Raw genomic sequence first — 130,155 nt, 5'->3', positions numbered from 1 at the left:
TGGAAGCAAAATAGCCCCATAACATCAAAGATCCACCACCATATTTTACCGTAAGTATGCAGTTCTTTTCTGCTTTTTCATATTACCTTTTAAAGAAAATATTTTTCTCTGAGCAATTGTATTAGCAAAAAACCATGGAATTTTAAAATTTTTGGGGCATACAATATAGCTCAGTATTTGAATTATTTATACAGTCATAATTTCGGATCCCACTGTATATCTATCAGTATTGTCACGACTTCCACCGAAGTCGGTTCCTCTCCTCCCGACCGCAAACCTGAACTTCTAGGGGAGTGTCCGGGTGGGTATCTATCCTCGGTGGCGGCTTTGGTTCTGGACACCGCCTCACCTCTTTACACTGATCCTCCGCGTTTGTAAATCCAGACCGCGGATCTTCGCCGGAGGCTCTGCACTGCGAATCATCGCCGGAGGCCCCGGACCGGAGACCCTCGCTAGAGACCCCGGGCTGGGGACCGTCGCTGGAGACCCCTGATAAGGAAATGTGTTTTAATAAATGATTAGAATGTTACAGTCCTGAAACAATAGGTCTGATACCATGTGATTGTATGAAATTAATTTGAATCATTAGATTATTATAATACATGTGTGTAAGTGTTAGACTCATTTGATGATTATATTATAATACTGTGTGTGGTTTTAGTCAGAATCAATTGTTTGGGAACAATGTGTCTAGTGTTTTGAGAACAGACTATCTGTCTGAGCCAGATCCGGGGAGACCTTGGCTGGGACACTTCCCAGTCCCAGGTCTCTCCCTATCTTTGGGGAGGGTAGGAAGACACTATTCTCACGTACTCCCCTAGGCTCTATGGGCGGGCGGATTTGATGGTTGGTGTGGAAGTATGTGTGTCGCTATAAATTGAAGGTCCTGTACTGTACACGTCAGAACGTTCCTGTGAATAAACATTTAACCTTGTTAGACTGGGCCTCTGTCTGTTTTCGTTTCTATCAGTATCTTACAAATCCTGATATAACAGACTGAGGGTAACATAATTGAATTGGTAAATGAACAGGAGTATAGAATTCTCCTGACAACCCCGGGGACCATCGCTGGAGACCCCGGACTGGGGTCCGTTGCTGGAGACCCCGGACTGGGGACCGTTGCTGGAGACCCCGGACTGGGGACCGTCGCTAGACCTGTACGCCAAGGCTGAGAAAGGCCTGTTCTTCCAACAGTCCGTCTCCTTCCTAGGGTACCGCATTTCCACCTCCAGGTTGGAGATGGAGAGTGACCGCATCTCAGCCGTGCATAATTGGCCGACTCCCACCACGGTAAAGGAGATGCAGCGGTTTCTAGGGCTACCTAAATATGGTCCCCAATCAGAGACAATGATAAACAGCTGCCTCTGATTGGGAACCAATTCAGGCCACCATAAACCTACATATGCCTAGACTTACAAACACCCCTAGACATACAAAACCCTAGACAATACAAAACAAGCATACCCACCCTTGCCAATTACTACTGGAGGTTTATCTGGGGTTTTGGGCAGGTAGCAGCTCCCATTACCTCACTGCTGAAGGGGGGACCGGTACGTTTGCAGTGGTTGGCTGAGGCGGACAGGGATTTTGGTCACCTGAGGGCTCTGTTTACCTCGGCTCCCGTGCTGGCCCATCTGGATCCCTCTTTGGCATTCATAGTGGAGGTGGACGCCTTCGAGGCTTTGTGCCATGGATCATCACTGGAGGCTTCTTGCCATGGATCATCACTGGAGGCTTCGTGTCATGGATCATCACTGGAGGCTTCTTTCTTGGCGGAGGCACCGGATACACTGGGCCGTGGAGGCGCACTGGAGGTCTCGAGTGTAGAGCCTGCACAACCCGTGCGGGGCGCTGGCACAGGACGCACTGGGCTGTGCAGACGCACTGAAGACCAGGTGCGCTGATCCGGCACCATCCTTCCTGGCTGGATGCTCACCCTAGCCCAGCAGATGCGGGGAGCTGGGATGTAGCGCACCGGGCTGTGAACACGCACTGGATACACCGTGCGCTCCACAGCATAACACAGTGCCTGACCAATACCACGTTGGCTCAGGTCTACAACCTGACTCCGCCAATCTCCACGTGTGCCCCCCACAAAACATTTTTGGGGACTGCCTCTTTGGCTTGTTTGCTAGCCGTGTTCCCCCGTAACAATGGGCCCCTTTACCAGCTGCCGCTGCCTTCCTGGCTGCTTCCACTTGTTCCCATGGAAGGCGATCCCTTCCGGCCAGTATCTCCTCCCATGTCCAGTATCCTTTGCCATCCAGGATGTCATCCCATGTCCAGTCCTCCTTTTTACCACGCTGCTTGGTCCTTTTGTGGTGGGTAGTTCTGTCACGGGCGTCGTAAGAACTGGACCAAAGTGCAGCGTGGTGAGCGTTCATTTTCCTTTTTATTTGGATGTCGCCAACAAAACAAGAAATAACAAAAACGACCGTGAAGCTTACAAAGGCTCTAGTGCCCCTAACAAAGACAACTACCCACAAATACAACAGGGAAAGAAGGCTGCCTAAGTATGATTCCCAATCAGAGACAACGATAGACAGCTGTCCCTGATTGAGAACCATACCCAGCCAAAACGTAGAAATACAAAACATAGAAATAAAGAAACTAGAATGCCCACCCTAGTCGCACCCTGGCCTAGCCAAAATAGAGAAATTAAAGCCTCTCTATGGCCAGGGTGTGACATTATTAAAAACAAACATAAGTTGTGTTTGCACTTTATTTGCAGGAGTTGTTCATTTGTTAGACTATTGGTTAAAGGTGCAACACAATATTGATTATTGAATTATCATAGATCTAGTTCAGTCTAATCAATCACGTAGACATATTTAAAAACAATCTCTTACCTACAGTGCCTTGCAAACATATTCATCCCCCTTGGCGTTTTTCCTATTTTGTTGCATTACTACCTGTAATTTAAATTGATTTATATTTGGATTTCATGTAATGAACATACACAAAATAGTGCAAATTGGTGAAGTGAAATTTAAAAAATAACTTGTTTAAAAAATATATATAAAATAACAAATGGAAAATTGGTGTGTGCATAATGTATTCACCCCCTTTGCTATGAAGCCCCTAAATAAGATCTGGTGCAACCAATTACCTTCAGAAGTCACATAATTAGTTAAATAAAGTCCACCTGTGTGTAATATAAGTGTCACATGATCTCAGTATATATACACCTGTTCTGAAAGGCCCCAGAGTCTGCAATACCACTAAGCAAGGGGCACAACCAAGCAAGTGTCACCATGGAGACCAAGGAGCTCACCTAACAGGTCAGGGACAAAGTTGTGGAGAAGTACAGATCAGGGTTGGGTTATAAAAAAAAATCGGAAACTTTTAACATCCCACGGAGCACGATTAAATCCATTATTAAAAAATGGAAAGAATATGGCACCACAAACCTGCCAAGAGAGGGCCGCTCACCAAAACTCATGGACCAGGCAAGGAGGGCATTAATCAGAGAGGCAACAAAGAAATGAAAGATATCCCTGAAGGAGCTGCAAAGCTCCACAGCGGAGATTGGAGTATCTGTCCATAGGACCACTTTAAGCTGTACACTCCACAGAGCTGGGCTTTACGGGAGAGTGTCCAGAAAAAAACATTGCTTAAAGAAAGAAATAAGCAAACACATGCACGTGGGAGACTCCCCAAACATTTGGAAGAACGTATTCTGGTCAGATGAGACTAAAATTTAACTTTGCGGCCATCAAGGAAAACGTTATGCCTGGCGCAAACTCAACACCATCATCCCGAGAACACGATCCCCACAGTGAAGCATGGTGGTAGCAGCATCATGCTGTGGGGATGTTTTTCATCAACAGGTACTGGGAAACTGGTCAGAATTGAAGGAATGATGGATGGCGCTAAATACAGGGAAATTCTTGAGGGAAACCTGTTTCAGTCTTCCAGAGATTTGAGACCGGGACGGAGGTTCACCTTCCAGCAGGACAATGACCCTAAGAATACTGCTAAAGCAACACTCGAGTGGTTTAAAGGGAAACATTTAAATGTCTTGGAATGGCCTAGTCAAAGTCCAGAAGTCAATCCAATTGAGAATCTGTGGTATGGCTTAAAGATTGCTGTACACCAGCCAAACTTGAAGGAACTGGAGCAGTTTTGCCTTGAAGAATGGGCAAAAATCCCAGTGGCTAGATGTGCCAAGCTTATAGAGACATACCCCAAGAGACTTGCAGCTGTAATTGCTGCAAAAGGTGGCTCTACAAAGTTTTGACTTTGGGGGGGTGAATACTTATGCGCGCTCACGTTTTCTGTTTTCTTTTGTCTTATTTCACCAACAAACAAAAAAATGTGCATCTTCAAAATGGTAAGCATGTTGTGTAAATCAAATGATACAAATCAATTTTAATTCCAGGTTGTAAGGCAGCAAAATAGGTAAAATAACAAGGGGGGTGAATACTTTCGCAAGCCACTGTAGCTTGATGAGTGTGGGTATTTTTGCTTACTTTTTATTGTTCTAAATAGAGACAGCTAGAAGGGCCATGTGTCACATTAGATTGTGTAGAAATGCAGGAAATTAGCTTTAGATGCTCCCAAAACTGGGATGAACCCTAGACCCTCTGCCAAGTTATGTCCCCCCCACTTCTAAAACCAAAGTTGCGCCCCTGCGCTGCATGTGTGTGTGTACACGTGTGTGTGTTTGAGTGTGTGCGCTTGCATGTGTACAGCATGTGTGTGCAAGGGAATGCAGTGTAGCGAGGCATGGGCAGGCAGTGTGACAGTGATGAATTATCTAGCTGGTAATAACCCCTCTGATCTGAGCTCCTCTTCCTGCTTCTTGGGGCACTTTTAATTGTACCATGTCTCCACGTCCCCTCGGGCTACTCGTTCCTTGAACACACATACACATGCACATGCACACACTCACACACCCTTCCTCCCCTTCAAATTAGTATTTTGTGCCTGTACGCCAACGGCTTATTAATCAAAATGGGAAAAACAGGGACAGAGTGAGTGGAAGGGAGGGACTTAGAGAGAGTGAATGAGAGTGAGGGCCTGAGAGGGAGGTGAGAGAAAGGCAACCTGTATGTTATACCAAAACCCTTATCCAAACTGTGGATAGATGGCAGCCATACTGAAAGTGCAAACCACCCCAATTAACTACAAAGGTGACTGGGAACATGGATGAGTACAAACAGACCAGCTATGACCTCTGTAAGCCAAAGAGGCTAAAATACATTGCAGGGATAAAGTGGAGTCTCAATTCAATGGCTCAGATGCGAGACGAATGTGGAAGGGACAATCACGGATTATAAAGGAAAAACCAGCCACGTTGTGAACACCAACATCTCACTCCCAGACAAACTTAAAGGAGTCGTTTTATTTTTTACAACCAAATCTCTATTTTTGATGTAAATGGCATGTTATAGAAGGGTCCAGACACCTTTTGTGATTTCACTTGTTTTTGATAAACTTACCCCAAACAGTGACTCACTACCTCATCACTTCCTCAATGTGTGTGTTTTATTCACAATGCTCGTTAGGAAGAGGGTGAGCTTGAAGCAAAGTTTGTGTTTCTCTGTCTTTGGCTAAACATTCCTTAATTTCCACTGTGTGCAGAGAGAACACACCGGTGTGCTTGAAGAGGGCCATTTGATTGAAGACTTTCTGAGGGTTTCTGTCAAACCCCACAGAGGAGAGAGCCTTGTTTGCAGGTGAATCTTGTTGTAGCCCCTTTTCTTCTACTCTGTTGATCTGCAGTTAGACTTGGGTGCTTGCAAGTCTGCTCCTCTCCATCTTCTATGCAGCGGTGGACTCCACAGATATGGTTGAGCAGCGTTGACCACAGGCGTTTTAAGTCCTGAAAATAAAAGTTAGCCTTGTCTCGTATATCATTCCATGTCAGTGTATAGACAGGGATGGCTTGATCCTATCAACAATCCTAATCTGAGACCCTTCAAAGACATAGCCCCTGATTAACAGTGACTGGCTGTATAGTGTCTAGCTCGATAAATGGCTTTGCAGTCTGAATTAGGCAAAACACATTGATTGCCCGGGAAAATAAACAGTTGCTTATGCCCCAAAACTTCTGTTTTGATGTACAAGTTTTAATTTCTCACCTCTGGGTCTTTTATTGCATGCTGAGCACAACCACCACAAATGGTTCCCAATGGACCTTAGCCAGGGAACAACTTCATGGTTCTCTTTCTTCTTGGAAAGGGCCAGCAACTTCTTCTACACGCCTGTGTCGAAGACGAGATGAATAAGAAATTGTGATATGTTATGACTGGTGAGGTTTTTACTGAACTGCCTATGTAATCATTCAGTACAATATGCATCTATTATTATTGCAGGTAACTATGCTGTGTTATGCCTCGGCAGTCATGATGTAGAATGCCAGATAAGTAGACCATGCTAATCTACCCACATGTTAGGGTGTGAGATAAGGTAAGGTATACAAATTAGACGCAATCTAATACACGTGGAAAAATAAATGCTTGTAAGAGGACAATGTTGTACATTTTGGGGAATTTTCAGAGGTGGAAACTTTCCGTGGGAATGAATGGAAACATATGCAAATTAATATTAATGCCATTTAAATGTAGATGTTTTTGCATTGGATTTATTTACCATATCATATGGAGACAGAAACATAAACCTTATACACCTTAGCATAAGTAGACATAATTACAAATGATTAAATCCTTCACATAGAAATAAAAAAATCAATTTAGTTACAAATTTAACTTTAATTAAATTAGTTGACTCTTCACATGGGATGATTTCACTGAACAAAAAAAGAAAGGGAATGTTGAATGATTACCAATGATCAATCGCATCTCCCAAAACATTTTCAACATACATACAGTGGGGAGAACAAGTATTTGATACACTGCCAATTTTGCAGGTTTTCCTACTTACAAAGCATGTCTGTCATTTTTATCATAGGTACACTTCAACTGTGAGAGGCGGAATCTAAAACAAAAATGCAGAAAATCACATTGTATGATTTTTAAGTAATTTATTTGCATTTTATTGCATGACATAAGTATTTGATCACCTACCAACCAGTAAGAATTCTGGCTCTCACAGACCTGTTAGTTTTTCTTTAAGAAGCCCCCCTATTCTCCACTCATTACATGTATTAACTGCACCTGTTTGAACTCGTTACCTGTATAAAAGACACCTGTCCACACACTCAATCAAACAGACTCCAACCTCTCCACAATGGCCAAGACCAGAGAGCTGTGTAAGGACATCAGGGCTAAAATTGTAGACCTGCACAAGGCTGGGATGGGCTACGGGACAATAGGCAAGCAGCTTGGTGAGAAGGCAACAACTGTTGGCGCAATTATTAGAAAATGGAAGAAGTTCAAGATGACGGTCAATCACCCTCGGTCTGGGGCTCCATGCAAGATCTCACCTCGTGGGGCATCAATGATCATGAGGAAGGTGAGGGATCAGCCCAGAACTACACGGCAGGACCTGGTCAATGACCTGAAGAGAGCTGGGACCACAGTCTCAAAGAAAACCATTAGTAACACACTACGCCGTCATGGATTAAAATCCTGCAGCGCGCGCAAGGTCCCCCTGCTCAAGCCAGCACATGTCCAGGCCCGTCTGAAGTTTGCCAATGACCATCTGGATGATCCAGAGGAGAAATGGTAGAAGGTCATGTGGTCTGATGAGACAAAAATTGAGCTTTTTGGTCTAAACTCCACTCGCCGTGTTTGGAGGAAGAAGAAGGATGAGTACAACCCCAATAACACCATCCCAACTGTGAAGCATGGAGGTGGAAACATCATTCTTTGGGGATGCTTTCCTGCAAAGGGGACAAGACGACTGCACCGTATTGAGGGGAGGATGGATGGGGCCATGTATCGCGAGATCTTGGCCAACAACCTCCTTCCCTCAGTAAGAGCATTAAAGATGGTTCGTGGCTGGGTCTTCCAGCATGACAACGACCCGAAACACACAGCCAGGGAAACTAAGGAGTGGCTCCGTAAGAAGCATCTCAAGGTCCTGGAGTGGCCTAGCCAGTCTCCAGACCTGAACCCAATAGAAAATCTTTGGAGGGAGCTGAAAGTCAGTATTGCCCAGCGACAGCCCCGAAACCTGAAGGATCTGGAGAAGGTCTGTATGGAGGAGTCGGCCAAAATCGCTGCTGCAGTGTGTTCAAACCAGGTCAAGAACTACAGGAAACGTATGATCTCTGTAATTGCAAACAAAGGTTTCTGTACCAAATATTAAGTTCTGCTTTTCTGATGTATCAAATACTTATGTCATGCAATAAAATGCAAATTAATTACTTAAACATCATACAATGTGATTTTCTGGATTTTTGTTTTAGATTCCTATGATAAAAATTACAGACCTCTACATACTTTGTAAGTAGGAAAACCTGCAAAATCGGCAGTGTGTCAAATACTTGCTCTCCCCACTGTACATACATAAAATGATAGTCTTGAAACTAAAGCTTTGGTTGTCTTCCTCTCAGGCTTCCATGTCTTCTCCCTGGACCTCTTGAACATCAGGCCTCATCTTCACTGTCACTTTCCAACCTTGCTGAGGATGGCTCGTTGTCAGGCTCAAAAAGCCTCAAATTTGCACAGATGGCGCCCAATTTTTCAACCCTTGTATTGGTCAGCCTGTTGCGTGCTTTGGTGTGTGTGTTCCCAAACAAGGACCAGTTGCACTCAGAGGCGGCTGATGTTGGTGGGATTTGGAGGATGATGGAGGCAACAGAGGAAAAATGTCTCTTCCACCATGTGGCTGATGAGATATGTTGGCACGACTTCCATATTGCATCTCCATCCCAAAGTCCTTGCTTGGAAGTGTACTTCGCCAGACTGCTAAGAACCTTGCCCTCATCCAGGCCAAGGTGGCGAGACACGGTATTGATGACGCCATAGGCCTTATTGATCTCTGCACCCGACAGGATGCTTTTGCCAGCATACTTGGGGTGTATGCTGGGCGAAAAACATTCAGAAATCTCTTCCAATACACATTGCCTGTGAGCATCAGAGGTGAACCTGTTGCATACACAGCTCGAGCAAGACATTCATCAGCATTTCTCTGACTACGTTCCTCCATTGAGTCAAAAAAACTTCTGATTCCAGGAGGACCATGAGATGTTGCTATCGATAAAGTGTCTGATTCATAATTTTCACCTCGAATAGAAGTAGAGGGAATTTTGTCAAAGGTTGCTTGTTGTGAGCTCTGAGGGAACTTTATGCACTTGGCCAGATGATTCTGCATCTTTGTTGCATTCTTCACATATGATTTGGCACAGTATTTGCAAACGTACACAGCTTTTCCTTCTACATTAGCTGCAGGGAAATGTCTCCACACATCAGATAGAGTCTGTGGCATTTTCCTGTAAAGATTAGAAAATAATTAGTAAAAAAACAATCAAATACAATTCCATGTAGAGATAAATAGGTAAGCAGTTAGATTAATCAACTCCTTTGTAAGACAAATGTTTTAAAATTAAACATATATGGAAACAGGTGAATTAACTTCTTGCGTCGAGCAATCCCGTATCCGGGAGCGTAATCATAGCCTCAAGCTCATTACCATAACGCAACGTTAACTATTCATGAAATCGCAAATGAAATGAAATAAATATATTGGCTCACAAGCTTAGCCTTTTGTTAACAACACTGTCATCTCAGATTTTCAAAATATGCTTTTCAACCATAGCTACACAAGCATTTGTGTAAGAGTATTGATAGCTAGCATAGCATTAAGCCTAGCATTCAGCAGGCAACATTTTCACAAAAACAAGAAAAGCATTCAAATAAAATAATTTACCTTTGAAGAACTTCGGATGTTTTCAATGAGGAGACTCTCAGTTAGATAGCGAAATGTTCAGTTTTTCCAAAAATATTATTTGTGTAGGAGAAATCGTTCCGTTTTGTTCATCACGTTTGGCTAAGAAAACCCCCGAAAATTCAGTCATTACAACGCCAAACTTTTTTCCAAATTAACTCCATAATATCGACAGAAACATGGCAAACGTTGTTTAGAATCAATCCTCAAGGTGTTTTTCACATATCTATTCGATGATAAGTCATTCGTGGCAGTTGGGTTTTTCCTCTGAAGAAAATGGAAAAATACACGCAGGTGGAGATTACGCAATAATTGCAACGGAGGACACCAAGCGAGCACCTGGTAAATGTAGTCTTTTATGGTCAATCTTCCAATGATATTCCTACAAATACGTCACAATGCTGCAGACACCTTGGGGAAACGACAGAAAGTGTAGCATCAGTTCTGTGGCACTCACAGATGATATCTTTGCAGATTTGGAAACGTCAGTGTTTTCTTTCCAAAGCTGTCAATTATATGCATAGTCGAGCATCTTTTCGTGACAAAATATCTTGTTTAAAACGGGAACGTTTTTTTATCCAAAAATTAAAAGAGCGCCCCCTATATCGAAGAAGTTAACACTCCTCAGTTAGCAGGCTCAAGCAAGCTAAAAACCCACATGGTAGCAAAAACTAACAAGCAGAAATTGTTAACAAGTTAGAAATGATTTAAACACACTTTGCTGTAGGCTATTATTGACTAGTTAACAAAACATCATGTATGTCATATATAATATATTCACCCCACCCAGTATTGTAATCAAAACTTACCAGAAATATGTAGTCCTTGGCTCAGACAGTGTATTAGTGTGGGCTCAATAGCATCTCATTAGTGTGCAAGATCTTGAGAAACAGCTGTACAAGAATTCACTGTGCATGCAGAGGGTTGCAATTCCTTTGAATTGGGGATAGTTTAACCAAAATATGCCACAAGACCTAGAATTGTTAATGTGTATCCCACATAAAAGGTTCACTGTTATAAGCTAACTTTTTTTGATGAATTTAAGAAAAATTTCCAAAATTCCCAGGCTTAAATTCTCATGGAAAGTTTTCTGAAAAATTCCCATTTCCGACCCTTTGCAACACTATATGTGATGCAACTTTATGGATTGGTTCTGGCTGACTTGGAGTAGTGGTTAATTAACTTGAGGTGTCCTGTGACAGAAAAATATAAGCAACAAGACAACAATGCCAAGTTAGTCTTATATGAAAGAGAAAACAGAGATAACAGTTTTGATTAGCTGTGTTCATATGATTATTTCTGATAACCAGTAAGAAAGGACTGAATTACCATTGCCCAGGTGGTAAAGTGTAAAGCAAGGTAGATCCCTGAGGTTGAACATGTTGTGCGTGGGTTTGCCTGCTGTGGACTGGAGAGCAGCAATATCCACCAATTTCTGTGATGCCACCAACATCAGCCTGCACAACATAGATAAAAAACCTACATGAAAAACAACTGGATCCACCCTAGCCAGGGTCCCACACTATCATGCACTCCACACAGTAGCCTACCCAATAATAGAACCATCGAGTCAATATACAATACAGTGGCTATCCTTATTCCACTGTCAGCCTACCTCTGGCTCATGTTGTTCAATTTAGGGGCATTTTCACATTTGAAATAAAGTTCCATGGAGCTTGCGTGACAATTACACAAAATATTTTTCGCTTTCACAAGACCTGAACATAACCATTTCAGGATGCGATTTGCGAGATGCACATTCTACATGACGTAAGCAAACTTTTAGCTAACGTCAGCTAGCTGACGACAGACTCCATGTTTTCTCTTTCATCTATGATGTTATCTTATTAACTAGCTAGCCAGCTAACATGATAGCCGATCTCTTACCTCGATTTCACTTCCTGCAGGTCATAGACCGGTCCGGCGACATCCTACTATGGTTGGTAATGCTGTTTTCTTCAAATGTGTTCTTGTACCAATTACTTTTCCTCTTCGTGGTGGTTTACAGAAGTCGTCATGAGAAAAATGCTCTCTGCAAAAATGCTCATAGATTCGACGTCTATGCAGAACAACTAGCCAAAGCCTAAGTAGATCTGGGTCATCCAAAGGAAGTCTGTGAAATGTTATCGGACTATGTTTTCTCATTGCATTGCCTCTTGTTGGGATTTTCATTCATATTCAGCGAATTACCTAACAACTATAAACTACTTCGGTCTACTGTTTCAGTGTATCCTTGTTGTTTCAATATGCTTTGTGTTGTAGTCACGACAGACAGAGATATATAGTTAAGCAAACTTTACTAGGCATGTTGTCAACCAGCACATTAATAAAGTAAGTAGCAACTGGTTTCTGTTTCCTGTGTAACATCAATATGAGTAACATCAATATTTCTACACTTGTTGTAGCCTGAGTGTTTCCTGATCTTGTGAGTGACTGACAACGTAACGTTGGCTAGCTATACCTGTGCCGGTAGCACTCTCCCTTAGGAATTGGGAATGAGGAAGTACAAGTATGCCGGCGCATTAAATTATCGGTGCGGATAAATTTGGGGATGACACAATTTAATGTGTACAACATCTAAAGACCTGTATCACTATACTGAGAGCTTTGCTGTTTCTAAAATGACATATATGTTATTGGAGCCTTTGTTCATGTTTTTCGAGGGCCCCCGTACTGCACAACGACAATGAGGAAGTGATTTGCTGTTTGGGGTTAGTTTATCAAAAGTGAAATCACAGAAAATGTGTTTGGTTCCTTCTATAACATGTAATTTATGTCAACAATAGAGATTTGGTTGTAAAAGATTAAAAAAACTTTCAAGCGTGTTAACCGTTGCAAGGCTGCCAGCCCAGACGGCATCCCAAACCATGTCCTCAGTGCATGCGCAGACCAGTTGGCTGGAGTGTTCATGGACATATTCAACCTCAGACACCCTAGACAGATCCATGGACGACGCAATCGCTGTTGCACAGCACACCGCCCTATCCCGCCTGGACAAGAGGAAAACCTAAATGAGAATGCTGTTCATTAACTACAGCTCTGCTTTCAACACCATAGTGCCATCCAAGCTTGTCACTAAGCTCAGGGCACTGGGTCTGAATTCCTCCCTGTGCAACTGGGTTCTAGGATTCCTGACGCAACGATTAAAGTTTGCTGACGACATGACAGTGGTAGGTTTGATTACCAACAACGACGAGACAGCCTACAGGGAGGAGGTGAGAGCCCTGGCGGAGTGGTGGCAGGAAAATAGCCTCTCCCTCAAGAAATTTGGTATGGCCCCTAACTTAGGGTGACCAGATGTCCCCGTTTTCCCGGGGACAGTCCCCGTTTTTGGTGGCCTGTCCCATCATAATGGAGCTGTTCCCGGAAATGTCCCCGTTTTTAACTGTGCGTTAAAAACAGACTGCAAAGTGAAATAATATTTTACGTGGCAAGAAAGACCGGGCAGCAAAGCCTACCGGTTGACGTCTCAATCAAGTTGTGCTTGTTTTTTCCAGCAGAGGGGGCTGCTCGCTATAGCAGCTTCATTATCTCTTCTATTGACTACTTGCTCACGCTAGTTTTAGAGAAAACTGCTGTGGAAAACTCAGCCGAAAACTCATCCACATCACAACTAACGTCTTTTCAAGCAAGGTAAGTTACAATTGTTTGAGATACTAGCTAATGATGTTATGTCACAATTTATTATATAGATATATTATGTGCTTTATAAGGTTTTAAATAGGTTATGCTAGCTAACATTAGCTATGTTGACTAAGTTAACCTGTTGCGACGACCAAACCCAGATCCGGGATTCTATTTATAGACCTAAGCTCATTACCATAACGCAACGTTAACTATTCATGAAAATCGCAAATGAAATGAAATAAATATGCTATCTCTCAAGCTTAGCCTTTTGTTAACAACACTGTCATCTCAGATTTTCAAAATATGCTTTTCAACCATAGGAAAACAATCATTTGTGTAACAGTAGCTAGCTAGCGTAGCATTTAGCGTTAGCATTAGCGTTAGCATTTAGCAGGCAACTATCACAAAAACAAGTAAAGCCTTCAAATAAAATAACTTACCTTTGAAGAACTTCTGATGTTTTCAATGAGGAGACTCTCAGTTAGATAGCAGATGCTCAGTTTTTCCAAAAAGATTCTTTGTGTATTAGAAATAGCTCCGTTTTGTACATCACATTTGGCTACCAAAAAAAAAAAAAAAAAAAAAAAAAAAAAAACGAAAATTCAGCCCTCAAAACGCGAACTTTTTTCCAAATTAACTCCATAATATCGACTGAAACATGGCAAACGTGGTTTAGAATCAATCCTCAAGGTGTTTTTCCACATATCTCTTCGATGATATATCCTTCGTGGAAGCCTGGTTTCTCCTTGCTCTCAAATGGAAAAATAATTGCACCTGGCTTTACGCTCCAAGTTCGACGCAGGGACACCAGGCGGACACTTGGAAAATGTAGTCTCTTATGGTCAATCTTCCAATGATATGCCTACAAATACGTCGCAATGCTGCAAACGCCTTGGGGAAACGACAGAAAGTGTAGGCTCATTCCTTGCGCAATCACAGCCATATAAGGAGACAATGGAAAACAGAGCTTCAGAGATTCTGCTCATTTCCTGGTTGACGTATCATCTTGGTTTCGCCTGTAGAATGAGTTCTGGGGCACTTACAGACAATATCTTTGCAGATTCTGAAACTTCAGAGTGTTTTCTTTCCAAACGGTCAATAATATGCATAGTCGGGCATCTTTTCGTGACAAAATATTGCGCTTAAAACGGGAACGTTTTTTATCCAAAAATGAAATAGCGCCCCTAGAGATCCAAGAGGTTAACGTTATCTAGCTAGGTTAACTAGCTACTTTCATGGTAGCTAGGTTATTTGTAGATTACAATTTTAGTGGTTTGGCATTATAAGTAGTGTGAAAATATATTTCAACATTTTCATGGATAACATTAGCATACTGTTTTCTGTTAGAGTGGAGAGGAGGAAGACTGGATAGGAAGAAGAGTGAAAGAGAGAGGAAAGATAAGATATGATTGCAGAGCCTGCCAATTTATTATTCCAAATAATGTTTTTGAGATTAAATTATTTTTATAATGAGGCATGCAATGGGAATCTGTTAACCAAAGTATTTTATCTAATAGTGTACTATTTATCATTAAAGATTGGAGAGGAAGGAGAAGGAACAATTAAAGGAGTAAAGAGTGAAGCAAGGAGAGTGTGGAAGAGTGAGGTGGAAAGGTAAAGAGAAGGAAAGGAAGAAAGAGCAGGAAGACGAGTGATGAAAAGAGGAGGAGAAAGATTGGAGGGGAAGAAAAAGTTGAGAGTAAGAAGAGTGACACAAAGAGAGTGAAGAAGAGCAGACAGAGGAGGTACAATGGCTCTTTCCAAGAAATGGAAATGCCATTTTAATGACAACATGAGAGAATTTCCATTTATACGCTCAGGTCAAGACGATAGAATGGTTAACTGCACCCTTTGTAATTCCTCTTTTTCAATTGGCAGCGGGGGAAGAACGGCAGTGGTAGAACATCAACAGACGAGAAAGCATAAAGCCTCTCTGATTGCCCGTGTTGGTATGCCCTCTGTCACCACATTCTTCAAGAAGGTAGAGCCTTCCCAAGAAGAATATGATTTAGCTGTGCAGGAGGGTGTCTTTGCATACCACACTATGCGACACAATCATAGTTACAGATCTATGGACTGCACGGCACAACTCACACGGAAGCTTTATGAGCCAAAGTTTACATGTGCTAGGACACAATGTGAGTAACGTGTTAGCACCATGGGCAACTACTTAGGTAACACAGGACCTAGACCAGGTTGAATTTGTGTCCCTGTCCATTGATGCGTCCAATCATGGACATGTAAAGCTGCTGCCAATACTAGTCAGATATTGTAAGATATATGATGGCAGCACATCTGTGGAAACAAAACTGCTTGATTTTGATGAATTGAAAGGAGAAACAGCAGAGGAAATTGCAGCTGAGGTCCTGGTGGTCATCAAAAAATTTTACCTGGAAAACAAAGTCGTGGCATCCTCTCCCTCTGAGAACAACCAACACAGTATATAACCCACAGCCATCAGCCTCCTCTCTCAGCAATCATCTCTCTACTGAACAACAGAACACTGGCTTTTATATAGCTTCAGAAGGAGTCTAATGGGATACAGCTGTAACTTGACGAGGGGGCGGGGTCAGCTCCAATTAGCCATGGAGTCGACCAAGTACTGTATGTAGTACTGTATGTTTCCTAGCCTCTGTTCTGGACTTGAGGACTGTGAAGAGCCCTCTGGAGGCACGTCTTGTGGGGTATGTATGAATTTCTGAGCTGTGCGTTAACTGATTGAACTGACAGTTTGTACTTTCACAAAGACCAGTAGTGATGCAGTCAATCTTTCCTCTATATTGAACCAGGAGAGATTGATATGCATGGTGTTGATATTAGCCCTCCATGTACATTTAAGGGCAGACGTTCTGCCCTGTTCTGGGCCAACTGAAATTAGCCTATGTCCCTCTTGCAGCACTTACACTAGTGTTACACCAAGCAGTTTAGTCTTCTCCTCAACCACATTATTAATTACTAGATTACTAGATTTAGAGGAGGTTTAGGGTTTAACTTCTTAAGGTATAGGGGGTAGCATTTTCACTTTTGGATAATTAGCGTGCCCAATTCCAACTTCCTGCTACTCATTCCAAGAATATAATATATGCATATTATTAGTAGATTTGGATAGAAAACACTCTGAAGTTTCTAAAACTGTTTGAATCATGTCTGTGAGTATAAGATAACTTATGCAGCAGGCAAAACCCTGAGGACTAACCGTTCAGATTATTTTTTTTGAGGTCTCTGTCTGTTCAGTGAGTTCTCATCGGGAAACGATATGTCTTAGGCACTTGTTTTTAGTTCCTACCACTTCCACTGGATGTCACCAGTCTTTGGAATTTGGTTGAGGTTATTCCTTTGTGCAATGAAGAAGTACGTCCATCTAGGAACTGGGTAACACTGTTGAGATTGCAGTTATTATCAAATCAAATTTTATTTGTCACATACACATGGTTAGCAGATGTTAATGCGAGTGTAGCGAAATGCTTGTGCTTCTAGTTCCGACAATGCAGTAATAACAAGTAATCGAACTAACAATTCCAAAACTACTGTCTTGTACACAGTGTAAGGGGATAAAGAATATGTACATAAGGATATATGAATGAGTGATGGTACAGAGCAGCATAGGCAAGATACAGTAGATGGTATCGAGTACAGTATATACATGAGGTGAGTATGTAAACAAAGTGGCATAGTTTAAAGTGGCTAGTGATACATGTATTACATAAGGATACAGTCGATGATATAGAGTACAGTATATACGTATGCATATGAGATGAATAATGTAGGGTAAGTAACATTATATAAGGTAGCATTGTTTAAAGTGGCTAGTGATATATTTACATCATTTCCCATCAATTCCCATTATTAAAGTGGCTGGAGTTGAGTCAGTGTCAGTGTGTTGGCAGCAGCCAATCAGTGTTAGTGGTGGCTGTTTAACAGTCTGATGGCCTTGAGATAGAAGCTGTTTTTCAGTCTCTCGGTCCCAGCTTTGATGCACCTGTACTGACCTCGCCTTCTGGATGATAGCGGGGTGAACAGGCAGTGGCTCGGGTGGTTGATGTCCTTGATGATCTTTATGGCCTTCCTGTGACATCGGGTGGTGTAGGTGTCCTGGAGGGCAGGTAGTTTGCCCCCGGTGATGCGTTGTGCAGACCTCACTACCCTCTGGAGAGCCTTACGGTTGAGGGCGGTGCAGTTGCCATACCAGGCGGTGATACAGCCCGCCAGGATGCTCTCGATTGTGCATCTGTAGAAGTTTGTGAGTGCTTTTGGTGACAAGCCGAATTTCTTCAGCCTCCTGAGGTTGAAGAGGCGCTGCTGCGCCTTCTTCACGATGCTGTCTGTGTGAGTGGACCAATTCAGTTTGTCTGTGATGTGTATGCCGAGGAACTTAAAACTTGCTACCCTCTCCACTACTGTTCCATCGATGTGGATAGGGGGGTGTTCCCTCTGCTGTTTCCTGAAGTCCACAATCATCTCCTTAGTTTTGTTGACGTTGAGTGTGAGGTTATTTTCCTGACACCACACTCCGAGGGCCCTCACCTCCTCCCTGTAGGCCGTCTCGTCGTTGTTGGTAATCAAGCCTACCACTGTTGTGTCGTCCGCAAACTTGATGATTGAGTTGGAGGCGTGCGTGGCCTCGCAGTCGTGGTTGAACAGGGAGTACAGGAGAGGGCTCAGAACGCACCCTTGTGGGGCCCCAGTGTTGAGGATCAGCGGGGAGGAGATGTTGTTGCCTACCCTCACCACCTGGGGGCGGCCCGTCAGGAAGTCCAGTACCCAGTTGCACAGGGCGGGGTCGAGACCCAGGGTCTCGAGCTTGATGACGAGCTTGGAGGGTACTATGGTGTTGAATGCCGAGCTGTAGTCGATGAACAGCATTCTCACATAGGTATTCCTCTTGTCCAGATGGGTTAGGGCAGTGTGCAGTGTGGTTGAGATTGCATCGTCTGTGGACCTATTTGGGCGGTAAGCAAATTGGAGTGGGTCTAGGGTGTCAGGTAGGGTGGAGGTGATATGGTCCTTGACTAGTCTCTCAAAGCACTTCATGATGACGGATGTGAGTGCTACGGGGCGGTAGTCGTTTAGCTCAGTTACCTTAGCTTTCTTGGGAACAGGAACAATGGTGGCCCTCTTGAAGCATGTGGGAACAGCAGACTGGTATAGGGATTGATTGAATATGTCCGTAAACACACCGGCCAGCTGGTCTGCGCATGCTCTGAGGGCGCGGCTGGGGATGCCGTCTGGGCCTGCAGCCTTGCGAGGGTTAACACGTTTAAATGTCTTACTCACCTCGGCTGCAGTGAAGGAGAGACCGCATGTTTTCGTTGCAGGCCGTGTCAGTGGCACTGTATTGTCCTCAAAGCGGGCAAAAAAGTTATTTAGTCTGCCTGGGAGCAAGACATCCTGGTCCGTGACTGGGCTGGATTTCTTCCTGTAGTCCGTGATTGACTGTAGACCCTGCCACATGCCTCTTGTGTCTGAGCCGTTGAATTGAGATTCTACTTTGTCTCTGTACTGACGCTTAGCTTGTTTGATAGCCTTGCGGAGGGAATAGCTGCACTGTTTGTATTCGGTCATGTTACCAGACACCTTGCCCTGATTAAAAGCAGTGGTTCGCGCTTTCAGTTTCACACGAATGCTGCCATCAATCCACGGTTTCTGGTTAGGGAATGTTTTAATCGTTGCTATGGGAACGACATCTTCAACGCACGTTCTAATGAACTCGCACACCGAATCAGCGTATTCGTCAATGTTGTTATCTGACGCAATACGAAACATCTCCCAGTCCACGTGATGGAAGCAGTCTTGGAGTGTGGAGTCAGCTTGGTCGGACCAGCGTTGGACAGACCTCAGCGTGGGAGCCTCTTGTTTTAGTTTCTGTCTGTAGGCAGGGATCAACAAAATGGAGTCGTGGTCAGCTTTTCCGAAAGGAGAGCGGGGCAGGGCCTTATATGTATTGCGGAAGTTAGAGTAACAATGATCCAAGGTCTTTCCACCCCTGGTTGCGCAATCGATATGCTGATAAAATTTAGGGAGTCTTGTTTTCAGATTAGCCTTGTTAAAATCCCCAGCTACAATGAATGCAGCCTCCGGATAAATCGTTTCCAGTTTGCAGAGAGTTAAATAAAGTTCGTTCAGAGCCATCGATGTGTCTGCTTGGGGGGGGATATATACGGCTGTGATTATAATCGAAGAGAATTCTCTTGGTAGATAATGCGGTCTACATTTGATTGTGAGGAATTCTAAATCAGGTGAACAGAAGGATTTGAGTTCCTGTATGTTTTTTTCATCACACCATGTCATGTTGGCCATGAGGCATACGCCCCCGCCCCTCTTCTTACCAGAAAGATGTTTGTTTCTGTCAGCGCGATGCGTGGAGAAACCCGTTGGCTGCACCGTTTCGGATAGAGTCTCTCCAGTGAGCCATCTTTCAGTGAAGCAAAGGACGTTACAGTCTCTGATGTCCCTCTGGAATGCTACCCTTGCTCGGATTTCATCAACCTTGTTGTCAAGAGACTGGACATTGGCAAGAAGAATGCTAGGGAGTGGTGCACGGTGTGCCCGTTTCCGGAGTCTGACCAGAAGACCGCCTCGTTTCCCTCTCTTTCGGAGTCGTTTTTTTTTTTTTTTTTTTTTTTTTTTTTTTTTGGGGTCGCTGCATAGGATCCACTCCGTTGTCCTGTTTGTAAGGCAGAACACAGGATCCGCGTCGCGAAAAACATATTCTTGGTCGTACTGATGGTGAGTTGACGCTGATCTTATATTCAGTAGTTCTTCTCGACTGTATGTAATGAAACCTAAGATGACCTGGGGTACTAATGTAAGAAATAACACGTAAAAAAACAAAAACTGCATAGTTTCCTAGGAACGCGAAGCGAGGCGGCCATCTCTGTCGGCGCCGGAAGTCAACATCAGCAGTGGTATTATCCTAGCGAGGTTAACTAATAATTTGTCCCAAATACAATGCTACGTTTTTAAATATATTTAGGACTAGCTTATTACTAGCCACCCATTCTAAAACTGACTGCAGTGCTTTGTTAAGGGTTGCAGTTATTTAACTTGCTATGGTAGCTTACATGTATCATCATGAGTCATCGGAGCCCATAGACACACAGGCTTTGTTCAATGCTAGTGGTAGGTCATTCGTAAAAATAGAGAACTGTAGAGGACCAAAACAGCTGCCTTGAGGAACACCACACTCTATCTGGTTTCCATTAAAGAAAACCCTCTGACTTCAGAAGGTATTCAATTTCCTTGACTAATTCCACATTTTGTTGTTACAACCTGAATTCAAAATGGATTAAATATTGTTTTCACCCATCGACACACAATACACCATAATGACAAAGTGAAAACATGTTTTTAGAAATGAAAAATATAAAAATATAATTTTCTTAAGTATTCACAACCCTGAGTTTAAAAAAAAATCCCTAGTCCTTGCTGATGACAAGCAGGAATCCACTCTCTCTACAATAATAGCCCTGGCATGAACCTATCCCTTTGTATTTTATAGATGTGCTCTCTCTGCATGAAATAGATATGGTATAAAACACAGTGGGGGAAAATTGTCCTGACTGAACGACCAGAAGCATCAATATATATGTAAATGTGCCCACTTACAAGCACAAAAGAGAAAATGGAAAAAATGGCCCATTTAATTTTCTGAGGTTCAGGCTATGGCTGTTTATTTCCCAGGTGCTTTGGTGGGTTCAGATAGAAATGTATTTCATTATTGATGCATAGGTGACTGCCTGAGATCTTCCCTCCAAGCCAATAAAAGTAGCCTATATATTGTGGGTTTGTTCGGTGGCGTGAATTGTGTGTGTGTGTTGCGGTCCTTGACAGTAGGTGTTTAGTGGCCCTATGTGCTGCAGTGTGTGTATGTGCACTACAGGTATTTGTGTGTGTGTGTCTTGTCTCCAGGCCGAGGGAATCCTGAAAGCATGGGCCACCCCTGCCTTGAAGAATCAGTATGGCAATATGTCACCGAGATCTGGAACAGTGCCATGACAGAGGTATGTTTACCTAAATCTAACTGCCCTGATCAGAGTGAACTCACAGCTACCCACAGTATATCCAAAAGCAAGACAGACAGGTACCATCGTTCTTAGAGAATGGTGAGCCTGAACCATCCAAGTCCTTGAGGAGTCCTCATGACTGATATTTTGAACCATACCTGCTGAGTTTGCCATATACTAGTCAACGCATTCTAACCTGTAATAATGACATGGCTTTGACTCATTTTATTATAGGGCTCCTGTATTGTGCCTTACCATCAATAGTGTTCTCACTTGCACACAATTCAAGTCCATCAAATTGTATTTGTCACATGCTTCATAAACAACAGGTGTCATCACTTTCCCTCCTGGGTGAGGATCAAAGAGAGCCCCCTTACCTCCCACCAAAGAGGAGGGGGAGGGGGGGGGGGGGGTTGGCCAGTTTTATGATGGTCGTAAATACCTTGCAGGAACTCTCTCTCCCACTCTGCAGAAATGGAAGTAAAAAATACCCTTGTTACAACAGAGAGAGAGACTTTGCAGTACTGTAACATCAAAAGATTGGACATTGAGACAATATCCCCAACACAAAGACCCTCTCCAGTTGCTTATGCACTGTTAGCCTAGGAAACTCGACTGAAGACGAGAGACATAGAACAATTTCCTTTCACCACTATCGGTATTTCTAGGGTATCTATTCTAAACAAACAGAGTGAAGAATAAGGCCCATTGAACACTGTGTGATACACCTCTGGAAGAACCGTTCTACCAGACTCTCCGAGACCAAGAAGCTACGACGACCAGAGACTTATACAACCAGAGACTTTCTGTCGACTGACTCCACAGACTGATTGGGCGTTTTCAACAGAGCGAGAACACAAAGACTTACAAGCGTAAATATGTACCTTGCATTTCTAAATCCGAATGAGTGGTTGTTGGCATACTAAATATCAATATTTACAATGAGTGTATTATTCAACTGTATGTACGATAGTTGAATTCCTTTGTCTCTCCTCCTCCCGCTCTTCCCTCCTCCCTTTCATTGTGTAACAAGCCATCATATCGGGTTAGTCCACTAGGGACTTTTCATTGCATCATATTAGTAACCAATGTATATCTATCCTGTGTGTGTGTTTATGTAATTCTGTGTGATTCTTTAGTTAGTTAGTTAGTAAATAAATAATTAAGCCAATTTGTGTATTGCTGATTCATCATGGAGACTAGGGTTTGTGCAGATATGAAGTCAACAAGGTTCAGAATGAGTTTGATGAGGTAATGGATGACTTGTATAACAACATATTTATCTCTTTAGAGTTAATTCAGGAAATGGTAACTCATTAAACAAAATTGTTCTGTGTATTAATTTAATCATCGTAATAATTAAACATAGTTAATTGATTTGATAAAATAATTGTCATCGCATTAATGGTACCAACGTCACGACACAGGTCTAGACTAACAGTGAAATGCTTACTTACGGGTCCTTTTCCAACAATGCAGAGTTAAAGACACACAAATACAAAAGTAGAAAGTGACACAAGCAATAAATACAGAGTGAATAACAAATAACATGGCTATATACAGGGAGTACCAGTACCGAGTCGATGTGCAGGGGTATGAGGTAATTGAGGTAGTTATATACATATAGTTAGGGTAAAGTGACATAGCAACAGGATAGATTAGTAGACAGTAGCAGCAGTGTATGTGGCGAGTGTGAAAGTGTGTGTGTGTATGTGGCATCAGTTTGCATGTTGTGTGTGTGTGTGTGTGGGGGGGGGGGGGGGGGGTAGAGTCCAGTGTGTGTGCCTACAGTCAGTGCAGAAAAAGGGTAAATGCAGGTAGTAAGTGTGTATTATACACGTGTGAAATGGAAATGTGTTTGTTTTGCATATCGGAGAGTGGGATCACGGCCAGGGATCAGACATTATTGACAGCAACCCTGGAGCAATTGGGGTTTCCTTGCTCAAGGGAACATCAACACCTTTTTCACCTAGTTGGCTCTGGGATTCGGATGAAAATTACAGTCCTCTCTCATCTTTTTAAGTGGGAGAACATGCACAATTGGTGGCTGACTAAATACTTTTTTGCCCCACTGTATCACATCTACATAAGTATTCAGTCCCTTTACTCAGTACTTTGTTGAAGCACCTTTATCAGCGATTACAGGCTCGAGTCCACATGGGTATGACACTACAAGCTTGGTACACCTGTATTACACCTGTAGTTTCTCACATTCTTCTCGCAGATCCTCTCAAGCTCTGTCAGAGTTCAATTTCAAGTCTCATAGCAAAGGGTCTGAATACTTATGTAAATAAGGTATCTGTTTTTTTTATTTGCAATAAATTTGCTAAGACTTCTAAACAACTGTTTTTTTCTTTGCTATTGGGTTTTGTGTGTAGATTGATGTGAAACATAGCAAAATGTGGAAAAAGCACTGTTCATTCAAATACACACAAAAAAACAGATGACCATGCTTTACATTTGACATTTTAGTCATTTAGCAGACTTACATGTTAAGATAGCTAGGTGGGACATTTCATTTCATTTGAGCCAAACGTATCAGACGAGACCAAATGTTCAGCTGCCCCTTTAAGGGCACGAGGTGACAGTGGTAAGTAATGGGGCAACTTGAGTCATGTCACCTGTGTCTGTGTGAGATTTGGGATCTGACTAGGGCATCTCTTTACTATTATTGGAAGCAGCAGATTCAAACTACTGTTGAAAAACAACTGAGCTTGTGAACAAAATTTAAATAGCCAAGAACGAGGAATTAGACCAACTTTTATGCCTGTGTGCAGCTCTTCCAAAAATGTATCTTTCAGCACTTCATTCAGAGTGCACAGCTCTCCTGCCAGGCAGATTTGTGTTTGTATTTGTAATTCTTTGCGCGATTTAGCAGCTATGAAACAAAACAGCAGAAATACTTTGGAAACAGCTACTGCAGAATTGTTCTACTATAAATCGTACATGTGCTTCTATTTGACTTTTGACTATTTTTATTCACGAATGTAATGCTCGCAATGTAGAACCCTGCAAATCGACCACCCGCCAACGTGGCTGGTGAAATAGACATTCTTATCTGCCAATACCTACATTTACCTGCATTGGGCAGGTGGTGAGTGTTCATTTTATGCCTGTGGGAGGAGCACCAGCTGTTCCGGAAGTCCAGGATCCAGTTGCAGAGAGAGTTGTTTAGTCTGAGGATCCTGAGCTTGGTGATGAGCTTGGAGGGGACTATGGTATTGAATGCGGAGCTGTAGTCAATGAAAAACATTCTCACATAGGTGTTCCTTTTGTACAGGTGGGAAAGGGCCGTGTGGAGTGCAATTGAGATTGCATCATCTGTGGATCTGTTGGGGCGGTATGGAGTGGGTCTAGGGTTTCCGGGATGATGGTGTTGATGTGAGCCATGACCAGCCTTTCAAAGCACTTCACGACTACCGACGTGAGTGCTACAGGGCGTTTGTTACCTTCGCTTTCTTGGCACAGGGACTATGGTGGTCTGCTTGAAACATGTAGGTATTATAGACTCGGTCAGGGAGAGGTTGAAAATGTCAGTGAAGACACTTGCCAGTTGGTCCTCGCATGCTCTGAGTACACGTCTTGGTAATCCGTTAGGAACAGCTGGTGCTCTCATGCATTCTTCAGTGTTGCTTGCCTCGAAGCGAGCATGAAAGGCATTTAGCTCATCTGGTAGGCTCTTGTTACTGGGCAGTTCGCGGCTGGATTTCCCTTTGTAGTCCGTAATAATTTGCAAGCTCTGCCACATCCGATGAGTGTCAGTGCCAGTGTAGTAGGATTCAATCTTAGTCCTGTACTGACACTTTGCCTGTTTGATGGTTAATCCGAGGGCATAGCGGGATTTATTATAAATATATAAGCTTCCGGATTAGTGTCCCACTCCTTGAAAGTGGCAGCTCTAGCTTTTAGCTTGGTCCGAATGTTGCCTGTAATCCATAGCTTCTGGTTGGGATATGTACGTACGGTCACTGTGGGGGGGGGGATGTCGGTCAATGCACTTATTGATGAAGCCGGTGACAGAAGTGGTATACTCCTCAATGCCATCGGATGAATCCCTCACAACTGCAGACCACATGTAACCACGCCAGACCAGGACCTCCACATCCAGCTTCTTCACTTGTGGAATAATCTGAGACCAGCCACCCAGACAGCAGATGAAACAGGAATATTTCTGTCTGTAATAAAGCCCTTTTGTGGAGAAAAACCAATTCTGATTGGCTGGGCCTGGTTCCCCAGTGGTTGGGCCTTGCTGCCAAGTGGGTGGGCCTATGGCGTCCCAATCATGTGAAATCCATAGATTAGGGCCTAATGAATGTATTTCAATTGACTGATTTCCTTATATGAGCTGTAACTCAGTAAAATCGTTTTAAATTGTTACATATTGCATTTATATTTTTGTTCAGAATAGTATGTAATTTTCAACTACCATGACAAGCATCTACAGTGCCTTGCGAAAGTATTCGGCCCCCTTGAACTTTGCGACCTTTTGCCACATTTCAGGCTTCAAACATAAATATATAAAACTGTATTTTTTTGTGAAGAATCAACAACAAGTGGGACACAATCATGAAGTGGAACGACATTTATTGGATATTTCAAACTTTTTTAACAAATCAAAAACTGAAAAATTGGGCGTGCAAAATTATTCAGCCCCCTTAAGTTAATACTTTGTAGCGCCACCTTTTGCTGCGATTACAGCTGTAAGTCGCTTGGGGTATGTCTCTATCAGTTTTGCACATCGAGAGACTGACATTTTTTCCCATTCCTCCTTGCAAAACAGCTCGAGCTCAGTGAGGTTGGATGGAGAGCATTTGTGAACAGCAGTTTTCAGTTCTTTCCACAGATTCTCGATTGGATTCAGGTCTGGACTTTGACTTGGCCATTCTAACACCTGGATATGTTTATTTTTGAACCATTCCATTGTAGATTTTGCTTTATGTTTTCCATCAGACTGCCAGATGGTGAAGTGTGAGTCATCACTCCAGAGAGCACGTTTCCACTGCTCCAGAGTCCAATGGCAGCGAGCTTTACACCACTCTAGCCAACGCTTGGCATTGCTCATGGTAATCTTAGGCTTGTGCGTGGCTGTCCGGCCATGGAAACCCATTTCATGAAGCTCCAGACGAACAGTTATTGTGCTGACGTTGCTTCCAGAGGCAGTTTGGAGCTCGGTAGTAAGTGTTGCAACCGAGGAAAGACGATTTTTACACGCTACATGATTCAGCACTCGCCGGTCCTGTTCTGTGAGCTTGTGTGCCTTACTACTTTGTGGCTGAGCAGTTGTTGCTCCTAGACTTTTCCACTTCAAAACAACAGCACTTACAGTTGACCGGTGCAGCTCCAGCAGGGCAGAAATTGGATGAACTGACTTGTTGGAAAGGTGGCATCCTATGAAAGTCACTGAGCTCTTCTGTAAGGCCATTCTTCTGCCAATGTTTGTCTATGGAGATTGCTTGGCTGTGTGCTCGATTTTATATATATAGTGTATATTAGTGTTTTATTTTTCATATATAAACAAAATATATAATTTTTCTTCCACTTTGACATGACAGAGATTTGTGTGTGTATCGTTGACAAAAAATGTACAATTAAATACATTTGAATCCCACTTTGTAACATAACCTAATGTGTAAAAAGTAAAGCGATGTGAATACTTTGAGGGCACTGTAAGTACATTATTTCTACACAGTTTCAGTCATTTTAAAGTACACACCACCCGCGGGACAGATAAGTTTGATACCTCTGCCCTACACAGAGTGCCAAAGAAAAGCTGTTTGTTACATAACCGTCAATGTCATGTTGCATTTTATTGAGCGCTAAATCAATAACTACTCATGTAAGAATGCCGTCATTGTGGTGAACACTAGCTAGTATACCCATCCATCTAAAACACTTTTCAATTCCCCAGTCATTGTTGTTAGCATGTCACTCAAGGGATTGCTGAGAAAATGCTACAACATTACAGAGTATCTCTGATTTTCTCTCTTTCTCTCCCTGTCCTTGAAGATGAACTGCTGTGGCTTCACCAACTACACAGACGTTACTGACTCATACTACTCCGAATAGAGTGAGCTACCCACCCAACTGCTGCCGACTAGACGGCACGGCTCAGTGCTGTTCAGGTGAGATTATGGCTGCCAATAGTTCAATATCCCCTATATAGTGCACTACTTTTGACAAGGGCTCATAAAGTTCTGGTCAAAAGTAGTGTACTATATAGGGAATAGGGTGCCATTTGGGATGTATCCCATAAACGTAATAGGGTGAGACACCCACAGAGGGATACCGAACAATAGTCTAGATGTACCTGTTTTTTGTGCCATTGTTTTCCCCATGAATTAAAGGGATAGAAAAGACAAAGCAAAAACCTATATTTGTTACACCTTCTTCACTCACGTCCTCAAAAACCTTACATTTATCTAAAGGAAAATGCTAATACAGTTGAAGTCGGAAGTTTACATACACTTAGGTTGGAGTCAATAAAACTTGGTTTTCAATCACTCCACAAATTGCTTGTTAACAAACTATAGTTTTGGCAACTCGGTTGGACATCTACTTTGTGCATGACACAGGTAATTTTTCCAACAATTGTTTACAGACAGATTATTTCACTTATAATTCACTGTATCACAATTCCAGTGGGTCATACATTTACATACACTAAGTTGACTTTTAAACAGCTTGGAAAATTCCAGAAAATTATGTCATGGCTTTAGAAGCTTCTGATAGACTAATTGGCATCATTTGAGTCAATTGGAGGTGTACCTGTGGACGTATTTCAAGGCCCTACCTTCAAACTCAGTGCCTCTTTGCTTGACATCATGGGAAAATCAAAAGAAATCAGCCAAGACCTCAGAAACAAAATTGTAGACCTCTATAAGTCTGGTTCATCCTTGGGAGCAATTTCCAAACGTCTGAAGGTACCACGTTAATTTGTACAAACAATAGTACGCAAGTATAAACACCATGGGACTGTAATAAAGCTTTGTATCCTAGAGATGAACGTACTTTGGTGTGAAAAGTGCAAATCAATCCCAGAACAACAGCAAAGGACCTTGTGAAGATGATGGAGGAAACAGGTACAAAAGTATCTATGTCCACAGTAAAACGAGTCCTATATCGACATAACCTGAAAGGCCGCTCAGCAAAGAAGAAGCCACTGCTCCAAAACCACCATAAAAAAGCCAGACTATGGTTTGCAACAGCACATGGGGACAAAGATCGTACTTTTAGGAGAAATGTCCTCTGGTCTGATGAAACAAAAATAGAACTGTTTGGCCGTAATGACCATTGTTTTGTTTGGAGGAAAAAGGGGGATGCTTGCAAGCCGAAGAACACCATCCCAATCGTGAAGCACGGGGCTGGCAGCATCATTTTGTGGGGTGCTTTGCTGCAAGAGGGACTGGTGCACTTCACAAAATAGATTGCATCATGAGGGAGGAAAATTATGTGGATATATTAAAGCAACATCTCAAGACATCAGTCAGGAAGTTAAAGCTTGGTCGCAAATGGGTCTTCCAAATGGACAATGACCCCAAGCATACTTCCAAAATTGTGGCAAATTGGCTTAAGGACAACAAAGTCAAGGTATTGGAGTGGCCATCACAAAGCCCTGACCTCAATCCTATAGATAATTTGTGGGCAGAATTGAAAAAGCGCGTTCGAGCAAGGAGGCCTACAAACCTGACTCAGTCACTCCAGCTCTGTCATGAGGAATGGGCCAAAATTCACCCAACTTATTGTGGGAAGCTTGTGGAAGGCTACCTGAAATGTTTGACCCAAGTTAAACAATTTAAATGCAATGCTACCAAATACTAATTGAGTGTATGTAAACTTCTGACCCACTGGGAATGTAATGAAAGAAATAAAAGCTGAAATAAGTCATTCTCTCTACTATTATTCTGACATTTCACATTCTTAAAATAAAGTGGTGATCCTAACTGACCTAAGACAGGTAGTCACCTGGAATGCATTTCAATTAACAGTTGTGCGTTGTTAAAAGTTAATTTGTGGAATTTCTTCCCTTCTTAATGTGTTTGAGTTAATCAGTTGTACTGTGACAAGGTAGGGGTGGTATACAGAATATAGCCCTATTTGGTAAAAGACCAAGTCCATATTATGTCAAGAACAGCTCAAATAAGCAAAGAGAAATGACAGTCCATCAGTACTTTAAGACATGAAGGACAGTCAATCCGGAAAATTTCAAGAACTTTGAACATTTCTTCAAGTGCAGTCGCAAAAAAACATCAATCAAGCCATGTCTTTGTGAGATGCAGAGTAAGTGAACGGATTATCTCTGCATGTATGGTTCTCACCGTGAAGCACAGAGGAGGTGGTGTGGGGATGCTTCGCTGGTGACAGTCTGTGATTTAAAAAAAAATTCAAGGCACACTTTACCAGCATGGCTACCACAGCATTCTGAAGCGATACGCCATCCCATCTGATTTAGGCTTAGTGGGACTATCATTTTGTTTTTCAACAGGATAATGACCCAACACACCTTCAGGCTGTGTAAGGGCTATTTGACCAAGAAGGAGAGCGATGGAGTGCTGTATCAGATGACCTGGCTTCCACAATCACCCGACCTCAACCCGATTGAGATGGTTTGGGATGAGTTTGACCGCAGAGTGGAAAAGCAGGAAAAGCAGCCAACAAGTGCGCAGCATATGTGGGAACTCCTTCAAGACTGTTGGAAAAGCATTCCAGGTGACTACCTCATTAAGCTGGTTGAGAGAATGCCAAAAATGTGCAAAGCTGTCATCAAGACATAGGGTGGCTACTTTGAAGAATCTCAAATATATTCTGATTTGTTTAAAACATTTTTGGGTTACTACATGATTCCATATGTGTCATTTCATAGTTTTGATGTCTTCACTATTATTCTACAATGTAGAAAAGAGTCAAAATAAAGAAAAACCCATAAATGAGTAGGTGTGTCCAAACTTTTGACTGGTACTGCACATATTATTCCCAGATTGTGTGTGGATTTTTTAAGTAAGGTTAGTTTGAACATGACTCTCATTTACCCTCTCATTCTGTTGAGTGTGATATCAATGAGTGATTAACAAATAAGTGTTGCATTTCTCTTTCTGTTTTGGTGACCTCCTAAGTGAAAATGCATCACTCCAAAATGTAGTTGGTTTTCTTCAGCAGGTTTTCCTCTAACGAGTGATGCAAACAATATTTCCAGTTTACATGTGGTTTTTGAGTTGTGTTAGTTTCAACAGCGCATACAACCTGATTTCCGCCCATAATCAATATGATTGATTAATTGCCACTCAAAACAATGTTTTTGGTGCACGTGCAGTAGATAAGGTGCTTGTTTAATAAAAATACAAGTAATATGATTACTAGTGCGGCACATTTGTTTAGGTTTTCAATATATCACAAACTGTTTGATTTGGCCACTTCAAAACAGTGTTTTGACATTCAGCTTTTTATCAAAAGTTATTGTCAACGGGAAGCAGCGACAGCATCGTTTTAAACACATTTTTTAGGAATGTAAATGGAACTTTCAACAATTATTTTCAATGTTATTCTACTTAATGAGGTGAAAACTGCTGATTGAGTTCAAACATGTGATTGATTATTTTGATTAGCTTTTCATGATTTCTGGTAATAGGTGGCGAGCTGTTGATAGTTAATTAACACGGGAGCGGCTGGTAGCAGCCTAGTGGTTAGAGCGTTGGGCCAGTTACCGAAAGATTGCAGAATCAAATCCCCAGCTGACAAGGTAAAAATCAGTCGTTCTGCCCCTGAACAAGGCAATTAACCAACTGTTCCCCAGTAGGCTGTCATTGTGAATAAGAATTTGTTCTTAACTGTTAAATAAATACGCTAGCAGTGACATCGTCAGTCTTAAAGGTGAATAATTCATATTAAACTGTTGTTTTCCGATCAACGAAAATTATGTAATTAATGTTGTTGTATTGTGCTGGAACCTATGACAAACTAGAATGTATTGGGTTCAATTAAGAAAAAAAATGACTAATAGGATTCTGAATGGGGTGACAAAACACTACAAGATGTATGCCTTTTGATTTACAATAGGGAAAAAAGTCGTCCAATAGGATTCTGATAGAGGTGACATAATATCCTATTGGAAAATCACTAATCCTATAGGATATTTTGACTAGGGGAGGACTAAGGACTTTGTCCTGTTATGGTTCAGTTATACATGGGTCTGGTCATGTCAGGAAAACATTGTGGCCATGACAGCTGGTGTTGGAAACCGAGGCTGTTACATGTAATTAAAGCCATGTCATTAATGCTGTAATCTAAATCTTCCGAACACTTTTCCCCTCTCCTTGGTGACAGCCATGGTGGGGTCCATGTACACATGTTGTTACCTGGCCAGGTTGCCTTGATGTTGATTATTTTTTTTTAAACAGTATGTTCCTACATATGAAAGATAATACACACTCGAGTATTAAATCAGTGCAAAACAACACATACTGATTTATAGATGGAGAAAGTTGACTACAAAAAGTGTGTGCTCAGTTTTTTAGTCTTGATGTATTACTTTCCACACCGTAATGGAGACAGAATCAGAGAAAACCTCACCAAGAACGAGAAAAGTACAAATATTCCAAAGTATGCTTATGTTAATCACACACACCTAAGCATTCTTTCACCGCAACTCCCCCAAATCAATAATACAAACACTACAAGAAAAACTGACACCAGAATTAAAAAAAAAAACATATTTATTCATTTCATTGAGAGACTAATACCTCACATGTAAGTCAAACTGCAAAAAAAATGTTTTTGGACCATTATCAAACAGACAAACCTCCATTATAATAGATTTCTCTTTGAAATTAGAGGACTGTAGAGCTAGACAACGACACCCCCCCCCCACACACACACACTGATGAAATGCACTGCAGCACACACACACACACAAAAAAAACCTCTGCAAAAAAACTGATACAATATACCTACTTTTACAAACAATTTCATCACCATTCAACCCTACAGTAGATATTGATAACATATCCAACATTTCAAAAAAGTGATAGTATTTCAGAAAGCCTCCACCAGTAGTACCTTGAAATGTCTCTCAACCACACTGTGCAGAGACCCTCATATGTGCAGAAACAGACAGACAACAGACTTTAGTGTTCACGGGTTGATGTTAACCATTGTTCTTTACGTGGCAAATGGCACCCTAAAGAGTGTACGACTTTTGTCCGGGGCCCACAGGGCTCTGGTCAAAAGTAGTGCAGTATATGGGGAAATAGGGTGCCATTTCTCTTATGTGCCTAATCTGCAACGACTAGCACTTTAAACACAGGTTAATGAAAAAAATAAAAAATAAGCAGAGCCTTTTTATTCAGATAGATAGATCTATATATGTACAGTTGAAGTCAGAAGTTTACATACACTTAGATTGGAGTCATTAAAACTCATTTTTTAACCACTTCGAAAATGTATTGTTAACTATAGTTTTGGCATCTACTTTGTGCATGAAACAAGTCATTTTTCCAACAATTGTTTACACCGTTCAGATTGTATCACAATTCCAGTGGATCAGAAGTTTACAAACACTAAGTTGACTGTGCCTTTAAACAGCTTGGAAAATTCCAGAAAATGATGTCATGGCTTTAGAAGCTTCTGATAGGCTAATTGACATAATTTGAGTCAATTGGAGGTGTACCTGTGGCTGTATTTCAAGGCATACCTTCAAACTCAGTGCCTCTTTGCTTGACAACATGGGAAAATCAAAAGATATCAGCAAAGACCTCAGAAAAAAAATGTAGACCTCCACAAGTCCGGTTCCTCCTTGGGAGCAATTTCCAAATGCCTGAAGGTACCACGTTCATCTGTACAAACAATAGTACGCAAGTATAAACACCATGGGGCCACAACGCCGTCATACCGCTTAGGAAGGAGACGCGTTTTGTCTCCTAGAGATGAACGTACTTTGGAGCGAAAAGTGCAAATCAATCCCAGAACAACAGCAAAGGGCCTTGTGAAGATGCTGGGGGAAACAGGTACAAAGGTATCTATATCCACAGAAAAACAAGTCCTATATCGACATAACTTGAATGGCTGCTCAGAAAGGAAGAAGCCACTGCTCCAAAACCGCTATAAAAAAGCCAGACTGCGGTTTGCAACGGCACATGGGGACAAAGATCGTACTTTTTGGAGAAATGTCCTCTGGTCTGATGAAAAAAATAGAACTGCTTGGCCATAATGACCATTGTTATGTTTGGAGGACAAAGAGGGAGGCTTGCAAGCCGAAGAACACCATCCCAACCGTGAAGCACAGGGGTGGCAGCATCATGTTGTGTGGGAGCTTTGCTGCAGGAGGGACTGGTGCACTTCACAAAATAGATGGCGTCATGAGGTAGGAAAATTGTGGATATATTGAAGCAACATCTCAACACATCAGTCAGGAAGTTAAAGCTTGGTCGCAAATGGGTCTTCCAAATGGACAATGACCCCAAGCATACTTCCAAAGTTATGGCGAAATGGCTTAAGAACATCAAAGTCAAGGTATTGGAATGGCCATCATAAAGCCCTGACCTCTATCTCATAGAAGATTTGTGGGCAGAACTGAAAAAGCATGTGTGAGCAAGGAGGCCAACAAACCTGACTCAGTTACACCAGCTCTGTCAGGAGGAATGGGCCAAAATTCACCCAACTTATTGTGGTAAGCTTGTGGAAGGCTACCTGAAACGACAGGGAATTTTTACTCTGTTTAAATGTCAGGAATTGTGAAAAACTGAGTTTAAATGTATTTGGCTAAGGTGTATGTAAACTTCTGACTTCAACTGTACATTAGTATATCAGATCTGTAAACGTTAGGCCTAAAAATTTAAATTTAAAAAGTAAAAAATGTGATATTAAAAATCAGATTAAAAATAAAACATTTCAACCACTTGTTGGTTGATATACTGGCAAGTGAAATAAATAAACATAAGTTAAAATGTATACAGGATTGACAAAGCACTTAGAAATAAAATGAAAATACAATATTTTCTGGTTGGGCAAGTTTCATCGGAAGCCACTTATTTATGCGGGTGTGTCCCCACAAAGCTGGGGGTGAGATTTGAGTGTCAATTATCCTCCCTCTCTTTTTCATCCAGTTTGTTTCTTCCATACATCATCCAACCGTCGTAAAAGAGACGCATCAAAGATGCAGTAAATGTTAACGGATCCCTTTTGTACTCCATTCCTGGTCCAGCCTCTGTCCCCTCTCCTCTTCTCCGAGAATTCACAGGTAGAGTGTCAGTAAGTGGCATAGCTATATATACGTAACCATTTGGACGGAATCCTGTGGCACAGCCTAATACGGTCAATCTCCCACTTCGTCAAAAACCTTCTTCTAGTGAACCTCCACACAGTGAAAGACCAATGATGATCAGTGGTGCAGTCCAGTCAGTGTCTGACCACCACCATAAAAACACCACTTCCAAGAAGCCTTGCTGTCTGTGGTAAGGCCAGGAGGGTGGTGTTGGTAGTAGGGTAAGGGTGCAGGCGTTAAGGCCAGGCTAGAGAGAGCGTGTGTGTGGTGGTGTTGGGCTACTCCACCTTTTACACTATTTTGAAACCGGTTTCAAAAGAGACTATTTTTAGTGTAAAGAAACGGATCTGGCGCCAAATCTGACCTCAGGAATCAAGATTCTCAAGCTACCTCAGTAGGCAGTGTGGATCACTTCTACACCACATACCCCCCTCTGAGTGTTGTAGTGTAAAGAAAATGGCTCTCTGACGCCCCAAGCCTCTGCAAGAATGACCATAATACCAGTCGAGCGCATTGTGAAAGGGTGTGTGGTGGTGTTGGGTTAACGCTGCTCCATGGGAGCTCCCTCTTCTTTGGGCGGAGGCTCTAGGTGGATGGGTGTAACGTTCACTGGCTTCTTCACACTGACCAAAGTAAAGACAGAGGAAAAAAATAGATATTAGCGGTGGAAATGAGTTGGATTGGGATTCTGTTCTGGTTCAAAAAAAAAGTTTAGTTGAGTATACATTGTCATTCTATTGTGAAGTACTGCAATTTGTTCTTAACTGACTTGTCGAGTTAAATAAAATGTTGAATAAAATGTGCCGAGGGGTCTTAATCATAACCACAGTGACACACTATAATAACTTACGAGTATGGCGAGATAGGAACGGCCACAACCAGGACATGGTTCCTCTTCCTGAAGAGCCTCCACATGCCGTTGTGGTACCCTCTCACATCCAGATCCCACACATGGAGACACTGAGGAGGACAGCACACACGTTAGTCCGCAAAAAAAAAAAGTTCTCATGTGACAACAAATCAGCAACAGTTTGATACAGATTCAGTTTAAGGTGAAAAACCTTGACTTTTTTTTGTTACGTTACAGCCTCATTCTGAAATGGATTACATTTTTATTTTCGTCATCAATATATACACACAATACCACTTAATGACAAAGCAAAAACAGGTTTGTAGACATAAACTGATCACATTTACATACATTTTCAGACCCTTTACTCAGTACTTTGTTGAAGTACCTTTGGCAGAGATTAGAGCCTCAAGTGTTCCTGGGTAGTACGCTACAAGCTTGGCACAACTGTATTTGAGGAGTTTCTCACATTCTTCTCTGCAGATCCTCAAGCTGTCAGCTATTTTCAGGTCTCTCCAGAGATGTTCGATCAGGTTGAAATCCGGGCTCTCAAAGACACTCCTGCATTGTTTTGGCTGTGTGCTTAAGGTCGTTGTCCTGTTGCAATCTGGAGCAGGTTTTCATCAAGGATCTCTCTATTTTGCGCCGTTCATCTTCCCTCGATCCTGACTAGTCTCCCAGTCCCTGCCGAATGATGAAACATCAACAGAATGATGCTGCCACCACCATGCTTCACTGTAGAAATGTTGCTAGGTTTTCTCCAGGCGTGAGGCTTGGCATTCAGGCCAAATAGTTCAATCTTGGTTTCATCAGACCAGAGAAACTTGGTTCTCAGTGGCTTCAGTCTGGCCACTCTACCATAAAGGCCTGATTGGTGAAGTGCTACAGAGATGGTTTTCCTTCTGGAAGGTTCACCCATCTCCACAGAGGAACTCAGAGTGTCCATCTGGTTCTTGGTCACCTCCCTGACCAAGGCCCTTCTCCCCTGATTGCTCAGTTTGGCGGGCTCAAGGAAGAGGCTTGGATTGCAAACGGTATGACCTTGTGTGTGCCTTTCCAAATAATGTCTAATCAATTGAATTGACCACAGGTGGACTCCAATCAAGTAGAAACATCTCATCTGAATACTTTCCAAAGGCACTGTATATTGAAATGTGAAGAGCTTGTCTCTATATCTCCCATCCCCCTCTACCTTGGCAAGCTCAGTCCAGGTGGATGTGTCAGTCTCCAGTTCCATCTTGATGTACATGACATAGGTCTTCCCCTCTGTATCAGGGATGAACAAGTCCTCACATGGGTTCTTACTGTGGTCCAGTACATCAGCCTCCCTGAGCACAACACAGAATAACACATATGTTAGTCACTGTCAGCAGTGGTGACAAGGGTACTTTGCTGTGTACTTTGCTACTAGCGTCAGCGCAGACATGCTAGCTGTTCCCATAGACTTAGTTATTGAGGCAACGACTATCCATTTGAAAGCAAATCTCGGTGGAAATATATATATTTTTTAAACTCACACAGCTTAATTTGTGGACTATATCTGATACATGCTCACTCACTTAAGTAAGTTCTGAATCTCCAGCTCGTAGGCATCTTTCTTCAAGCCGTCAACATTCTTCAGCTGGACATTAGGAACCGTGTTGAGCCTGTGCTTCTTGAAATACACTTCCTAGAGAGGATAAATTAAGAAGAAACACTCAAATGCAAGACAGGTCAAACCCATAACCAGCTTATGAAAATCCACTGAGAAAATGTCAGTATCCTGATTCATCATCAAGTTCACTTTAAAATGGATACCAGCCTGAGCAGATGGCATGAAAGGCTATACCATAGTATTCTAGTAGTGAAGAAGAGGGCCTTACGTGGAAGTAGCCGTTCATGTTGAGTCCGATGATGCCAAAGTGGTAGGAGCGGGACACGTCAGGGATGATACACTCTCTGCCTTTCCTCTGTTCTGGCATACGCATCCACATGTCCCAGTCCCACAGCTACACGCACGCGTTGTCATGATCACACAGAGAAAATATTAACTATCAGTTTCGGAAACACTGCACGCACGCATATACACACAGACACACACACGCGTTAATATTTTCTGTGTGATAATGACAACGCGTGTGTGTGTCTGTGTGTATATGCGTGCGTGCAGTGTTTCCGAAACTGATAGTTAATATTTTCTCTGTGTGATAATGACAACTATCAGTGTCGGAAACTGAACACACACACACACACACACACACGTGCTAGTACCTTCTCAGGCGTGGGCCACTTGGGCTCCAGTTCGTCTTTGTAGAGACTCTTCTTCAGCACCCAGCCCAGGCCTGGCATACTCTCCACTCTGTAGAGGAGAGCTGGGTCCTCTGCGGTGTGCTCATAACCCTGCATAGCAGATATTAAAAACTACATAAAACACAATTTCCACACATTACAGTCATATATGCCAATTCCCAGATGCTTTTATCCAAAGCAACTTAGTGTCATGCGTGCAGGGCCAGCATAAGGCATAAGCGAAATAAGCGGTGTCTGCATGCTTCCCAGCCAAAACAGTTTGGAAGAGTTTGTGCATATATTAGGACATTTCGTGACGTTTTTGTTCATTTTGGACTTTGGTGTGGGTTTTAAGGCTGTTCGGGCACAATACATTTTTTCTAGAGGAAAGCCGAAGTGCGGAGCCGAAGTCTACGCCCCTTCGTCAGTGATTGGCCAAGAGTAGTGATTCTTCAATAAAGTCTTTGTTGTCATACATTGAGAGACTCATTTTCATGCAAAGTTTTTAATTGAGAAATACTGCACCAAACAGCTTAGTTAGATGTAAAAATATGCAACTAGGATCCTCTGCAAAAACATAAAAATTAATGACATTTCTTGAGTTATTTTAGATTGAGTCTGACTAATCTGAGGAAATGTTTATTTTCTCTCTTTTTTCAAGCTGTCTATTAAGGGAGTATGTCAGCACACTCGTTGGTTCGGCTCGCCGCCAGCCGAATGGGGCCCTGTCCTCCATGGGCCCCCCATTGATTTTTGTTAGTCATTCTCACTCAGATATCATATTAACGTGGCACAAGTCACGGCAAAATGTGTAGAATTGTAACTTTAAAAAGGCCCCCACCAGAGGGCAATTCCACCCCTATTTCTACATGATTACTGTCCAAAAGAGGAAATTCTCGTTTAGGTTCCACCTCCCGAAGAATGACGTAGCCTGCTAATACATATTCACGAATTGGGGGTGGGAATGTTCTGTTGATTTCCAGGTGGTATGGAGAAATCACAAGTAGGGCCCTGACAGCTGTCAGTGTATTTAGCTAGCATGCTAACCTTATTATTAAGAACACCTTCCTAATATTGAGTTGTGCACCTGGTCAGTCTATGACACGGAAAGAAATTGATTTTTAAATGTTTTTTTTTTTTTTAAGATTCTATACAGTGTATATATAAACTCAGCAAAAATAGAAACGTTCTCTCACTGTCAACTGCGCTTATTTTCAGCAAACTTAACATGTGTAAATATTTGTATGAACATAACAAGATTCAACAACAGACTAACTGAACAAGATCCACAGACATGTGGCAGAAATTGAATAATGTGTCCCTGAACAAAGGGGCGGGGGGGTAAAAATGAAAAGTACCAGTCAGTATCTGGTGTAGCCGCCAGCTGCATTAAGTACTGCAGTGCATCTCCTCCTCATGGACTGCACCACATTTGCCTGTTCTTGCTGTGAGATGTTACCTCACTCTTCCACCTAGGCACCTGCAAGTTCCCGGACATTTCTGGGAACTTCACCCTCCGTTCCAACAGGTCCCAGACGTGCTCAATGGGACTGAGATCCGGGATATTCGCTGGCCATGCTAGAACACTGACATTCCTGTCTTGCAGGAAATCACGCACAGAACGAGCAGTATGGCTAGTGGCATTGTCATGCTGGAGGGTCATGTCAGGATGAGCCTGCAGGAAGGGTACCACATAAGGGAGGAGGATGTCTTCCCTGCAATGCACAGCATTGAGATTGCCTTCAATGACAACAAGCTCTGTCCAATGATGCTGTGACCCACCGCCCCAGAGGACAGGCCTCGGTGTAACGCTTATTCCTTCGACAATAAACGCGAATCCGACCACCACCCCTGGTGAGACAAAACCGCGACTCACCAGTGAAGATCACTTTTTGCCAGTCCTGTTTGGTCCAGAGACGGTGTGTTTGTTCCCATAGGCGACGTTGTTGCCGGTGATGTCTAGTGAGGACCTGCCTTACAACAGACCTACAAGCCCTCAGTCCAGCCTTTCTCAGACTATTGCGGACAGTCTGAGCACTGATGGAGGGATTGTGCGTTCCCTGGTGTAACTCAGGCAGTTGTTGTTGCCATCCTGTACCTGTCCCGCAGGTGTGATGTTCAGATGTACCGATCCTGTGCAGGTGATGTTACACGTGGTCTGCCACTGCGAGGACGATCAGCTATCCATCCTGTCTCCCTGTAGCGCGGTCTTAGGCGTCTCACAGTACGGACATTGCAATGTATTGGCCTGGCCACATCTGGAGTCCTCATGCCTCTTTGTAGCATGCCTAAGGCACGTTCACGCAGATGAGCAGGGACACTTGGCATCTTTCTTTTGGTGTTTTTCAGAGTCCGTAGAAAGGCCTTTTTAGTGTCCTAAGTTTTCATAACTGTGACCGTATTTGCCTACCGTCTAAGCTGCTAGTGTCTTAACGACCGTTCCACAGGTGCATGTTCATTAATTGCTTATGGTTCATTGAACAAGCATGGTAAACAGAGTTTAAACCCTTTACAATTAAGATCTGTGAAGTTATTTGGATTTTTATGAATTATCTTTAAAAAGACAGGGTCCTATTAACCTTGCTGAGTTAATATTTTTATACGGACTGGCTCAAATTTAAGTGAAACTTGACAAATGAACCAATGGATTATGATAATTTCCTAGTAAAAAAAATGGAGGTGCAAAAACATAAGTTTAATTTGCTCCCTATCTCAGGCAGCCAAGTGCAGGCTATGGGAAAAAAAACGTAAATGTCTCTGTCCGTCATCAAGACGAGCCACAAATGTTGAGGTGGGGGGCCCCCTAACCCACTAGCCATGCTCTACCAACTGAGCTACAGCAACGAAAGGAAAACGTTTAAAGTGTGGAAAGTATCGAGAGGAGGACACTGACCTGGTCGTTCCAGGCCGAGATGCAGTATAAGCTGTCGTCCTCGTTGAGCAGATGGACGGTCTGGCTCAGGAAACTGGACAGGAACAACAACCATAACATGTCACCAACCATTGTCTTATTTCAGATGTCGCGTCGATTCCGCAAGTCTATGATTCCCTACCACAAATACATTCCATTCCAGTATGGGACAGTTGAACCATCTCTACCAGCTGCTCCGAAGAGCATGTTTGCGAGGTTAAACAAGCATTGAATTCAGTTGGCCCCATACTCCAAATGTTTGTCAGCCATTTCTCATTAGTTAACGGAGGACAGAGCTGGAGAAGTAGCACATGTTCAACAGTTAATACATTTAAGGATTGGGGCACACAAAGGAGAGAGAGATTTAGTAAAGCAGGAAGCATGTGGATCTACTGCCCCCTTTTGGTCAATAATGGTCATATTCATTCTAAAGCACATACTCAGCTACATTAAACTCACTGACAAACTTCCAATGATCTTTGCGCTGAGATTGAAGTCTCGCTCTCTCTCGCTCCCTCTCACCTGAGTGTACTACACATTAAGAAAACCTTCCTAATATTGAGTTGCACCTCACCCCTCAGAACAGCCTCAATTCGTTGTGGGCAAAGACTCTAAAAGGTGTTGAAAGCGGGTCTGAATACTTATGTAAATGAACTTTCACTTACTTGTATTCTTTATATATTTGCAAACATTTCTGAACCTGTTCTTGCTTTGTCATTATGGGTTATTGTGCGTAGCTTGATGAGCAATTTGTATTTAAAATATATATATATATATTTTAAGGCTGTAACATTTAAAAAAAAAGGGAAAATTCTTAGGGCCTGAATAAAAGTATTCAGACTCCAGTTTTTCCACATTTTATTGCATTACAGCCTTATTAAAAAAATGGATGTAGTTTCCCCCCTCATTCTATACAATACCCCATTACGACAAAGCAAAAACAGGTTTGTTGAAATGTTAAAATATTTATAAAATGTTGAACTGATATCACATTTACATAAGTATTCAGAACCTTTACTCAGTACTTGTTGAAACACCTTTGGCAGCGATTACAGCCTTGAGGCTTCTTGAGTATGACGCTAAAAGCTTGGCACACGTGTATTTGGGGAGTTTCTCGCATTCTTCTCTGCAAATCCTCTCAATCTCTGTCAGGTTGCACAACTATTTTTCAGGTCTCTCCAGAGATGTTCGTTCGGGTTCAAGTCCGGGCTCTGGCTGGACCACTCAAGGACATTCAGAGACTTGTCCCGAAGCCACTCCTGTGTTGTTTTGACTGTGTGCTTAGGGTCGTTGTCCTGTTGGAAGGTGAACCTTCACCCCAGTCGGAGGTACTGAGCCCTCTGGAGCAGGTTTTAGTCAAGGATCGCTCTGTACTTTGCCCTGTTCATCTTTCCCTTGGTCCTGTCTCGTCTCCCAGTTCCTGCCACTGAAAAACATCCCCACAGTATGATGCTGCCACCACCATGGTGGTGACAGGTTTCCTGCAGACGTGAGACTTGACACTCAGGCCAAAGAGTTCAATCTTGGTTTCATCCGACCAGAGAATCTTGTTTCTCATGGTCAGAGTCCTTTAGGAGCCTTTTGGCAAAATCTAAGCGGGCGGTCATGTGCCTTTTACAGAGGAGTGGCTTCCGTCTAGCCACTCTACCATAAAGGCCTGATAGGTGGAGTGCTGCAGAGATGGTTGTCCTACTAGAAGGTTCTCCCATCTCCACAGAGGACCTCTTGAGCTCTATCACGAGTGACCATTGGGTTCTTGCTCACCTCCCTGACCATGGCCCTTCTCCCCTGATTGCTCAGTTTGGCTGGGTTAGGGTTCTAGGAAGAGTCTTGGTGGTTCCAAACTTATTCTATTTAAGAATGATGGAGGCCACTGTGTTCTTGGGGACCTTCAAAGCTGCAGAAATGTTTTGGTACCCTTCCCCAGATCTGTGCCTCAACACAATCCTGTCATCTCAGAGCTCTACGGACAATTCCTTCAACCTCATGGCTTGGTTTTTGCTCTGACATGCACTATCAACTGTAGGACCTTATATAGAGAGATGTTTGCCTTTCCAAATCATGTCCAATCAATTGAATTTAGCACAAGTTGTAGAAACATCAAGGACAATCAATGGAAACAGGATCTACTGGAGCTCAATAGCAAAGTCTGAATAATTAAGTATTGTTTTTTTTTATACATTTGCCAAAATAAAATAAAACCTGTTTTCACTTTGTCATTATCGGGTATTGTGTGTAGATTGATGAGGAAATGATCAATTTTAGACTAATGCTGTAACATAACAAAATGTGGAGTAGGGAAGGGGTCTGAATACTTTCCCGAATGCACTGTATGTAAAGTGTTGGTCCCATGTTTCATGAGCTGCTATAAAAGATCTCAGAAATGTCCCATACACACAAAAAGCTGCCCTCTCAAATGCTGTGCAAAAATGTGCTTACATCCATCCCTGTTAGTGAGCATTTCTCCTTTGCCAAGATAATCCATCCACATGACAGGTGTGGCATATCGAGAAACTCATTTAACAGCACGATTACACAGGTGCACCTGTGCAGTTGTCACAAAACAATGCCACAGATGTCAAGTTTAGGGAGCGTGCATTGGCATGCTGACTGCATCATGAATGCTAATTTCTATACCATAAGCTGCCTCCAATGTCATTTTAGAGAATTTGGCAGTACGTCCAACTGGCCCCACAACCGCAGACCATGTGTAACCAAGCCAGCCCAGGAACTCCACATCTGGCTTCTTCAGCTGCGGGATTGTCTGAGACCAGCCACCCGGACAGCTGATGAAACTGTGGGTTTTCACAACCGAAGAACCTCTGCACAAACTCAGAAACCGTCTCAGGAAAGCTCATCTGCGTGCTCATCGTCCTACCCAGGGTCTTGACCGTGGCGTTGTAACTGACTTCAGTGGATAAATACTCACCTCCGATGGCCACTGGCACACTGGAGAAGTGTGTTCTTCACGGATGAATTCCGGTTTCAACTGTACAGGGCAGATGGCATCGTGTAGGCGAGGGGTTTGCTGATGTCAACGCTTTGACATGTTGCTATGGGTTTATGGTATGGGCAGGCATAAACTACAAACAACGAACACAATTGCATTTTATAGATGGAAATTTGAATGCACAGAGATACCGTGATGAAATCCTGAGGCCCATTGTCGTGCCACTCATTCACCGCCACCGCCTCATGTTTCAGCATGATAATGTACACAATTCTGTACACAATTCCTGCAACCTGAAAATGTCCCATTTCTTCCACAACCTGCATACTCACCAGACATGTCACCCATTGAGTATGTTTGGGACGCTCTGAAGCGACATGAACAACACTGTGATCCAGTTCCCACCAATATCCAGCAACTTCGCACAGCAGTCGAAGAGGAGTGGGACAACATTCCACAATCAACAGCCCGATCAAACTATGGTTTTCTGATCCTCGTCCCTACTTTTTTTTTTTTTAAAGGTATCTGTGACCAACAGATGCATATCTGCATTCCCAGTCATGTGAAATCCAAATCCATTCAATCTAAAACTACAGAGATCTTACCTGAAGAAATCTATGGAGATATCTAGGTCTTCCTCCAGGACTATGGCAAAGTCGGCATCCTGCAAATCAATCACAAATCAACCACAATGGCAGAAATCAACCACAACCATAATAACCTGGATTTGGTGGACAGAAAGGTTAAAATACTCACTGGGTGTAGGTTGAAGGTTGCAGTGAGACTGGCTTTGTAGTGCTGAAAGGAGAGAGCAGACAGATGTATAGAGGTGGTAAGGAGTGGGTGATGGTTGCCAAAACACTGGTGTGCATTACAACACAACATTGCCTTTGATTGTCTCATTTGTTGGTGTTTGACAAAATAAGTGACTTCTAGTTGACTAATGACTGTGTGACTGACTCCGTTTCAGCTGGTCTGTGATGGAGGCTGCTCGGAGTGTGATGAGTGAGTTGGCTGACAGACATCTCACCTGTGATACTCTGGCATTCTTGATGCTGATGGGAGTGTGTTGAACCCCCTTCAGTCCAAACAGCTCCACCACATCCATGGGCTCCTGTACGAACACACACATGCACGCAAGCACACACACACAGCTTTAAGCGCAATAAATGAAATACCATACAGTTGAGTAGATGGTTGAGGAGGGTGAAGATAAAGAGAAGGAACTACGTACCTCATAGTATCCATCGATGAAGACTGTGACCATCTGTGGGTTGACCCCCTGGGCTGAGAGCAGAGACCTCAGCATCCTAACATGGAGAAGAAAGAGCTGGTCATAACCCTACTTCCAGACTTGTCCCTTTCCATCAGAATCACAGTCATACCTGTACAGATAGTTAGGTCTGTTCCCAGCGATGACCGCCACAGGAACATTGAACACATTGTTGTTGGGGAGCTAGAGAAAGGAGGGGGAGGGGGGACAAGCTTGAGTTCAATCATCCAGACGGGCCCTTATAAAAAATATTTAAAAAGTAGTGCACTAAAATCGGGAATAGGGTGCCATTTGGGACGTGGCCTTACTGGGTCTGGGTTGAACTCAATGGGGGCCGGGTCCTTGCAGCTACAGATGCTGCCGTAGCCCTCCACCTTACTGCAGAAGAGTTTCCTCCTCCTGTTCAGCTCTGTGTCAGCCCAATGGCACTCTGCATCTGCAGGGGGAGAGAGAGGAGAATGATACCCAATTAATTACAATTCACTGACACATTTCATTTTTATTTTTTCCCCCCACAAGGGAACTTCGAGTGTGGCATTCAGTATAAAAACACACACGACAAGTAGAAGGAGTTGAGATGGTGGTTGACATGGTGCAGGAGCATAAAACCACCTGACAATGCATAGTGAAAGTATACACAACCCTTGCAGTCTTCCCATTTTTCTGCCTCAAATTATTTATTTTTTTAACCGATCTACACAACCTAGTCCACACTTTCAAAGTAAAAGACAAAATATTGAAAATGAATCTTCATAAAAAATGAAGATGTATTGATTGCATTTGCCTTCAACACCCAAGTTAATACTTTGTGGAAGCGCCTTTGGCAGCCATCACAGCTGTAAATCACTTTGAATAAGACTACAAACCTCGCACAACTCTTAGAGAAACACAAATCAATTGTTTTTCTCAAAATTGCTCAAGCTCAGTAAACTTGGTTGGGAATCATTGACGGACAGCAATATCATTTTAATTTTTTTTTATGATTTTCAAGCAGATTAAACCAGGACTGAGAATGCACCTTTCTGGAACACTCACCACCTCTTGGAAAGCCATTCTGGTGTGCCTTTGGTATTAACATTTGTCATTGTCCAGCTGAAAACCTAACCCCGGGATAGTGTCAATTTTCCAGAAGACTACAGCAGGTTTTCCTCTAACTTTTCTAACTGGGCTTTGCTCCTCATATTTATTTTGATCCTGACAAACTTCCCAGTCCCTTGCTGGTGACAAGAATACCCATAATATGATGCTGCCACCACAATACTTAAAGATAAAGAGGATCAACAACACTGCATTCACGCCACATTACTGGCATGTATGATAAAGTGAAAAGAAGTTAGGTTCTAAATCGGGGGGGGGGGGGGGGGGCAAAGTATGACCCCAATGTTTTTTTGCCCTTTTTTCGTCCAATTTCGTGGTATCCAATTGGTAGTTACAGTCTTGTCCCATCGCTGCAACTCCTGTACGGACTCGGGAGAGGCGAAGGTTGAGAGCCATGCGTCCTAAGAAATACGACCCAGCCAAGCCGCACTGCTTCTTGACAATGCCTGCTTAACCCGGAAGCCAGCCGCACCAATGTTCGGAGGAAACACCGTACACCTGGCGACCGTGCCAGCATGCATGCGCCCGGCATGCGCGATGGGACAAGGAAATCTCGGCCTACCAAACCCTCTCCTAACCCAGACGACGCTGGGCCAATTGTGTGCCGCCTCATGCGTCTCCCGGTCACGGCCAGCTGTGACACAGCCTGGGATCGAACCCGGGTCTGTAGTGATGCGGTGCCATAGACCGCTGCGTAACTCAGGAGTCCCCCGCAAATTGTTTTTAACAAACAATTAATCCCCCCAAAAATGCGCCCCTCCATTGAATTTCTTAATCCCAATGTGGCCCTCGAGCCAAAAGGTTTGCCCACCCCTGTTCTAAATATACACCATTTCCAGGCTTTCATAATCAAATAAAGTAGACCGCCCACAATTCTTAATCATTACACAACTGTTCTAATTTCAATCATCCTCTTCACCCTCAACATTCAGATCAGTCTGTTAACTCGAAATGACAACGACAAGGTTCCAGTTTAACTAAGTTTACTATACTGTATGAACACACTACAATGTAGCCATTCCACTCAAGGCTAGGTCCATCAACAACCAAACTTCCCGCGCAGGCGCACTCTTGACAGTGATAGCCCCGTAATAACAGAAATATAGGGATACTTAAAACATGAACTTAACAGAATCAAATTCAATCACCCTCATCATTCAGTTCATTGAAGTCACATGCACCATTATCAGTTCTGGTTTCTATCACCCATTCATCCATTGAAGACAAAATAGCATATTTTATTAAGTTACTAGTTTTTGCTTCGTAGTCAGAGCAATGCTGCCGCGCGAGTGGTCATGTGCTGAACACATTGTCAGCACGGATATTCTTGGAAAAAGTTACATTTGGAAATGGAGCTGCACCTCTAGAATTTTGCGATATTTGACAAAGGTAAGTGTCAGAGCAAATTCGGCAGTTTCTTTCTGATACTATATAGAAATCAAAATGTTTTACCTGCATGTGATTTGAAAAAGTTATGCTCCTTTCCCTGCATCTGTCAATTACAAGACGCACCTCTCTCTTCATGTACAATTTGACAACTGATAATATTGTCACTCATCAGATTGTCAATTTAATCTCATCTATAGGCCAACCATTTGTGTGTGAAATTTGTTTCGGTATAGTTTAGGTCAGTGGAGGCTGCTGATGGGAGGATGGCTCATAATAAATGGCTGGAATGGAGCAAAAAAATTTAATGACATCAATACATGGAAACCATGTGTTTGCTGTATTTAATATCATTCCCCCTATTCCGCAACAGCCATTACCACGTCCTCCCCAATTAAGGTGCCACCAACCTCATGTGGTTTAGGTGTAGTTTCGATGGGCCGGCTGCGCAGGCTGACTGGCATTGTTTGTTTCCTGCTCATCAACTTGGATAGAGTCATGGATATGTTTTGCAATATTCTAAAAGGCCTACTGCAACACGTAGTGTGTTTGTGTGTCCGTTACAATAAATGTGATTAGCAAGAGAGTTATAGTAAATAAAACAGTCCATTAACAGCTTATTTTCATAACGTAAAGCAGAATGATATCAAATCAGCAAGACACGTGGTCAAATTATTTGCTGCTGATAAATAACACAATCATGACACTAAATCTAAATCAAATCAAAGAAAAAGCCATATCTCAGACTGGCTAATAAAAAGAAAAGATTAAGATGGGCAAAAGAACACAGACACCGGAACTCATCCCGGAGTCACCTCTTCACTGTTGACGTTGAGACTGGTGTTTTGCGGGTACTATTTGAAAGAAGCTGCCAGTTGAAGACTTGTCAAATTTGAGAAACAGACACCTCACAACAATGTACTTGTCCTCTTGCTCAGTTGTGCACCGGTGCCTCCCACTCCTCTGTATTCTGGTTAGAGCCAGTTTGCGCTGTTCTGTGAAGGGAGTAGTACACAGCGTTGTACGAGATCTTCAATTTCTTGGCAATTTATCACATGGAATAGCCTTCATTTCTCAGAACAAGAATAGACTGACAAGTATCAGAAGAAAGTATTTGTTTCTGGCCATTTTGAGTCTGTAATCGAACCCACAAATACTAATGCTCCAGATACTCAACTAGTCTAAAGAAGGACAGTTTTATTGCTTCTTTAAATCAGAACAACAGTCTTCAGCTGTGCTAACATAATTGCAAAAGGGTTTTCTAATGATCAATTAGCCTTTTAAAACGATAAACTTGGATTAGCTAACAACGTGCTATTGGAACACAGGAGTGATGGTTTGATTTGGATCTCTTTTAGTCCCCATTTGGACAAATCAAATTTCCATATGACACACTATTACAAACATACATAATGACCCAATAAATACTCAATCTAAAAAATATTGATTCTTCATCTACTATAGTCCCACAACATTTCTATGCATTATATTTAAATTGTTTTAAAATAATGTTTAAATGTATATATTGAAAGGTTTCTGGTTTGCTCAGTGAATTTATTCAATTTCTTTATTGCTCTCGATCGAAATGTTATTTTGCCTATTTCTCTTTTCTGTCTGGATAACGCATAGATGGTGGACAATATATTCCTAGTATTTACAGAATGTCTGCCTCTTACCAACTGAATACAGTTGTGAATAGAACTTGTCCGTAAATTATGTATATTATGAAATAAAATAAGCATGTTTTTTTCAATTATCTTATCGATTGATGACCAACCAAGAACATTGCGCATGACTGCAACAGAAGAACCATATCGCCACCTTAAAACAATCCTTGGCTGCTTTGTTCTGTGCATTCTGCAGCCTCCTAACTTCACTTGATGATGCATTTCACCAGACCACAACAATAGTTCACCTGACTCTCAATTAATGCTTGTGTTATTTGCTGAATAATTTTTACTGGTAAATATTTAGCTATCCTTCTGATTATGCATGCTGTTTTAATATATATATTTTTTTACATAGATTAGTTATTTGAGACGACCATGATAAGCAGTTGTCTAGCTGCACTCCCAATAGTTTGGTTTCTGCCACTTCTTCAATTTGTACTTAATTGTATCCCAAGCTGTTTTGGCCTTTTCCTAGTTGAACAGACCAACATAACTTTGGCTTTCTTGGTGTTTAAAGCAAGTTTGTTTTGGCAAACCCACTCCCTAATATTCTCCAAATCTCCTTGTAAAGCTTGCTGTACCTGTTGAACCGATTGTCTTGCTGCATAAATTGTAGTATCATCTGCAAATATAGTAGCTTGAGTTTCAGCTAAGGCATAGGGAAGGTCGTTGGTATATATTAAATAGTGGCCCAAGGCAGCTGCCCTGCGGTATTCCACAGTTTAACACGAGGGGAAGAAAATGAACCATTGATATAGGTGGACTGTTTCCTGTCAGTTAGATATGACTGCTACCTCCTTAAAAACATAATGCATTAATTTTGTCAAAATTATTTCATGATCCACTAAATCAAATGCTGCACTGAAATCTAAAAATAGTACACCCACAAACTTTCCATTATCCATAGTATTGAGCCACTGGTCAGTCATGTCAACCAATGCAGTGGTAGTGGAATGTTTTTTGCGATACGCATGCTGATTGGCTGTAATCAGATCATTCTTTTCCATGTACTCCCATATTTGTCTACTCACAATACCCTCCAATATTTTACTGAGTGTAGGGAGTAGACTACTTGGTCGACTATTGGCAGGAGTAATGGGTTCTTTGCAGTCTTTCGGAATAGGGGACAGTTTCACATGCTTCCATACATTTGCAAACATCCCCTTTTCCAGTGATCAATTAAATATGCATCTCAGTGGAACAGCAATCTGGGGAGCAGCACAGTGAAGCAAAACAATGTCCATAAGACCTGTAGATTTATAATCAGGTAATTACTTCAAAAGGTGTGTGCACCGTGTGCAGACTAAAAGAGCAGGTCTTGTTGCTCATAATATGATCATCAATCCATTGGACAATAGCTTGTTTGGATGAATGTATGTTTACATTGTTGCTCAGTAAATCAAATTTTCTTTGTAAAAAAAATCTGCAAAATGATTGGCAATATCAACTGGTTTTGTTATTATTATCCCGTCAACCTCCACACTAGATGGGCATGATGAGATAGTTAAGGGCTTACTTGGTACATCTGTGTTCCATACCTTTTTAGAATCATTTTTACAACCAATAAAACAACTTTTTTTTATTTTGATTCAATTTAACTGCATAATTAAGTAATGTTCTATAATTCTGTTCATCAATTTCTAATTTTGACTTGGCTGCTAAGACTTTTGCCATATTTCTTTGAGAAAAAGCCTCACCCAGTTCATCATCAATCCATGGAGATGGACGAGCACCAACTGTACTCTTTCATATCGGGGCATGATGGTCCATTACCTCAGTGAGCAAATCAATAAAACATTGTGTAGCGTGATTTAAATCATCCTCTAGATAAATCAGCAGCCAAATCATTTAGAAATAGCTCATGATTAAATATTTTAAAATTTCTCTTGACCACAATCCTTGGGGGTTTCTTTGGAACCTTGGTGTTCAAGGTTATGGTCACAATATTATGGTCTATCCAGCCCACTGGCATTGATCTGGCTTTTAAGCATTGCAATGGTATATTACAGAAAATCAGATCAATGCATGTGTCTGAACGATGACCCAACTTAATTGATGATCTAGTAGTATCATTAACCATTTGTTTCAAACCACAGTTCTTGGTATATCTCATCAATTTTGTTCTAAATGTATATTAAAATCACCCAAGATAAATACATCTCTGTTGCTATCTGTGGCCTGGTGAAACCCAGTACATAAGTTATCCAGATAGACCACCTAGCTCTAAGGTGTCATATACACACATCCTACCAATATGGGTGCCTGGTGAGACAGATGTACTTGAGCCCATAGTGCCTCTACTTGACAAACACGAAGGTCATCCCTTCTCTTAAAAAGGTATATGATTTTGAATGTACAGTTCTACACCCCCACCATTCCTATCTCTTCTCAGTAGACCATATGCATGAATGTTAATTTGCCCATCATTTACAGATGCATCTAAATGTGTTTTGTTCAAAGCCAAAATATGACCAAGTTAAAAACCTCATGTACAGTGCCTTGCGAAAGTATTCGGCCCCCTTGAACTTTGCGACCTTTTGCCACATTTCAGGCTTCAAACATAAAGATATAAAACTGTATTTTTTTGTGAAGAATCAACAACAAGTGGGACACAATCATGAAGTGGAACGACATTTATTAGATATTTAAAACTTTTTTAACAAATCAAAAACTGAAAAATTGGGCGTGCAAAATTATTCAGCCCCTTTACTTTCAGTGCAGCAAACTCTCTCCAGAAGTTCAGTGAGGATCTCTGAATGATCCAATGTTGACCTAAATGACTAATGATGATAAATACAATCCACCTGTGTGTAATCAAGTCTCCGTATAAATGCACCTGCACTGTGATAGTCTCAGAGGTCCGTCAAAAGCGCAGAGAGCATCATGAAGAACAAGGAACACACCAGGCAGCTCCGAGATACTGTTGTGAAGAAGTTTAAAGCCGGATTTGGATACAAAAAGATTTCCCAAGCTTTAAACATCCCAAGGAGCACTGTGCAAGCGATAATATTGAAATGGAAGGAGTATCAGACCACTGCAAATCTACCAAGACCTGGCCGTCCCTCTAAACTTTCAGCTCATACAAGGAGAAGACTGATCAGAGATGCAGCCAAGAGGCCCATGATCACTCTGGATGAACTGCAGAGATCTATAGATGAGGTGGGAGACTCTGTCCATAGGACAACAATCAGTCGCATATTGCACAAATCTGGCCTTTATGGAAGAGTGGCAAGAAAGCCATTTCTTAAAGATATCCATAAAAAGTGTTGTTTAAAGTTTGCCACAAGCCACCTGGGAGACACACCAAACATGTGGAAGAAGGTGCTCTGGTCAGATGAAACCAAAATTGAACTTTTTGGCAGCAATGCAAAACGTTATGTTTCGCGTAAAAGCAACACAGCTGAAGACACCATCCCCACTGTCAAACATGGTGGTGGCAGCATCATGGTTTGGGCCTGCTTTTCTTCAGCAGGGACAGGGAAGATGGTTAAAATTGATGGGAAGATGGATGGAGCCAAATACAGGACCATTCTGGAAGAAAACCTGATGGAGTCTGCAAAAGACCTGAGACTGGGACGGAGATTTGTCTTCCAACAAGACAATGATCCAAAACATAAAGCAAAATCTACAATGGAATGGTTCAAAAATAAACATATCCAGGTGTTAGAATGGTCAAAGTCCAGACCTGAATCCAATCGAGAATCTGTGGAAAGAACTGAAAACTGCTGTTCACAAATGCTCTCCATCCAATCTCACTGAGCTCGAGCTGTTTTGCAAGGAGGAATGGGAAAAAAATGTCAGTCTCTCGATGTGCAAAACTGATAGAGACATACCCCAAGCGACTTACAGCTGTAATCGCAGCAAAAGGTGGCGCTACAAAGTATTCACTTAAGGGGGCTGAATAATTTTGCACGCCCAATTTTTCAGTTTTTGATTTGTTAAAAAAGTTTGAAATATCCAATAAATGTCGTTCCGCTTCATGATTGTGTCCCACTTGTTGTTGATTCTTCACAAAAAAATACAGTTTTATATCTTTATGTTTGAAGCCTGAAATGTGGCAAAAGGTCGCAAAGTTCAAGGGGGCCGAAAACTTTCGCAAGGCACTGTATTTTGTTAGGAAGGCTACATACATTAACCTGAGCTATATGCAACCCTTTCCTTGTCAAGTGGAGATCAATAGAGGATGTATCTGTTATAGTTGAAGTTGTCATGATACACAACTCACAAACTCAAATTTGAACATTAAATTAAAATAGCCAGGGAGCTACTCCAGAGTCCCGATACAATTGCCCGTTGATATAAAGTTTATCCATCACCATGGAGACTCGTTGATTCAGGCAACGCTTTTCCTTCATGGGATATCGTTTTTTTTCTCCTTTGATCTCGATGGGGAAGTGATCATTCATTCCAAAATCAGTGAGAGCCTCCTCTCTGGGCTTTGTCTCACAAGGAGCAGGGGGCACAATGAAGTGAGAATTGATTACGGTTGCTGATGATGGCCTCTGTATGCCTACGTAGATATTCCATTAAAAAAACGTTTTATTTTATTTTAAATCTGCCATTTCCAGCTACAATAGTCATTAACAATGTCTACACTGTATTTCTGATCAATTGAAAGTTTTTTTTAAGTGCTTTTCTTTCAAAAACAAGTACATTTCTAAGTGACCCCAAACTTTTGGAAAGAAGGGAAAAAAAAATGGGGGGGGGGTATAGATGCCTACAATTTTAAATCAAATAGATAAATTATCCTTGGTATGAGCATCTTAAAACAATTCCCCCCCCCCCCAGCTTAGACTAGAGGGTTGAAACAGTTGCATAGTTTAATTGCTGTGGTAGGAAAAAAACTGAGGATGGATCAGCAACATTGTAGTTACTCCACAATACTAACCTAATTGACAGAGAGAAAAAGAAGCCTGTACAGCACATATGTCAGAGTCAAGGCCCGCGGGCCACATCCGGCCCGCAAGAAGGTTTTTTACGGCCCCTGGGATGATCTTGATTTATTATTAGAACCGGCCCGCAGCAAGCCGGCAGCCCGCAGATCTTTTACACGCACCAATACTACATTTCCCACAATGCAAAGGTGACGCACCGAGCAGTAGGCTGCTTCATTTCAATATTTATTGGCACAGCAGTCGTCAGCATCACAGTAAAATTAACTTTCAGATACCCATCAAAAATGGCAAAACGGAAGGTGGATACTGAGAACCGGGGGTTTCAAACAAGGTGGGAGTCGGAGTATATGTTCACGAAGGTAGCTGGAAAACCTGTGTGTCTTCTGTGTGGAGAAAGTGTGGCGGTACTGAAAGAGTATAATCTGAGACGACATTATGAAACGAAACACGCGGACAAAAACAAGAATATGGACATGGAACAAAGGCTACAAAAGGCAGAGGAATTAAAACGAGGCCTCAAATCTCGACAGGCTCTGTTCAAAAAAGCCAAATCACAAGGCCAGGCTGCTGTCAAGGCCAGTTTTATTTTGGCAGAAGAGATCGCTAAATCAGCCCGGCCATTTACGGAGGGGGATTTCATCAAAAACTGCATGATTAAAGTTTGTGACGAAGTTTGCCCAGAAAAAAGGCAACTCTTTTTAAATGTGAGTCTGAGCAGAAACACCATTGCCGAGAGAGTAGACCAGTTGTCCATCAATCTAAAAGAGCAGCTTGTGAAAAAGGGAAAAGATTTTATTGCATATTCCTTGGCTGTGGATGAGAGCACCGACATTTCTGACATTGCCCAGTTGTCAATTTTCATCCGCGGAGTGGACTCCAACCTAAGCGTGACAGAGGAGTTTTTGGCTTTACGTCCTATGCATGGCACAACTACGGGGCATGATTTGTATGAAGAGGTGTCAAGATGTGTAAATGAGATGGAGCTGCCTTGGGAAAAACTCGTGGGTTTGACAACCGACGGAGCACCTGCGATGTGTGGACACAGGAGCGGACTGGTGGCGAAGATACGGGAAAAGATGCAAGAGGAAAACGCGACAGGTGAGCTGACAGCTTATCATTGTATCATACACCAGGAAGCGTTGTGCGGTAAAGCCTTGAAATTGGAGCATGTAATGAGCATCATCACGCGCACAGTTAACTTTATCAGAGCCAAAGGTTTGAATCACCGCCAGTTCAAGGCATTTCTGACGGAGTTAGAAACGGAGCATGGTGATTTGCCTTATCACACAGAGGTGCGATGGCTAAGCCAGGGAAAGGTGCTTCAAAGATGTTTCGAGCTTCGTGAGGAGATTTGTCTGTTCTTGGACAGCAAAGGGAAAGACACAACACAACTCCGAGACGAAATGTTTCTGTGTGAAATGGCTTTTCTGTGTGACATTACGAGTCATCTGAATGCAATAAACTTGCAGCTGCAGGGTCGGGATCGTGTCATCTCTGATATGTACAGTACAGTGAAGGCATTTAAAACCAAACTGACTCTGTGGGAGACGCAGATGCGGAAAGAAAATTTGAGCCACTTTCCCAGCTGCCAGACCATGAAAGAGAAGCTCTCTACCAGTGCGTTCCCGAGCACACAGTTGGCTGATAAAATAGGTATGCTTGCCGCTGACTTTCGACGCCGATTTGCTGACTTTGAAGCACAAAAAAGCAGGTTGGAACTGCTCGGTAACCCATTTGCTGTTGACGTGGAAAGCTCACCACCAAACCGCCAAATGGAGTTGATTGACCTCCAATGCAATGATGCACTGAGGGCAAAATATGCGGCAGTGGGTGCTGCGGAGTTCGCCCGTTTCCTCCCCGGCACAATGCCCCAGCTGCGCATCCAGGCTGCTCAAACGTTGTCTATGTTTGGCAGCACATACCTGTGTGAACAACTGTTTTCTTTGATGAACCTGAACAAAACATCACACAGAAGTCGACTTACTGCTGAACACCTCCACTCAATTCTGAGGATTTCTTCAGCTCAGAGCCTTACCCCGAACATTGATGAACTTGTGGAAAAGATGGGACACCACCAAGTATCACCCTCAACCTCAAACAAGTGAACATTACTGTGCAATCACATATTTAGAGTTTTTACTCAGTTCAAGTTTAAAAGTTAAAATTTAATATTTGTTTTCACTGCATGTTACTTCTCCTTAAACAAAGTGTTGTTTTTGATTAATAGATTTTTGCACTTTATTTTTTTGTATTTCAATCCAATTATATTTTAAAAATATTTCAGTTGAGTGGATGATAGAAAATTGCTATTATTGTTTTTTCTTTGAAGTAAATTTAGCCCACTTTTGCTAAAATAGAAAATATAGTCTACTGATGGTGCCTTGAATACCGGTTTCTTTCATTTAATGTTCATGTTATGGGGATATTTATATAAAGGAAATTTGTCTTTTGTGTCTGTTGAAAATTAAAGATTACTGACAGAGCCATAAGAAAATATTGCTTTATTTATCTGATCATATTGTAATATATTTGTTAGGTTTTCAGTAGGTTCAATTAGGTTCACTAGACTATATGCGTCATTTAAAAAATTTTCAATGAACATTCGAACAGTCCGGCCCTCGTCTTGTAGCTGATTTTTTTATTTGGCCCTCCGTCCATTTGACTTTGACACCCCTGCTGTACAGAATAAAAATATTCCAAAACATGCATCCTGTTTTCAACGCGGCACTAAAGTAATACCGCAAAATTTGTGGCAAAGCAATTCACTTTTTGTCCTGAATACAAAGTGTTATATTTGGGGAAAATCCAAAACATTACAGAGTAGCACTCTCCATATTTGCAAGCATGGTGATGGCTGCATCATACTATGGGTATGCTTGTAATCGTTAAGGACTGGGGAGTTTTTCAGGATAAAATAAACCTAATGGAGCTAAGCACAGGCAAAATCCTAGAGGAAAACCTGGTTCAGTCTGCTTTGCTGTATTTTAATCCCACTTTGTAACAATAAAATGAGGAAAAGGGTGTGAATACTACTCTACCTCAATTACCTCGTACCCCTGTACATCGACTCGGTACTGGTACCCCATGTATATAGCCAAGTTATCGTTACTCATTGTATATTTGTCGGGTTATTCTTTTTCTCAGCATTGTTGGGAAGGGCACACAACTAAGTATTTCACCGTTAGTCTACACCTGTTTACAAAGCGTGACAAATACAATTTGTTTTGAAAACCTACCTCAAGAATAGTTGTATTTTTCAGAGAGACAATTACACACATTTTAATGCCAAAGACAGACCACAATGGCTTTCCAAGAGCTGGTGAGACGTTCCTGAATGGTCCAGTCTCAGCACTGACTTAAATCTGCTTGAAGATTAGAGACAAGGTTTGAATATTGCTGTCCATCAAAGATTCCCAACCATATTTACTGAGTTTGAGCCATTTTTGACAAAAACAATTGATATACATTGCCTTAAGAGTTGTGCAAGGTTGGTAGACTCTTATTCAAAATTATTCCGTTTTTAAAAGAAGCTTCCACCAATTATGAACTATGGGGAGAGAAGACATATGCAATCAACACATCTTGATTATTCATATGGAAAATTTTATATTATTTTGCTTTCACTTTGAAAGTGTGGAGTAGGGTGTGAAGATCAGTAGAACCAAATTCGAATGTAATCCCTTTTAAGATAGATTTTTAAGGCAGCAAAATGTGAAGACTGCACAAGGGTTGTGTAGACTTTCACTAGCGACTGTATATTTAAGATAATTTCTCTTAATAGTTGCAGATAAAGGATGATTGGTCATTGCTGAGCGTGGAGCAAGGTGAGGAGGGAGATGAGATGATGGGAGGCTAGGCAGGTACCTTCAGAAGCAGTGAGCTGCACCTCAGTCTTCAGCAGAACAGGATCTCCCCAGGTGGACAGGGCTGGGGACTTGGAGTGTTTCTCACCATACAACTGACCTGAAAACAAACATCCCAAGCAGCTCATCGTCAACACACCCACACCACATGACACGCAAATGGACAAAAATGTCATAACGTTTCACAATGCAGCTGCGCTGCTGCCAGCAGCGGTTTGGGTCTCACAGTACATCCCTTTCAGATGGATCAGCATTGCACCTGTACAACCATTACTGTTGTAATGGTAGTACAGGTAGCCTAGAGGTTAGAACGTTGGGCCAGTAACCGAAAGGTTGCTGGATCAAAACCCCAAGCTGACAAGGTAAACATTGGTCGTTCTGCCCCTGAACAAGGCAGTTAACACACTGTTCCCTGGTAGGACGTCACTGTAAATAAGAATTTGTTCTTAACTGACTTGCCTAGTTAAAAGGTTCAATTATTATTATAATTTTTTTTTTTTTTTTTTAAATACCATTACTGTACCTCAATTCCACCTCACAAAGTTTGCATTTACTTCTCAAAGTATTGCCATACAGGAAATCACTGCGGTCGCTTGCCTTTCTCTGGCATTTTTCCAACTTAAAGACAATGACGTAGCGGTGGAGTCCATACTCCCGGTGTCGACTCCCATTTCTGAATATCAAGATTCGATTCCGCTAGGAATTAGTACGGCAACTAATCAAACGCTTGCATATTTTATAGCGAAGTAGCGAGGGACGGAGAGAGAGGGGAGGGGCACAGTACAGGCAGGTCGGCCACCAGGCAGAGTCAGGACCGTGCACTAGGCCCATCTTCAATACATTAAAAAAAAGCTGTATTTCGCAATGCAATATGCTGCAATTTCACGCAACTTCAGTAAAGCAGGGCTTATCATCAATGAATAGCTTAGGATATTCCACATGCAACAGACCAAAGACTGAACACACTCACATTATTATTTGAAGAGAAAGAGCAGGCCAGCCAGCACGTGGGAGAGGGAGGAGGGGGCAGGCAGAAATAATTACTCTATTCCTTGCAATGTCAAGGTATGCCTTGCAAATTCACCAAAAGTAGCCTTATGTTCGCTTCTTCCTCTCTGGTTTTATTTAAATTACAACTTTCCCCAGGCCTTTATAGCCGGTAATCAAGTTAGGCTATAACACGGAAAATAATATGTTTTGTGATAACTGCACTGATTTACATTTTGTGGGGGAAAAACAAGTCTTTGGTTAGGGATTTTTCTTAACGTAAAGATCCCAATTTCATTTAAACGTTTTAACATTTAAAACGTTCACACCCCTAGCAGTAACTGTAATTTGTGTGAAAATGGATCTCTCTGTGTGTGTGTGTGTGTGTTTCAAGAGTGAGTGAACATCTGTTCCTATACCTCCTTTCTTCACCACCAAGGTCCACATGTCTCTCCAGCTGAGGTTGAGGCCCGCCTGGCTCCCAAGCCCCTTCAGCAGGTTTTTAGCAGACTCTTTCAGGTGGAACGTCCCCTCATCCTAAAGGTAAACAATACAACACAAACAGACAGGCACAAAACACTGCATCGTCAGGCTAAATTATTAGCCTTAGTCTACATTAGCCCATTGAGCGCTTCAAGTGTATTGCATGCAAATACAATAGCTTTGATGCAAGTCACTACTGGTGCATCAAGAACTAGCTTATTACTATAGTATATACACACGCAAAACCGGAAGGGAGTTAGTGAGTGACTCACCTTGATGGTGAAAATGAGGACCCTGCCACGCGTCACCATGTTGAGGAAGAGGATCATGGCCTCGTCCTCATGGGGAGAGTAGGTGTCAAATATCCTCTTGGCCATCACATGGCCCTGCACACACACAACAAAGTGACATTTATGCTGCAGACCAACAAATAGACGTTGTCTAGAGAGGAGAGGTTGGTTTAGCAATAGGGCGATTCCACAGTAACAAACTGAGACACGATTTTTCACTTTAAAATGTTAAACTATAAAACAATGACTGCAAAGTTAAGCCATACAACTCTATGCACAAGCCCTACTTTTAACCATTTCCACTGAACATCTGACAAAAACACATTTACTTGGAGATCAGTGCAAATGAAAAGTTTGGTAACTGAATGACGGCACAAACAGCCAAAACCATTCCCGTAACAAACTTTGTTTCTTAACTGTTCCTCAAGTAAACGTGTTTCAGCAAAACGTGGGAATTGTTCAAAGTAGACCTTGTGCATACAGTTGTGTGGTTTGTTTCACTTTGCAGTGATTGGTTTTTGTTTGACATTTTAAAGTGAAAAACCTGAGTCTCAGTATCACTCTTACCATGGAATTGCCTACTATCAAGACTAGTAGTTTCATCTCACTATGTCGTCGACATGTTCATGAATGCTTGAAAAACAAAAGGCTAAGTTGAAACACTGCTCACAAGTCCAGAGGGAAAAAAACATCAGTTTCGGTGTGTCTCTAGGTGAAGAGTCAAAAACGCTTACTCACTGTAGCCTGGTTGAGGACTATCACGTGAATGCCTCGGCCCTGCTCCCGCATTTCATCCTCCAACACCTGGAGAGGGACACACAGACAACACAAGCACCTTTCAATATCAATAGTTACATCATAAATCACACTATGAAACCCAGTTTATAGGACACACATCAACAAAAAGCCAGATTCACACTAGAGCCAGATTGCACTGGCTCAGACCTTTCTTCATTCAAATTCATTGTCTTTTCCAGAAACTACGGAGGATACGTACCTTGGCCAGTGGAGTTCAGCTGGGTTTGGCTCAGTAGTGTGAAAAGGGTAGGCTTATAGTGAAATGCCTACAAGTACTCACAGTGGTGCCGTCCACTGCCACATAGACTTTGGAGCGGCTGGAGTACACCTCAATGTCCAGGACCTTCCTACCGCTTGCCGTCTTCCGCGGGGTCTCCATGTTGGGCAGGGCGTCGTCTTTAAACGAGCATGGGAAAGTTCAGCCATTTTGAATTGTGGAAAGTTGCTTCATAAGTTGACGTAACATTGCTCAGCAGTACGAATTCCATTGATCAACAACTTTGTTAGGCTATAGTAAGTGAGAAACAGCTTTTGACATCGAAAATGGAAAAGTGTGAAACAAATGGAAGAATTGACAAGAACTCACCATACTCCTGCACTGCCTCTTCCTCATTGGCTACTCTTCTTGTGTCTAAGATTAATTTGATATTTACAATGACTGTGACCAGCAGAAATAGAACCGCTCCAGCCTGCACAGAGGAAAAAGTCAAGTTGATTTCTCAAAAATACCTCAAAATGTAGGGTAACCAAAAGTGACAGTGAATGGTAGCTGAACTGGCAAAACAACATGTATCTGGGTTCACCTGGCAGCCTCGGCGGAGAGCTCGCTTGTTAGTTAATTTGTACTTCCAGGTGAGATAGAGGCTCCGTTGCTGGCGAGGGATGAACGGTTTTGCTCGAGGATTCGGTGTCCAGGTGTCCATACCTGACTGTGGCACTAGACTGCAAACCCTCGCCACCTCCTACTGCTGAGCACGTTACAACAATAACGCATATGCCTACACAGCATCCAGTCCAAGCTGATGACCAGTTTCAGTGACCAATTAGCTGCAATCACCTCGTCATCTTGAAAGCAGAGAGAGCAGAAGTTGAAGAATGCGGTAGCTAGCTAGTTTATGTGCACAGTTAGCGAACGGTAGCATAACAACAAATGTTTGATTGTGCAAAATAAATATCCCATTAATGTTAATAAACATAACATAGCTACTAATTTGTTATACTACTAGCCAACACACCAAGATAATTCAAATGAACTAATGAAGGATATAAAAAAAAAAGGAAATATTTATTATAATAGTTTTTTTGTTTTTTTAAACACCACCACAGGTTCATCACACCCATAAATACTGTATTTGGCTAGCTAGGAGGTCTTAACAATTTCTTTGCTAGCAAAACTAAAGAAGATGTCACTTTCCTATGGTAATGAGGAAACCTTTCAAATAAAAGCCTGTATTTCAAAATATTGCAAGATGGCCAACTCATTGAAAATATATTACATTTTAATCAGTGTTGAAGAATGCAAGAAGGAATTTATGATTCAAATAACCAACATCATCGAGCATTGATTATTTGAATCAGCTGTATAGTGCTAGGGCAAAAACCAAAACATGCACCAGGGGATGGAGAGACAGATCTCAAATAATGAGGTGAGAAGTGGTTTCATTTGCATAAAATAATTAGTGTCACAAAAACTTAGCATTCATCTCTAAATATAATGTGCGTCCTTTTCTTTCAGTTTGTGCTGGTGGTTCCCACCTTGGTGCCTTAGTGGATGGCATTGTGCCGATGCCAAATCGCAAGGGTCGCACAGGTCATGCTGGCCTGGCTTTTGGCTTCCACTCCTGGAGCTAGAGCTTCAATGCTGTACCCCACAAAGCCTTATCCCGGACATTGTCTATTAGCTCCTGGCAACAACCTTATAACGCAGGAAAGGCATTTAGAGAACTTCTCTGTGCTGCTCTGTTGAAGTGGACTCGGGTAAATCCTTAATTACCATTACTAGTTGCGTCAAAACATGACAAACAATTTCCAAGACAATGGCTTCCACTAGATGTCAACATTCTTTAGAAATTGTTCAATGTTATTATTTTTGAAAAATGAAAAAGTTGTCGTATTCTTTCTAAGTTCTTTCTCAGGTGGACTCTAGTCTTTTGGTGAGCGTGAATGAGAGCGCGCGCCGTGTTGTTTTTCTCCGGCATTGGAAACAGTTTATTCCGTCTTAAATTGTATCGATTATTTACATTTTAGGGTACCTGCGGTTGGATTAGAAACGTTGTTTGAAATGTTTGGACCAAGTTTACAGGTATATTATTAGATCCTTTGTAGGCATGTTGGGCGAGTTGGAACCGGTGTATTTCAGAATCAAACGCGCCAAATAAACAGACATTTTTGGAATATAAAGAAGAACTTTATCAAACAAAACGACCATTCATTGTGTAACAGACCTTTGGGATTGCAAAAAGATGAAGATCTTCAAAGGTAAGCGATTTATTTTATCGCCATTTCTGACTGTTTGGTTGGAAAATGTTTTTCATGCTTTTGTATGCGGGGTGCTGTCCTCAGCATGGTATGCTTTCACCGTAAAGCCTTTTTTAAATCTGACAAAGTGGCTGGATTAACAAGAAATTAATCTTTAAGCCAATGTATAACACTTGCATTTTTTTATGAATGTTTATTATGACTATTTCTGTATTTTGAATTTGGCGCTCTGCAATTTCACAGGATGTTGTCGAGTTGGGTCGCTAGCGGAACGCCTGCGCCAGAAAGGTTAATAATGGTGGTGGGGACAAGGTCGGACAGATCTCCAGGGACCCCAGCCTAAAACCTCACCTGATGGCCAACCAGCGACAACTAAAACACATCCATCTCCACTTTTACATTGGCACAAATAATTTGTAACAAAAAAATATATATCTTTAACCCAATATGTAATGCATATACAGTGACTTGCATTGTGGCCAATGTAATGGGTGGCATACAAGGTCAGCAACACTACGTATTATTCAGTGCCCCATGAAATAACACTATATATAGTTTCTACAGATCCTAGAGTACTCCCAACCCCACTTTTAGACAGGACTTATTTTTATGTAAGCCAATATGTAATTTATAGGCCTACAGTTATTTCATTGGACCACTGGAATGGGTGAATTTGAAAGAGCTGCTGGGTATGTAAATCTCAGTCCCCCAAGAAATAACACCATATCTACAGACCCTACCGAGTAATCCCAACCCTACTTTTACATCGGCAGAGTCGTTTTGTTCTCTATAAGCCGATATGTAGTTCATATGCAGCGTATTGCATTGCAGTGAATGGAGTGAGGGGGAACAAGGAGTCACCAGCACACTCTATTAAACCCTTTGCCCAACACAATAGACCAATTAAAGTTTTGTAGACTGGAGTAGTTCCAATTACATATATATTTGTATTTTATTAAAAGTGTATTTATTTACATGACTTTTATTTAACTAGGCAACATGTAGCCTTACAAAATAACTTTCAACATACTAGTACTGGTGTACACTTTCTACAGAAATCTGGTATAAATAATACAATATAAAAAATAAAAGTTGCCCATATGTTCCAATAATTTAGCTTTAAAACGATCCTTTTGATAACATGGATGGTCCGTCCTTGCATCCATAGCTCGGTCAATTAAGTTGAGAGTGGAACACTTCTCCATACCCATCCCTTCCCTGTTTCAGTAAAAAACTGTAGGGACTAGGCTTTGTTATTGTTTCAACTTCTGATTGCCTCTTTTGTTGCAACGCTGTGAAAACAGTTGTATTGCACTAGAGTGGAAAAAAACGATATTGCCAAAGTTTAGCATGTCTTTGTATGGGGACTCTTATTTTGAATAAATATCCGCGATCATCCTGCCAGAACAATATCCTGCTGCCAGGAGAACGGTAATGAGGTTTTAACAAACCAATGCAGCTAACGTTAGCTGGCTAGCTAACGGTAACAAGAGCAGTCGTTGCAGACTGTTTGTCTGATATGTGTCTATTTGCATAACAACTCAAGTTAAATTGTAGTAGCTATCTAGCTAGCAAGTAATAACTCAACACTTACGCCGGCCGTAGCTTGCAGGACAATCGCTGGAGTTGCTTTTCTGTAAATGGAAGCTGGCTATCGGCTGCCAACTGCTAGACTGACGACTCTCACACTAAATTCTTCCGCTGCTCTATCGGCCGCTAGTCTCGCAAAGCACCCTGATCCTGCGAGCTTTAGTGACGTGAGGTTCATTAAATATTCTTTCTTCTTCGTCCTCAAATGTGTATTGGCGTATCGCAATCGTGGGATGCTTACACCGCTTCCTACTGTACTGGAGTGTGAGTGTAACAGTACTCTTCTTGCGTTGTGGACAATCAATCATCCACACCCATCCAGTGAACAAGCACTAAACCAGGAGTGCAGAGTTAGATGGTGAGCCGTGCAATTTTGTGCTGTTTCTATCAGGTACATTGTTAAAATAGTAGATTGTATATTGTAATTGCTGTATTATTTTTGGTAACATTGTTGCCCAATGAACAAGCACCAAACCAGCGTGCGTGAGGGCAGAGTTTTTTTTTTAACAACAAATCAATACTGGAAGTACATGTGGGAACACAAGTGTATATAAATAATATACAAAGGACAATTAGGCTAGGGTACAATATCACATTACACAAGGACCTTAGCAATGTCTACACTGTATTTCTGATACATTTTATGTTATTTTAATGGACAAAAACATTTTATTTTCTTTCAAAAACAAGGACATTTCTAAGTGACCCCAATCTTTTGAACGGTAGTGTATCTCTCACTCCTCTTGTTCCATCTCGGCTAGGATGCAGGGATTGAGCGCGGGGCGATTCCGGTGTGACTTATCTGGCCCAAATGTATTACTTGGGTCTCGGGCCGATTGGGGCTACTCTCTGGCAGATGATTACACGGGCTGCTTTATATAACATTTCATTATTTATTTCTTTTTACACATTTTCTCATTGTTTCTGTGATCAAAAAAATTTAATTAACATTTCAATTAAATTCTTTAAGAGTCCTGTTTAAGTAGTACTTTAGTATTTTGATACTTTGTGCAAGGCAATTGATAAGCATTAAAAACTTTGTGGATGGAGCCTCTTGAGTGGCGCAGAGGTCTAAGACACTGCACCACACCGCAGTACTACAGATGCTAGTTCGATACCCGTGCCGGTAATGACCGGGAGACCCATAAGGCGACGCACAATTGGCCCAGCGTCGTCCGTTAGGGGAGGGTTTGGCCCGGCAGGGAAGTCTTTGTCCCATCGCGCTGTAGTGACTCCTGTGGCGGGCCGGGCGCATGCACGCTGACATGGTCATCAGGTGTATGGGTATAATTTGTATGCATAAAATGTATAATAGTAATATTTAATGTGTTTTTTCAAGTTATTTGTAACTTATTTTGTACATAATATTTCTGTCATTTCTGACTCTTATGACTGTAAAGAGCTTCTGGATATCAAACAGCGATTACTCATCTTGAACTGCACCCCCCAAAAAAAAAATGTATTTAACGAGTCGGACGCGGATGATTTACTCCAGATACCCGACCAGGCCCAAATTCCTGTGAAGAGAAGACGCAGATACAGGGGATGCAGGTCTAGATGCCTTGTGAGAATTAACCTGCAAGTTGTTAACCCGCCTCTACCATCCGTCCAATTGACCAACGTGCAATCATTGGAGAATAAACTGGATCCAGTCAAGACTATCCTACCAAAGGAGTTAGTGTGCACTGTGCCCGGCCCGCCACAGGAGTCGCTAGTGAGACAAGGATATCCCTACCGGCCAAACCCTCCCTAACCCAGACGACGCTAAGCCAATTGTGCGTCGCCCCATGGACCTCCCGGTCGCGGCCAGCTGCGACAAAGCAGCTCAAACCCAGAGTCTCTGGTGGCACTAGACCACTGCACCACCCGGGAGGCCCTGTGTTTGATTTTTGTAAATAATCGGTTCAAGGACTTACATCTGGTGTAATAGAAGTAATTATTGGTACCATGAAGTCGGTCGGCCTTGAACTTTGTGGCTTCAATGAGAGGGGGTAGTTGTTCTCCCCTGCATTAAAACGCTGCACTGCATTTTATGTAAGCTCGCAGGATCAGGTGGCTTTGTGAGGCTAGTCATTCACGTGGCGTAGCGTTTGGCCGGAGCAAGGAGTCTGGCTAGCCAGGCAAGCTAAGTGCTTTGGTAGCATCAGTGAATGTATATATGAAAGGTAGCATACATCTTTCCTGCCTCTACTCAGGATTCCACAAACAGCTCTTCAAACTGGTCAGAATGTGGTACTACACAGAAAAAATGCAAGCTATGTTAAACAATGTTATGGTCAGCAGGGAGCGCCAAAGAATAAGAAATAGATTAGTTACACAATAAGGTCTTATAAAATAGAAGTTGCTTTGCACTCCTGTTTTATGTTCACTGGGTTGTAATTGAATTGAAGAATAATTTACCTCTACTATTGATAGAGAGCATCATTTACTTCAGGAAGCTGAGGATCTAAAACAGATCTCATCTACTTTATATGGTAGTATGACTTCTTTCACGTCATTGAAGATGAAAGGAGTAGGCCAAGAGAAGATCTATTGACATCTAATTCCTTTTTCATGTGGAGTCAGTTTTGGTCTGGTCACGAGATGTGTTCTATTTTCAAGTTTCCCTTTCATAGAAGTCATAAAGATAAAGTATTGCATCCTGAAACAAGCCATGTCGTGTTGTGGTGTCTCTTGTCGTGATGTGTAGGAGGCCTTTTGGTAGGCCGTCATTGTAAATAAGAATTTGTTCTTAACTGACTTGCCTAGTTAAATAAAGGTTTAAAAAAAAACAAAAAAACAACAGACCGGATCATGAAACAATCAACCTTTCATCAACATGTTGCAAAATATCCACCTGTACAGTATCTGACAACACCCTAATTGACGCCCAAACAGTACACGTAAGAATGATTACATTTTATATTTTGTCCAGCCACATACTTGATTTCAGAGTTCAAAGGTGAATGTTAAAAGAGGGCAATTACTGTATGTCATATGGGCCAGTGAGTTTACTCTTTTTAAAAAAGACAGCAGTTTATATTTCAGAAAAGGCTACATTGATCATTCAAAAGTGACACGGGGATGTCATTGCTCCAAACAGGATTTTTATTTGAATGAATAACTGAAGAGTCACAGCTACAGCTCCAAGAGGGTAGGCGGGAAAAGCACTGTCAAGTAAGTTTTCGATTTTAGAATGAGCACATATGTCTACACTTCGCTAGCTAAAGCTATTATCTTCTAAAATAAGTACGTTTTCGATTTTAAAATGAACACCTATGCCTTGTGTGGGTCAATGCTTGGTAAGAATTTTCTTTTGGACAAAATGTGACAGAAGAATGCTGAACAAGATGCAAATCTGCAGAACCATGCAGCCACTTTTAATTATTAATTGCTGAACAATGAATACACCTCCCTAATTACTAATTAACCTGTCCACAGCAACACTGATAGAGCAAACTGATGGTGCCTGATGTCCTAAAGATAGCAGTATAATTTATTCAGGTACGATTGAACTTTAAACATTCTCCCAATCTTCTTCTGGATCATCCAAATGCTCTCTAGCAAACTTCAGAAGGGCCTCTGGACATGTACTGGCTTAAGCAGGGGGACACGTCTGGCACTGCAGGATTTGTGTCCCTGGTGGCGTAGTGTGTTACTGATGGTAGGCTTTGTTACTTTGGGCCCAGCTCTCTGCAGGTCATTCACTAGGTCCCCCCGTGTGGTTCTGGGATTTTTGCTCATCGTTCTTGTGATCATCTTGACCCCACGGGGTGAGATCTTGCGTGGAGCCCCAGATCGAGGGAGATTATCAGTGGTCTTGTATGTCTTCCATTTCCTAATAATTGCTCCCACAGTTGATTTCTTCAAACCAAGCTGCTTACCTATTGCAGATTCAGTCTTCCCAGCCTGATGCAGGTCTACAATTTTGTTTCTGGTGTCCTTTCACAGCTCTTTGGTCTTGGCCATAGTGGAGTTTGGAGTGTGACTGTTTGAGGTTGTGGACAGGTGTATTTTATACTGATAACAAGTTCAAACAGGTGCCATTAATACAGGTAACGAGTGGAGGATAGAGGAGCCTCTTAAAGAAGAAGTTACAGGTCTGTGAGAGCCAGAAATCTTGCTTGTTTGTAGGTGACCAAATACTTATTTTTCCACCATAATTTGCAAATAAATTCATTAAAAATCCTACAATGTGATTTTCTGGATTTTTTTCCCTAATTTTGTCTGTCATAGTGTACCTATGATGGAAATTACAGGCCTCTCTCATCTTTTTAAGTGGGTGAACTTGCACAATTGGTGGCTGACTAAATACTTTTTTGCCCCACTATATCTGCATGTCCAGCCCTTATTTTTCACCCCACAACGAAGTGTTTTACAATTTTCTTTTCAGGATAACAAGGGCTACACGTAGAATACAAAACATTAACATAAACAGTTGCATTTATGAGTTTTATTGACAAATGTCAATAAATAAAAAGTATTCCAATGTAAAACCCTGATGAAAATGTATTTATATTAACTCTAAGTACAGAAAGGATTTGCTCAGTGGGAAATGAATATCCAACTATTCAGTGACAACTGTGTGGAGTTTGGAGTTTGTGACAGCAACTATGTGAGCTTATTACATACAGTATTATAGACACCAGACACCATACACCTTGACTTATTCCACATTGTGTTGTGTTACAGCCTGAATTCAAAATGGATTAAACACATTTTTATCTCACCCATCTACACACAATACCCCATAATGACAAAGTGAAAACATGTTTTTAGAAAATGTTGCAAATGTATTGGAAATGAAATACAGAAATATCTCATTGACATAAGTATTAACACCCTTGACTCGACCCAAAAGCCCTTTTGGCCTCCACTGGACACTATGGTCTTGCAGTTCTAGAAACTAAGAGCCTGTCTGTGGGAGAGAGGAGGTAGAGAGAAGATGGGGAGGAGGGAGAGAGAGAGAGAGAGATGGGGGAGGCATGGAATGGAGGGAGAGAGAATGGAGAGGGGAGGGAAAGACTGAGAGAGTTGGACAGAGGGGAGGGTGAAGGAGGGATGAGGGAGAGAGCGGAGAGAGATGAGAGGAGGGGGAGGGAGAGAGGGAGGGAAGGAAGAAGTCAACAGACAAACAGAGGTGGGAGAGAGGAAGGAGAGGGAGCGAGAGATGAGAAGTGGAGTGGGCAGGGAAAGAAGTATGGAGGGGTAGGGGGGGAGTGAGGGAAGGGAAGAGGGTGAAGGAGGGACGATGGAGAGAGAGGAGGAAGAGGGGGATGAGAGTAGGTGGAGGGGGGAAGAAGGATAGATTAGAGAGAATGGAGGGGAAAGAAGGAGAGAGAGAGAATGGGGAGAGTGGAAAGAGGGGGAGGAGGTGAAAGAAAGGGGAAGAAGGGGGAGAGAGAGAAGAGAACGAGAGAGTAAAAAGAGGAGGTAGAGTGGGAGACAGACATGAGAGAAACAAAAAAAAAAACATTGACCCTGTGACACTCATCTTTTCCCATTGACTGCAATGTATTGAGAAAAACGTCATCCCTGTGACCAATGTTCCCTCTAATTATTTCCGACACTGAGCAAATTTCAGGTATGCTGAACGCGTAAATTTGAAAGTTGTGAAAATGATTTGCAACTTTTGGTGAGCGTTTACAGTGAACACTGAGGCTGTACTCGCTTTAGGTTACCCTTATATCAGTGTCCAAGTAGGCTACTGTGGCTATTTGATCATAATGTAGGCCTATAAGAGTGGCCTACCATCAAAAACAATGGATAAAATGCACCCCATAACCTTTTAACATGGAAATAGCTGTTCTATCATTCAGGCTACAGTAGCAGGCAATGTGTGGTGTTCCATGTAGGCCTACATTCCATGAGACTTTTGGAAAATAACATGCAGGTCTTATCCACTTGTCCTTCAGACAAGGAGGTGACTGAAAATGTGTTGTTTGATGCAAGAAACCACTTTACAAAATAAAGTGCATTATTATTCCCATAACATTATTGCAGCGATTCAGACAAATTATGCTACCTGCTGCTTATTGGCTACTTAATTTATTCAAACCTGTCTCAAAATACAACACCACCCCTTTAACACGGGAAAAAAACTCTTTACCTGATTTGCTTTTCAAGGGAAAAGTTGATAGTGTTAACTAAAGGGGAAAACTAGAAAGTTGAGTGAAGTTCAATCTCATGCTTCTCAGTGCTGGCTGATATTTCCTCTGGCTGCAGTCCCGGGTGAGCTGCGCGCCCGCGCACGTGCGCAGTTTGGAAGGAACATTGCCTGTGACACTCATATTTTCCCAGTGACTGCAATGTATCGAGAAAGGTAACAGATTATTTTATTATGGTGGTTTAAATGGACTTTCATTGTGTTCCAATCGCCCCCTAGTGGAGCTTTCTGGTACTTAGATGGAATGCACGGAAACGGGAAGTAGAGTAGTCATGCACGCAGACAACAGCTGAAAACAACGTCACGCTTCAGCCTCGGACAATATTTGTTTGTAAGTTCAATTCAATCACATTGCTAGTGATGCCAGCATTGTTATTGATATAATTGCTTTCTTATCGATGTTAGTTGGTTACATTTACTAACGCAAATTGACTTGCCTTTCATGTTTGCCGTCAGGTGTATTAGTTTGCTCGTGCGTCATGTATGGGAATTGTAAAACATACTATTGTTACTGTTTCTAGTGTAATATGCTTTGTTATTGTACAGAGGTGTTTGCACATTAATAGAGTAATGAAAGGAGTTGGCTAGTTGCTACTCATATGGTAATTGTCTATCTGGTTTGGCGTCATGCCAGACATGGGAACTTCGACTTGAAATGTATGATGTTCAGCTACAATATGTCCATGTGATTTGAATACTAAAGTATATTATTTTCTGTATTTTTGCAGTTCAACAACATAAACGTTTTCAATATATTCTCTAAAGAAAAGTCACGCATTGGGAGTTTTATTGAAGACTCAGGTATTAGCGATCTGTCTAGTTTTGCATGGGAACGCAATTCCAGGGCAGAATAACTGTTCACTGACACTCACTTGTCCAGGAAACTCAGGGACATCCACAATAATTACTCGACTGCCCAACTATGACGTAAGTACTCTGTAAATAAAACATCTACCACAAAACAGCAGATCCAATCGTTTTCAATGTAAAATAACTAAATGTAGATGGACTTGTGTCACATTAACTCTCGATGCTTAAAAGTGTGGCTCAGTTGGTAGAGCATGGCGCTTGCAAGTTCGCCAGCGTTGTGAGTTTGATTCGCACAGGGGACCAGTATGAAAAAGTACAAAAATGTATGCACTCACTACTGTAAGTCACTCTGGATAAGAGTCTCTGCTAAAATGTTTACAGTTTAATGTTGTTCATTTCCATGAAAAGGAATTACGCTGCAACTACAATTTTCACTTTGAAATGTATGCCAAACAAAAACCAATGATTTTTATAGTTTAACAAACCATACAACTCTATGCACAATGTCTACTTTGAACAATAAAATAAACATTTACTGGAAAAACTATGCTGATGCACTTTTTTGTAAAATTACAGTAAAATCTCCCTCAGATGAATTCTGTTGCCAAACATTATCTGCACATTTCTTCCTGTAAATGTGTTTTTGTAAAGTTTTCAGGTGGAACTTTTTCAAAGTCGTCCTTGTTCATAGTTGTATGAGTTGTCACATTTTGAAATCAATGGTATTTGTTTGGTATACACTTTAAAGTGAAACATCCCGAGTCTCAATGTAATTACGTTGCCATGGGATTGCCCTGTTCAAACCCTTGTTTTAACCAGCCCTACTCAGACAGCCCCGAGGACTAAACTGGAGAAGCTGGAGTGTCACTTCACCTTGCTGGAGGTCAGCAGGTGCAAGCTGCTCAGTATCAGAGATCACCTGAAGGACATTGGCAGCGACGAGAGCTATCCGTGGCTGGGTCAGAACTTGTGGGCTCATGCACACCACACCCTGGGCTACACTAACATGGCCCTGCAGTGCCTCAGTAATAAGGCAGAGGAGGCCTTTCACCAAAACAGTCCTTTAGACACAATGGGTCCTTGGCTGCTGGTCCACTATGGAAACCTAGCCTGAGTTCACTATCACCTGGATAAACCTGGCAGAGAGCCAGGGGTATGTGACAAAGGTCGAGGCACTGCTACGGGATTACCTCTCACCGTCCCAGGGAGAACTGCACCCTGAGGTATGTGCTGAAAAAGCCTGGACCCTTATGAAGTGTGGCCAGGACAAAAGACAGAAAGCGATAGAGTACTTCCAAATGGCTATTAGGATGGAGCCTGGAAGAAAGGAGTGGCAATCGAGCCACGTCTTGGCCCTAGACTCAGTTATCTTTTCTAAAAGACAGGAGTCTGAGTATCTAGAGAACTTGAGACTTGCCAAGGAACACAATCCAGACAACTTGTATGTAGCAAGTGTTTACCTGTTAAGACTTGGCAGGAGTGGCCAAGTGAGAAGAGAGGAAGCACAATGGCTAGCGAAACAAATTTTAAAGAAGCCTGTCAGCTGCTATAATGGTATTAGACCCTTACTTTGCTTTTACAGGCAATATTTTTCACATGATGATGAGATGGACCTTGCACACAAGGCTCTGGAAAGACATCCAAATGTGCGTTACCTGAAAAATGCGGCTTGCAAAGTCCTACAAACAGAAAATCAATTCAGGAGGTAGATGGTCTAAGGGTGACAGTCTGAGGCAGAGCTTGATCAACAAAGCCATCAATCTCTATATGGATGTGGTCTTACTCTACCCAGAGACGTCAATTAAGGTCAAACTGGAGCTTGCAAGCATCTCCGCAAAATCAAGAATTGACAAGAGGGAATTAGCCAATCAGATCTATGAGGAATTACTCGCCAGCGTACAGGAACCATCCAAGTTAGTTGCTCTACAACCAATACGCTACATACCTGTATTCCTCCATTAAGGATTACAATGGATCAATTGATTATTACAAGAAGGCAGCAGAAATACCAAATTCTAACATATGGTAGAAAGAGTCTAAAATTGTTGAGGAAGATCAGAGAAGGGAATTTCTTGCTAAATAATGGGACATTTTTATTGTGGGTCCACATAACGGAGCATGTGACTAACCTTGTGAAACTGTCCTATTATCATCTCCTGTCTTGGGAGTGTAATCCTGTGTCCCCGTATAGATAAAAACGGAACAGAGTCCCGCCCATCGTCTTTGGTCGCAGCCGGGTTACTGTTAAGCAATTTGTGACAAATGTTCTGTCAAAAGCACATAAAATAAGTTAATTGTATAAATGTGGCTAACACTTTCAGGGTGTAACTCATACCACAAACAAATCACACATCCAAACGAGGACATCGTCATATGCATTGATGACAGACATCCATAATAATATGCAACTATGTCCCAACTTCTGTAGTGAGACGCATCACATTACCAATTGTTTTTACAATAATGGTTTTGGTAAAACTAATATAATTGGGATTAACAACCATTGTTACCATGGTCCCTAACCTGCTTGGCCAGAAAATGCATACAAGGAGACTGTGCAGACATGACATTCTCAGTCTTATGTTCAAACCACCAAGCAACTTTATTCACTGATACATAGGGTTGTGGACAGTTCTATATGAGCTGCAGATTTTAGAAATAAAATTGAAATGGATTCTTTCTGCTACATGGTCTGAAAATATCTTAAAATGCAATTACTTTCTAAAACAAAATACAAGGGATTCCGTACAAATTTGGTCACATTAATGTCCAAGTCAGAAAAGGGAACTATCAAAGAGAACAAAATACAAAGTGGATCACACGTTTCCTCTTCGACTCTTCTTGTGGCTCTTTTTTGAACTCCTTGAATAGAGATGAAGAAAGACAAACGTTGGTGACATATTCACTAAAATGTCTCCCTCTCTCATTTGATGGTATTCAGACAGTTCAACTACACTATGAACACAGAGCAGCTTTTTTAAATATTATTTTATATTGGAGATCCTAGAATAGTGGTGAGGATCTTTCTCTTCTTTCATCACTCACCTCTCTGGGGTTTTGGAGTGACTGCGATGCCTGTGGCTTCTGTGATGCCCTGGGACAAAATAGAGACAGCTCGAGGTCAGACTGGGCAGGGGGAACGATTGTTCCAAACATCTTAAAGTTTAATGAGTACAGCTGAAAATATGTCACACGACACAAATATAAACACTGGTTTGACTTTTTAAATCTTGTGCGTTGCAGGACGGTATGGTAGCCATCGCTATGATACCTGGGGACTTTGAGCGGTGACGTCTCTCTCGGGAGCGGTGGCGACGGGGGCTTTTGCTGCGGTGACGTTCTCGCCTGGGGGATGGGCTGTTGTGCAAAGGGGAGACAAGCAATGCACGCGGCATTCATACAGGGCACCGTTTGCAAGTAACATGGACCCTAGTGAATTAAGTCTCAGTTCATGTATAATTTAAAACACTTCCAAGTAGGCTCTGTGTTATTATATTCAATACCATCCGTTTGGAATTCAAACAAAGGAAAATATGAAATCCAGCAGAGAAGAATCCAAGCAGAAAACATGGCTACATACCTTCGTCTCTTAGGTGATCTGCTCCTCCTAGACGGAATAAAAAGGATGCACAATCTTTAGTGTCTTGAAGATGTTATAGGAAATGACTACGAACTAGGAAGCTTTCAAGACATCTATTGGTGTATGTCGGCACCTAAACTGAACCAGGGGAGGCATGCATGTTTGCCCCCACACTTTTGATCTTAAATCACCACCTACTAATTCATCAACATGGAATGTTTGACATATTGTAGAGTCCATGCCTCACCTAATTGAAACTGTTCTGAGGTCAAAAGGGGATGCAACTCAATATTAGGAAGGTGTTCCGAATGTTTTGTACACTCAGTGAAAAGCACAACTTCGGATTTCTCCCCGGTCTAAAAAAACTAAAAGTTATTAAAACATTTGGAAGTTTTTACAGAGCTTCTCTTCTCTCCATTTTTGGTCATGCAGTGCGGTTCACAAAGTGATTGTGGTCCCCGTTATGGAAGTTATTAACATTACCCAAGAAATCTAAAAATGACATTAGTTGTCACAAAATATGTTATTTTCAGAAAGTAGAAAGAAAATGAGCTTTTTTTTTTAAAGGAAGTGATTTGTAACGTTGGAATCAATTTTATGACTGACGCATGCTAGAATTGGATCGGTTTGGGGTCTCGCGGATCGACACACTCATATCTTAAACATTCATTACATCCCTACTATAAACTGAGATACACGCATGGCTGGTTAGTTACCGTCTGGGTGAACGACTGCTGCGTCTGTAGCGTGGAGAGGGCGAGCGGCGAGGACGATCGCTGTCTCGGTAACTCCGTCTGTGGGGCTCTGGGGTCTGAACTCTCTCTGTCTGTAGACATTTGAACAGGCAGGCAGACAGAGACAGAAATGGACAGTGAAACAGAATTCTTCCACCCAGAATTCTTCTTACACTAGTGTAAGTTTATGCAAATGTACAGTTAGCTTATGCAGTTTATTGGTGGATAGGGGGATAAAGTTAAGACTACTACCTTCTCCTCTTCCTCATCTTCCTCTTCGCTGGTCTCCACCTCATCCAGGTCTTCTTCCAGGGCACTGATGCGTGTGTCTAACAGCTCCGCCTCCTCAAGAACCTGCCTTTTCTGTAGTCAACACACACACACACACACAAAATCAGTGATCTAGGTCAGTGAAACAACGCACGTGAGCACGTACACGGGTAGAAGACTTACCTGAAGCCTGGGAAGGATTATGTCACACATTCTCTCAGAGTGTAGCAGTTCATCAATAAACTCATCGACGTGTTGCAGCTCAAACTCTGAAACAGAGGGTGAGAGGAGAAAGTGCCATTTACCTCAAAAGTAGGCAATTTTTCATTGTATAATCACTCCACGATACACGTAAACACTCACCCCCATTTCGGTTCTGACTCTTGATTTTTCTGTAGTCGTTGTACAGTGGTTCCAGGTATTTGTAGCAATCCACTGATGTCCCAGTCAACCTCATGTACATGGCGCCAAGCAAGCGGACATATCTATGGTGTGGAAACCATCACAGTGAGGTTGCCACAATGGGTGTGTAAGGTATTTAGGTTCCGATTTTTTTTTAAATCACATTTGTCAAGCTGGGAGTTAGAAGATAGTGATAAATGAGAAGTTTTAAACACTAAATACAGAAATGCTTCGTATACTACAACCTGCCCGAAAGCCAAAACTTACTTGAAATCCTCGTTTTTGATAAATTCTACAATGATGTCTTTCTCTGGCTGGATCTGCAGCATCTTCAGAGTGAGACACAGGAACGGTGTAGGTTTGATATTTCCGCCATAAACTCCACCGACAAACTTCAGCGCCATGGCTTTGTCAACGACAAGCTCAGCTGTTGATCAGAGAGAAACCAGTGAGAATAAATAATCAATATGTACCAGGCATAGTTCGCTAGCTATTACTTCTGATGTGCACAAACCTCAATTGAGAGTAACAAATCAAATGTAACAGGGTCAAATTGACTAGATGCTAACTAGCGCACTTTCTGTTTACATTTGTGGTATTTGTATTTCAAGCTAACTAGCATTAGCTAGTTAAGACCATAGAGATTGTTAGAGGACTCATCTTATATCTGTGTTATTATTGCGTCTATGGGCAGTGTCATTGAGGCTAAAAACCATAGGAATCCCCACCCGGTTGACTACTTTGACTACTTTAAAATGGTGGAAGCCCTCAATGGCGCGGCCCATGCTAAAAAGTCATTTTGGCCACACAGGGCCTCTATCATTCTCTATGGCCACAACTCACCCGTCAGTCCAAAGCATTCTTCTTTCCAGTATTTTGATTCATAGATCCGAGTACGAATAATTTTCTCTACCAAGTACTGTGGATTTGTTCCATGTATACTGTTGGCATCTTTAACCGTCCTATTTGCCATCTTCACAGCTCAAAACGGAATGAAAATGTTTTCCTGTGCGAAACGAATTCGCATTTTTACAGTATATCTTCCGGTGCAACAATTTACACTTCCGGGGCAGATTGTGAAGGCGTTCATTGGATGAAACTTTTCAGTCACATGCCAAACACGCAATTTTCTCGTGTAAGGTGTTACACGAGTTAAGGATAACTATTTTTGTTTTTAAAGTTTATTTAACTAGGCAAGTCAGTTAAGAACAAATTCTTATTTAAAATGACGGCCTACCCATTAAGAACAAATTCTCATTTACAATGACGGCCTACCCCGGACGACGCTGGGCCAATTATGCACCGCCCTATGGGATTCCAAATCACGGCCGGATGCGATACGGCCTGGAATCAAACCAGGGACTGTAGTGATGCCTCTTGCACTGAGATGCAGTGCCTTAGACCGCTGCGCCACTCGGGAGCCCTGTGGCTGCATTATATGTGCATCTTCATTTAGCTCTATTATTTGCCCTGTCTTTTATTTATTTTTTAACTGCTTGGAATTTGATCAATTTAGCCGTTTACTCAGATATGAGTTCCTGTCGCTTTGTGAGGATGGCAGCTAGCTAGTTAGCACATATTGACAATAGTATTTTCTGGCCGAGGAAGTTTGTTAAAAGCCCTGACGCTATCTTTCATATCAGCGAAAAATTATATAAATTCAGCAAAAAAAAAGAAAGGTCACTTTTTCAGGACACTGTCTTTCAAAGATAATTCGTAAAAATCCAAATAACTTCACATATCTTCATTGTAAAACTTTTAAACACTGTTTCCCATGCTTGTTCAATAAAGTATAAACAATTAATGAATATGCACCCGTGGAACGGTCGTTAAGATACTAACAGCTTACAGACGGTAGGCAATTAAGGTTACAGTTATGAAAACTTAGGACACTAAGGCCTTTCTACTGACTCTGAAAAACACCAAAAGAAAGATGCCCAGGGTCCCTGCTCATCTGCATGAACATGACTTAGGCATGTTGCAAGGAGGCATGAGGACTGCAGATGTGGCCAGGGCTACAGGGAGACAGTGAGGACAGCTGATCGTCCTCGCAGTGGCAAACCACTTGTAACAACACCTGCATAGGATCAGTACATCCGAACATCACACCTGCGGGACAGGTACAGGATGGCAACAAAAACTGCCCGAGTTACACCAGTAGGCCTATTGTAAGGCAGGTCCCCACCAGACATCACCGGCAACAATGTCGCCTATGGGCACAAACTCACCATCGCTGGACCAGACAGACTGGCAAAAAGTGCTCTTCACTGACAAGTCACGGTTTTGTCTGTGGAACTTGTTCAGTTTACGTCTCAGTTGTTGAATCTTGTTATGTTCATACAAATATTTACACATGTTAAGTTTGCTGAAAATCAACACAGTTGACAGTGAGAGGATGTTTCTTTTTTTGCTGAGTTTATATACACTAAACTAAGTGTAGAAAACATTTTTTTAAGAACACCTTTTCTTTCCATGTCATAGACTGACCAGGTGCGCAACTCAATATTAGGAAGGTGTTCTTAATGTTTTGTACACTGAGTGTATATGACCATTTTATAAATGGTAAACTTGCATGTATTGCATTTTGGAACTCCGCTCCCCCCACCACCCCAAGATGAATGGTTGTGACCACGCTTCACTGCTTTTGATTGGTGCAGCTAGAAATCACAAGTGTTTGTCCTATATTATAAACTGGGTGGTTTTACATATCATTTGCGGCGTGCATCATGAGCAAAGTCATTGTAGCCTATGATTTGACTTCCCCTAGCTGTGAGAACCATGACATGAGCACAGGCTGACTTATCACTGCTATAGCAGCTGAATAGCCTGCCAGCAGCCTACCGAAGGTGGCACCGTGTCCATTACAATGTAGAACAACGTGACACTAATCCAAATCGTTCTATAATTAGGCTATCCATATTGATTTTTCTATATCTATGGCGGATTCAGAGCTGCAATTTATGAAATATGCCAGGACTTTGGCTATAACAATAGATGGCAAAGTCAAAGATACTGGTTTCCCCTATCCATCTGGTGAACATTTCACAAATTGCTTATGACAAATCCAGCTCCAGAACCAACTATAGCCAGCTGGCTAATCTTTTGAATAAGGTGTAGCAACAACAGATAACATTAGCTGAATAAGGTTAGCATGCTAGCTATATATAAATATGTATTTTTTTCATTTTCTATTTCCTTTTCTTAAACCTATGTGCTTGGTTATGTTATTTGCTAAATATGTATTTTGAATGTGTAATTCAACTTCCGTATATGTTTGTACAATTTCTCTTGAGGCTTGTCACAGTTCAGTAGCCAAAGTCTATGCCCTTCATTGGTGATTGGTCAGCAGTAGGGATTATTCAATGAAGTGTTTGTTGTCATTCAACAACAGAAGACTGGTTTTCATGCACATTTTTTAAATTGAGTTAGTTAGGTGTAAAATAGCTCGACTTTGATTAATTCTGACAATTTTGAGGAAGTGTATTTGTTGCTACGGTGTTTCAAGAGGGACAAACCGCAATATTGCCGCTTTTCTCTAGTTTTTCAAACGAAGGTATTATAATAAGGTAGCATGCAAGCACAGACGTTCACTTCGCCGGGCCAAGTTCTGCTCGGAGCAAAACAAACCTATGGCTGCGGACGCCTTGAGGGTTCCCACATATTTCCATGTTACAGCACGGAAAACCGACAGACGTGCTAATGAACTATCTGCATGTCCGCGGCCCCATTTTGATTTCACTTTTTTTTTGCAACCCCACCATGTAAAAAAAGTTACATAATCAACGACCAATGTTTACTTTTTTAATTGGGTCTATGACAGTCTATTACAAAATCACAATATCACCAAAGTGTGTTGTGTCGAACATTTCAAGCAACATTCCCAGCTAATGAGAAACCAGTCATGGTGTTTATTTAAGAGAATGAACCCGATTTAACAAGGCAACCTTGGGGCTAATTTGTATAGGCGCCAATGGCAGATTTTGAGGGATTTTTACATCCGTACCCCAGCAGAGCGGCGTGTCCACTGAAACGTAATTCTGTGGAGGAACTACACTACATTATCAAAAATATGTGGACACCTGCTTGTCAAACATCTCATTCCAAAATCATATGGATTATATGGAGTTTGTCTCCTCTTTGCTGCTATAACAGATTCCACTCTTCTGGGAAGACATTCCACTATATGTTGGAACATTGCTGCGTGGAATTGCTTCCATTCAGCCACAAGAGCATTAGTGAGGTTGGGTGATTAGGCCTGTTTCGCAGTCGGTGTTCCAATTCATCCCAAAGTTGTTCGATGGGGTTGAGGTCAGGGCTCTGTGCAGGCCAGTCAAGTTCTTCCACACCGATCTCGACAAACCATTTCTGTAAGGACCTCGCTTTGTGCATGGGGAATTATCACGCTAAAACAGGAAATGGCATCCCGAAACTGTTGCCACAAAGGTGGAAGCACAGAATCGTCTACAATGTCCGAACCATGAAAAACAGCCCCAGACTATTATTCCTCCTCCACCAAACTTCACAGTTGGCACTATGCATTCAGGCAGGTAGCGTTCTCCTGGCTTCCGCCTAACCCAGATTCATCCCTCGGCCATGGAAACACATTTCATGAAACTCTTGACAAGGAGTTTTTGTGCCGACGTTGCTTCCAGAGGCAGTTTGGAATTCAGTAGTGAGTATTACAACCGAGGACAGACCATTTTTATACCCTTCAGCACTCGGCGGTCCCGTTCTGAGAGCTTGTGTGGCCTACCACTTCGCGGCTGAGCCGTCGTTGCTCCTAGACTTTTCCACTTCACAATAACAGCACTTACAGTTGACCGTGGCAGTTCTAGCAGGGCAGAACTTTGACGACCTGACTTGCTGGAAAGGTGCCATCCTATGACAGTGCCACGTTGAAAGTCACTGCTCTTCAGTAATGCCACTCTACTTCCAATGTTTGTCTATGGCGATTGCATGGCTGTGAGCTGGAATTTATACACCTGTCAGCAACGGGTGTGGCTGAAATATCCAAATCCACTAATTTGAAGAGGTGTCCACATACTTTTTATATATATAGTGTATCAGTGTAAGTCCTGATCGGGTTTCCTTCAAAAACTGACCAGAAGGCGACTGCGGACCACACTGCGGCAGGGTAGCCTAGTGGTTAGAGCGTTGGACTAGTAACCGGAAGGTTGCAAGTTCAAACCCACGAGCTGACAAGGTACGAATCTGTCGTTCTGCTCCTGAACAGGCAATTAACCCACTGTTCCTAGGCCGCCATTGAAAATAAGAATTTGTTCTTAACTGACTTGCCTAGTTAAATAAAGGTCAAATAAAATAAAAAAATAACTGCAGCCCTATTGGAAAAGAGTTTCAGTAACCCCGCCCCCAAGAAGGACTCTGTCTCGACTCTGTAAGGATATTAGAATGTCTTTTTATTTTGGTTGTAACCATTGTTGACCCCAAGTGGGAGATGCCGATGATAGATATCAAGACAGAGGATTATGCCCATTCCATATTTGTCTCATTATTTCTTCTCTACACATTTCTTGGACCCATCGCAATAGAATTACACATCATTGACTTGAATGGGGATGCTTGCTCTAGTCATTCCATTTCTATGACTGACCCTGTGTTCCACTCCTTAGCTGGACTTGCTGTGGACCAGGAAGCAGAACGTCATGTACAACCTGTTTGATTGGCCAAAGAGGCGCCACGTCCACCACCACATGAGGGCGCTGTTCTACTGGTGTGTCCAAGCTCGCAATCACCTCTACCTTCATTACATATGCATTTGTACTTATTAAGGAGCTTACTAATGAGCTTCTGACAGGTCTTCAACTTTATATATTCTGTTTCTGTATTGCTTATGAAGTGTAATTTTGCATTCGTGCAACTCTAATGGTGTGTGCAGTGTGGATGAAAGTGTTTGAGTGTGTTTAACTACATCATACGGTGTTTAAAACTGTGTGTGTGTGTGTGTGTGTCTCTCTCTCTGTTTGTGTGTCAAGGGCCTGACCAGGATGTCGTTCCATCCGTACAGCTGCAGTTGATCATCATGTCCAGACTGAACAAGTTCAAGGCCTTTGAGGAGGATGCTCTGCAGCTCATCTCTAGAAAGGTAGGCCTTTTTTTGTCATTTTATTATCCATCCCAAGGGGTGCACAACTCAGGTCCTTGCGTTCCAGTCCTTCTGTTTGTTTTTCTTCCTGCCTCTTAATTGATCAGTTAATGTCATCGATTAGAACCATGGATTGGAAAGGTCTGCCAGTGATACTGTGAAGTGTTTTATTTGGCAGTACCTATCGGTGAGTGGTGTGTCTGTCTACGACCGATGTCCCTCTCCCGTCCTCCACAAGATTGGTGGGTATCATGTGATGGAGGCCCTGGATGAGAAGTTCTCTTCCTCTTACATCAAAGCCATCAGGTAAGATAAACCCCATTGGCCCACAGAGCTGTCAATTGGTTCCCATTGGCCCAGAGAGCTGTCGATCTATGTGAAATCGATGTGTGTTCGGTGTGCATTGGTGTAGGAGCAGCTCTTCCTGAGGGCGGTCATCGCTGAGTTCAGGCAGCTGTGACTGGAGGCGGTCACCTTCCAACAGGTATAGACCCTACTGAAGTCAACATTGACTTACTACAGCTCTTGCTCAACACACATCTTTCCCTCTTTTACCGGCATTGTGAATTTTTCCAGAGATTCCCTTATCTAAAGTCCTCCACCCTCCCTCTAGGTGTTAGTGCAGCACCAGGCGTTGTGTCGTGTGGAGGGCCTGCAGCCCATCAGTGTGTCCAAGGGTCTAGCCGTGTGTCAGCACCCGAGGGCGTGTTGTCTGCTGCTGCTGGAGGCCAGCCATCTAGACGTACTACAGAGGGTCAGACTCGACGTCAGCCAGGACGACGTGCTCTACGCACACAAGGCCGACAGAGAGACCACCAGGGGTCCAGGCAGGGGTCCACCCTGTGTTTTCTGACAAGGTTGGTCCTAACATAACAACAACAAAACATCTCAGTTCAGGAGAGCTGCAGTATCACCAGGTTTCAGTTGCAGTCAAGCATTAAACTGTAAGTATATCAGTTCCTGAGCCAGATAGGGAAAGGAAACTGGCTCTATCAGCACTTTCTCTGTCAATTGATCAATGTATTGATTTGTGAGAACCAAGATCCCTCTCTCACACTGAAACTCTCCATGTCAACTGTTGGACCACATAGTCCCATGCCTGCCCTTGACCACAGCCAATACTACTGTACCACTCAGGACTGGGAACATGAATCCCACAGACACCCCTTACTGTGTCAATGAATCTGACCATATACAGTGCCTTGCGAAAGTATTCGGCCCCCTTGAACTTTGCGACCTTTTGCCACATTTCAGGCTTCGAACATAAAGATATAAAACTGTATTTTTTGGTGAAGAATCAACAACAAGTGGGACACAATCATGAAGTGGAACGACATTTATTGGATATTTCAAACTTTTTTAACAAATCAAAAACTGAAAAATTGGGCGTGCAAAATTATTCAGCCCCCTTAAGTTAATACTTTGTAGCGCCACCTTTTGCTGCGATTACAGCTGTAAGTCGCTTGGGGTATGTCTCTATCAGTTTTGCACATCGAGAGACTGAATTTTTTTCCCATTCCTCCTTGCAAAACAGCTCGAGCTCAGTGAGGTTGGATGGAGAGCATTTGTGAACAGCAGTTTTCAGTTCTTTCCACAGATTCTCGATTGGATTCAGGTCTGGACTTTGACTTGGCCATTCTAACACCTGGATATGTTTATTTTTGAACCATTCCATTGTAGATTTTGCTTTATGTTTTGGATCATTGTCTTGTTGGAAGACAAATCTCCGTCCCAGTCTCAGGTCTTTTGCAGACTCCATCAGGTTTTCTTCCAGAATGGTCCTGTATTTGGCTCCATCCATCTTCCCATCAATTTTAACCATCTTCCCTGTCCCTGCTGAAGAAAAGCAGGCCCAAACCATGATGCTGCCACCACCATGTTTGACAGTGGGGATGGTGTGTTCAGCTGTGTTGCTTTTACGCCAAACATAACGTTTTGCATTGTTGCCAAAAAGTTCAATTTTGGTTTCATCTGACCAGAGCACTTTCTTCCACATGTTTGGTGTGTCTCCCAGGTGGCTTGTGGCAAACTTTAAACTACACTTTTTATGGATATCTTTAAGAAATGGCTTTCTTCTTGCCAGATTTGTGCAATATACGACTGATTGTTGTCCTATGGACAGAGTCTCCCACCTCAGCTGTAGATCTCTGCAGTTCATGAAGAGTGATCATGGGCCTCTTGGCTGCATCTCTGATCAGTCTTCTCCTTGTATGAGCTGAAGGTTTAGAGGGACGGCCAGGTCTTGGTAGATTTGCAGTGGTCTGATACTCCTTCCATTTCAATATTATCGCTTGCACAGTGCTCCTTGGGATGTTTAAAGCTTGGGAAATCTTTTTGTATCCAAATCCGGCTTTAAACTTCTTCACAACAGTATCTCGGACCTGCCTGGTGTGTTCCTTGTTCTTCGTGATGCTCTCTGCGCTTTTAACGGACCTCTGAGACTATCACAGTGCAGGTGCATTTATACGGAGACTTGATTACACACAGGTGGATTGTATTTATTATCATTAGTCATTTAGGTCAACATTGGATCATTCAGAGATCCTCACTGAACTTCTGGAGAGAGTTTGCTGCACTGAAAGTAAAGGGGCTGAATAATTTTGCACGGCCAATTTTTCAGTTTTTGATTTGTTAAAAAAGTTTGAAATATCCAATAAATGTCGTTCCACTTCATGATTGTGTCCCACTTGTTGTTGATTCTTCACAAAAAAATACAGTTTTATATCTTTATGTTTGAAGCCTGAAATGTGGCAAAAGGTCGCAAAGTTCAAGGGGGCCGAATACTTTCGCAAGGCACTGTATACAAGGTGATATGGTGGCTCTTTTAGAGGCTCACAGTTTGGTTTGATGCTGTCTTCTGAGAGGCAGAGGTTGTTTTTTTTAAGGACAAGGATCCTCTGTTTTTAATATTTATTTTACGAATGCTTTTCAATGTTGTCATTGTTGTCAGCACCATTCGTTTTTGGAAGCATTTGAAAGGGAAACGGCATCGTATTTTATTATGGAATTCTGTTCTAATCCAAGCACACAAGAGATCATGACATACTTGGTTTTGTGTGTGTTTGCTGAAAATTACCCTTGTCACAAACTATTGGAAGGATATTTAGATCTGGCGTTAACTCATTGTGTTGATGGGAGAACTAGAGTTCCTCATCAGAGTTAGCCATTTAACTTCCTCATTTATCCTTATTCAAACATTTTAATGTTGCTCTTGTTTGTTTTATGATTTTCTGTATTCTTTTTTGTTTGACTATACAAATGTCATAAAGATATTTAACAATACTTGCAGGTTTACTTTTCCATTCTTCATGTACATTACTTGAACACGTTACTCGCACAGGTATGGCTTTCCAGACATGGCTAGAATGAAGAAAGCATTGTTTGTAGGGTGAAAAGATAACGATAGACATATACTGTACAGCCAGGCGTAAGACAAGCAAAATAGATACATATTTAGAGTATGTCCAAGGAAAATATCAAAGTCCCTCTCAGTTCATCCAGATTTGGGTACACCTGGCATGTTATCCCACAAATCCCAAACTAAATCTATAATAATAGTCACACCTTTTTACAATGTACTGTACATGCTACAAATGAATGACATATTCAATGACCTGTTTTATTAGTGATGTAATGGATATTGTGTTGATGTTTTGTAACTGTCCATTCTGAAACCCCTTTTATATCCACAAGCACACTTGAGCTGTGTCTTACATTTTTCCTAGGCACGTAAAGATATTTCATCCAGCATTGTGCAAAGTTGAATATCCTAAATACATCCTTGTTTTGAGAATAGCACATTTGATATTTAAAGCCTCCCCCTTGTATTTTGTACTTGGTTTCATCTATTTTTCCCCATGTCTTTTTCATGAATTTGTGTGCCCTTGTTGTGTTGTGCTGTGCCAGAGTGCCAATCAGGCATTTGTGTTTGCTGAGCTTGTGTCCTCCAGGTTGACATAGACCCTGCTGCCCTGGGGGGCGCACTGCTGCCCTGGATAGTCCAGTCTATTAATGGGGTGCTCGGCCAGCAGTAGGTAGGAGTGGTTGAGGATGTCCGTGGTACTGGAGGATGATGGGAAGCTGGAGGACCTAGGAAAGGAGCAGTGACACCTCACCTGGAGCACCTCCTCTCCCCCCACCCACAGGCTCTGAGACTCCGCCCCCACCTCCCCATCGTACACGTACTCGTTCCCTCCGAGACGGGGGATGACGTCATCCGTGGTCAGGGTCACGTAGTCCGGACTGACCTCCAGGACCAGGGTAGGCAGGCTCTCCTCCTCCCCGCCTGAAGTGCCTTGCTCTGGGGAGAGTAGTAAAGGAAGCATCCCTCTGCCTGGAGCCTCCCTCTCAGACATGATCTCCACGACACAAGCTGGGGTCTCCTCTGAACACTGCTTGATGTTGAAGGGAGGGTCCTATGGAGGTCACACAGGAGCGTACAGACATACTCAGATCCAATGGTTTCCAATGCGTGTGCACAACGATAAACTAAATGTGCATATTGAACACATTTAATTGTTAAAACTTGACCCTTTCAATTGATCTAGGTCCGTTAATCCACGGTGTACTGTAATGAATTACGTTGTTACCCAAGTCTGTCCGTTGATATCTGTCAGGAAGCCGTGGAGTACTTTGTCAAGGTTTGGGACTGGTGGCCACAGATACTGTTTGAGCTTACTGGTGGAAGAAGATAACATGTTTCAGGACACATGTCCATGAATAGGGTGGTAAGAATACATTCATGGTAAAAACAGATTTTTTGTTATGAAACAAAATGTTAAAAAATGCATTTTACCTGAGATACCTGGAGAACATGGAGATAAAGACGACTGATCCAACGAGCATCATGAGAGGGATGCAGGAGATGAGGGCACCTGTTGAGTTACATTAAATAATTCTAGAAGAGTTTGAAAAGGAGGATATCTCCAGAAGTTAAACATAATAAGTGATTGTTTTACTGTACCTATGTCTGAGGGCGTGTCCACAGTGAGTCGGGGTGACCAGTCGCTCCAGTAGCCAGCGTAGACTGACCCGTTGGGTCTGGCTCTGACCTGGATATAGTACTGAACTCCAGTCTGAATGTCTAGACAGGTACTGGTCTCTGGGCCCGGCAGGATCACCAGCTGGGGAGAGAGGACAACACACAATTGCACCCAGTTATTGGTGGGTGATTGGTATGTGTACTGTACTGCATAAATACAAACTCGTGACAAAACATGTCGTTCTCTGTTTACATGCCATATGGACAGAGGCAGGGTTCTACCACACAACAGAATGAAGTAAACAGAAGAAGATCATTTAGATAATACTGTACCTTCCAGACAGTCTCCTCTCGAGGCTGGTAGCGGTGCTGGTACATCAGGTGGACAGACAGGGCCAATAAGGGTGTGTCCCATTTCAGACACAGCCTGCCCTTCTCCCATTGTCCCCTCAGCCTCCCAGGAGGGGCTGTTTGAACTGACCGCAACATAGGGAGAGGAGAGAGAGACATAACAGGAGTTTTGCAGAGATGATTAGTGCATGTCCAGCAATACAGAGTGCACTGTCTGTTACAGATGACTATCAATATCTTACTTCATTGTCAGCAATACAGCAAGAGGCATGCTAGACTCGACCACTTTCCATTTTTTTACTCAATGGAAACGTAGAATACCGTTAGACGGTAGCCTCCTTTTTTAATGAAGGGAGGATTTCACAGCTGCCAGTTGGTATTTTATCAGTGTGACTCACTGCTGTTGTTGAGTCTGAAAGGCTCAGTGTAGAAGGTCCGCCTGGGAGTAGCAGGACCAGCGCTGAGTTTGACCCGTATCTCACTGGACTCTGCTCCATGGAAACTGCAATGGTAGGAGATGTTCTCATTCTGCATACACTCTCTCCAGTCCTCACTTTCACTGCAGAGAATACACAACAAGAGAGGTTTAATAGCCAATGATCATGTTTTGGCTGTAAAACTACATTTAGATTACTTTGAGGAGGGCTTTGCATTAAGCTCTTTGGAGAAATTAATTTGTAAATACCTGGGTCCCAGCTTGTAGTATATGGTGTAGGTATCATCTCTGTAGGCCTGCCCATTCCATTGGCAGGTGATGTTTTGCAGGTCCGAAGTGTGGCACAACAATGAGATATCAGCTGGGGAAAAATTATAGTAAAACTCCATCACCTAACTCAGTCATGTAAAGTGACCATATTTACTTTCTCTACACCACATTTACAGCAACACTACCACAGACCTGCACTCTGAGGAACCATGGCAGTTTTGGGGACCGACCAGTCGCTCCAATGACCACTGGTCTCTTTCTCGCTGTAGCCGTTGGGTTTGACCCTCAGCTGGACGCTGACCACCTCCCCTGGCGCCAGAGAGACCAGGCTGTGGATTTGGGACCTCAATGGCTTTATCTGGGGACAGGGAGGGTACAGATATCATAGGAGTTCTACACCAGCATGGGGTTTGGGTGATGATGACTTTCTGACACAAATGGAAGCCCTGTAGCCAACCATCAAGTTGAGTAGACAAACTAATAGTGAATGTCCCAGTCATGCTAGATTTTTTTTTTTTTTACCAGCCGTTCATCTGTCTTTTTCCCTTTGCAGCTAATCTGACTGGTTGAATTGGTGTTGATTTCGTGTTTCACGGGTTAAATTGGTGTTGATTTCGTGTTTCACGGGTTCAATTGGTGATGTTCTCGAGTTTCAGTAGGCCTACCAGTTCAGTTCTCTCCCTCAGGCTCTGGGAGGAGTAACGTATCACATATTGCATGTTGTTCTCCCACTCTCTGGGTGTGTGCCACTCCACCTGGATCTGCCCAGTCTGCCCTGTCGGGTGAAGGGATACATTCACAGGGGGGTCCAGGAGAACTGAGGAGAGGCGGAGGAGAAATAAGAGAGAAGAAAGAATGAAGCAGAAAGGATATGCCATTACTGGGAAGTAAGAACTTTAGATTTCAAACGACTAAAATTTGCATTCTCTCTCTCTCTCTCTCTCTCTCTCTCTCTCTCTCTCTCTCTCTCTCTCTCTCTCTCGCTCTCTCTCACGCTCTCTCTCTCGCGCTCTCTCACTCTCTCTCTCTCGCTCTCTCTCTCACCCTGGTCCTCGACGCTGACCGTGCGTGCGTATAGTGTGTAGTTGGAGCTGCCCTCCATCACTCTGATGTGTGTGAAGGTGAACAGGAAGACCTCAGAGGGAGGGAAGGAGCAGACATGAAGGACGTTCCCCTCCTCTGTCCTCTGGAGAATCAGATTACACCTCTTCTCCTCCCGACTGAACAGACAGAGAGAATATGACTGGCATCGGTGACAGGCAGAATGGAGTGTAGTGTCAGGTCCACTTCTACTGTTAGTGTATTTCATTTCTTGCTGAAATTATTGTTGTTTTGTGAATGACCAGAATACACTGAGCATACTCATCGTTACTATAGAAGAAGTCATAAGACTTGTTGTCTGGCATCTCCCAGAAACAGGTGAAGTCATACTGTGTCCTGGTAAAACACTTTGGATTTGCATCATCCGCCAACAGCAGAACATCTGTTATGGAGTGTAGTACATACCGATAGGATGGGTTTCATGAAATATACTGTGTCATAAAAATGATGCGTATAATGTATAACACTTAGTATAACACGTTAACATAGAATTCCCCAGGTCGTTAAAGGAAAATACTACTCAAAAAAACAATCATTTGGTATTTGTTTCATTAGTCCACTGTTGATAAAGTACCAAAACGTTTTGCATGTCAGCGATCAAGTTTTCAAAATGTAGAACTTTCAAAAATACAGAAAGTGTCACAGTATGATGCGTTTTTCTGTGGCTTACTGTGACACTTTCTGTATTCTGAAAGTTCTATATTTCCTTTAGTCTACCGATGCACTTGTTTGTGAACATGTCATATCAGTGCTTAACAGACGAATTGGCATAAATCCTCAGCAGAGAACAAGGGACAGCTGTGAGAGGATCGACATTATTGCCTTGATTTGTGAAGCTTTGACAGTGACACTATTTCAGATATTGTACATACTGGTGGACAGTTTACTACTGTTATCGGATTTTGTTGTTTAAGATAAAACAGGTGCTCCAATGTCATACCTTTCTTTGACAGATGAGGGACAGCCCCATCCCTGGTCCCCAGAACATCCACCCAGCATAATATGGTCCAGAGCCAGACGCAGAGATTGAGATCCATGACATTTACATCCAGACAGGTATGTCTAACCTACCCCATCACTATCCATTAACTTCTATGTCCGAGAGTGTCAGTGTGTTGTGTGTCAACACAGCATTGTGGTCTGGGGGTTAGTAATGAGGGGAGGCCCTATCTGACAGGTCCTCATGCTACAGGAAGTGTGTGTTGTGTGGATTGAGCCAGTCCGGCACCCAGATGGGGGTGAAAGAGAGGTTGGCCTCTGACACACATTGTAAACTTAGTTGATATTTTTCACACACTCAATACATACCTCTCTTACACTATAAGCCATTATGGCTACTCTAAACTCTCTCACCAAACATCTCAGATGAAATGGAAATCTTTGAACATGTCATCCTTTATTCAGAGTCTGCAGAAAAAGTCAGTTATATGACACATACAGTGCCTTCAGAAAGTATTCATACCCCTTGACTTATTCACATTTTGTTGTGTTACAGCATGAATTCAAAATGGGTCAAATCATTTTTTTCTCACCTATCTACACACAATACACCGTAATGACGAAGTGAAAATATGTTTTTAGAAGTGTGTGCAAATGTATTGAAAATGAAATACAGGAATATCTAATTAACATAAGTATTCACACCCCTGAGTCAATACTTTGTAGAAGCACCTGTGGCACAGATTACAGCTGTCTTTCTCTGTAAGTATCTAAGAGCTTTCCACACATTATTATTTTCAAAATGTTTCTAGCTCTGTCAAATGAGTTGTTGATCATTGCTAGACAACAATTTTCAGGTCTTGCGATAGATTTTTAAGTAGATTTAAATCAAATGTTAACTTGGCCACTCAGGAATATGCACTGACTACTTGTTAAGCAACTCCGGTGTCTGGTGGAAGGTTTACCTCTTGAATTTTGCCTGTGCTTAGCTCCATTCTGTTTCTTTTTTATCCTGAAAAACTCCCCAGTCCTTAATGATTACAAGCATACCGATAACATGATGCAGCCACCAATACGCTTGAAAACATTGAAAGCGTTACTTAGTAATGTGTTGTATTGGATTTGCCCCAAACATAAAACTTTGTATTCAGGCCCTTAAAGTTAATTGGTTAGCCACATTTGTTTCATTATTACTTTAGTGCCTTGTTGCAAACAGGATGCATGTTTTTTTAAACTATTTTTATTCTGTACAGGCTTCCTTCTTTTCACTCTGTCATTTAGGTCAGTATTGTGGAGTATCTACAGTGTTGTTGAGCCATCCTCAGTTTTCTCCTATCACAGCCGTTAAACTTTGTGACTATTTTAATGTCACCATTGGCTTCATGGTGAAATCCCTGAGCAGGAACTGAGTTAGGAAGGAGGTCTGTAACTTTGTAGACCCTTGGTGTACTGATACACCATCTATTGTGTAATTAATCATTTCACCATGCTCAAAGGGAGATTCAATGTCTTTTAAAAAAAAATGTATCTACCAATAGCTGCCCTTCTTTGCGAAGATTTGGAAAACCTCCCTGGTCTTTGTGGTTGAATCTGTACCTGTGTTCGAATACTCATACTAACCGCAATAACCCTACTATTTGTGAAGTAAATTGAGTATGTAGTATGCTTGTTGGTCCTAGTATGGATATAGTTAGTATGCCAGAAGTTCCCGGATGTCGTACTACATTCGCCTAAATACAAGCAGTGGACAGTTAGGCCCATAATGCAATTCTTCCGAATATGGGCGTGGCTTCATAACTTTTTCAGATTTGAAGAAAATGGTGGAAAACATACAGCCGAAGTCCGACGAGAGTGGATACAAATTCATTGCTAACTAATTATTAAACACATGTTAAGAAAATGTTGAGCAATGTAATAAAGTAATGACTTTTCAAATAAGTTACGTTACATGTCATGCTGGCTGACAATTTGTTGGCTACTAATACATCGAACTTGCCAGTATATTAACTATATGCTAACATTCGGGTGTGTTCGTAAATTCACTTTGGCTATCTACTCCGGTTTCAGAGCACTTTCGTCTGAGTGCGCCAGAGCGCAAAATAACTGCTGAATTTATGCTTCTGGTAGACAGACATAGCGCTAGTACACTCAACTGAAAGGATACCGGTTGTTAACACTATACTAAAATGAACTAATAGTATATAGTATGTTGTATATTCTCATTCTGTATGTAGTATACAGTATGTTAGTATGGGTATTCGAACAAAGCTTGTGTTTGAAATTCACTGCTTAACTGGGGAGCCTTGCAGATAATTGTATGTGTGGGGTACAAAGATGAGGAAGTCATTCCAAAATCATGTTAAACACTATTATTGCACACAGAGTGAGTCCATGCAACATGTTATGTGACTTCTTAAGCACATTTGTACTCCTGAACGTATTTAGGCTTGCCATAACAGACAGGTTGAATACTTACTGACTCAAGACATTTCAACTTTTCATTTTTTATTCATTTGTATACATTTCTAAAAACATAATTCCACTTTGACATTATGGGCTATTGTGTGTAGGCCAGTGACACAAAATCTCTATGTAATCCATTTCAAATTCAGGTTGTAAGATAACAAAATGTGGAAAAAAGTCAAGGGGTGTGAACACGTTCTGAAGGCACTGTGTCAACACATTGTGACCACAATTCAGCAACTATCTCTTCCAACGAATCTATTGGTCAGTTGACCGGAGACAGCTAGGTCCATAGGACCAGCTGGAGCATTGCCTCAAAGAGGACCGCAGACAGGGATGATAGACAGGGGTGCTTCTTTTTCAGTTCCTATTTCCTGGTAGAAGGGCTGAAATCTTAAATCGCTCGAAAGGGGCATCTGTGTCGATAGTAGGATACAGCTGTGCGTTTCTCCTGTGTGCACTGTCTCTTAGGTCCAGTTTATGTTATAGTGTTTTTGGTTTGACTATCCTTGTGGGGACAGAAGTCCTAAGAACAGTAAAACAAGGAAAATTCGTGGTGACATTTTGAAGGGCCCTACAAGGAAAAAGGCTATTTTAGGTTTACAGTTAGGGTTAGAATGGCAAAGGTACATCAAGATGGAGGAATTCAGATATGATGTCATCGTTTTAGCACTACCCACAGAGTTAAACTACAATGCTCTGGTTCAATGTGCCAGTAAATCAGCACAATCTACCTTTTCATCATTTTTTTTACTGACTCCATCTTGGATAATGTTTTCTGTGCCAATGGAGAGCAATGTAGAATATGGCGAACTTAGCAAACTATGCATTTGTGGTAAGTACATGGGAGCCGCCATCTTTAAGCACATTCACCGTTAGGGTTAAGGGTTAGGAGTTAGGTTCAGGGTGAAGGTGAGGTTTGAATGGGAATCAATTGTTTGGTAAAACAAGTGTGTGTGTGTGTGTGTGTCTGTGTGTGTGTGACCGTCTACGGTATGTGTGTGTGTGTTCTGCTGTCAGGAAGCTCAAGTCAGCGGGGCCCTGCGTGTCAGTCCTCAGTGCTTTGCCTGTCAGCAGGAGGAAATACATTGACAGATCAGCTCCCTGCAGCAGGGAAGAGGCCAGGCTCTGTGTTTGTGTGTTGGTCTCGGTGTATGTCCTAAAAGATCAGCTCTCTGCACCAGGGAAGAGGCCAGGACCCTGTCAACCTCAGACCTCCCCGGGCAGAGCCTGGGCTGCGGTTTAGCCCTGACACCAAACACACTGACATTCAGAGGGACAATAGTAAGCCAATAGTGTGCCCCCACTCTCCACCATGAGTAAAAACAACACTTTATTCTACCTTACTTCAGGACTCTGAGAAACAGTGGCAATAGGGGCATAGTTGATGGGTTAGATCTAGTCTCGCATTGGCATACCTCCAAAATCATGTCATTGTCACAAAACCGGGTTCCCGGCTAGATCCAACAGCAGGGGAGGGGGGGGGGGGATGAAAGAGTAAAATGTACTACTTAAGATTCAAAGCTCAAGTTATTTATGTGCCTCAGTCCAGTCAGTCACCACTGAGAGGTTATATTAAAGAAAACTGAAAACAAAACCTTTTCTCACAGAGTAGTTCCAGTAGATACACCATCCAAAGGGATACAGGTAGCATACAGTATGTCACAAAGGTAAACAAATTGTCTGTATAAAAGATTTATACTACACTTTTACAAGAGGATGATATAATTCGATAAGGACACGTTAAGGAACAAATACAGTACAGGAGGTACATACTTATGTAAAGCAAGCGATACAGGGGAGAGTGGGGTAAGTTGAGCCACCCTTGTTTCTAGGAAACAATACACAAAATGAATCATTTTTGACCTAATATTTAGGAAGAGGTCATCATTTCACGGAGTCTGTGAAGGAAGAAACCACATGGGGGGAAAAATGATAAGCAAGTTAGGTAAAAAAAAAAGTCAAATACATTTATTGTGTTAGAGATTTCATGATGCTTTTATCTAAACCAAAGTAGATCATTTTAAGATTGTTCTATGCATCAGTTGGGGTTTCTAGATTTTTTACATTTTTTTATATTTAACCTTTAATTAACTAGATAAGCCAGTTTAGAACAAATTATTATTTACAAGGACGGCCTACCCCGGTCAAACCTTAACCCCGACGACACTGGGCCAATTGTGCACCGCCCTACAGGAGCTTCAATATGAGTGTCACGTTCTGACCTTTATTTCCTTTGTTTTGTATTTATTTAGTATGGTCAGGGCGTGAGTTGGGTGGGCAGTCTATGTTTTGGGGTATTTCTATGTTTCGGCCTAGTATGGTTCTCAATCAGAGACAGGTGTCATTAGTTGTCTCTGATTGAGAATCATACTTAGGTAGCCTGGGTTTCACTGTGTGTTTGTGGGTGATTGTTCCTGTCTCTGTGTTTCCACCAGATAGGGCTGTTTTGAGTTTTCCCATTTCTTGTTTTGTTAGTTATTTCATGTATAGTTGTCTTTATTAAAAACATGAATAACCACCACGCTGCATTTTGGTCCGCCTCTCCTTCAGATGAAGAAAACCGTTACAATGAGGGCCTAAACCGAGCATGAAAGTGCATCCTTGTAGCTGTGTGGGCTAATATAGTCAAAATGTTTGCCTTGGGTTAAGTTGAGCCAATGGCAAGTTGAGCAAATTCAAGTGTTTTCTTTCCAGGCATAATGCATGGCATTATCACTGGGATATGAGGTGACGACAGGGCCTATGTTAAAAGTGTCAAAAACGAGAATAAAGTGTTTGTTCGGTGTTAAGCCTGTGTTAAAATATGCTTGATGATTTAAAAAATGTAGTGGTAATAGTTAATTCAGTACAGAGGTAGGTGGCACCAAGAGACCACTTTTTTTGCTCACACTATGTTTTCAAAACTAATGTTTACATGCATATTTATTATTTCCAGGGATACACAACATCCGGAAATATATGTAGATATCGTTGATGGAAAGATACTATATTTCCCTTAACTGAGTGATGATGAATGTAAAAAAGTGTTCAACTTACCCCACTCTCCCCTACAACAAAACAAGAAATAAGTGAATAGACAAGTGCAACATTGTTTTTTTTCTCCCCCAGTCGGATCCATCTCAGAATGGACAGCTAACTACACGTGTGAGCATATGTCCACAAAAAAAGTCCTCTCTCCGTTTTGATGAAGGGCTTGTAAGTTCATTGAGCACCCATCAGACTCTGGCAGTGTAATAGCATGTGACTCCGGCAGTGTAGTATCATGTCATGGAGCATCTTCCTTGTCCATCCTGTCCTTCAAACAAGGACCACAACGTGTCCCAAGACTACTGTCACATTTCCCAAATACGCCCAAAGGCAACCCTCAGCCCCAACCGCCAACCCACCTGGCAGGGTTGTTAAGCACGTCATGCAGCCCCTCATTCTTCTATACTTTCCTTCAGAAAGGACTGCAGTGTCCAGTTCCACATCTCCCTTCCCAGCCCCCATAAGACCCCCACAGTGTCCTTTCACAGTCCTCCCTCTTTACCCTTGTGGTCCAGGTGGATCGTCTGCTACTCCATCCGTTCCCACGTTGGGCAGCAGCTGGGGGGCGGCAGTAACGCAGGGCTGAGCCCCGGGGCCTCTCCCGTGGGCTACGTGACCTGCCGGGGGCTGTGGGGGCTGGTAGTCAGGCCTCCTCGGCCGTGGCGTCTATCCCGGCGTAGGTGAAGTTCTCGAAGAGCGCCATGTTCACGTAGGCCTGGGGAGGGAGGTTAGGAGAAACGATGGTAGTTAGATAGTACACTCGTAGAAGAAAGTGTTCCAAAAGGGTTCTTCAGTTGTCCCCATAGGAGAACCCTTTTTGGTTCCAGGTAGAACCTTTTTTGGTTTCAGGTAGAACCCTCTGTGGAAAGGGCTCGACAGTACATGGAACATGGTTCAACCTCAAACCAAAAGTTTTTTTTTACCTCAAACCAAAACTAGTTCTTCAAAGAGTTCTCCTATGGGGACAGCCAAATAACCTTTTAAGGTTTTAGATAGCACCTTTTTTTCTAATTGTGTACAGTCGTTGCCAAAAGTTTGGAGAATGACATAAATATTAATTTCCACAAAGTCTGCTGCTTTAGTGTCTTTAGATATTTTTGTCAGATGTTACTATGGAATACTGAAATATAATTACAAGCATTTCATATGTTTCAAAGGCTTTTATTGACAATTACAAAGTTGATGCAAAGAGTCAATATTTGCAGTGTTGACCCTTCTTTTTCAAGACCTCTGCAATCCGCCCTGGAATGCTGTCAATTAACTTCTGGGCCACATCCTGACTGATGGCAGCCCATTCTTGCATAATCAATGCTCGGAGTTTGTCAGAATTTGTGGGTTTTTGTTTGTCCACCTGCCTCTTGAGGATTGACCACAAGTTCTCAATGGGATTAAGGTCTGGGGAGTTTCCTGGCCATGGACCCAAAATTTTGATATTTTGTTCTCCGAGCCACTTAGTTATCACTTTTGCCTTATGGCAAGGTGCTCCATCATGCTGGAAACTGTTCCTGGATGGTTGGGATAAGTTCCTCTCTGAGGACGTGTTGGTACCATTCTTTATTCATGGCTGTGTTCTTAGGCAAGATTGTGAGTGAGCCCACCCCCTTGGCTGAGAAGCAACCCCACGCATAAATGGTCTCAGGATGCTTTACTGTTGGCATGACACAGGAATGATGGTAGTGCTCACCTTGTCTTCTCCAGGACAAGCTTTTTTCCGGATGCACCAAACAATCGGAAAGGGGATTCATCAGAGAAAATGACTTCACCCCAGTCCTCAGCAGTCCAATCCCTGAACCTTTTGCAGAATATCAGTCTGACCCTGATGTTTTTCCTGGAGAGAAGTGGCTTCTTTGTTGCCCTTCTTGACACCAGGCCATCCTCCAAAATTCTTCACCTCACTGTGCATGTAGATGCACTCACACCTTCCTCCTGCCATTCCTGAGCAAGCTCTATACTGGTGGTGCCCTGATCCCGCAGATGAATCAACATTAGGAGACGGTCCTGGCGCTTGCTGGACTTTCTTGGGTGCCCTGAAGCCTTTTTCACAACAATTGAACCGCTCTCCTTGAAGTTCTTGATGATCCGATAAATGGTTGATTTAGGTGCAATCTTACTGGCAGTAATATCCTTGACTGTGAAGCCCTTTTTGTGTAAAGCAATGATGACGGCACGTGTTTCCTTGCAGGTAACCGTGGTTGACAGAGGAAGAACAATGATTCCAAGCACCACCCTCCTTTTGAAGCTTCCAGTCTGTTATTTGAACTTAATCAGCATAACAGAGTGATCTCCAGCCTTGTCCTCGTCAACACTCACACCTGTGTTAGCGAAAGAATCATTGACATGATTTCAGATGGTCCTTTTGTGGCCGGGCTGAAATGAAGTGGAAATGTTTTTTGGGGGATTCAGTTCATTTGCATGGCAAAGAGGGACTTTGCAATTAATTGCAATTCATCTGATCACTCTTCATAACATTCTAGAGTATATGCAAATTGCCATCATACAAACTGAGGCAGCAGAATTTGTGAAAATTAATATGTGTGTCATTCAACTTTTGGCCACGCCTGTAGAATGATTTAGAGAACTAGGGTGAGGAATGCAATTTGAAGAGGAATTCTATCTAACTAGGACCCTCTCAGCCAACTCCTGAAAGACAACACAAACAGGTCTGGAACCAGGTTACCTCTGTGCCCTATGGGATAGATCAGGGAATTGCTAGCTTATTGAAAAGATGAGTCCTAAGTGAAACTGTAGGTGAATGTCTCCTTACCTTCCTGGCCTCCTGCATCCTGTTGAGCTGTACAGAGATCTGAGAGAAAGGAGGTCTCTCATGCGGCCGGTCTCTCCAGCACTGCCTCATTAACTCATACCTGAAAAAAACAAAACAATGAACCAACTATAACGGTGCACGCAAACAGTATACACATATACACAGCCCCTCCCTCCCTCTCTCTCACACACAAACACACAGGTCCAAGCACAGGTCATCACTTACACTTCGTCGTCACAGTTCCTGGGCTGTTCCATCCTGTAGCTCTGAGGGAGTTTCTCATAGAGCTCAGCACAGGTCATCCCACAGTAGGGAGTACCACCTGATACACAAAGAGAGAACAGGGGGAACGGATCACTTTTACGTTGATACAATGACACAGAGAAAGGAGTTGATTGACTCATCTTTGTCTTAGTCATTCTTTGTCATGGTCATGATTGTCATCATCATCATCATCATCATCATCATCATCAGGCGGGCATGCAAAGTAGATGTTTCCTTTCATGTGATACAGTATATTTCCCAGAGTGAGGGGGGATGTCCTGCTGACTCTCTGTGCATGCCTACTCTGTTAACTCTCAGCTGGGGAACCTTCCCCCTCTCTCTCTGGTGTGAAAGCTGTGGGGGAACTGGTTATATATTTTCTCACTGTGACAACCCACATTGCTAGGAATATGGGCTATTACTATTCCTCATTTAATAATATGTACAACATTCGCACAGCATCACTATACGTCAACTTACCTAAACTCACTATCTCCCATAGAAGTACACCGAAAGACCACCTGAGAAAAAGAAAGAGGGAGAGGAAAGAGAGGGAAAATATAGGAAGAGAATGAGGAAGAGCTAAGTGATATTGAACAGTTAGTGGCCTTGTAATTCAATTATTTATATATGTTAATGACATATTTTTACATTAGCTTGTGAATGCAACTGACTGATACCGAATAATTTTGTAATAGCACGAAATGTAAACGCATCCTAGTAAAAGCAGAGGACTTTAGAGCAGCCTCACAACTGTAAAAGCAGAGAGAGAAACAACAAGTACTCTTCAGTATCTGTACAGAGGCACCATCTGACTATGTGATTGTCAACTAACAAGACAATGTAGCCAACTCACTGCAAGTTAATCAGTTAACTGCCAGTCACTCTGTACAAATACAATGATGAACCCATTGACTCAGCTTGAGGTAAACAATCTCTTCTGCTCTCCCTCTATCGCTTGCTCTCTTTCTCTCTCTCTCTCTCGCTCTACCTTTCTCTAGAACATAAACACAGAGTAGCGGTCTGGTTATCTTTGTTTATATTCTGTGGTGTGTCACCAAATTAGTGCCTTTGCTCTCTTCAACACAAGGCTCAACACACACACACACAGTGCTGCAGCAAGCTTGTTAACAACATGTTTACTACAGAAACGTCTCTCCTCTTTGCTAACCTAACCAGCCTCGTTCGTTCCACTTCCTGTAGCTGTCCTCAGGCCTTCCAGTCAATTCTGATCCGGGTATAAATAGTCTGTGTTTGACAGGCTCTATGTGGTAGTGTGGCCGCTCCACTATGCTCCTCTTGGCAGGGCCGGTCCTTGCCATTGTGCCACCCTAGGCAAGACCAAAATATGTGCCCCTGCAAAACTAAAAATGTCCCAGTAAGCAAAATGAAGTCAAAGACGTCTAAAATACATATTTTCCAGACAATGAAGTTAGGTTCATTTTAAGTTCTGAATGAAAGTAGAAAATACGTATTTTCCAGATGTTGAAAATTTGTATCTTCCGGACATTGAAATCAGGTTCCTTTTTGATTCTGAATGAAAGTTGAAAATACGTCATTTAGAGACATCTATGTTTGGGCCAAGTCAAGGCTGGTCCAGACCGGAAAGAATCTGAACCAAACATAAACGTCTACGACTGGCTCAGATGTAGTACGGACCAGACCAAAAACCAGCCACCGTGGATGTAGAAATCAAGGCCGGTCAGGACTGCACCAAAAACCAGCCACCGTGGATGTAGAAATCAAGGCCGGTCAGCACCAAAAAAAAGACATCCAAAAAGCGTCAGTGTTGGTCCGTGCTTACAGCTTGACTGAAATAACATTTTATGAATGCCCGTCTATGTGGTAGGCCAAACATTTGTAAAACACCACAAAAAGATATTGACTCGTGCTTACTGTGGTGTAGCGCCCATCCATGTCGCTCACTATGGAATTTTATGAACGCCCGTCCATGTGGTAGGCCAACCATTTGTAAAACAAGCTGTTGCATTGGCTTCATTAGTCCTGATTCCTGTGACTAATCAATGTGGTTATTTAAGCTCTGAATATCAGCTCTCCAACTTTATCAGGAGTTATCGTGAGCCTATTTGCAATGTGTTTACATAGAAGGGAATGCAGAAGTCGGGCCTATTGTCTTTTTTGCTACGATCAGCTTGTCCAAAATGTACAGGTGCAAACTTGAAACCACTAATCATGACAACGGGGTGAAACTCATGGACAACAGTTGTAACGTTCCGTTTCCATATTGTTCACTCTACTTTGACCAGTCCTGTTTTTAGGATATATTGTTTGTTAACATGACAGCACATTTTTTTAGTTGATTGGGCGCCATTTTAGGTTTGGCTATTTGATAGGAGAAACCGGCACGGTTTTTATCTCCAGCCTGTAGACTACAGAAAAGGCCACAATACTCGTTCTATCACATCCTCCGACCTGCTAGGTGATTTCTGTTAGAGTTTCTTTTTTTCTTTGACAGAACGTTGTGTGGTAGCGCAGCAGTAATGTGTCTCTCCAACAGCACCCTGGAGAGGAGAGCTGGGAATGGACAAAGCAAAATACTTTGCGCCCCTGCCTTTGACAAAGTGGGCCACTGCTTATCACAGGGTGGCATCAGCGCTCACCTAAAAAGCCTAATCCTAATCCTGCCTAATGAGTGGGCCGGCCATGCCTCTAGGCTGGGGGGGAGGAGAATGGAGGGGAACATGATTTGTTGTTCTGGACAGCCGGGTAGAGAGAGAGAGCGAAATGATGTGACTGCTGGCATTGTATTTTCTTCTAGCCCTTACCGGAAGCTGTGTAAGACATGGCATAAGTGTCTAAAGATAAATTAAAGATTTGTTCTATACTGAACAAAAATACAGTATAAAACGCAACATGCAACAATTTCAAAGATTTTACTGAGATACAGTTCATATAAGGAAATCAGTCAATTGAAATAAATTAATCTATGGATTTCACATGACTGGGAAAACAGATATGCATCTGTTGGTCACAGATACCTTTAAAAAAGAAGGTATGGGCATGGATCAGAAAACCAGTCAGTATCTGGTGTGACCACCTCACATAGAGTTGATCAGTTGATTGTGGCCTGTGGAATGTTGTCCCACTCCTCTTCAATGGCTGTGCAAAGTTTCTGGATATTGGCTGGAATTGGAACACGCTGTCGTACACGTCGATCCAGAGCATCCCAAACATGCTCAATGGGTGAAATGTATGCAATTGTGATCATTGTCCGTAGCTTATGCCTGACCATACCCTAACCCCACTGCCAACATGGGGCACTCTGTTCACAACGTTGATATGAGCAAACCGCTCGCACACATGACGCCACACACGCTGTCTGCCATCTAAAACGGTACAATTGAAACCTGGATTCATCCGTGAAGAGCATACTTCTCCAGCGTGCCAGTGGCTATCTAATGTGAGCCTTTGCCCACTGAAGTCAGTTACGAAGCCGAACTGCAGTCAGGTCAAGACCCTGGTGAGAACGAGGAGCACGCAGATGAGCTTCCCTGAGACGGTTTCTGACAGTTTGTCCGGGTGGCTGGTCTCAGATAATCCCGCAGGTGAAGAAGCTGGATGTGGAGGTCCTGGGCTGGTGTGGTTACACAAGGTTTGTGGTTGTGAGGTTGGTTGAGTGTACTGCTAAATTTTCTAAAACGTTGTAGGCGGCTTATGGTAGAGAAACGAACATTAAATTCTCTGGCAATACCTCTGGTGGACATTACTGCTGTCAGCATACCAATTGCACGCTCCCTAAAAACTTGGCACATCTGTGGCATTGTGAGGTGTGACAAAACTGCACATTTTAGAGTGGCCTTTTAAGGTTTACAACACAAGATGCACCTGTGTATTGATCATGCTGTTGAATAAGCTTCTTTATATGCCACACTTGTCAGGTGGATGGATTATCTTGACAAAGGAGAAATGCTGACTAACAGGGATGTAAACAAATGTTGTGCACAACATTTGAGAGAAATACGTTTTTTGTGCGTATGGAACATTTCTGGGATCTTTTATTTCAGCTCATGAAACACGGGACCAACACTTTACATGTTGCGTTTATATTTTTGTTCAGTATAGTTGAATATACGTTTCCCAGTCAGATACTCACACGTCACTCTTGATGGTGTACACACTGTAGTTTAGGGACTCTATCGCCATCCAACGCACTGGCAACCTCCCCTGCAGCACAAAGAGAAAAAGCCAAGACATCCCATTGGAAAACGTGGTATAATTCAGTTGTCAAATTTGGTTTTAACTGACAGTATGAAGTATGTCTGGTACAGAATTATAATGGTCCAAGTCCTGTGCTTCTCTCTTCTCATCACTAGCTGTAAGGGAACATTGGACTTGTAAGGTAACTTGTTGCCATGTCAAACACACTACTGCCCTCTTCAGTTGATACTTTTATGTCAGACTTATTTCCCATTTCTGACATACTCTCCCCTCCACATGTACAGTATTTGGACAGTAAAGCAACATTTTAGCATTTGGCTCTATACTCCAGCAATTTTTTTCAAAAGGTTTAGTATTTGGTCCCATATTCTTTGCACTCAATGACTACATCAAAGCTCGTGACTCCACAAACTCATTGGATACATTTGCAGTTTTTTTTGTTGTTGTCTTTCGGATTATATTTGATCAAATAGCAACAAAATGGTGAATAATGTGTCATTTTGGAGTCCATTTTATTGTAAGTAAGAATAGAAGACGTTTCTGAACACTTCTACATTAATGTGGTTATGGATAATCATGGCTGAATTGTGAGTAATGACAAGTGAGAAAGTTAGAGGCAAGGATCACCCCCCCCCCCCCCCCCCCCCCCCAATATATCACTAATTAATTTGTTGTTTTTGTTGTAGCCTCTGTAATCTTCTCACTCATCATTATTCATGATTCATTATTTCTGTTTCTTAATCATGGCATTATCAGGATGAATTTAGAAGTGTTCTATCTATCTCTATCCACTCACTTACTCCAGTCCACTCCATTTACCATTCAGTTATTTTTTAGGCAAAACATAACCCAAAACCCAACCAAAACAAACTGGAAATGCATCCAACTAGTTTGTAGAGTCACAAGCTTGATGTAGCCATTGTGTGCTAGGAATATAGGACCAAATACTACACTTTTGACTACTTGAATACACTAAGTGAATTTGTCCAAATACTTTGGACTTCTTCAAAAGGCGGGACTAGATGCATAAAGTGATTTAATTTCTAAATGGTACAACAGATATGCATGAAAATACCCTCAAATGAAAAGTGATGATCTGTATCGTCGGCTCATATTAAACATTTCATCTCAAATCCAAAATGCTGGAGTAAAGAGACAAATATAAAAATGTAGCTTCTGTGTCCAAATGCATACAGAGTGTAAGTAGTGCTCTTGTGTGAGACACCGTGCAACATTTTCACATTCTCTTCAGAATGTGCTACTTGATGTTGGCTGACCAATGATGATACACACTAGAATCCTAGCTATTGTTCCTTAATGCGCTGTGACTGAGCTCCCACCATGGTCTTTTTGACGTAGACCTCCTCCCCTCGGGACAGACCGAAGTCTGCTATCTTGGCCACTAGGTTGTCTCCCACTAAAACGTTCCTCGCTGCCAGGTCTCTGTGGATGAACTAGAGAGAGAGAGAGAGGAGAGGAGAGGGTGAAAATATGAAGCTCACATCTGGGAATATCATATGAATTTATGCTGAGAGGAAATCTACATTGATGTAGGATCCTGTAGATTCCCACTTATTTATCAATCATCATTTGTGTATTGAATAGCATTGCTGTAAAAAAAAAAAAAAAGGATACTACCAAACTTGGATATAAACAACATATAATTGGCAACCACCCTCCCATCTCAAGGACGCAACTTAGAGTTCACAGGCATACAGTTGAAGTCAGAAGTTTACATACACCTTAGTCAAATACTTTTAAACTCAGTTTTTCACAATTCCTGGCATTTAATCCAAATAAAAATTCCCTGTCTTAGGTCAGTTAGGATCACCACTTTATTTTATTTTAAATGTCAGAACAATAGTAGAGAGAATTATTTATTTCAGCTTTTATTTCTTTCATCACATTCCCAGTGGGTCAGAAGTTTACATACACTCAAATCGTATTTGGTAGCATTGCCTTTAAATTGTTTAACTTGGGTCAAACATTTCAGGTAGCCTTCCACAAGCTTCCCACAATAAGTTGGGTGAATTTTGGCCCATTCCTCCTGACAGAGCTGGTGTAACTGAGTCAGGTTTGTAGGCCTCCTTGCTCGCACACGGTTTTTCAGTTCTTCCCACAGATGACCACTCCAATACATTGACTTTGTTGTCCTTAAGCCATTTTGCCACAACTTTGGAAGTATGCTTGTGGTCATTGTTCATTTGGAAGACCCATTTGCGACCAAGCTTTAACTTCCTGACTGATGTCTTGAGATGTTGCTTCAATATATCCACATGATTTTCCTACCTCATGAAGCCATCTATTTTGTGAAGTGCACCAGTCCTTCCTGCAGCAAAGCACCCCCACAACATGATGCTGCCACCCCCGTGCTTAATGGTTGGGATGGTGTTCTTTGTCTTGCAAGCCTCCCCCTTTTTCCTCCAAACATAACGATGGTCATTATGGCCAAACCGTTCTATTTTTCTTTCATCAGACCAAAGGACATTTCTCCAAAAAGTACGATCTTTGTCCCCACGTGCAGTAGTCTGGCTTTTTTTATAGTGGTTTTGGAGCAGTGGCTTCTTCCTTGCTGAGCAGCCTTTCAGGTTATGTCGATATAGGACTCGTTTTACTGTGGCTATAGATACTTTTGTACCCGTTTCCTCTAGCATCTTCACAAGGTCCTTTGCTGTTGTTCTGGGATTGATTTGCACTTTTCGCACCAAAGTACGTTCATCTCTAGCAGACAGAATGCATCTCCTTCCTGAGCAGTATGACGGCTGCGTGGTCCCATGGTGTTTATACTTGCGTACTATTGTTTGTACAGATGAATGTGGTACCTTCAGGCATTTGGAAATTGCTACCAAGGATGAACCAGACTTGTGGAGGTCTGAGGTCTTGACTGATTTATTTTGATTGTCCCAGGATGTCCAGCAAGGAGGCACTGAGTATGAATGTAGGATCTTGAAATACATCCACAAGTACACCTCCAATTGACTCAAATGATGTCAATTAGCCTATCAGAAGCTTCTAAAGCCATGACATAATTTTCTAGAAGTTTACAAGTTGTTTAAAGGCACAGTCAACTAGTGTATGTAAAAGTTTGACCCATTGGAATTGTGATACAGTGAATTATAAGTGAAAAAATCTGTCTGTAAACAATTGTTGCAAAAATGACTTGTGCCATGCACAAAGTAAATGTCCTCACCGACTTGCCAAAACTATAGTTTGTTAACAATAAAATTGTGGAGTGATTGAAAAACAAGCTTTAGTGACTCGAACCTAAGTGTATGTAAACTTCCGACTTCAACTGTACCTGTGTGCATAGCCACGGGAAGTAGTTGAATTGGTGTTTCCAATTCGATGTTGTTTATATCCAAGTTTGGTAATATACCTTTTTTACTGGTCCACTAATACAGGACTAGTAAAGGCCAAGTCCATTACTTTTTTGTGTGTTTTTTTTCTTCAATACATTTTTTTAAATTCTGATTTTTCAGGGGGTGCTACCGCACCCTCTGCACTGCTCCTTCCCACAGCTATGCCCGTGTGTATACTCTACCTGTTTGTCGCTAAGGTAGTGCATGCCAGTGGCCACGTCGACAGCGAACTGCAGCAGTTGTTGTGAGGTGAGGGTGGAGGCTGTGCCGTGCTCCTTGGCGAAGGCAGGGTCTGTCTCGAGGACCCGGCTCTTACGCAAGAAGTCAAGCAGGTTTCCATATGGGGCGTACTCAATGGCAATGTACAGGTACCCTACACGGGTAGAGAGAAGCAGGAAAGTAAGGAAAGTAAAGAACGTTTATGATTTACTGGTACACTGTATGGAGAAGTTTGTTTAGCGAGACACCGTTTGCATTAAAGTTTGCCATGGAGAGGTAGGAAGGCATTAATGGAGTGTCATACTGTATTCCATAGAAATAGAATTCTCGTCCTGTGCTGTGATCGTCATTATAAAACTGGTTGTTTGGATCCTGGATGCTGATTGGACGAGCAGTGTTCCAAGCCGTGCTGTATTGGCCATCACAGACACACCTACGCCCGCTAACAGTTCCATTTGTGCCTCCATAAGAATATCATGTTCAAGGCAGGAAGGCATTAACTGAGTATCATACTGTAATCCATAGACATAGAATTCAAGTTCTGTGCTGTAATCATCATAATTGTATAGAGAGAGAGAAGGAGAGAGAGAGAGAGAACCACCAGTGCTAAGTCAAGGCTACTTGAGAACCACGGTGGTTTAGTAGGATGTATATATATATATATATATATTTTTTTTTTTATCTCCGGTAATGTACTTTCCACTCTAAACTTCCTCCCCACCATATGTTATCAATCGTAGATCTTTATACAAAGTGAAACAGGCAATTCAATTATTTCCCAAAACTGTCAGAAGTGGCTAGGAAATAGAAATGTCATGCTCAGAGCTTGGTCCAAACGTATATAAAGTAAGGCTATACGTTAACACAATGTAGTGTAACAGAGTTTCAAATGTAAATATTAAAATCACTATCAGAATACTATAGCTATCATATAAGAATACAGACTTATTTATTTAAATGTTTCCTAAAGAGATACAGTACTTTAGAAGTCTTCCCTTGAGATTACAATGTCCATACTTTAGTATAGTATCAAATAAGAGCATTGCCCAGCATGGCCAGTAGGTGGTGTGCTCACCCCTGTTTTCACAGGCTCCTATGAGGTTGATGATGTTGGGATGTTGGCCCAGTTTACACAACACTTCCAGCTCTCCTGCAAAGTCCCGGTGGTCATTCTCCGAGGCAAACTCTGCTTAAAACAAAACAGCACACACAGCAAGTTACAAACGTGTACAGAGAAAGAAGCTTTGTGACATTATATCACTGTGTTAGAATGTGTGTTTTGTTTCTTTGACTGAGTTATTGATGTGTGTGTGTGTGTGTGTGTGTGTGTGTGTGTGTGTGTGTGTGTGTGTGTGTACATGCTTGTGTGGTAGAGTAAGTGTGTGTCAAAGGAGGCTCCTCAGAGGAGGAAAGGGAGAACCATCCTCCTCAGTGAATTTCATAAAAATAAAAATAGTGAAACATTTAAAAATATATATATATCCTTTTTAGATAAAACTATACTAAATATACATCACATACACTACCGTTCAAAAGTTTGGGGTCACTTAGAAATGTCCTTGTTTTTTTGAAGAAAAGCAAATATTTTGTCTATTAAAATAACATCACATTGATCAGAAATACAGTGTAGACATTGTTAATGTTGTAAATGACTATTGTAGCTGGAAACGGCAGATTTTTTATGGAATATCTACATAGGCGCTCAGAAGCCCATTATTAGCAACCATCACTCCTGTGTTCCAAAGGCATGTTGTGTTAACTAATCCAAGTTTATCATTTTAAAAGGCTAATTGATCATTAGAAAACCCTTTTGTAATTATGTTAGCACAGCTGAAAATTGTTGTTCTGATTAAAGAAGCAATAAAACTGGCCTTCTTTCGACTGGTTGAGTATCTGGAGCATCAGCTTTTTGGGGTTTGATTACAGGCTCAAAATAGCCAGAAACAAAGAACTTTCTTCTGAAACTCGTCATTCTATTGATGTTCTGAGAAATGAAGTTCCTTTGTCCAGTGTCTGTGTTCTTTGCCCATCTTAATATTTTATTTTTATTGGCCAGTCTGAGATATGGCTTTTTCTTTGCAACTCTGCCTAGAAGGCCAGCATCCCGGAGTCGACTCTTCACTGTTGACGTTGAGACTGGTGTTTTGCGGGTACTATTTAATGAAGCTGCCAGTTGAGGACTTGTGAGGCATTTGTTTCTCAACCTAGACACTCTAATATACTTGTCCTCTTGCTCAGTTGTGCACCGGGGCCTCCCACTCCTCTTTCTATTCTGGATAGAGCCTGTTTGCGCTGTTCTGTGAAGGGAGTAGTACACAGCATTGTACGAGATCTTCAGTTTCTTGGCAATTTATCGCATGGAATAGACTTCATTTCTCAGAACAAGAATAGGCTGATGAGTTTCAGAAGAAGTCTTTGTTTCTGGCCATTTTGAGCCTGTAATCGAACCCACAAATGCTGATGCTCCAGATACTCAAGTCTAAAGGCCAGTTTTATTGCTTCTTTAATCAGAACAACAGTTTTCAGTTGTGCTAACATAATTGCAAAAGAGTTTTCTAATGATCAATTATTATTTTAAAATTATAAACTTAGATTAGCTAACACAACGTGCCATTGGAACACAGGAGTGATGGCTGTTGATAATGGGCTTCTGAATGCCTATGTAGATATTCCATTAAAAAAATCTGCCGTTTCGAGCTACAATAGTCATTTACAACATTAACAATGTCTACACTGTATTTCTGATCAATTTGATGTTATTTTAATGGACAAAAAAGTTGCTTTTCTTTCAAAAACAAGGACATTTCTAGTGACCCCAAACTTTTGAACGATACTGTATATTCACATAATAATCCAAATAATTAATTAAAACACACTATTTTGCAATGAAGGTCTACAGTAGCCTCAACAGCACTCTGTAGGGTAGGGCCATAGCGTAGCCGGAGGACAACTAGCTTCCGTCCTCCTCTGTGTACATTGACTTCAATACAAAACCTAGGAGGCTCATGGTTCTCACCCCCTTCCATGGACTTACACAGTAATTATGACAACTTACAGATGACATCCTCTAACCTATCTGGGCTCTTGCAGCATGAACTGACATGATGTCCACCCAATCAAAGGATCAGAAAATGAATCTAGTACTGAAAGCATAAGCTACAGATAGCACCGCAGTGCATAAAATGTGGTCAGTAGTTGACGCAAAGAGAGCGAAAAACAATAGTTGAACAGTTTTGAACAAATTCATTTCTTTAAAAATGAATGTGATGCGAGAGAGAGATTTTTTTTCTCACTTTCACTTAGCTAGCCTACTCAAACACCCAGCTCAAACAGAGAGGGATGCTATGTTAGCTAGCTGGCTATGGCAGTCCAACACTGGAACTCTTCCAAGTCATGGTAAGCTTTTGGTTTTATTCATTTATTGCTACCGGGGCCCGCCGGTGTAATTGCTAAACTGATGCTGACTGTATACTGTACTGCATGATTGTAGCGGGTTTACTAACACGTTAGTTCTATTAGCTATGTTGACTATGACATTTCTAATGTCTTTAGCTAATATGGTGACAACGATGTAGGCTGTGTTTAGTGGTTAGCAGTTATTAGGTTTGGCTTGGAAAGGTTTTTTCCCCTGGTCACAGACAGCTGAAGTCCACAAGTGAAGGGAAAATTTGAGAGGAGAGAGTGTAGATGCGAGAAGGAATTATACAACAAGCAAAATGTTTATACTGTTTGTATGTGGCTGCTATGAAAGTGAACTGTGTTTGCGTGTGATCAGGGGTGTATTCATTCCGCCGATTCTGTTGAAAAACGTTTCTTAAACGGAAGCAAACGGAACAAAATTGGGATGAACATACCGGAATTTGTCCATTAGAAACTCTTGTTTGCAACTGTTGGACTAATGATTACACCCTATATCAGCTAGATGCAAGCAATAGTGTGCAAGCCGGTATTGAATGTGTCACTGTCTGTCACCTTGATTACTCAAAATGTTCTCTCAACCTGTGCACCTACGTTGTAAACTGTCATTCATAGACTAAGTTGTAGCAACATCATGATGGGTATTGGGAAAATTCAAGTGTCATGTAGTAGGCTAACCCTATCGATTTTACATTGAGCTGGGTGAATGGAATATGAATGACAGTCATCCAATATGCTGTAATAGAAATAAGTCCATGCTCATAAAAAATATATCATCCATCCTCCATCTTAAACATCACCGACCACCACTGGTGTGTGAGTGAGTGCTTGCCTGCGTGCGTGCATGCGTGCGTTGGTACATGTGTGTGTGGTATCTACTACCTTTTAGCATCTTGATAGCAGCGCTCATCTTGGCCCCGTCCTTCTTGATCATGGCCTTGATGACCTGTCCGAAGTTGCCCTCTCCGATCACATCTTCAAACTTGATGTCATCCCACTCCAGGATGGGGTAGGTGAGGGGCTCAGAGGTAGGCTTCGGCCTCCTTGTCAGGGTCAGGGTCCCAGAGTTAAACTGGAGGATGGTCTCCTCTCCCTACGGGTTTCAATGATAATTTTGTTGGATTTGTTTTTAATCAAAGCATAGAAATGATCAGATTTGAGGTGTGTTTCTCATAACATGTCTATATGTGAAGTTTGAGATAGTGTGGAATGTTTATTTATCTAATCAGGTTATCCAACTTGTTAGTGAAGGAATATAAATTACCAATCAAAAGTTTGGACAGTTTTGCTGCCTTTCCTTCAGTCTGCGGTCCAATTCATCCCAAACCATCTCAATTGGGTTGAGGTCGGGTGATTGTGGAGGTCAAGACAACTAATGCAGCACTCCATCACTGTCCTTCTTCGTCAAATTGCCCTCACACAGCCTGAAGGTGTGTTGGGTTATTGTCCTGTCTAAAAACAAATGATAGTGCCACCAAGCGCATACCAGATGGGATGGCATATCCCTGCAGAATGCTGTGGTAGCCATGCTGGTGAAGTGTGCCTTGAAATCTAAATAAATCACAGACAGTGTCACCAGCAAAGCAGCCCCACACCGTCACACCTCCTCCACCATGCTTCAACATCACACCTCCTCCTCCATGCTTCACGGTGGAAACTACACATGCAGAGATCATCCGTTCAGCTACTCTGCGCCTCACAAAGACAAGACGGTTGGATCCAAAAATCTCAAATTTGGACTCATCAGACCAAAGGACAGGTTTCCACCAGTCTAATGTCCATTGCTCGTGTTTCTTGGCAGAAGCAAGTCTCTTCTTCTTATTGGTGTCCTTTAGTGGTGGTTTCTTTGCAGCAATTTGACCATGAAGACCTGATTTACGCAGTCTCCTCTGAACAGTTGATATTAAGATGTGACTGTGACTTGAACTCTGTGAAGCATTCATTTATATAGCAATTTCTGAGGCTGGTAACTCAAATGAATTTATCCTCTGCAGCAGAGGTAAGTCTTCCTTTCCTGTGGCGGTCCTCATGAGAGCCAGTTTCATCATAGCACTTGATAGTTTTTGCGACTGCACTTGAAGAAAGTTCTTGACATTTTCTGGATTGACTAACCTTCATGTCATAAAGTAATGATGGACTGTTGTTTCTCTTTGCTTATTTGAGCTGTTCTTACCATAATATGGAATTGGTCTTTTACCAAATAGGGCTATCTTCTGTATACCACCCCTACCTAGTCACAACACAACTGATTGGCTCAAACGCATTAAGGAAAGAAATTCCACAAAAGTACTTTTAACAAGGCATACCTGTTAATTGAAAAACATTTCTGATGACTACCTCATGAAGCTGGTTGAGAGAATGCCAAGAGTGTGCAAAGCTGTCATCAAGGCAAAGGGTGGCTACTTTGAAGAATCTCAAATATAAAATATTGATTTGTTTAATACTTGTTTGGTTAATATATGATTCCATATGTGGTATTAATAGTTTTGATGTCTTCGCTATTGTTCTACAATGTAGAAAATAGTAAAAATATAGAAAAAACCTGGAGGTGTGTCCAAACTTTTGACTGGTACTGCAGTTTAGGTGCTTTTTTATGGCGTATTTGTGTGTTTGTGAGTCCTCTCTCTCTATCTCTCACCGATCCAGACTGGTAAGTGAAGGTGCGTCTGCGTTTGAGCAGAGTTTTGCGGATGCAGAAGAGAGCCAGCAGGGCCAGCAGGATGGTGACACAGGTGACCGTCACAGACCCCACCACAGCTACCAACAAATGGTAGCCCTCACTGCCTGGAAGCCCCCCCACACCCTGGGTGGTAGGAGTGAAGTCCTGGGGACCTAGAGGGAGAGGTGATATGAGGAGATGCACACTCTTATGCAGATGAACATTGACAATACCCTGTTTATTATGTAAGTATCCTCACATTTTAAAGTGATAGTTCACAACAACAACAAAAATCTATGTTCACTCTAAAATTTCACTCAACGTTTTTGGGACATTTTCAGACCTCAAATGTGTTCAAATGTCAAAATGAGTCCATGTCCCATACGATCTGTTGTTTACATCCAGCATTACACTTCAATCCCAAACGAGTGGGAAAGATTGGCAATCATTTGGGATTACAGCATTGCTTGATCTAAACAACAGATCGTGTGGCATTCAAACAAACCTTGACATTTGACCTCTTTTGAGGACTGAAAAGGTTAAAAAAAAACTTTGATTTTCAAGTGGAAAACTTTAAATCCATGTACTTTGAAGCCTTTTTTTAAACCTGTTTAACACCTTTTACTCCATACATGTTTTTGTTTTAAACCGTCTCTCACCATCTCCCTGGGTCCTGGCATGGACAAACTTGCTCCACTCCCCGGGTACTTTAGAGAAGGCCCTCACTCTGAACTGGTAGAGAGTACTCCCGTTGAGCGCTGTCACATCTTTAGCTGTCTTGTTGCCATCGTCTGTGTCGACCCAGGGGTGCAGGCTGCCCTGTCCCACCGACTGGTACTCTATGATGTACTTTACTATGCCCCCGTTAGGGTCCTCAGGGGGCTGCCACTTCACCTGCACCGCAGACACAGACAGGGGCAGAGCCTGGACGTTCCGAGGGGATGAGGGACCTGGGGGAAAGAGGGGAGGAGAGGGACAGAGAGGAGACATCAGCTGGGTTAGTATTGGTCAGAAGGTGTTAGCTTAGGCTACATGGCGATTGCCAAATTGTACCATTAAAGTGCTTGAATTTCTTTCTGTAGTTCCTTAGTAAGTCATCCATTCCTAAATGTCCTTTCCTTTATGCACCCATCTTTAAATATGACACAATATGAGGGCAGGGGGGAGCCACCAACCATCCACCAATGACAGTCGTCAACACTCACTGCTAAGTCAATAGGAGGAGCTCTTGTTAGTTACCCTGGCTGTTTATGCGGATATTGTACGGCTTAGAGGCGGGCCCCAGACTGCCACAGTTGAGCAGCCTGACGACCACTGTGTAGTCTTGGTGGTACTGCAGGTTGTAGAACTTGGTGGAGAGCACATTGAGCAGGGTGGTCTCCTCTCTCAGCTTCTCTCCTGAGGGGGAGGGCCCGAAGAGCTGCACTAAGAACCCGCTGGCCCTGTCCGCGTTGCCATGCAACAGCCAGCGCACAGTGGCGTTGCGGCCCTCCAGCGAGCTGAAGTCAATCTCTGGTCGAAGAGTGGGCTCTACAGCAGCAACACAGAACACGCAGTCATGGAAAGGTCCTCCAGCCTGGGATACTTTCTCCTTCTCCTATTTACTTAGACACAGCCTCTCGTTTACAGATGGGCAAAGAACATTCTGATTAGGTTACTAGACAGAATTAAAGAATTTCAGATTTAGAGCCTGCACTCAGCTCTACTACAACTTAGAAACAACTTAGAAACACACACACACACACACACACACACACACACACACACACACACACACACACACACACACACACACACACACACAACATCACCAATTACCTACAAACCTCTGCTCTGACTATTGCATTTCGACACCGCAAAAACGAACCCCGGCATACTGTTGCTGCTCACCTGGACAGTCAGTCTCCATGATGGCCTCAGGCCCCAGAGCCCCCTCCCCTCCCTCCCCAGGACGGGTCAGCTGGACACGGACGTGGTAGCGTGTAGATGGCTTCAGATTCATCAGAGTTATAGGCTCTCTACTGTACACTAAAAGACAGGAACACAGAAACATAGAGAATCAGACAGGATTAGCCATATAGAATAGGGATCTAATATTGATAATGACAAATTGGCAAATTGTCTTGCGTTGTTTTTAGGCAAGGCAATTTTTCCTGTGAAATGGATGATATGTTATGTTGCCAGGATAGTAGTTGTAACTCCCATGACTTTACATGAGATCAAACGCCATCTGTATGCACCTATGATGGAGGACCAGGAGTCTCCTGTCTCCATGGGCTTGTAGAGGAGCTTGGTGGAGTCGATGGGTCCGTCTCCTCTGTAGGACTCCACAGGCATCACCACCAGCTGCTTACTCCTCTTCTCCAGCAGCTTGGGAGGGGTGCTGGGGCATGGTGGCTCTGGTGAGAGAGGGGAGTAAAAGTGGGTGAGAATTTGAGTAATGGGTGATCTGATGAGTCTCAACCAGAACATTAAATCTTTATCGCCAGACCATTTCTCAGTGTATATTTAGGGCTGGTTTCCCAGACACAAATCAAGCCTAGTCCTGGACTAAAAAGCATGTTCAAGTCCAGGACTAGGCTTAATCTTTGTCTGGGAAATCTGCCCTCAATGTTAAGCACCCCACATTGACTGATATAGACCAGTAAAATACTTTTTTCTTCTCACCTTTGACACTGAGGTTGAACTTCCTTGAGTCTTGTCCCCCATTGGTGGAAACCCTACACTCCCATAACCCAGCATGCTCAGTGGACAGACGGGGAATATCAAACTGGGCTGTGCTCTTATTGGAGTCCATGGTAGTACGAGACGCCTGAATTAGAGGTCCAAAAATATTTTGATAAGGCTGCTTACAGTCTGATGTAATGCTGAGCCAACTGACATTATCATAAAAAATATTTACATATTTTCACTATTACAAAAACATTTAATTTCACAAATCTCACTGACTACACCATCACAGTTTGTTTCCCAGTAATTGAATAATCAAATGTAAAAATGGCCGCCCATCCTTCCATTGCCTCTACCTTGAGCACAGTGCTGTCCAGTTTGCGCAGCTCAATGCTGCCGTGGCTGGGCAGGGGGTTGCCTGTGGCGGAACACAGGATCTTGGGGCTGGAGTGAAGGTTCCACTCTAGACCACTGGCCATGTCCAAGATCTGGGGGGCGCGGTCTGATGGGAAAGAAACAGATGATGAAGAGGAAGATAAATGAGGTGATGATTAATGGTGTTGATGATGAAGATGCTACTGCTACTGGTGATGGCGTTATTAGTATGGATGTTGGTAGTGTCAGTAGCGATGAAAAAGAGGAGGAGGGCAAGGAAAAGGAGGAGGAAGAGGAGGAGGAAGGAATGCTTACCTACCTGATTTCTCACAGTGCCGTCCTCTCCAGCCAGTGGGACACTGGCATCCACTGAAGTGGTTACACACTCCACCGTTCTTACACTTACAGCGCAGCCTGCAGTCTGCCCCGTACATGTCCCTGTGGCAGACTGGGGAAGAGGGGGAGAGGTGACATTAGGATGGGAAAACCAAGGTGTTGGGATCTGTCGTGATGGAATTGCTACCTGATATGGCTTGGCATGTTATGTACTCTGTGTATCTATTTCAACACATGCAGTCATGTTGATAGGTCGGTTGTACAATTACAATCAATATTAATTGGGCCATCTAAGATAGGCCATAGCCCTACATACAGTTAATTCGGAAAGTATGCAGACCCCTTTACTTTTTCCACATTCTGTTACGTTCCAGCCGTTTTCTCAAATGTATTAAATAACTAAAAAATCCTGTCACGTCCTGACCATAGAGAGCCCTTATTTTCTACGGTAGAGTAGGTCAGGGCGTGTCACGCCCTGGTCAAAGTATTTTGTGTTTATCTTCATGTATTGGGTCAGGCCAGGGTGTGGCATGGGGTTTTTGTATCGTGGTGTGTTTTGTCTTGGGGTTTTGGTGTGTATGTATTGGGATTGTAGCTAGTGGGGTGATCTAGCAAAGTCTATGGCTGTCTGGAGTGGTTCTCAATCAGAGGCAGGTGTTTATCGTTGTCTCTGATTGGGAACCATATTTAGGCAGCCATATTCTTTGAGTTTGTCGTGGGTGATTGTCCTTAGTGTCCTCTGTGTTAGTTTGCACCAGTTTAGGCTGTTTCGGTTTTCACATTACGTTTATTGTTTTTGTAAAGTTCGTGTTTCTTTATTATTAAATAAACATGGAATGCAATAGCCACGCTGCATTTTGGTCCGATCCTTGCTACACCTCCTCATCCGAGGAGGAGATAGAAGAAAGCCGTTACAGAATCACCCACCACAACAGGACCAAGCGGCGTGGTAACGGGCAACAGCAGCGAAAAGAGGAGATGCGCAATAAGGATTTCTGGACATGGGAGGAAATGCTCGACGGGAGAGGACCCTGGGCTAAGCCAGGGGAGTGTAGCCGCCCAAAGGTGCAGCAGGAGAAGAGGCAACAGGAGCAGCCCAAAGAGGAGGACAGTATGGACTATACTTCTTGGGAGGAGATAGACAGGTGGGCGGTCGACCCAGGGAGAGTGCCGGAGCCCGCCTGGGATTTGATGGAGCAGTGCGCGGAAGGTTATCGGAGAATGGAGTTGGCAAAGCAAGCACGGCGGCGCGGAAGGAAGCCCGAGAGTCAGCCCCAAACATTTCTTGGGGGAGGGCTAACAGGGAGTATGGCTACGCTGTGTGCTTACCGGGGGGGCTAGAGAGACCGGGCAGGCACCGTGTTATGCTGTGGTGCGTACGGTGTCTCCAGTGCGGGTGCATGGCCCGGTGCGGTACATTCCAGCTCCGTGTATCGGCCGGGCTAGAGTGAGCATCGAGCCAAGTGCCATGAAGCCGGCTCTACACATCTGGTCCCCAGTGCGTCTCCTTGGGCCGGCTTACATGGCACCAGCCTTGCGCTCGGTGTCTCCGGTTCGCCTGCATAGCCCAGTGGCAGGGTGACCGTGAGCATTCAACCAGGTAAGGTTGGGCAGGCTCGGTGCTCAAGAGCTCCAGTGCGCCTGCACGGTCCGGTCTACCCAGTACCACCTCCACACCCCAGCCCTCCGGTAGCAGCTCCCCGCACCAGGCTTCCTGTGCGTGTCCTCGGCCCAGTACCACCAGTGCCAGCACCACGCATCAGGCCTACAGTGCGCATCTTCTGTTCAGCGCTGCCAGAGCCTTCCTCCTCTACAGCGCTGCCGGAGTCTCCCGCCTGTTCAGAACTGCCAGTCTGCATAGAGCTGCCAGTGTGCATAGAGCTGCCAGTGTGCATAGAGCTGCCAGTGTGCATAGAGCTGCCAGTGTGCATGGAGCTGCCAGTCTGCAAGGAGCTGCCAGTCTGCAAGGAGCTGCCAGTCTGCAAGGAGCTGCCAGTCTGCAAGGAGCTGCCAGTCTGCAAGGAGCTGCCAGTCTGCAGGATGCCGCCAAAGCTGCCAGTCTGCAAGGAGCCGCCAGAGCTGCCAATCTGCATGGAGCCGCCAGAGCTGCCAGTCTGCATGGAGCAGCCAGAGCCGCCAGTCAGCATGGAGCAGCCAGAGCCGCCAGTCAGCATGGAGCAGCCAGAGCCGCCAGTCAGCATGGAGCAGCCAGAGCCGCCAGTCAGCATGGAGCAGCCAGGGCCGCCAGTCAGCATGGAGCAGCCAGGGCCGCCAGTCAGCATGGAGCAGCCAGGGCCGCCAGTCAGCATGGAGCAGCCAGGGCCGCCAGTCTGCATGGAGCAGCCAGAGCAGCCAGTCTGCATGGAGCAGCCAGAGCAGCCAGTCTGCATGGAGCAGCCAGAGCAGCCAGTCTGCATGGAGCAGCCAGAGAAGCCAGTCTGCATGGAGCAGCCAGAGAAGCCAGTCTGCATGGAGCAGCCAGTCAGCATGGAGCAGCCAGAGATGCCAGTCAGCATGGAGCAGCCAGTCAGCATGGAGCAGACAGAGCAGCCAGTCAGCATGAAGCAGCCAGAACTGCCAGTCAGCCAGACTCTTCCAGATCTGCCAGTCAGCCAGACTCTTCCAGAGCTGCCAGTCAACCAGACTCTTCCAGAGCTGTCAGTCAGCCAGACTCTTCCAGAGCTGTCAGTCAGCCAGACTCTTCCAGATCTGCCAGTCAGCCAGACTCTTCCAGATCTGCCAGTCAGCCAGACTCTTCCAGATCTGCCAGTCAACCAGACTCTTCCAGATCTGCCAGTCAACCAGACTCTTCCAGATCTGCCAGTCAACCAGACTCAAAGTATTTTGTGTTTATCTTCATGTATTGGGTCAGGCCAGGGTGTGGCATGGGATTTTTGTATCGTGGTGTGTTTTGTCTTGGGGTTTTGGTGTGTATGTATTGGGATTGTAGCTAGTGGGGTGATCTAGCAAAGTCTACGGCTGTCTGGAGTGGTTCTCAATCAGAGGCAGGTGTTTATCGTTGTCTCTGATTGGGAACCATATTTAGGCAGCCATATTCTTTGAGTTTGTCGTGGGTGATTGTCCTTAGTGTCCTCTGTGTTAGTTTGCACCAGTTTAGGCTGTTTCGGTTTTCACATTACGTTTATTGTTTTTGTAAAGTTCGTGTTTCTTTATTATTAAATAAACATGGATTGCAATAGCCACGCTGCATTTTGGTCCGATCCTTGCTACACCTCCTCATCCGAGGAGGAGATAGAAGAAAGCCGTTACAGGGCGTGACTGGGGGTTAGTCTAGTTTATAATTTCTATGTGAGGTTCTAGTTTTGTTTCTATGTTGGTGATTTCTTTCCACCTGTGGTTTGTGGGATATTGTTTATGTGTAGTTGCATGTCAGCAGTCCATTGTCGTCACGTTTCGCAGTCTTTATTGTTTTGTTGTGTGGTTCACTTATTTCAAAGAAAGATGTGGAACCCAGATCACGCTGCAGCTTGGTCCGATAATTATTACGACAAACGTGACAGTTCCTCATCAATCTACATGCAATACCCCACAATGACAAAGCAAAAATATGTTTTTAGAAGTTTTGCAAATGTATTAAAAATAAAAAACAGAATACTTTTATTTTTATTTACATAAGTTTTCAGACCTTTTGCTATGAGACTCGAAATTGAGCTCAGGTGCATCCTGTTTCCATTGATCATCCTTGAGATGTTTCTACAACTTGATTGGTCCATCTGTGGTAAAAGTCCATCTGTGGTAAATTCAATTGATTGGACATGATTTGGAAAGGCACACACCTGTCTATATAAGGTCCCAAAGATGACAGTACATGTCAGAGCAAAATTCAAGCCATGAGTTCAAAGGAACTGTCCGTAGAGCTCCGAAACAGGAGTGTGTCGAGGCACAGATCTGGGGAAGGGTAACAAAAATATCTGCAGCATTGAAGGTTCCAAAGAACACAGTGGCCAACATCATTCTTAAATGGAACAATTTTGGAACCACCAAGACTCTTCCTAGAGCTGGCCGCCCGGCCAAACTAAGCAATCTAGCGAGAAGGGCCTTGGTTAGGAAGGTGACCAAGAACCCGATGGTCACTCTGAATGAGCTCCAGAGTTCCTCTGTGGAGATGGGAGAACCTTCCAGAAGGACAACCATCTCTGCAGCACTCCACAAATCAGATCTTTATGGTGGAGTGGCCAGACGAAAGCCACTCCTTAGTAAAAGGCACATGACAGCCCACTTGGAGTTTGCCAAAAGGCACCTAAAGAACTCTCAGACCATGAGAAACAAGACTAATTGTTCCGATGAAACGAAGATTGAACTCTTTGGCCTGAATGCCAAGCTCACGTCTGGAGGAAACCTGGCACTATCCCTACATCCCTATGTCTAAAAACCTGTTTTGCTTTGTCATTATGGAGTATTGTGTGTAGATTGATGAGGGGAAAAAAACAATACATTTTAGAATAAGGCTGTAAGGTAACAACACGTGGAAAATGTCAAAGGCTCTGAATACTTTCCGAATGCACTGCATAACAAATTAACACTCACATCTGTTGCAGTGGTTCCCAGACCAGCCACTGGCACAGGAGCATCCGTAAGGGTCAGCCAGGCAGAACCTCAGCCCTCTACAGTCCATCTCTGGCTTGCATGACTCCTGGCAGTTAAGCCCAAACATTCCCTCTCTACAGGCTGGGTGGGAATACAGTACACATAGATACAGTACAGGTACAGTTTCTTCAGACAGTTTGGCAATATAATATACTTGTCTTTACAAACATGCACTTATACGCACTCTCACACACACACTATAATCTTATGCTTTAAACATATTGCCCACCCCCCTTACACACACACCCACCTGTCTCGCAGCGCATCCCCATGAACCCCGGTGAGCAGATGCAGTCCCCGTCCCGGTGGTGACACACCCCTCCGTTGAGACACTCTGGACAGTCCTTGTCACAGTCGGCACCCCACTTCTTACTGCCACAGTCTGTGCAGGACAGTGGAGGAGCGTCAGTGGCCAACCCACCCAGATACAAGCACGTCATCCATATGTGAATCACCATACATACTCTTGTAATGGTCAGTAGTAATAAACACATTAATAACACTATTAACTGAGTACTAATAATGTGCATTCAAAGACACAACCAATCAAAAATGTTTCAGAGGAAAAAAAAAAAAAAAACTTATTGGTCAAGCTTCTATCCAGATGGAAAATAGATAAACAACAGCACAGACTAGTGTACCATCAGTAAAGTGTATCAACACCATCATCCACACATATCAAGTGTGTATGTCTTGTGGGAGGTGTGTGTAATGAGAACAGCCCTACTGCACCTCTGACAATCAGCCTCATCCAGGCTCCATTGATGGGACTGTCTCCCACGAAGCTGGCACTGTAGATGCCCTCGTTGGCTTTAGCCACATCCTCCAGGGTTAGTACAGCCGTACTGTTGGATACATCACCCCAGTGGGTCGTGTAGTGATAGTTACCTGGTTTTGCGACACAGCGAGTCAGCACATAGGACAAGCTCTTAATAATGTGAACACATTATAATCCACATGGTGGGGCTACTTGATACTTGTTTCTAAAATACAAAGGGAATGATTCAACAATGCCTATATTGCCATCGTCTCATTTAGATGAATCTATTCCCTGCTCACACATAAATGCCTGCCTTTCATCCATCCATCCACCCATCCATGCCTCCCTCCATCCCTGTGTGACTCACCGTTGTATTTCCAGGTGACGTCTCGTCTCTGGGAGCTCAGGACCTGCATGGCCAGGTGAACTGTGTCTCCTCTGTTTGCTGTCACCGTGAGGTGGGCCGGGACAAATAGGGCTGATAGGAGCAATACAGAAGAAGACAAGTTAACTCTCTGTCTCTCTCTCGCGCACGCACACACACACACACACACACACACACACACACACACACACTCTCTTTCAGTTAGAGCCTCTTTCTTACCTTTGGCAAAGTTGTTGATGAGAGTCACTTTACCCAGGTTTATAAGAGGATCAGTTCCCTGGGACGCATGGCAGTAGAAGATGCCTGTTAGGTCCATCACACCCACAAACTCGTTCGCCACCACCTCCTTGGTCTTGGGCCTTTTGACTCTGTAACGTGGCCGTGAGGAGAGGATGAGGATGCTGTTGTCCTTCTTGATGTCCAGGTCTAGCTCTGCTGCATCCCGCTCCCCAGTGAGGCAAGAGATGGAGAAGAGCTGAGGGGTGGAGGCCTCAGCGTTGGAGATGACGGTCAGGTCTGTCACCGCACCTGTAGGGACGAGATGGCGCCACTCATTTGATACAGTCATCTAAACTGTTATGAGATAAAACAACAAAGGGCAGCTACTGTAATGACCTATTGCTTATTACAATCTGATGTGAGATCAGTTTATATATTTTAATCCAAATGAACATTACTAGACCTTAGGTCCAGAATACTGCTGGTTTTCTGTTCTACCTAATAATTAATTGCACCCACATGGTGTCGCAGGTCTAAATCAGTGCCTGATTTCAAGGAAATAATGAAAATAAGCAGTGGAACTGGCTTGAGGCCCAGATTTTAATTTGAAGGCCTTAGGCGAGGCATAACACAACAACCTTTTGACACATTCCAGTTACATTCTGACCTAGGATCAGTTCCCCCCCAACTTAAATCATTGTGAGCTAAATAACAAAACCAGTCATATGGTGGGTCATTTTGCTCCATTAAATCCAAATGTGGCATTCTATCCCTGTGGCATTCTAGCCCTGATCTACAGAACAATGGCAGGAAACTGCTATGAGATCCTGCTCTCTCAAGAGGCTGCTGCCTTCTGCTTTTCACTTTGACTTTTATTGTAGCCCGTCATTTGTTGTGTCAAATTCATTTTGATGTTCAGAAATCGTAGTTAGGTTTGCCGTGCAAAAGTTATACTTTCTGGGGTTACTGTCGGTTACACTCTCTGTCGACATTATTAATATAATAAGGACAAGCACCTTGAGTCATGTACTGTATTTTTAGAAGATAACAATTGATTGACCTTTTATTCCTAGGATACAAATAAGATAGTTTGACTTTTACCTGACACATGGACGAGGCACAACAAAAATAAGACGTATATCATAATTGTAATCCTCACAGCGACAATTCCGAAATCAATTGTGTCTAATCCAATGATTGACTTAAAAGTAGACACTTCTACATTCCATCGATGGTCCCCAGTGTGCCAAAGAACCGCGCGCGTCTTTGCGCATTTCCATAAATTCCAGCAATTGTTTTTGACGATAACTCTGTCCCTGTTTCTGTTCCAGGCCGTTTCACATTCTCCTCTCCAATCTAAATGTTCTGAATCTGTTGTTCGTGAAATGGGGATACTCTGGGTGGGAGAGGAAGGAAGAGCGTCACGAGGGGAAAGAGGTCGCTTTTACTCTCCAGCCAAGATTGGTTTTGATTTCAGGAACTGGAGAAGAATGTTGCACCATTTAATAGAGTAGACGTTATACTTGTCATAGAATTTAAGTTATTTGCACAGTCAATTTCCATTTGTCCACCAAATGCATTGTTAGTCAATCATAGAAAATGTATCTAGGTACAAATGCCTTCATTGTTTTATGTATTTGCACACTTTTTTGAAGATGCCCAAAAAAAAACAAAAAAAAATGCATGCGTTTTTAATTTCTCTCAGACATATTCTATCACTCTCTGCTTCTACATGCACAATGCTGACGCATCATTTTGCCATGCAAATAGTATGCACAATTTTGTTGTTCTGCAGATATGTTTCCGAAACTTCAAAGTCAGATCTATGAAATAACAACAGCCGGGTAATGTAATAGCTGTGTTCTTTCCCTCAAGTAAGTTAGTTGTGATCCCGCAGATTGTGGTCATTTGGCCTCTACTTCACTGCTCCAACCAGTCTGATGACAGGGAAGGGAAAGGGGGATACCTAGTCTGTTGTACAACTGAATGCATTCACAACTGAAATGTGTCTTGCGCATTTAACCCAACCCCTCTGAATCAGAGAGGTGTGGGGGGGGGGGGGGGGGGGCTGCCTTAAATCGACATCCACGTCATCGCCGCATGGGGAACAGTGGGTTAACTGCCTTGCAGAACGACAGAAATATACCCTGTCAGCTCGGGATTCGATCCAGCAACCTTTCGGTTAGGGTCCAAAAGATTATGAACATTCTGCTTGTTGTATCTATGCTTACAGCTGCAATCAGATGGATCATGTCCATTCTCTCACTTTTTAACACTCATTATGAGAAACACTAAAGTACCACACACTTCTCTCATTTCTGGAGGGGCAGGCTTTGAAATGGAACGTTTTCTTTATTTTTCCTGATGGCCCCAGACAATTGAAGTTGACCCAACTTCTAATTGTTTGAAATGTCCTGTATTCAATGAGAGAGTTCTCAAAAGTGACAACACTTCAGCAATTTACAACTATTTTTTTCCAGAAAGGTGAGATCTTAACCTTTCTTGGAGTATGCAGCATTACTAGTTAATGTTTATGGCCCTCTCATGATAAATAGTTACTTTTGGGGATGACCGTAGGTCACATTTTCGATTGCATTTAGTTACATGTAACTGATTTATACGGAGCGTAATTATTTCTGAGGGTTTGGTTCAGATAAATACTCTTCTGATGTAATCTACAATTCACTTGTTATGCTTGTTTTATGGCATTGTACTAAACAGCTTGAAATAGGTGAGGAAACAACGTTTCACTGTGCCATTGTATGTGATCACACACAGGAAAATACAAAGACTATGATGAGGTGCCCAGAGCAGGAGACTATTGTTATGTCTCCAGGTCAGAACGTTTAGATTTGGATACTATCTAAACAGAGGACTATACCGTGTTGGTTCAGGTTTGCTGGGTCTTTGGTTCTATGACAGAGACCTCCATGTCCCTGATAAATGTAAATAGACCATCACCTTAATAGGGCCTTCCTATTTCCCCGACACAAGGTCACAAAAATGACGCTCGCAAGACCCGACTTATCTCTGAAGACAATGAGGACAGAGACTCATCTCATCAGCCACACTACTAGACTCTCTCAGGGTCACGTGAATTCCACACTTCTTTTGTTTGCATCAGTACCGAATTACCACTGCTTGTTCCCAGAAAGAATGAAAAACGTTGCACCACTAGTTCCCAGAAGAAAATAAAAATGCAAATAAATAAATCATTTTCATTCATGTGCTCTCAGGAGGTAGCTGGAGCGAGGGTAGAACACATGGGCAGACAGACATGCAGGGAGACAAACAGACATCTTGCTAGTTGCAGGGAGAGTGGACTCTGAGAGGAAGCCCACAGGGGAAAAGACTGGATGCTGTGTCAACATAGTTACTTTTGACTGCTGGCTGCAGTGAGGCTTCAAGAAGCATGAGACAGGGTGTTTGCGTGTGCGCTTGTGTGTGTGTTTGTGTGTGTGTGTGTGTGTGTGTGTGTGCGCACCCATACATTTACATGGATGTGTGGTGCGCATGTACGTGTGTGCTTTCCTGCGTGGATGTGTTTTAGGGGGATATAAACGGTGGAACCCAGGCCCTCCTCAGACATGGTCCATTGTCCAGCGAGCTCTTTTGTTGTCCTGAGGTAATTATCAGTAGTGTTTGTTGTAAGAGCGATTTCTGCTGATTACTTCGGGTTCGCTTTAGATGGCACCGCCAGACAAAAGGCAAAGCGCTCCGTCTCTCCGCTTGCCTCGCACAAGGTCATCAGTGGGAGAGCAAACAATCAAGTTTATGGAGTTTACATTGGCTCATATCACATGACGATTGTATTCTGTTACTGTTATTGTAAAGAGCAATACACTCTTAGAAAAGGGGTTCCAAAAAGGGTTCTCGGGATGTCCCCATAGGAGAAACCTTTTTGGTTCTAGGTGGAACTCTTTTGAACACAAAGGGTTCTCCCACTGGGACAGCCGGAAAAACCCTTTTATGTTCTTAGACAGCAGTTTTTTCCCCAAGAGTGTAGGATATGCTGGACAGTAGCAACCATTATCGTGCATATTGCACTGTAACTGTATTACAATTGTATTACTTGAAGGTAATCTGAATTGAAAACACCAAACCTCAAAATCTAGTGGACAAAAGCTGGTCTGTGAATAAATCTCAAACCGTAGAGGTGAATTTATAGCTGTGCACTCCCCTCCATGTTTTAGTACTTTTTGGACATTTAGTTGTGGTTTTAGTGGTGTCGGGAGTGGGGGTGAAAGTGAGGAGGAGGGGGAGGAGGAGGGAGGGGGTAAGGTCCTTGAGACTGTGAGAACTTTTGTATTAAATTCCCATTTCCACCCATTGTGTGAAGAGCTGGCAGAATTCCACATGCACTGACTCACTCGCGCAAGCCCCTGTGAACTGGGGTAGGGGTGCAGTGTACACCTCTCTGGCCCCTTGAGACCACCTACCTCCCTTGCCCCCTCTCCTCAGTCTGGGAAGGAAATCGACTCCTGGGACCCTAACCCAGACCCCTGGGGGCTTCAGGGCAACCAGTGATTACATTAAACCTCTCTCAGTGTGTATATAACATGTAGGAAGTTACCCAGAGATAAAGAAGTGAAATCTATGGCCGGGCTCGGAATCTCAAGCCGTGGGGCTCCTGTGTTTTGTACACTTTCATAGTCAGAGTGCTGTCTATCTGTCATCAGTATGGCTGAACAACAAGTCAAGGAGACTTCTAGTGCTCTCTCTGTGTGTCTGTGTGTCTGTGTGTGTGTGTGTGTGTGTGTGTGTGTGTGTGTGTGTGTGTGTGTGTGTGTGTGTGTGTGTGTGTGTGTGTGTGTGTTTACCATGGTGCATGGTGATGACACTTGTCATCTCGCCTGCCTTGTCATGTTTCCCGCTCCTCCGGGCAGCCAGTGGAATAAACCACTCAGCGAATCCCACGCCTGCTCTGGAGAAGTTATCCGGCCACGGCTCTGTGTAATAATAAACAGCCTCCACCCAGCCGCCTCCATCATCAGAGGAGATGCAGACAGTGTTGTGGTTAGTCAGATGGGGTGACACCGAGTGAAGTGACAGTCAGCAGAGGGATGTGAGGTTGGCGTGTGTCACTGTCTTTTGGAAAGAGGATATAAGGTAAGCATAATGTAGAGTGAACCACCATCCTAAATGCTTTGATAGCTAGTATGTAGTATATTGGAAGATTGGAAGGTTTGCAAGTTCAATCCCCGGCCGAGTCATACCGAAGACTGTAAACATGGTAAGGTGCATCTCTGCTTGGCACTCAGCATTGGGGGTAAGGCCTTGTAACAGTCTAGGGTCCTGCAAGCTGCACACACACAAACACACACACACCATGATCATATCATGTCAGTATCACTCTAAGACTCTAAAACAATGTGCAGTGATAAAACAGTTTACATTCAGCTGAAACACTACACACTCCTCATGAATCAAGTGAAGTGCCCATGGAAAGAATGCTCTGCTCGGTTTTGCTCCATCCTTCCCATTTCCTCTGTTCCTCAGCAGTCTTCTTATCGCCAAACAAATGTGTTGAGTCATGCAGATAGGGTATATATTACAGCATGCTCAACACAACACACAGCTATCCTATGACCTATCCGATGCCCAATCCCAGGTTTTTCCAGCTGCAGTAAAACTGTTGTTTTTATGTGTAGAATGACAATACATATTTATGTTTTTCCATCAGATTGATTTACTAGACAGCTTTCTTGTTAACTTATAATTACACATTTTTCCAATTAAGTAATTGGCATTCATTGTCACGCTCTGACCTTTAACATCTCTGTTTTCTTTATATTTTGGTTAGGTCAGGGTGTGACGAGGGTGGGTATGCTCGTTTTGCATTGTCTAGGGTTTTTGTATGTCTAGGGGTTTAGTAGGTCTAGGTATTTGTATGTCTATGGTAGCCTGATATGGTTCCCAATCAGAGGCAGCTGTTTATCGTTGTCTCTGATTGGGGATCATATTTAGGTAGCCATTTCCCTTTTGTGTTTGTGGGTTCTTGTTCTATGTTTAGTTGCCCGACTGCACTACTCATATTAGCTTCACGGTTCGTTTTGTTATTTTGTTCGTTTGTTCAGTGTTCGTTCTTAAAAAAAGAAAAATATACGCTTACAACACTGCGCCTTGGTCTGATCATTATGACGAACGTGACATTCATGTAATTCCACAACCCATTGCCACCAACTTATCAGTTATCAATCAATAAGAAAGTGCATCTCTACAGTTCAGTGATCTCTACAAGGACTGAGACAGTGCAATGGTTTTTATACTGGCTTCTCTCATTACAAACCATTCTAGACACGTTCTGTGTTTCCTCTGTACTGTGACAGTTGAGTGGAAATAGCCTCCACTTTATTGCTCCATGTACTTGGAAACCGGGCGCCATGTTTCCAGCCGTACCCTCCCACCCTTAGTTTGTCCTGTCCTGGAAAGACAACATGGTACTCATTAGGCCCAGCGAGCCCCCCCAGCTGCTGCCCCGGGGTGAGGGTGGGGCAGGGGGAGGATGGGGTTAAGGAGAGGGTGAGGGTGGGGAAGGAGGAGGATTGGGTGACATGGGTCCCATTCTGGAACAGGGTTAACCCATAGCTCCGGGGCAACAGAGCACCAAACAGGGGCAAGGCACGGAGACTGTTCTTACTGCACAAACCTGAATCTACAATGGCCACACCTAATGTCTGCATATACACTCTCATAAGCATGTACTTTCCAAAAACGCACACACACACACATACCACCCAAAAACTCCACACACACACCACCCAAAACCTCCACTGATGTGATTATGGAAAATCAACAGATAAACGAAGGAAGTGCTAATCATAACAACATGTATTACTGTGTGTGTTGTATGAGTAGCCATCAAATCAGCACTTTTTAGTTCTACTAAAATTCTAGCTTTCTCAGCCTGATAGGCTGAAATTGTAATTAGGCTTACAGGAATAGAATAGCTTTCCCATCGGAATATTATTATTAACAAGGAAGGGGAGTGGTGTGATACTTTATCCAGCCAAAATGTCTCTGGAATATTACCGTCGATTAGGAAGTTGAATAACACTTTGGAGAGTTGTTGGCTGAAAGACAAAAGGGAGGGGGAGAGAAAAAGAGAGAGAAAGCAAAAAATAAATAGAGAAGGGAGTAGTAAATATAGCAGTAGGGCTATAAAACAAGAGAAAAAGAAACAGAATGTGTTCCCGAGGACACAGAACAAAGGGAAGGAGAAGATAAAAATGAGAGAAAAGTTTAACTCAGGACAAAAAAAAGAGCGAGAAGAAATTAGCGAACAAGTGAGAGTGACAGAGCTAAAGAATGTCAGTGAGAGAGACAAAACCATGAGCTCTGCTAGTCAGTTCGCGCTCTAGCCAGTGGAATGCTCTTGAGCACAGGACGTTGTGCTGCAGGTGCTGATATGTGTTTAGGAAGTGGCTGGAGCGCAGGGCAGGATTCACCCAGTGTGCAGCCCAGTCAGACAGAACCAGGCATGGGCAGCCTGGAGCAGGGGCAGAGACAGGAAATCTTGTGGGTCTCCTCTCGGTCTTCTGGGTGCTTGCTCAGCCCTCCGCCCAGGGAGAAGGGACTATGTAGTTCCCAAAAGCTAAAGATGAGGTATCTAAGAACAGTGTGATGTGTTGATAGTGATGCATGTTGATGCACAGGCAGTGGAAGGTCAGCTCTGGTATTGAATCTAAACTGCAGGTCTAATCTAATCTCTTAATGACATTTTAAGTGTGAAATGCAAACAGCTAGAACCCCTCCAGCCCTCCATTGTAATATACTATACACATGTACATGTGTTGTTATTTGCCCTTCTTTAAAAGAGGCAACCACCATACCAGTGGGACAAACAGCACTCGACC

At 42.7% G+C, this 130,155-nt stretch overlaps 4 protein-coding genes and 1 pseudogene across 6 annotated transcripts; 1 reads left to right on the top strand and 4 right to left on the bottom strand.

Moving 5' to 3' along the window:
• Positions 1-32,120: 32,120 nt before the first annotated feature.
• Positions 32,121-64,665, bottom strand: LOC139406817 (protein O-linked mannose N-acetylglucosaminyltransferase 1 (beta 1,2-)). Its single transcript, XM_071149872.1, has 21 exons — positions 64,475-64,665; positions 61,206-61,467; positions 60,989-61,091; positions 60,683-60,798; positions 60,343-60,408; positions 59,587-59,700; positions 59,251-59,368; positions 57,846-57,944; positions 45,241-45,368; positions 45,045-45,115; positions 44,894-44,969; positions 44,690-44,773; positions 44,416-44,457; positions 44,265-44,323; positions 40,692-40,764; positions 37,781-37,909; positions 37,393-37,518; positions 37,090-37,199; positions 36,723-36,858; positions 35,531-35,640; positions 32,121-35,303 (listed from the first exon to the last, which is right to left on the bottom strand). The coding sequence occupies exons 2-21, from the start codon at positions 61,323-61,325 to the stop codon at positions 35,222-35,224; spliced, it is 1,962 nt and encodes a 653-aa protein (XP_071005973.1). The 5' UTR covers positions 61,326-61,467; positions 64,475-64,665; the 3' UTR covers positions 32,121-35,221.
• A 6,872-nt stretch (positions 64,666-71,537) lies between these two features.
• LOC139407983 (interferon-induced protein with tetratricopeptide repeats 2-like) lies at positions 71,538-73,454 on the top strand (annotated as a pseudogene).
• Positions 73,455-74,011: 557 nt separating this feature from the next.
• On the bottom strand, positions 74,012-77,474 carry LOC139407697 (pre-mRNA-splicing factor 38A-like). Its single transcript, XM_071151545.1, has 10 exons — positions 77,255-77,474; positions 76,679-76,838; positions 76,373-76,494; positions 76,193-76,278; positions 75,992-76,102; positions 75,722-75,831; positions 75,006-75,032; positions 74,697-74,782; positions 74,471-74,519; positions 74,012-74,287 (listed from the first exon to the last, which is right to left on the bottom strand). The coding sequence occupies exons 1-10, from the start codon at positions 77,382-77,384 to the stop codon at positions 74,242-74,244; spliced, it is 927 nt and encodes a 308-aa protein (XP_071007646.1). The 5' UTR covers positions 77,385-77,474; the 3' UTR covers positions 74,012-74,241.
• Positions 77,475-86,112: 8,638 nt separating this feature from the next.
• Positions 86,113-90,843, bottom strand: LOC139406816 (MPL proto-oncogene, thrombopoietin receptor). 2 transcript variants are annotated; one of them, XM_071149870.1, is made up of 12 exons: positions 90,594-90,843; positions 89,915-90,035; positions 89,597-89,772; positions 89,218-89,369; positions 88,745-88,910; positions 88,532-88,643; positions 88,245-88,405; positions 87,829-87,971; positions 87,478-87,637; positions 87,310-87,388; positions 87,104-87,191; positions 86,113-86,929 (listed from the first exon to the last, which is right to left on the bottom strand). In XM_071149870.1, exons 1-12 carry the CDS (start codon positions 90,688-90,690, stop codon positions 86,429-86,431), a joined length of 1,956 nt encoding a protein of 651 aa, XP_071005971.1. In that variant the 5' UTR covers positions 90,691-90,843; the 3' UTR covers positions 86,113-86,428. The 2 variants fall into 2 exon arrangements, with proteins under 2 accessions (XP_071005971.1, XP_071005972.1); XM_071149871.1 differs by having other exon boundaries at positions 88,245-88,348; positions 90,594-90,780.
• A 3,891-nt stretch (positions 90,844-94,734) lies between these two features.
• LOC139406815 (tyrosine-protein kinase receptor Tie-1-like) lies at positions 94,735-123,666 on the bottom strand. Of its 2 annotated transcripts, none has more exons than XM_071149869.1 (23): positions 123,401-123,666; positions 122,300-122,608; positions 122,063-122,173; positions 121,668-121,823; positions 121,186-121,317; positions 120,876-121,016; positions 116,311-116,439; positions 115,973-116,118; positions 115,614-115,758; positions 115,187-115,345; positions 114,837-114,974; positions 114,186-114,476; positions 113,606-113,896; positions 112,926-113,119; positions 111,170-111,380; positions 107,946-108,056; positions 106,834-107,024; positions 104,633-104,746; positions 103,228-103,298; positions 99,594-99,634; positions 99,075-99,171; positions 98,850-98,949; positions 94,735-96,800 (listed from the first exon to the last, which is right to left on the bottom strand). In XM_071149869.1, exons 1-23 carry the CDS (start codon positions 123,441-123,443, stop codon positions 96,729-96,731), a joined length of 3,393 nt encoding a protein of 1,130 aa, XP_071005970.1. In that variant the 5' UTR covers positions 123,444-123,666; the 3' UTR covers positions 94,735-96,728. The 2 variants fall into 2 exon arrangements, with proteins under 2 accessions (XP_071005970.1, XP_071005969.1); XM_071149868.1 differs by having other exon boundaries at positions 94,879-96,800; positions 107,946-108,059.
• Positions 123,667-130,155: the final 6,489 nt, after the last annotated feature.

The sequence above is a fragment of the Oncorhynchus clarkii genome, chromosome 4 (assembly GCF_045791955.1).
Source record: "Oncorhynchus clarkii lewisi isolate Uvic-CL-2024 chromosome 4, UVic_Ocla_1.0, whole genome shotgun sequence".
In the NCBI taxonomy this organism is placed as follows: Eukaryota; Metazoa; Chordata; class Actinopteri; order Salmoniformes; family Salmonidae; genus Oncorhynchus; species Oncorhynchus clarkii.
Note: the sequence above shows the minus strand (reverse complement) of the source record. Positions and strands in the feature narration are given on the sequence as shown.

What these genes read in the sequence shown, in the direction of transcription:
- LOC139407697 (XM_071151545.1), bottom strand. Translation starts at nt 77,384, where the DNA reads ATGGCAAATAGGACGGTTAAAGATGCCAACAGTATACATGGAACAAAT. An exon ending in AAGATGAGGAAGAGGAGAAG is followed by an intron (nt 75,832 to 75,991) that starts GTAGTAGTCTTA and finishes AAATGTCTACAG; the next exon opens with ACAGAGAGAGTTCAGACCCC. An exon ending in TCACCGCTCAAAGTCCCCAG is followed by an intron (nt 74,520 to 74,696) that starts GTATCATAGCGA and finishes ATTTTGTCCCAG; the next exon opens with GGCATCACAGAAGCCACAGG.
- LOC139406816 (XM_071149870.1), bottom strand. Translation starts at nt 90,690, where the DNA reads ATGGATCTCAATCTCTGCGTCTGGCTCTGGACCATATTATGCTGGGTG. An exon ending in TACTACAAGCTGGGACCCAG is followed by an intron (nt 88,406 to 88,531) that starts GTATTTACAAAT and finishes TATTCTCTGCAG; the next exon opens with TGAAAGTGAGGACTGGAGAG. An exon ending in TTTCAGACTCAACAACAGCA is followed by an intron (nt 87,972 to 88,244) that starts GTGAGTCACACT and finishes TGTTGCGGTCAG; the next exon opens with TTCAAACAGCCCCTCCTGGG.
- LOC139406815 (XM_071149868.1), bottom strand. Translation starts at nt 123,443, where the DNA reads ATGATATACGTCTTATTTTTGTTGTGCCTCGTCCATGTGTCAG. An exon ending in GATGAGGCTGATTGTCAGAG is followed by an intron (nt 121,318 to 121,667) that starts GTGCAGTAGGGC and finishes TGTCCTGCACAG; the next exon opens with ACTGTGGCAGTAAGAAGTGG. An exon ending in AGGAACTGTGACGACGAAGT is followed by an intron (nt 98,950 to 99,074) that starts GTAAGTGATGAC and finishes TGTTTTTTTCAG; the next exon opens with GTATGAGTTAATGAGGCAGT.
- LOC139406817 (XM_071149872.1), bottom strand. Translation starts at nt 61,325, where the DNA reads ATGGACACCTGGACACCGAATCCTCGAGCAAAACCGTTCATCCCTCGC. An exon ending in TGGCAGTGGACGGCACCACT is followed by an intron (nt 60,409 to 60,682) that starts GTGAGTACTTGT and finishes GTCCCTCTCCAG; the next exon opens with GTGTTGGAGGATGAAATGCG. An exon ending in CAACCTTCAACCTACACCCA is followed by an intron (nt 44,324 to 44,415) that starts GTGAGTATTTTA and finishes ATTGATTTGCAG; the next exon opens with GATGCCGACTTTGCCATAGT.